This window comes from Rhododendron vialii, chromosome 9a (genome assembly GCF_030253575.1).
Source record: "Rhododendron vialii isolate Sample 1 chromosome 9a, ASM3025357v1".
Taxonomy (NCBI): Eukaryota; Viridiplantae; Streptophyta; class Magnoliopsida; order Ericales; family Ericaceae; genus Rhododendron; species Rhododendron vialii.
Window position 1 is genome coordinate 33,311,358 of NC_080565.1, and position 138,882 is coordinate 33,450,239.

Sequence of the window (138,882 nt, forward strand, 5' to 3'; positions counted from 1 at the left end):
TGAGCGTCCAGAAAAATCCCTAGGAACCATCATGTTATGCTGAGGCAGTGGGACAGAAGAAGAAAACTGATTATTACCACCATTCCACTGATTGACTCCATTTCCATACCAAGACTGATTGAATGATCTTCTAGGTCCAGAGAACATAAACTGTGGGGGTTGATACTGCAGATTTTGCCTATGATGACAGTAGAAAGCAGTGTGGTTTGTTTTTCCACAAATTTGACATTCTGCTCTTGTATTGTAACCACCAAAACCTGATCCTCTTCCACCTCGACCTCTATTGTAGCCACCATTATTACCACCACTAAAGGAGATATGTCGATTTGATTGTGGAAAAACCTGTTGAGGAAAGTATGGTCCAGAGGCATTGGAAGTTTGATACATTGGAAAACCTGATGAACCAGATGGTCCAGACTGTAACAGTTGTGATCCAGAACCACTGGCCTCATGATCATGCGAAGAGGTTTTTGGTGTGGTGAAAAACACTTTTGACGAACTAAGTCCTACTTCTCCTTCATCTTTTTGAATTTGTGCTTCTTCATTGCGTAAAATAGCAGCTAATTCATCAAACAATATATCTCCTTTGATTGTATTGAAGGCACTTTTGATACCTCTAAAAACTGATGGTAAACCTTTAATAGCACAAAACACCAGATCATTTTCCTCAACATGATATCCAACAGCTTCAAGCCTCTGTGCACAATTTCTAATCTCATCTAAGTAAGAGTCCATGGTTCCAGTCTTAGTCACACTATACAAACGACTGCGTAACTCATGAATATGTGATTTAGAGAGAGTATTGAATCGATGTTCCAAAGTCTGCCAAACTTGTGAGACATGCTCAAGCCCCAAAACATGTGGTAAAGTTGAAGCAGAAAGACTCGCAGTTAAACAAGACAAAAGCTGATTATCAACTAAAGTCCAGAGAACAAATTCTGGATTCGAAACCCTAGCATTTGAAGAATCAAGTATCGTAGGTGCCGGTGATGAAATTGAACCATCAAGATAACCTATATATCCATTAGCACGTAAAGCGTTCACCACTTGAGTTCGCCAAAGTAGGTAATTACCTGATTCAAGCTTAATATTGACCAAGGAATGAAAATTAGCAACCAGAAAAGCAAGAGCTGGGGGAACAGTTGCAGAAGAAGTCGCAGAAGACGTAGAAGTAGAAGACTGAGATTGAGATGTAGCCATGACTTTTCTCGAGATCTTGACGGAAGTATGAACGGAGAAAATGCAGAACAAAGTGAAGTAGATCTGGACTCACGTCAGCGGCTTTGATACCATGATGAAATTCTGAATCTAAGAATAGCAGAGAGAGAAAAAGATGAAACCCATTTCTTATTTCTATATGAATCGGTTACAAGACTCAGAGAAAGCACACCTATTTATATCACCTCAACTCAGCCTCCTATTGGTTTACAATAACCCCACATGGCTTGATGAGCTGGACACTATCTCTAGTTACATGAAAACCAAATACAACTGAAATGAAATGCAAATACAGATGAACCACATAACCAACCAACTAACTGACTTTAACTAGTTCTGTTCTCTTCACAGAAGCATCCCAGAAATTTGATTTCCGTAGAATTCTAGGACAACAAGATTCGGAAGCACGTGTCGGAAACTCTTAGGAAAAGTCCCAGTGAGTTTGTTACCACCGAGATAAAGTTCCCTAAGGGATGAAAACCTTGTAAAATCAGGTAAAGTACCACTGAGTTTATTCGAATCAAAATTCAAGATTTGTAACGACTTCTCCGACCCCGACAATTTATCAAGAACTACTGCAACTTGTTCGGTCACATGGGACCATTTCAGTTCCAGCGATTCCAAACGACTCAAATTAGCAAAAGACTTTGGAATTCTACCAGCGAAATCATTATACGCAAGATTGAGATGCACAAGGGATATCATTCTCCCGAAAGCATCAGGAATCAAAGAAAACATATTATTGTTAGAGAGATCAACGACGGTGAGATACAGAGAAGAATTAAGAGGATGTGTTGGAGGAACTTGATTCGGAAGGTGGCAATCGCTTAAGTTCAAGTATTCCAAGAGAGGGAGATTGTCACTAACTAATTCAAGCCAATTGGTTGCTTCACTTAGGTCAAACGTGCTAAGATCAAGGTGTCTTAACAATGGAAAATAAGAAAGCCATTCAAGATTCCCACCACTCAAGTTATAATTCCCGCCTAGAGAAAGATACTGTAGACTGGAAACGTTTCCAAGATGATGATTAGGAATTGGGGTGTAATTCCCACCAAAGTTATTTCCACTCAAGTCTAGATACTTCATATGCTGCAATTCAAGTAATGAAGGACTAATCTTACCGGTCAGAGACCATGTACTAAGATTGAGCACGGCTACATGACCTGTGTGATTGTCGCACTTGACTCCTCTCCATTTGCAACACTCCTTTTTATCGTTTTCGCTGCCCCATGAGGAGAGAGAGTCGCCATCATCTCTAAGAGTTTCTTTGAACTTGAGGAGAGCTTGTTTCTCCTTCCCTATGCATCTGATTTTCGAATTTGACGTGAGTCCAGAGGAATTTTTGTTGAATGCCAAAAGCATAACAACAAACAAAATGAGCATTTTAGTGAACAAGGTGGCCATAGTTAGGACCAAAATCAAGCGAAAAAATAAAAGCCAATGAGGATTTGTGCTTGTTGTTTCCCTTGAGTTCTCTTAGCCATGGCATAACCACTTTATATATATATATATATATATATATATATATATATATATATAGAGGAATTTTCAAGTGAGGGATCCCTCATTTTGTTAAAATGAGGGACTTTCATTTCCCGATCAAATTTTGAAAATCCGAACCGTTCAATGTGTGCAGAACGTAATTTTAAGGGTCCCTGCGAGAAATCAGCAAAAAAAAGACCGGGAAGGGCGTCACCCGAGCAGTTTTTTTTGAACCGTTCAATGAAAACTGCTCGGATGAAGCCCTTCCCGGTCATTTTTTTTGCTGATTTCTCACGGGGACCCTTAAAATCACGTTCTGATCACTTTGAGCGGCTCGGATCATCGAAATTCAATCGGGAAGGAGAGTCCCTCATTTTATTAAAATGAGGGATCCCTCACCGGAACCTAACTCTATATATATATATATATATACACATTTAAGTGTGGGTGTGTATTGGCTGATATGTTTAGTGACAAAAACATTGTCGTCACAAAGATGTCATTAAAAGAAAGCGACAATTTTCACAAATGTGTCGCTAATGCTTGTTTGCTTTAGTGACAAACATAAAGTTGCAACTATAATTTTAGTTATGGAAACAAACTAGAAAAAGACCCCAAAATAATGACTTTGAATGATGGGCACAAGTATTGAACCCATGACCTTCATGACGGTGCTGACGAACAAGTATTTTCTTGGTGTTTTTTTGCGGCGATCGACTGGGACTTTGTCAAAGAATTCTTCTAAGACTGGAATACTGAGTAAAAGTGGGAGATCACTATTTTGACATAATATCCTCTCTTCTTTCCTTGGGTTTGTTAACTTATTATGTACTCTTTCCGTCCCTTATTTAGAGTCCAGTATTTTATTTTAGACTGTCCCTTAAATAAATGTCCATTTTGTAAAGCCAGTGGGTAAAAGTTGATATATTGTCTATTTTGTCTGTAAAAATATATTCTATTTTGAAAAGTTAATGAGTAAAAGTGTAATGATTATGGATAAGTAGAGAAAGTGGAAGAAAAAATTGATGTGAAAAGTATAATGATGATGTCTTTTTAATAAGTTGGAGTTACGAAACAGGACACTTAAAAAGGGACGGAGGAAGTATAATTGACTTGGGTTTGCTTGGCAAGGAAAAATTTGATTACCAGGAAACTCGATCTTAACCCATTTTTTTCTACCAAAGAAAGAAAAGATAATTTTCACACTTGACTTTCTCATAAATTAATGCACTATACAATTTACATTGTTTTAGTGCTTGTGAGTACAGTTCTAAGCACTGAATGATACAGTATGTCCATACTACAAAATTTGTCACTACGTAAATGGTTAGAAGGAGGAAATATTATTTATTAATCTGATACTCTCCCACAACTAGTAGATGTGAATTATTCCAATTTACATCCTTGGAAAAAGTGGTTGAGGTCCTACGCAAAGCCAGGGATAGAGCTGGGATTTTATCCCAGCAGTGATGAAATGTATACTAATAAAAAACTTAAAAAGATGAACTACAATATAAAAAGTCATTGAATCTAGAAAAAATTAAAATTACATAATAAAAATTATAGTAAATGATGTTTGTCATGTGCACGTATAGTACCAAAAAATACTAATTTTAATTTAATCTATCTACTAAAGTGAGGTATCTTAAATTGTGTCCGACACTCTTTTATGTCGTCAAAAGTATCGATGATAGAATCAGCGTCAAAACTTCTAGCTATGTCCTTCCCAATATTTGCTATCAAGAAACTTGTCAGAAAATCATCTTCCATCCTATATAGTGTGAAGCTTTTTTTTCTTAATTTAGATCTTATCTTTTTAATACTTCACTTTGGCCTATTGAATTTAATTTTGAAATTTTTTTTGGGCCTCCATTCTTGAAAGAGAAAAAAGAGGATTAAGGACTAGTATATAGCAAAAAATAATGAAAAAAATTTAGCGGGCACAAGTCTATATAAGTTGGGTTAATTTTTTTTTTACATAAAATAATTGCATTTTCTAAAATCAACCAAATAAAACAGAAATAGAAAGGAAATCATTCCTAAAATCCCTTCTATTCATATTCCTAGCCTTCCTCCTCCTAAACTAGCTTTATTTTTGTGGAAGGTGCTGCATAAGATTATCCCAACTAAATTAAGTAGTGTTGTTCAGGAGAGGCACGTACGGCACTTGTCGGCAGGAGACTTGGTCTGTCCGGCGTGTGGATCGGACGTGAGGAGACTGTTGAATCATTTATTCTTTGAATGTGACTCTGCTGCATGCGTGTCGTCGATCGTTTGTGAAGGGCGTGACATCTTTGGGTTTGAATTTTACAGTAGGGAATTTTGGTTCCGTTCAAGGAATGGTTTCTAGAATTAACGGGATTCGCAGGGCGCTTGATAGGAGCATTGTCATACTGAAGAAGTCTGTGTGTTACACTACAACAAAAATGGTCTATCGCGACGAAAACTGGCGACGAAATCCAAAATTCGTCTCCAAATGGTACTTTTTGGCGAGGAAATCGGATTTCGTCGTTAAATGTGACTTTTTTTGCGAGAAAATTGAATTTCATCGCCAAATGATACCTATTGGCGAGGGAAAAAAATTCCATCGTCAAATGGGGCATTTTTGCAAGGAAATTAATTTTCTGTCGCCAATTAGTACAATTTGACGAGGAAATTAATTTTTCGTCGCCAATTGGTACAATTTGACGACGAAATTAATTTTTCGTCACCAATTCTTAGAAAAAATTTTATTTGAAATAAATAATTCTATTTTCTGTGTATATTACATATATTTCACACATTGGTTAATTTGAAAATTCTGAAAAAACGTCTATATATTTTTGATTTTGCATAACTATCAACAAAGTGTTGGTTGGCCGAGTTGTTGGAGTCATTGTTCAAGAATCAGTGGGTCTCGAGTTCGAGACCTTGCAATCAGTGGGCTAGCCAGGAATTAACGATAGTGAGGACATTTTTTAAACACACTTCAAAAAAAAAAAATTCATAATTAGCAACACTTAAGTTACTAGAGCGCGCTGATGTCTTTGCCAAACCTGTAATTAGGGATATTCTAGGTTTGGTGCAGAAATTTGACTATGTGGCAATCACTGAAGTTACTAGTAATGTTGTAAGAATTGCCCATAATCTTGCTAAGTCTGTGATGTATTAGTGTTTCACGAGTATTGAACTAGTGACCTTCAAGATGGGAACTTAAAATGCATGGTGTTAACCAATAAACCAACTTCATCCTTTGTTCTACATCCTCGTCAAAATGTAAATATAAATATATAACAAAATGGACATGAATTTTTTTTGTAGTTGTCCAAACCTAAGGGCTTGCTGGGATTACCCTGGGCAGACTCTGAGTAGAAACAGCTGTAGAGCTAGCACTGAATGTAAGTGAAAAATAACTATCTTTAATGCTAAGTTTCTTTAAAACACCACGGATGTAATCCGTATAAAGATTTCCGGATTGGTTGGCAGAACTAGCTATGGAGCTAGCTAGCACTAAGTGTAAGTGGGAAGAGAGAAACTTATTCACGGAGGAGCCGTGAAGAAGTTATTTATGGTCCCGCACGATCTAGGCCGTCAGTTTCGGCTTTAGACAGTCCGAATTTAAATAAAACTTTTCCGGGAAAGAGCACATAATACTTTTGGACAGTCGCGATTGGCTCCGTAAACAACTATTCACGGCTCCGTCGGTAAAAAGATTTTCTCAAGTGGGAAATCACCGTCTTTAATGCTAAGTTTCTTTAAGGCACCCCGGACAGATAAGATTTCAGAATGGAGTGTTTGTGGCCTAGTGGGCACATGCTTCCTCCGTCACTGAATCGGGAGGAAAATTTTGCTTGGTGTTTTTACGAGGGAGACTGGGAATTTGTCAAAGAATTCTTTGGTTGGGAGAACTACATACTAGCTGTGGAATACTGAGCAAAAATGTCAAAATGTCACCATTTTGACATTTCTTCTCTCTACATTTTCTTTCCTTGGGTCCGTGGACTCGTTATGTAGAATTGACTTGGGTTTCCAACCGAATATAATTTTTCACACTTGACTTTCTCATTAATGCACTTTACAATTTATTGTTTTAGTGCTTGTGAGTACTGTTTTAAGCACTGAACGACAAATTTTTAAGTGCATTTATAAAAAAATAAAGTACAAAAATCATTACCTTTTTTCAAGTACGAAAACATTCAGTTGAAACCCCTTTTTTTATCTTTTGACAACTCAGATTGTCAGTTTACGTGCATTTCATCTAAACCTACGAGACATTTTCCAACGTTTATTACTGGAGCTCATTTCATTAAAACCAGACAAACTTGATGGTCCCTTAAAAGATTTCTATTTGACTTTGAAGGAGCATATTTTTTAGTTTAAGTCTTAACAGCAAAGATGTTCCAGGATCTTCGATAGCTATAATGCAACTCAATGTTCTCCATTCACCCTTGCATAAGAGAAAGAGCAACTTCACAAAATTAATCTTTCATTTCTATATTCTTTCACTCTTAGAAGGATAACATTGTAACTTCCTATCACAATAATATTAAAAAAAATAGAGTGTGATTATGAAGAGGGAGTGTCGAATCACTACCCTTCTTTGTTTCCATGAATACTCTCTTCCGAAAGATTATTCATTACTTCTGGTGTATACTCTCTCTCCTCACCTAACATTATTATCAAAGAATGTTACGGATTTTTTTGGATGTATGTTACACGTAGTTTGGTAAACTGGTACGCATATTTTTTGTTAGATACGAATGGGTGTACCTTGGAAGTATGTATGGTACGAATAGTTTTGGGGATGGTACGCATATAATTTTACTTCCCTTTCACGAGTGTTTTTTGGTAGATGGTAAGCATGTTTTTTTTTTTTTTTGGCTCATTAATTAAGCATTATTATAATATCAGTTTACTTTTTCTTTTTCTTTCAAAGTTTCAAATAGGTGTATGACTTTTTCTTTTTCTTTCAAAGTTACAAATAGGTGTATGGCATACCCCAAAATAGTTACACATTTTTCTGTTCTTTTTAACTAGTTACCCTTTTTCATTTTGGTTAATTACTCTTTTTTTTGGACGAGCTAAGCACTTTTTTGGTAACCAAAATTTTGGAGGTGTGCACTTCTCCATTATTCTAATGCCACATGCTAATTATATTAAACAAAAGCATTACGTTAATTAAGCAACAACCAACGACAAATATTAACGGGGAACAAAAAAAATAACCTCACAGTATCCTTATAATTTCGGGATTTAAACAAAGTCCTGATTAAAACAACACATGAAGCAACAAGAGATTACTAAAACTTAATAATTCGAGAAAATAAGCGCCCTATATCCGATATCTGGATTTCTAGGTCCGGGAGCGATCTATATATATCCGCCTCCCATATGTCCCTAACGAACAGGCCGCGGTTAAAATACAAATGGAAAGATAGCCTTGACATCTTCAGGAAAGTCTTCAAATTTGGAGAGGTACCATCTCCTGGTGCCATAACTCCTTCCCATCAACAGTATGGCTGAGCCTAGGGTGAAGGAGACTGCACTCCATGTCTGAGCAATGCAGGAGACCCCTATGAACCCTAGAATCTCAAAGAGATAGTGTGGGCATATCACCAGACTAAACAAACCCCCCTTTGGAATCTTGTAGTACTCTTGCTTGCCCTCACCCCTCAAGTTAGAAAGAAGGCAATGGTGGTAGAAATTACCACTCAGTCCCACGAGAAAGATGGCGATTCCGGGATATTTCAGGTCAACCTGGGGCTCCATGAGGCCCCGGTTGAGGTGTTGGGCGTATATCATGAGTGCGGTGTTGATGAAATAGTTGAGGGAGATCATAGTTGCTATGTCGACGAACATTGGGCCGCTGTATTTGTGAACGAAGAGCACCTACAAAACAAATAATAGCTAGCTATCATCAAACATTTATCTAAGACTTGTTAGGTTTTTTTTTTGTAACAAAAAGTGATCAGTGCCATGTGCACGTATCAAGTTTCAGATGTGTCTGAAACCGTTCGATGCATGTGGGCTCTCCATTATTTTGTAGAGCTATATGCATTGGACGATAATACATCTGTGTTTGAATCTGTGCCCCCAAGTCTTTACACGTATAATTGCTCCTTTTGTAATTTTCTTAAAGAAATAAGCTATGTTTGTGTTCCACGATTAAATCAAGTGCTAAGTCCCAGAGATTGGGATGCATTTGGTTTGGTTTATAGAATAGGACCTGGATCCTCTCTAATTTCTTATAAATAACTGGACCGGTCTAGTTTTGACAGTTCGGGCTTCATTCAAAATCAACTTTTGAAGGCGAGCTCATTGAGAACTTTAACCATGCTAAAAATCATATTGATTGACCATCAATCCATATTATTTTAGAAGATATCTATATTGAAATAAACATTCACATCGAAACCAGAATGGGAAACGCTATAGTGTAGCGGTCATCCATCTCAGCACAAATGGCTCAAAGACTATGTTAATTCGAGCTCCTATAAATCTGAGCCGTCCATTGCCAAGATGGAGGGTGCACTACAGCACTCCCGGATATCGAAACCCGTTATTTGACGATAAATATGATCCGAGCACCTCTTGGTCAATATATAATCAACGTGATTCTAAGCAGGATTGAAGAAGTTCTCGTTGATCTTGACAAAATGATTGATTTTGATTATGAAAGAGGGCTTCAGACGAACCCCAAATGTAAAAAACTGGACTCGTCCAGTTTTTTATCAAACTAAAGAACCAAATGTTTTTTTTTTTTTTTTAATACTGTTTTGCTTATTATTTTTAACTTCTGATCATAATTATTTACTTTTCTTGATAATCAAATAAATTTAGCCTGGCCAGAAAAATTTGAGAAGTAAAAAACTTGGACAAAATTTGAAGAGAAACAGAGTAAATCCAGGATTAGGACTGGGGAGGGAGAAATTGTTAAAAGGGAATTTTGTGTAAGGCGATGTTCAAAAAATAATTTCGTTTTTTTTACAGAATAGTTTTAACAATTGGAGAACTAAATTTGAGATATATAGTCAATACCATGTATCAAAACACATGTATCATAAAACACAACTCTAGATACAACTGTATTTGAAGCCGTTCGATGCATGTGAATCCATGTGCATTGAGTGGCTCCGGATACATTAAAGTTATGTAAGTAGCATTGCTCCTTTCCGAATTCGGTCCATTTTTCTTACTTTACTGGTTATTAAAAAAAAAATCAAAGTAATTAAAAAATTGAAAAAATAAAAAATCCTCTGGAAGAAAAGGTTTCCAAAAAAAAAAATTTAGAGAGTGGTAGCCCAGGGTAGGCACCATGTATTTCCTTGCTTTGTTGAGTTCCAATCTCACTAACTATCTATTGACTTTTGCCGGCAAAAAAAAAACCCACGTATCAAAACACATGAATCATAAAACACAAACACCGGATAAAATTGTCTGGAGCTGTTCGATGCATATGGACCTATGTGCATCGGCTCCGGATACATTAAAGTTATGGAAGAAGCATTGCTCCTTTCCGAATTCGGTCCATTTTTCTTACTTTACTGGTTATAAAGATAAATCAAAGTAATTATAAAAAATTGAAAATCCTCTGGGAGAAAAGGTTTCCAGAAAATAAAATTTGGAGAGTGGTAGCCCAGAGTAGGCAGTAGGCACCATCTCACTAAAAAATAAATATCCACAACGACCATGAGAGAGAGAGAGAGAGAGAGAGAGAGAGGGGTACCTCAAGGGTCCTTTTAAGGAAATGGATGGTAAGTGCAGATTTAACCAAAATAAACCTGAGACCCTGGTTTGGAAAAAGGCAGAAAGAGGCAAGGCCAAAGAGAAATGCTGGGAAATACACCATGAACATGCCTTTTCTTCCCGAAACTTTGAATGTAGATTTTTGGGACCCAACGTTCCAAAATTTGGAGTACTGCAACTGGTTTCCTCTGATTTCAGTTATCCCATTGTTCCCTAAGAATGCTACAGTTAGCACAGACATCACCATTACAAACCAAGTGGGTGGGTATATCAATCCTTGCAATATAGAACTCTCCATGCTCTCTCTCTCTCTCTCTCTCTCTGCGCGCATATATGGGCGCCTGTGTCAAGGATAGATCATATATTATAGGATCTGGATCCTCTCAGAGGTCCTTAGACGTTGGACTATAGGTGATATTTATAGGGGTTCCGATCTTCTCCTCAAGTTATTCAATGCCCATACGGCACCGCCACACAATACCTCATGTCTACCTTTAATTCCACATTTTTGTGGGGTTCGAAACTAGTTAAGTATGAGAATCTCATAACAATGTGCAATGAAAATATGTTTGAGGCACTGCCACATGGTGCCCTATTCTCTCGGATTCTTTGCTCATTTACTCCTTTTTTTTATAGCATTGGGGATGCCGTTGGGATCTCTCTGATTCTTTGCTCATTTACTCCTCTCTTTTTTTATAGCATTGGGGATGCCGTTGGGTCGTGGCAGCAGAGGAGCTCCATCCTCATTTACTAGCTTCCTGCCGTTGCATTGAGGGCTGCTACTCCCCCCCCCCTGACACACACACCCCCCCGGCCCCACCTTCTTTTTCCCAATTTACCCCCCCCCCCTCCCCCCTCTCTCTCTCTCTCTTCCTTTTTTTTTTTCCACTTTCTGCTTCTTTTTTTCCCTTTTCTTTTCCAGTTTTTTTTTTCATTTTCTTTCTTTCCGGTTTGAATTTTTTTTTCTTTTTAATAATAGGTTCAAGTCTAATTCTAGGCTTTGTAAAGTAATTGAAAGAAAAAAAGTGTTTCAATTGATCATGTTTATCCCACTGTTTTCTTTTTCTTTTTTTTGTCCTTTATAGATTAAAAAATATAGTTACGAAAATAAGTGTTTCAATTTTCAATCCGTTTGAACTGGTGCAAAGTTGTTATTTTTCTGATCATTTCATCCTAAATGTTCATAATAAATTTTTGGCTCCAAGGGTTTTCAATGGACACCCTAAGAGGTCTTAAAACTAAATAATGAGTCTTAGGGAGTTTGTTGAAAAGTCTTAAACCAAAAAATTCATTATGACCATTTAAAATAAAATAATAAAAAAACGATATTTGCTCTGATTTAATTGAATTGAGAATTAAAGCACTTAATTCTTGAATTATATTTTTAAATATACAAATGGTGTATTTATAGAAATTAAATAAATAAGATATAAGTAATTAAATAAAAAAATAAATTAAAAAGTATGGGGGACCCGGGGGCTCTGCTGCCTCCATTGACATAGTAGCCCCTAAAACGTTTCCGTTTTAGTTATAAAAAAATAGAACCCATCCATTTGCAATCCTATGGAGTATAAACGTGATTTGAAGCAACATACTACTGAATCAGTTAAGAGGATCTATGCTAAATAATGGTTAACAAATTTATAAAATTGTACTATAGTTAAAAAAAAGTAATCCTGAATATAATATTTGTATTATGGATTAGTATGTCGTTTGCAAAATACATTTCGTAATTAGTTCCCGAACACTAATTGTAATCTTAATGAATTTTTTGCTTTACGACCTTTCAACGAGCAACCTAAGACTCATTATTTAGTTTCAGGACTCTCTTAGGGTGTTCATTGAAAGGCCTTGGAGCCAAAAATTTATTACGACCATTTAGGATGAAATGATCAGAAAAATAACATCTTTGCACTGGTTCAAACGGATTAAAAATTGAAACACTTATTTTCGTAATTATATTTTTTAATCTATAAAGGACAAAAAAAGAAAAAAAAACAGTGGGATAAACATGATCAATTGAAACACTTTTTTTCTCTCAATTACTTTACAAAGCCTAGAATTAGACTTGAACCTATTATTAAAAAGAAAAAAAAATTCAAACCGGAAAGAAAGAAAATGAAATAAAATGAAAAAAAAAACTGGAAAAGAAAAAAAAAAAAGAAGAAAAGAAGCAGAAAGTGGAAAAAAAGAAGAGGGAGAGAGAGAGAGAGAGAGAGAGAGAGGGGGGGAGGGAGAGGGGGGCGGGAGAGAGAGAGAGAGAGAGAGGGGGGGGGGGGCGGGGGTAAACTGGGAAAGGGAGGTGGGGCCGGGGGGGGGGGGTGTGTCAGGGGGGGGGGAGTAGCAATTTACATCCAGTACAGACTCACCATGCCTTATTTAATTTCTACGTCAACTACAAATTAATGGCATTATTAATAGGGCAGCTCTTCCTCTTTTTCGGAGAGAGAAGAAAGAGAAACAAAAACGTTCACTTCTCCTACAAATTAAAAACAAAACACTCTCAGTCCTATACACAAAATATCTCTGGTTCCATTCTCTGTATTAATTTTTTGATAGATACTTTGATATGCTATATACTAGTACTAGCGAATGCCCGTGCCTAAAGGCACGTCGCAACACATTTTGAAAAAACTATGGCTACTGGTCGAACAATGAGCAAAGGGAGGACATGTTGAGAAAAAAAGGGTACGAACAAACTAAACTTTGGTGAATGTGCAGGACAAATCGAGGTGCAAATAATATTCAAGTTTTACACAAATTTTCAAAATCCATAAATCACCCAACATACGTAATAAAAATTAATTATTGTCAAACCAAATATATTTTTGTAAAACTTTATCTAATAAATAAAATGTCATTATAAAATTTCCAATGTCTTAGAAATACATGTCACATAGCCTCCTATTTTGAGTGATCAGGCGGTGGTCACATGGGGTAAGTTCCATGCAAGTGTATGTCCCATGTAAGAAAATGCTATAAATATATTAAATGAAATTTTGATAAGTCAGTTTCTAAGTACATTGAAAATCAAAATACATGCACATATTGGATCTTGCTCAGATTCAAGCAGACCGTACCAATTTTATTATAATAACACACCCCGCATGACCAAGAGGCTAGCGGAATCCCTCAAATGTGACCAATTGTTTATATCGGATAAAAATTGTACACTATGCCAACACACTCTTCAAGTGAAAAATAGGGATAGCATTAATACCCGTTATGTAATCGTAAGAAAAGTAGATTTTTTAGCTATGGACCTAGCAAAAGAAAAATAGGGATAGCATTAGTACCCGATATGATATCCCATCTTCAAAATCGGACATGAAAGTTTCTTTTTAACCGGTTTCAAATTAGTGAGTTCTCCCATTTTCCTTAATTTATTCTTCTTCGTTTCGGTTCAAAATAAAATTTTCAAACCAAGTAAAATAAAATGTTGCACTTATGTACATCAGATACTAAAACCGTAACTCTTGAATGAATCTTAAAAGCATTGATCCTAATATGAAAATTAATACCCTGTGTTTTGCCCCATAGCCTCATACTCTTTGAAGATGATTCAATCATCAATGTAGCAGTAGAGTGTACCCTAACTAAAGAAGCACATTCACGAAACAATTTTGCAACACCATCACAATAAGATAATGCACTTTTGCAAACCCCTCTTTCCTTGAGCCATGGCCAGTTTTACTAAGATCGACTTGCACCCACTTCAACCATTGTTATCCTTTAATTTCAAAGCGAAAAAACATGAGAGTAGCCATCAGCAACCACAATAAGCGTTAAAATCAATTTCGAAAATCAGCCCCATTAATTTAGAATTGTGTTAGGCCAATTTAGAACTCAAAAAATCCAAATTCGGTACCCCAACTTGTAGCTTATACTATAAAGAGAATGAATTCAGCGAAACTACCTTCTAATGCAAGGTACTCAAGGGAATGGCCTTAATGGTTTAGATTTTAGCATCACAATAGCTGCAAAAAAATAAAATAAAAAACCCATAAAATCAGAACTTAAAACCAACATAACTTGAAAGTAGGATATTACAGTAAAAGATATAAAAATTATAAATTGAGCTAAAGAAAGCTAAAGATAAACTCGATTGTGATTTCGTATTTATCCTACTAATTTGAAACACCAAAGGAATCCATTTTCATAGTAGCATATACGAAATCACATTCGCTAGATAACCTTACATATCCGCACAACATGATACTACACTTTTGTAAAACCTGACCATGATCATTAACCAATAATAATAACAATACACAAAAAAATAACTCTAGATTCTCATTCCCAATTTGAGTTCATAATTTCTAGAAAACTCAAAAGACCCAAAATCCAAACTTGCAGATTGAATCATGAAGGGAGTGAATTGATTTAAAATACCTAAATCTAGAAGCTCATAGAAGTGACTCAATTGGCCTTTATGATTTCAGTAAGAACTTAAAAGCAGACTACCTAAGGGGAAACAAATTAAAGCAATAAAGTTACACCAATACAAAAAAAGGGAGCTATCTGTTGAAAGGGAAAAACTTCTAAAGAAAAAGTAAAATAAACTCAAACTTGCAACCACAATAAAATTTTCAGTTGCTGGGAGATCACAAAACACCTAAACATTGGAAAAACAAACACGAAAACGATAAAAAAATTGTGTTGATTACCAAAATAACAACATGAATAATCGATAATATGGCTATGCTATAGGGCAATACTTCTTTATGAGCTTTCAAAAGTTATCATTTTTTAGGAGAATTGAAGGAGGAAATTCAAATTGTAGGCTAAATTTTGCGATCAATTATTGAACATTTGTCTCCATTACCATATTGCTCTATTTAAAACAATTCCTAATTAGGAGTATAATTTAAGATCAATGCGCAAATTTTTTATCTATAATCTATTTCCTACATTTGTAATGGCCAATTTGGATATAAAGTCCTTTTAAGGAAAGACGTGAAAATTTATGAATTCTATTTACTATATAATATCGTTGACCCCACCATTAGAATGTAAGGAATGCTTCGTAATTTTTTGTTAAATAAGATAACAAATAAGATACGTTAAACATGATTCTCCACGTTAATGGCAATTCAGCCAGCGGTCTTGATTTATGATTCTACCGTATTAGGAGATGGTTCCTTTCTATTTACTTTATCTCCTTAATGATTTTACCGTGCTAATGTCAATTCAGCCGACCTTCTTGTTCTCTAGTAATACAAATCCTAGAAATTTAGGATTCTAAAAATAAGGAAAGAAAAATATGCTTGATTGGTTTCCTAATGGCAACGATTATGGCAGATATTGTTTTCTTCTTACATCCATGATATATATTATTTAATTCTTAAAAGTAAAAAAAATTCATGAAATAGGAAGGTTTCTCAGTCATAGGATTTATGTATATAAATCCAAGGATTCAAAATAATCAATTGAAAAAGGAAAGGGGATATGTTCAATCTTCTCCCATATAGGAAATATGTAAAACTTATAAAACCTAAAAGGAATGTAGAATGAAGGGTCCAGATTTATGCACAAAGAGGGATAAATCTAGAGCGTTGGTTGTTTTTTGGATTCAAACACAGCTCTGTTTTATTAGATAGATATTTTAAGCATACGGGTTTGCGAGAAAGTTTAAGTCGCACGCAAACCTTTCCAGGGATTGTTTTATCTTGAGAGCGGAACATCACACAACATGGTCTTAGTGGAAACGTATCTTCTCTTTGGATAGCGCTTTAAGTGTGACTCGATCCACATAAGCTTTCTCTTAAAACTCCTAATTTTTTGCTTACATAATTATCTCAACATTTTATTTTTGTGTTGTTGTCTCCAATTATTATAGTTTACAGAAATTCTAATTAACGAATATTCTCAACATTGGATACGCTCTGGTCCTCGTTTTAAACTGAAGCGAAGAGTACCCGAATCTTTGTTGCTTATATCTATTGACGATCAACGATTAAAATTTGCTATAGTTTTTTTTTTTTTTTTTTTTTTGGGTAAGAAAAATTTGCTATTGTTCCTCATAGGAAAGAAATTAATCCAACCAGTACGATACTGCTATCAAGAAACAAGCGTTTTATCAGCAATTGGATCAATTAAAAAATGTTTCTTTTGTAGCTATGCAATTATAATGTTGATATAACTGGAGAGTTACGAGCACCTTTACTAATTCCTTGAGACCAATCCTATCAATCACTATATAGCAAGGGTACTTAAAGTTAGGGCAGAGTCCCGCATGAACTGACTGCATGAGAGTTGATATCACCTTTAATGTGTGTTCGAACGTGAGATTAAGGGGGTGTTTGCGATAGCTTTTTCTTACGTGCTTTTTAGATTGTTGATTCTGTTTCAAATTCTATATTTCAGATTCTAAGGAAGCTAGCTATGAACAGTGTTTGTTATTGCTTTGAATTTTGGATTAAATGTTACAGAAGTTGAAGAGTACGTAGTGTTTATGGTAAAAGCTGCAAAATAAGTTTTTTGCCGTGAATTAGCCTATTTTTTTCATTGACCATGGGCTAATTGTTAAAAACAGCAATCCTTTTCCAAAAAAATTACAGATTGTGCACAGATTTTATTGTGAGGCCCACTACGGGTCTCACACAAACGATTCGAGCTGATCATTAAATGTAAAATATAGGGTTCCCGATAAAAATCAGCTCAATCTAATACCTATAGATGCTCGATCCAATCATTTAAATTTTCATTCAAATTTTCGGATAATAAAAAGTTTGATGATTAGATTGAGCACCTATAGGTATTGGAAAATCACGGAGACCCTTGAAAAAATATTTTACATTTAATGAACGGGTCACATCATTTGTATGGGACCCATGATGGACCCCACAACAAAAATCTCACAGATTATCTGTGTGGATAAATTTATTAATTAATAGCAAGGAATATTTTTGTCTTAACGCTAATAACAATTTCTCAGAATCTGCAAGTTTCTAAATCATAGTTTCTAAGAAATCAACTTTTGTTCTTTAAAATACTAGCTTCAAAAAAGATGGAGATTTTTAGAAGTTGCTTCTAGAATCTGCACTTCTTGCGGCAAACATTTTACTCTACAGATTTTAATTAGAGGCTGGAATCTCGTAATCTGCTCTTATTCCCTCCATCCCAAAAAGAATGACAATTTTTAAAACTCATGTCATTTTTCATTACTTATATATTTCAATTTATATATAATGTTTTTCATGAATTTGAAAATTTTATATTATAGAACTAATCGAAAACTATCAAACAAGATCCATATTGCATATTTTTTGAGATCCATATTGAAAGATATAAGAAATTGAAATTGGCACGGATATCAAAAATTGACATCCAATTTGGGACGGGGGGAGTAATATTTTTCGCGAATAGACAATTAATAAAAATATATGTATATATACTTAACCAGTCCGTCTCCCGTAAGGACCACCTCATTTTAATAAAATGCCGACCTCCCTTTCCCAATTGAATTTTGATGATCCGAGCCGCTCAATGTGTTCAGAACGTGATTTTAAAGGTACTCTCTAGAAATCAGCAAAAAAAATGACCAGGAATGGCTTCATCCGAGCAGTTGTTTTTTGTTTTTTATCGAACAATTCAAACAAAAAATACTCGGATGAAGCCCTTCCCAGTCATTTTTTTTGCCGATTTCTAGCTGGTACCCTTAAAATCACGTTCTGAACACATTGAGCGGCTCGGATCATCGAAATTCGATCGGAAAATGGGAGAAATGAGAAGGTCCGCATTTTAACTAAAATAAAGACTCCCTCATTTGAGACTGACCGTATCTGTAACTACATAACTATGGTGTTGCTGAAATACCTATCTTTTTCTTGCCATAATGGTTGAGCGTTTCTTTTCTGTGTCTAATAGTAACAAGGACTTTTTGGGTGTGGGACTTTTTGTAAAAGTTGGTAGTTTGTAAGGTTCTAATTCAATGTCATGAATTAATGCGTTAGGAACCCTTCTCTATGAGAAATTAAACAAGAGGCACAGAACTCTTGCACGGTAGCTAGCTAGAGGCTGGACTTGTCTAGTTCATTGAAAGCCAAACCGAAAGGGGTTACCCCGGCCACTTGATTGCAGAGCGCATCAAATTCAAGGGAACAAGACAAAGGACAAACTGCCGAGTCATACTCATACCATGAGCAGAGCCGCCCCGGTATAAGTCCTGCAAGCCATCGGGCTTGGGCAACCCTCGTCGTCATGGGAAAACAAATTTTGTAAAACCCAACGAAATAAAATTGTCCGAGAATAAAAATTAGGGATATGTGTAGTTCACAACTTTACACTCAAAATTTACTTGATCATAAGATAAAGTAACGATGACTTAATTGGAGATCGAGTTTGGTTCAAAAAATGCAAAGAAAAGTTGTTTTGTTGGAATCGTATCATGCTAATAATAAAAACTATAACTAGGCTTATATCTTCGATTTTAATTTTTTTGACCCAATTCAAGCAAAAATTACGATGTAAACTTGAATTTTTTTTTTTGACTTGTATGTCCTTTTGTTTTTTATGATTTAATAATCGGTAGGCGATCAAACTTAGGGTCTGGCTTCGACAACTCAAACATCAGAGCCGACCGCGACTGTTGAGTCAATTCGATCACTAATAAAGGGCTAGCGTGTGGACTATGCTTATACCCCTGGTAACGGCCGGGGTAATTGAGTCCGAGAGAAACTATATTTTTTATGCGTGCGTAAATGGTTTTCATTGCCCAGGAGAGGTGTAATAAATTCGAATCTCTGTCATGAATGGGTAAATAATTGCCCTTTCTCTCACTGTTCTCCATTTTTGTTTTAAAAAAATATTTTTATACTATCACCCAGATTGCTACATACTTTATGAATTTGTAGACCTCTATATATAATTGTAGTATTAATCCGGATATTTGTAAACGTTACTACGTTAGGGATACAGACGTCTGTTTATTGATCCAGACACAAGTTAGGGATACAGACGTCTGTTTATTGATCCAGACACAAATTTCTCATGAACCATCCAGTGAAACCACGTACTTCGTACAACTTCGAACATACCTATGTTTGGAACTATGCATGGACGTTTGTGCAATGCAAGAGACTGACAAACAGAAACATATATCCACATTATTACTTTAATTAAAAAAAAGTCCTAAAATTAGACATCAAATTAAACAGGAGATTACTAAAAAATCATAATTTAAGAAACATAATTACCCCCACAAATTAAAATCCTTATTTTTTTTATTCGGACCCTCTAGAACACAAATGGAATGACAGCCTTGACACCCTTGGGAAAGTCTTCAAATTTGGAAAGGTACCATTTCCTAGTGCCGTAACTCCTCCCCATCAAGACCACAGCTGAGCCAATAGTAAAGGAGAATGCATGCAACGTTTGAGCAATGCAAGAGACTCCCACAAACCCTAGAATCTCAAAGAGGTAGTGTGGGCATATCACCAAATTGAACAAGCCCCCCTTTGGAATCTTGTAATCTTTGTTACCCTCGCTCCTCAGCCTAGAAAGGAGGCAATGGTGGTAGAAATTACCACTTAGCCCCGCGAGGAAAATCGCGATTCCGACGTATGTTAGGTCAACCAGGGGCTCCTGGAGCCCTCGGGTCAGGTGTTGGGCGTATATCATGAGTGCTGTTTGGGTGAAATAGCTGAGAGATATCATAGTTGCTACGTCGACAAACATCGAACCGCTGTATTTGTGGACAAAGAGCACCTACAAAACAAATGGATGTGTTGGAAAAATAATGATAGTTGTTATGATGATTATCATATTTTAAGAGACCAAAAAATTGATTGTTTAATACAGAAGAAGAAATTATGGAATTATCTCCTAAATGATTACATTTTCATGAGAGAGAGAGAGAGAGAGAGAGAGGGTACCTCAAGGGTCCTCTTAAAGAAATGGATGGTAAGAGCAGATTTAACCAACATAAACCTGAAACCCCCGTTCGGAAAAAGGAAGAAAGAGGCGAGGCCGAATAGAAACGCCGGAGAATAAGCCATGAACATGCCTGTTCTTCCGGAAACCTTGAACGTAGATTTTCGAGGCCCGACGTTCCAGAACTTGGAGTACTGCAATTGTTTTCCTCTCATTTCAGCGATCCCATTGCTCCCTAAGAACGCCAATGTTATCGCAGACATTATCGTTACGATTGGTGTCGGTGGGTATATCAATCCCTGCAACATTGAGCTCTCCATGTGCACGCGCTCTCTCTCTCTCTCAAGATCTCGTGTGTGTGGTTTGTGTTTAACAAAATTCAGTGTTTAAATGGAATGCAAAAGTTTGCTTGATATTTTTTAGAATTGCACGAGTATTAATGTCATTCAACTTTTTTGATTTTGTAATATTTGATTTAATATTCATTAGTGTTGTTTCCATAAACGTTTGAATTGACGTTAATTTTTGATATGGTATACATTAATTGTGAAAGATTTCATAGAATCTTCTAATTTTGGTGTGAAGAAAGTAAATTAATGAGATTATTAAGGGTCATGGGGGGATTATTTGAATGTCAAGGCCCCCGAGGTAAACTTCATACAAGTAGGAGATAAAAATGTATTCATGTAAAATGGGACCCCGAACGCCCCTTCTGTAGGAGCTAGGGCTGTTACAAAACTCGACGGACCGAAAAAAAATCAAAAAATTCGACCAATCAGTTCGATTTTTGCTCGGGATGATGGCGGAATTTTTCCAGATCTGACCAAACCGAACCAAAATTGGTTCGGTCTCGATTTCCTGAAATTTTCACCGGACCGGACCAAACCGAACCAACCAAGTATATATTTTACATATATATACTCTAAAGGGAGACTTAAAAATTCGTCTTTGTTGCCCTCTTAAGTTATGAATTCATCTTGTCCTTTTCAGCAACTTATGATTTCATCATTCTCATACTTTTAATCCCGCTATTGCCCTTTAAGTGTTGTTAATTATATATAAGTATATATTTTAAACCATATATATAGGCCTGATTTTAAACCATATATGTAATACAAGCTTTTCGATTTCATGGTAAATGAATTATTTGTAGCATTTACATGTTTGTATGTTCCTATCATTTCATGGTTAATTATTTGGACCATTTACTATGAAACTATTTCATGGTTAATTATTTAGACGGTTTACCATGAAACTAGTCCGGCGAAATCTGTTAGGCCGCTGCGCGGACCAATATATATAAGGATAGTTTGAGTCCTTTGGGATGTACAAATACTTATGTTTACATCCCAAAATTCTTGTCTATATAGGCCAAGAATTTTAGGATATAAACATAAATAATGTACATCCCAAAATTCTTGTTTATATAGGCCAAGAATTTTATGATGTAAACATAAGTATTTAACCATGTAATGTCATGGTAATTTAACCATGTAACAGTTTGAGGATATCATGTTATATATTTTTGTTATGGTAATTTAGTCATGTTCTGTTGGCTAACTCGAAGAATAAAGAAAAAATTGCAAAGATGTGGTCAACTTATCATGTTATATTTCTAAAAAAATCGATTATTCAAATACATTGCATGATAAAAAAAATAAAATAAAAAAGCAATCAATCATATTGAAATTTACCAAATCCCATTAATTAGGAAAATAATCAAATCCAATCCCACTAAATTGGGAAAACAATCCAATCCAATCTCACTAAACTAGGAAAGTAATATAACATAATATATGTATATCATAGTGAAAAGGGTAAGAAAAGTAATTCAAACACTAAAAGAATGAAAATATAAGTATGAAAAAAGGATGGGATGAATTCTTACATGACATGGATAAAGAGGATAAATATTTAAATATTCCTACTTTAAATTAAATGGAAATTTTATATTTTATATTTCGGGCAGACTAAAATCCCCAGCCGAACCGATCCCACTCCGAACAGAACTCAACTCTGGTCGGAATCGGTCCTAAAAATATTTGGACCGAACCAATAGGTCTTCGGAAATTGCACCCCGAACCGAACCGAAATCACCCCTAGTAGGGGTGTGTATCATTTTCCAGTAGGACCTATTTGGGGGGCAAATTGTGATTGTGCATTTTCCTATTTTTTGCGTTTGGGAGGTGTATTGTATGAGAATGGATTCTCCCACAATCCATTATGAAAACTACACTTTGAAGGGACAATTTGAGAATCAGTCATGGAGGAACTTTTACATTCCCATTTTGGATTATTTTTCCAAATTCTTAAATCTATTTTAGGTATTATCCTCAACAATACCAATTTATAATCTATTTTGAGCATTATCCTTTCAAACATGCACTATTCCGTTACAAAATATATTCTGCACATGTCTCTCACATTCTACCAGATTCATAATTTATTCTTGCCACAATCTAAAATCAGTAACTCACAACCTAAAATGCAAAAATGCAATTACGCTCCCAAACGGGCCCTAAGGTTTTTTTTTTTTTTTTTGTCAATGGATAGAAGAGATCATTTTTACATCAAATATGAGGTACATAGTACAAATTTGAGACTATATTAATTGTGAGAGTCCACAAGATAACCAACCCAATAACTCAACCAATATAAGAAATAAACCCATTATAGGGTAGAAATAAATAAAAAAAGGAAAAGCCTTCTAAGAAAAGAACACTCATATACATATGGGGAGACTCAAACTCCTGACCTCCAATCGATATAAAGTCCTAACTGACCAATTGAGATAGCCCCAGTTAGTTAAACGGGCAAGTTATGAGTCACATAACATACAGTTGAGCTTTTATTTCTCTGTCCGTTGGTTAGACTTTGGTTTGAACTGAAAATATAATAAGGCACATGATTTCAATCTTGATTGCGGATCAAAGAAAACTCTGGTGGATGGGTTGCCTAATGGGCTTGCTTCAGAAGATCCAATCATTGAGGAAGACAAATCTCCTCTACAAAGCCGTATATTTTCTTTTAGTTCGCAAGGAGTGAGCTCAGGAAAGCTTGGCTCTTCTCCTCCTCTGATTGTGTCCTTTAAGGCGGGTGGATCTGAGAAAATCAAAGCACCAAGGTCATATTGTGAGGATATGGAGGTTTCTCAATCTTTCAACAACACAAAGCATAAAATAGAGCATGTAATTGAAGACAGTTACAATAACTCATATTTTTTTCAAGCCCCTCGGCGACGTTATCTCCAGTGCGGTTAGTGAATTCTATTTTCTTTATTTTGATATGGTTTCATCTTTTGTCTTCTCTCTTCCTCTTTGCAGGTCATAATGACTTCATTCGAAGTGGACTCTTCTTCTACTTTGGTCATAGGAGTACTTCTGGAGGTGCTTGCTTTTTTGATTACCTACAAATTATGGTTGGTGTTTTAATACAATCTTGTGGGTCACGGGGTAGTATCAGTCATCTTTGGTTTGTAATCTTAATGTTGCAGCTTTTGTTGAACTCATGTATTTCATTATGTTTCTATATATATAAATGATGTTCTTATTGTGCCAAAAAAAAAAAAAAATTAACCACGCCATTCTAGCTAGGTAGCTGCTGGACTGGGCTACGGAGTAATAAAATCTTCCATGCAGTGCGGCGCTCGACTCACCCTTTAATATTTATATTTAGTGAGCTCGGGCCCAAATTGAATCGAGTCATACTAGTTTAAATAAGGGACGTGTAGCATAGACTTGCTTAATTAAATCCTCCTTCTAGAGGGATTGAATAATTATGTTTTCATTCTGATTTTTTTTTTCAATAATACCCTTATTTATACAAAGCATACTGTATTTTCTATAAAACCTAATTAAAACACAAACCTAGAAAGAAAGAAAAATAAAAAAAGGCCATATTTTGATAATTAAGGAACCTGATCGACTACGGTCACCAACGGTTGCACACCCCCTCACATATCCAATTAAGTTGATTTTTCACGGGACCAACTCAATTTTTTTTTTTTTAAATTCTTGAAAGGCTCGGATTATCCATGTTACATTTCTTGGAGCGTTCCGACCTAAAACAAATTAGCAATAGGTGGAGTAGCCTCTAGATTTTATTAACCAAGTTTTGATAGTTTAGATAAGTGATGTGGAACAAGTCTAACACATGTGAAATCCGGAGTGGGCCTCTAGATCTTATTAACCAAGTTCAGTTCTACAATTACGCCACTCCCATCTAAATTCCAACCATTAGAATACAAATGGAATGAAAGCCTTGACATCCTTCGGAAAGTCTTCAAATTTTGAAAGGTACCATTTCCTAGTGCCATAACTCCTTCCCATCAAGAGCATAGCTGAGCCAAGAGTGAAGGAGAATGCATACAATGTCTGAGCAATGCAGGAGACCCCTACGAACCCTAAGATCTCAAAAAGATAGTGTGGGCATATCACTAGACTAAATAAACCCCCCCTTGGAATCTTGTACCCTTTTTCACCCTCACCCCTGAGTTTGGAGAGGAGGTAATGGTGGTAGAAATTACCACTTAGTCCCACAAGAAATATCAGAATCCCAACAAATTTCAGGTCGACCGGGGGCTCCTGGAGCCCTCGGGTGAGGTGTTGGGCGTATATCATGTTTGCTGTTTGGATGAAATAGGTGAGAGAGATGGTAATTGCGATGTCGAGAAACATTGGGCCGCTGTATTTGTGGACGAATAGCACCTACAAAACAAATAGTTATTGGGTTAGCACTTTTAGTAGTTCACAAAACAAGAAATTTTAATTTGAATCAAAACTGCTTGAGGAAATTGTGAGTGTTTGCTCCTAAAGTTCAGCGTTTTTTTTGCGGTTTCTGTTAAAAATGTAGCCGTTCATCATATAAGGACGAGTTTAAGAATTAGCTGTAGTGTTAGTTCATTGCAGTATCATATGTTTGCTTTAGAATTGTTTTCTGTGGACTGTACTCTGTAGAAGAAACAAGAGACAATTTAGCCGTTATAAATCTGCAACTGGTTGAGGCATTAAAACTTGGTTTTGGTGTTGGGTCTTGCACTGTTGGAGACCTTCAACCAAATGATGGACAAACCTAATATATTTATGAGCTACTACCAAATTTCGGGGGCCCTAGTTTGGGCTTTAAATCGTTAGGTTCGAAACCAGTTGCTTCCTGGGCTTACTCCTAGATTCGGTATTACTCAGCCGCAGGACACGTGGTCACATTTGATTGTTGGATTATTCTTTAAGAGTTAGAAAAGCTTTGACTAAGGACGGAGATAGAGGGAAATTGTACCAAGTCCAAGAAATAATGAAAAAGATTATATGAGGTCTTAACTAGCTAGTGTTATCGTGTCAGGTGAGTGTATAGGCAGGATAAAGTCCGAGAAATAATGCATATGACTCTATGAACTCTTAACTAGTTATATTGTGCTTGGTTAGACCACTAGAGTATATAGGCAGGATAAAGTAGTTACCAAAAAACATAGATAGGATAAAGGTAAATCAATTATTTTCAATCGTGGGATGAAGAGGGAGATAATTTAGAAAGGGAAAAGACTACCTAATACCGCCCATGATATTAGCTAGTATCCAATACGATATACTAAATGGATAAATAGTTCACCCTTGTTTAATCCGTCCTGAAATCCTAAGTACCCATGAATATCGGGATTGGAACATTATTTTTAGGTGGACACTTATGTTCCCTCGATCCTTAATTACAAATATGTATTTAATTAATCATTTGTTTCTTCTAGGTTGAACGTAAGATTCGTTAACAATGTTCCCCCTTCTAATCAAATTTTCTGGTATGGTCACACTTTCGCCGTCATCCTCGTTAACGCCGGGCAGATGGGGGAAGGGAGACATGAATTCAACTTGAAGTAAAAGTGAAACAGGTACAATTAAAAGTAAAAGGGCCAAATTAAAATTTCGGCAAGAGCACAAGGGTAATTTGTGTAATTATCCGATAAAAATTTACAAAAGGGAATATCAAGTAGAAGATGAAGAGGAAGAAGACGAAGACATGGGAAGAGCTCAAGATTTCATTTCAGTCACACACAAGGGAGGCTCTAGAAACATGGGAAGAGCTCAAGATTTCATTTCAGTCACACACAAGGGAGGCTCTAGAAATTTAGTTTAGTGGTGACAAAAACAAAAAGAGAATTTTGGTATACACAGTATTATATAAAATATACATATTTATCTTGTTTTAAAGTTTTTTTTTTTTTGTTATACAATATAAATTAGCAAGGGTTAGCAGGGTGTTAATTTGTTAATCAACGTAGAGTTCAGAGGTTATCCATAGACCTGAACCTAATTATGCTCCTCGTGAGACTCGAACTCAAGTCACCAGTGAAGAAAGAAATGAGACAACCAACTTGACAAGCTTGTTTTAAAGTTTATCGAGCCTAGCTTATTTTATTTTGTTGAGCTGTATTTTTTATTTATGGACATATTAAGTGAATTTTTTACTAATTTACTTTCGCTACAGATGAACTAATCAGTCCCAACAATTTTAAAGAAAAAAAAGTTGTATTTCAAAAAAAAAAAAACAATTTAGTGCATTATTTTGAACACAGGCGATTCGGTTGAATCCCTTAACTTAAGGCGGGTGCAGAGAGAGAGAGAGATATTGATTTTACCTCGCATAGCCGTTTGAAGAAGTGGATAGTAAGAGCTAATTTTAGCAACACAAATCGGAGCCCCTCGTTCGGAAACATTCCGAACGAGGCGAGGCCGAAGAGAAACGCCGGCGTATACGCCAGTAGCATGCCCGTTTTTCCAGGCAACTTGGGAGTAGATTTCTTAGCATCAACGTTCCAGAATTTAGAGTACTGCAACTGTTTCCCCCTTATTCCTGAAATCCCAGCACTCGCCATTGATACGACGGTGACCAACGCCATGGCCGTGGTGTAGGAAGTAGCTGGTGGTGGTGGGTACATAATCAGTTGCGGAAACATGGTAGTCGCCATTCTCTCTCTCTCTCTCTCTCTCTCTCTCTCTCTCTCTCTCTCTCTCTCTCTCTCTCTCTCTCTCTAACGGAATAGCAGTAGTATCTTCGTTCAAAAAAAAATACACTATACCATGTAAGATTCACACAAAATTAAAATTATGGGAGGATTTTATTCATGGGAAGCAGACAAACCACGTACTTGTTGCAATTGCCGGACCGTGTGAAAGGTCCTCCATTAACAAGTTGGTATGATCTTGAAAGATGCCAAAAACACTTTAAATATCGTGGGTTCCACAAATACCAGTATACAACGAGTGTGCGTAGCCCCACTCGCATAAACTTTGGGATTCAACGCAAACACTCGGTATTGTTGGAAACATGCTTTTAAACGTCCCTGTAAGTGCTTGATCGACTTTTGTTCCTGAATTTGCAGGAACAAAAATTGAATGAATCTATCAGTTGTGTTGGATCCCAAAAGAAATCTCTCATAATTTGGTGTAAATTCAGTGTACGGTCCACCCCACGTACCCATGGTGTTGGGGAGATCTTTATATGGATCTGACTCTGTAGTATGATGAATCGATGACCACAAAATTGATCCAACAAACGATCATATCAATTATCAGAGAATATTAGCCAAGTAAATTGGCATGGGAAAATGACAGCTAATGACGTGTTTTGATAATTAATATCCGTCAAGAACATGCTGAGAACATTTGTTAATGCTAAAAATGTTTTTGTCAGATATTAATTATCAAAACACGTCATGGACCATCATTTTCCCAATTGGCATTGATATGAGACACAAGCTTTACTCTTCCAAAATCAAATTTGTTTCCATTTGTGCAAATTTTATGGTTAAGCACTATTGGATATAGAAATAGCAATGAAAGAAGGTTCTAATATACACATTAGGTACTCCCAAGTCACAAAGTCATCAATGAATTTCTAACTGATTTCTCAAAAAGGGAATTGACTTCTACACTTCCCTTTTTACCACATACACTCCTTTTTTTGTCTTTATTCAAGTAAATTTACCTTTTTACCCTTTCATAAGTTCACTTTCTTACACATTAAGGGGCAATGTAGTAAATTCACACCAAATAAAGACCAAAAAAAAAATGTGTGGGGAAAAATGGGAAGTGTAGAAGTCAATTTCCACAAAAAAGTCACAAGTCACAATGAATGTATCTTACGAACAATAACATACTCCCCCTCCCTGTGGTCTCTTCTAAGTGTTCGAAAAAAACGTGTACTTTTTAGATTAAAGATAAAGTACCATCTGTAACTTTCAAACTATTTTGCACTAATTTAAATACTACTATCTAATTGAAATCTTTCATTTAGTGCAATGAAGTTGAAAAATCATGAACATAATAGTATTTTATTCTTTCATGTGAAAATTACACATCTTTCCGCATGTAACATTTCAAAAAGAACGGAGTGAATAATGAATAGAAAATCATGTTTCTTAAACATCATCTCATGTCTCAACCCTTTGAAAGTAAAAGTCAATAAGTCGGCTGTGATGCACAATACCCCTGTAGTGCACCCGTGTAGTCACTATAGGGTCCTGAATCCTTTAAACCCTACTATATCGTTTATTCTAGGCCTATATCTCAAGCTTGAAATAGCTTAGGCCGACATTTCAAGAAAGAATTTGCTACAGTACTTGACTATATTTGTTTGAAACACTTCCACAAATATTCCTACGTGTGCTCGAAATTATGAAATCCTTGTCTAAGTTACCTCACAAGCGCATAAATTCACATCACACATACTAGATATCTCTATTCCATCCACTACAATACTTACCCTTACCAATCTACATTCAACATTTAACTTTTCTAGAGCTTTATGAAGTTTGAATTCAGATCCCTTCAGATCAATTCACTCATCCAAAACAGAGCTTTATGGTTGAGAACAGTTGAATACCATCCAGACTGAAAACAAGTACTCACTTCTTTCAATGATATCTGGGAAACCCTAGAAACAGTACCATAATCAAAGCATTATACAGATCCCCCATTTGACTAATGCATACAGGATTAAACAGAACCGGAGAGTCAAGACGGAAAAAAAAGAATGATGAAACACAATACCTATACCAACTATACATCGCCCAACCCAAAATCTTATTTATTCCAAAAATTACAAAGGAATTAAAACCATATTACCATCAATCTAATAGCCTTATGTGAGTCCTCGGGGGGAGAGAGAGAGAGAGAGAGAGAGAGAGATGAAGGTCCAAACTGTGAAGCTACATTGCATGTGAAAACTCTGCCACCGTCATATTTAAAATTACACAACCAATATATTGAAAACTAAAACTCACAATATTCCGATGCCGAATTCTTCTGTGCTGCTGCTGCCTTAGTTCATACATCCAAATATAACCGCTTGAGGGTTAAATTCAGAAAAGGTGGAGATTCAGCCAGCATTTCCTAATTATAGATTCTCACGGGCTTCTCATACGTGTGCCGATTCTGCAGAAAAATATGGTCACTACATAATTCTAATGATTACAGAAGAAGGAATTAACTCTCTCGGATTATAGGGGCACCAAATTTCTACCAAATTAACAATCTGCAAAAGCAGACGTATAAAGTGAAATTAATTCCTACATCATATGCATGCTTGGTAAAGCCCAATCCAGTTAATGATTCCTGATCTTTTTGGAGCACAATACTTCCCTAACCTTGTTTCTGCAATCTTTTCAAGGAACCTTTATAGGAGTACCATTTTTGAACTTCTTTTCTTTTAGGTTTTGAACAAGAAGGAATTTATTCACCTGACTGGCTGCATATGACCTTTTAGGAGTATTATCCGAGTGCTCCAATCCGAGATATTGTTCCCACGCACCATAAACATCCCTTCTCTATAATGAAAATTGAGAAAAAAACAAATGGAAGGGAGAAATGTTAACCACCTCAACTAAATAATGTATGCAAGTGCATGTGAGCATGAACAAGTATGCGTGTGCACACGAGAGAGAGAGAGAGAGGGAGAGAGAGTGAGAGAGAGAGAGTAAGTATTCGTGCACACCTGAAAACGACTAGAAATGATGTCCGACTCCTGAAGGTATTCAGGACGACCCAAAGACAAAAATGCAAACTTCCACTGAGAGAGAGGGAAGATTTTAGAATCGCTACAGTTAATAATTAACCAAACACATGCTGTCAAAGAATGCCTCATCATGTTGAAAGACAAGCCCAAGCAAAATTGAAATTATTGTACCTTTGAGAACTCTTCATCTGGAACCTGCAACTTCTTCTGTATCCGTACTTTAACTTCACCCAATGTCTCACCCTCACGAATGACCAGGAAAAAAGGTTCCCCAAAATTCTGGACCTGCTGTTTTATAAAGTAAAAAGGACAGGAGGAGGATAAATGAGACAGCTGTACAACTGAATCTCATCTTATTTAGCTAACAAAAATGATACTCACACAACACCAAACACAACCTCTCACATACATGTGGGCTCCACACACACTACTATGTGTGGGCCCCACATGTATGTGAGAGGTTGTGTAAGTTGTTGTGTTTGGATCGTTGTGTGAGTAGCATTGTTGATTAGCTAAACAATCATCAATTCATCATACTTTCATACAAGCTACAGTGCTCGGATAATGGCAATATTCCATCCAAACAACTTACCACTTGGTTCTGAGCTGTATCTTTCGTAAAATGATATATGTGAATGAGACGGTCATGAGGACCAAGGTTCTTCTCTTCCTCGGGAATCTGTTACAGGGAGAAATCTATTCAAGAACCTTAACAAAACACAAATAAAAGGAAAGAAGCTTGACAAAACAATTGATATACGAGATTATGTGATATTGTAAACCCATCTGAACAATAACGAGATTTCTCTGTAACAATCAGAAATTTTTGTTGTACCAGACAACTCAACAAAGCAAAAGCAGCTTGTTTAGCTGGTGATATAATTAATCATAGTGCAGTATTTTAATAAAACCATGCCATATGTAACCTTGTGAAGGGAAAGGCGAGAACAGACAAACAGAGACCAATACCACAAATTGAAGGCATGAACTTATAAGGTTTCGCCCGCAGAACTTTACAAGCAAGAGATGGTATGCTTATTTGTATCACGGAGTCTCTCGGGGTTCCTTCCGGTCAAGATGTGAAGAGACGTGTGTAGTTCCTAGAAATTTATAGCAAACCAAAGGTATAGGTTGCCCAATGGAACTCAGGGTAATTTCTCGTCCACTTACAGGCCAAACCCTTATATCGAAAGCATGAGTTCTTTCGGCTCAGTTTCAACCAAAAAATCAAGCCCAAAGTAGCGAAAACAAACGATCAAGATGCAGGAAGCACCTTAACATTTCAGCAGAGACAAAAATAAACATTACACACCTAAGTAAATAAATTAAAATCCAGCCTAAGTTGTAAATATAAAATTTTACCTCCTCTGCACGCAATGTCCAGTATTGATCATTGATATTCTCAATCTTCTCATTAAGTGGGAAAATCTGCAAAATATAATGTGGTACAGTAATAACAGGACATGCATCCACATATGTATATTTCTATGTATATATCTACCCACAGATGCAAAGTTTCAGAGCACGACACACATCATTTCTTTTGTTCATTAAATTCGTATTAACTAATACAGCAAACACGAAAATTCTAACAGCGACCAATTGCCCTTCTCTCGATAACCTCAGTGACAGATCCATTTCTGAAGTAAACCCAGCACCTAACTACTAAAAATCACAACTCAGCAACTAAGATGACCCACAGAAAACAAAGGTACAGCAGTAACAAATATCACCCACAGAAGTTAAGGATGTTTGAGGATTAAAATCGATTTTGAAAATAGTCAGGTTTGTATTAAGATGCATAAATCCTAAAGGCCACTCTGGGTTTCAAGAAACAGTACGTTATTCACTAATGATATTTTCATGCAATGCAGGTCACGGAAAAAAGAAACAAAGAAGTGAGAAAAACTTGCCCACAAGAAAGGAATGACATCAACCACAGACCTCCATTAAGGTGCATTCATTTCAATGACCTCTTATCATTTTCCCATCAGAAAGTAAGAATAACAGCTCCGACATTATCTAGTACCTTGTAGATCTTGTGATAGAAGACTTCAAGCAACCTAAGTTCTGCATTAGGATGGGATAACTCAACCTGTTCCAAAATAAAACACTATTGATGATTGGATTCTTGTCAAAAGCCCAATAAGAGAAATATATACCCAAACAAAGCTAAGAAAAAAATACAAGTAAAACTAAAGAGCACAAAACTATCTAGACATGTCAGATAGCGCAGGCACATCTCAAAACAAGAGAACGTGTGCAGTTAAAAAGCAAAGAAAGTTGCAAGAGTTACCTTCGTCTTAAGATCATTGATAACGTCGCCGACAGTGCTTTGTTTGGGCAATCTGATAGTATGGATTACAACCTGAAAATAGTCACATCAAGACAGAATCAGAGACAAAAAGCTAACATGCAATAAAGAAAACACGGACAAATTTTGACACTCACTTCTTCCTTGGTAGCATGATGAAAAGCAACTTTCAGTGTTTTCAGGCCTTGCAGTTCTGGTAGAGGGATATCCAATACCTCATAGTACATGATATCCGTAGTCTATACAGAAGAGGAACATCAGCCATCAGAAAGCAACACTTGCAACATATGCAAAATGTAAAGATGAAAAGTACCAAGAGGATGGTCCTACAACCTGATTGTAGTGGATCAACATGTCTGATAGATGATCCACTCCTCGATACTTGATCGGCTGGGGTTTAGGTTGCTGGGAGTAGCAGTTATGAGATGTAAGCCTTATTTTAGACGGATCATCCAGCCCAAGATGGCAGGCAACTCTTTCAACAACATCGTCATAATTGTGCAGTTTTGACCTATAAATTTAAAAAACCATATTTTTCATCTAATATGTAAAACCATATAAAGAAACAAAAAAAGCAATAGAATGGATCAATAAGAATAAACGTATCTAGTAGGAGAGATATAGGAAATTGGAAGAACTTACAACTCGAGACGGAACTCCTCTTCCTTTGGTTTCTCCAAAGAACGGAAGCGAACAACCTATAAATGACAAGATCTATGAAAAAGTGGTACTAAAGGAGGCAATAGGAAAGAAAATGAGCAAACAGCTGTATGATCTCATGGAGGTGCGAATTAGAATGTCCAGCACTACATTACCAGGGGACGCTACTACCCTAGCGAATTACATTTTGCTACATGGTACACTTCCATTCCAAAACGGTAAATATAGCAAATCCTAAAAGATCCCCAAAAATTTCCCAAATAATTAACTTACTATTTATAAAATCTAGAGAGAATGGAATTTTGGTGAGAAAAATGTAAAATCTCGGTCATTATGTACCTAGAAATGTATTTTGCATGAATAAAATGGAAAATGATACTTTTTTTACTATATGTTTATCCCTTGGAGGATAAGTTTTGATTTTGTTATCTATCGAAGCCTACCTTGGGTTTTAACTCGTGGTATCAGAAAACGTAACGTAACGGTGTCGGTGATATGGTCATACATTGGTCTGTATCAACTGATACGCAAGTAAATAACGGTGTCTAAAATCTCATTACATAACAACCGATACCATACGTTACAATGTTTATTTAAAACCCTGAGCCTAACCCTAGTGTTCCACAATTTAGACATGTGGCGTATTGCGCTACCGTTCCCATTCCTCATACTGGTACATTACCATGAGGCTGTGGTATTATCAATCTGATGGGATAGTATCTCTGGGTCGGACTATATACCCCCTTTTATGGTTAGTCCTGTCAAACAAATGAGCCCTTAAAAGTTTTGTGATTAGAGCTATTTACTTAAGTCTGGATCACACACGACTATTTTTTCACTATAGTATAAAAGAGTACATCTCAGGAAGCCCTTCTAAGTTCTAACCGATGGTAATGCGTTTGATATCAATTCATAAACTGGCTTCCTATGGAAGTACTTCTCTCCGGAAGTGCATCTACTGAAAGCTACCACTAGTGGTTGTTAAGTTACCAGTAGTCCCAAAAGCTTAAGCTATTAGGAAATGGACCCAACAATGTATATCAAGCTATCTATCACCATCCCTCACGTGCAACCCTATCTTGCCCATGGAGATACAAATATCCATACATATTGCGATAGAATGCAAACGGGAACCAAATGCAAACTGAGAGACTTGAACCCAAGACCTCTTACAACCTGAGCTATGATACCATGTTAAGTTACCAGTAATCCCAAAAGCTTAAGCTGTTAGGAAATGGGCCCAACAATGTATATCAAGCTATCTACCAGTGACTTCCTAAATGAATCTCTACAATGACAATGGAATGGTTTTAAGTGAAATTATATTGATTCCCATTTTGTCCTCGTATCAGTTCACTATTCATTGAAACTTGAGAAGCTATAAGTGACTCTATTTTGGGATGGCATTAGTGATGCATTTTACGGTTCACAGTTCAATTCACAATTTAGTGATTTATTTACCTTATTGTTCATACAAAGGCAAAAATATAGCCTCATAGAGTCTTGATTATGCAAATAAATTCTTATGCACAAATAGATTATCATTTGGTGACTAGAGTCGAATCAAATAGTAGTTTAATATGATATTAGTTGAAATCTAAGAGATAATAAAATTCCTATAAAATACCTAATGCCTGGCTACCTCAGAAAAAAAACATCTATTACCCTTTTTGTTTTGGTGAGATGACCATAGTTTATTTAGACATGAGTCGAATCAAAAGGTCTCGAACGTTCGGAAATAGTTTTCTTTCATTTTTCCTCGAGAATTCTTATACAAGAAGTTGTAAATCTCATTGAACTAAAAAACCAAACATAGAAAAGCATGTAATGTTTTATTCATCTTTTAAAAATTGCTTACGTCATTCAAAATAAACCACGCATTCTCTCAATCCTACGCTTTTCTATTCTTGCTATCTTTCTATATTTTCTACCAAGTTAGGAAATCCAGATCAAATCTTTATGATTCACCTCTTGGAGAAAAGGTAACCTCGATTCACAAGTCAACTTCTACACACATTCAATATTGCCAGCATCAAATCTTTCCACACGAAAAACCAATATCGTATGCATCTCTCATTGAAGATTTATACTCTAATCACGATTCACGTAATCTACGTCAACGATATAGGTTTCCTTTATTTTATTCTCTCAACTTCAATTTCTTTTCTTTTCGTTTTACCTCTATGTTCGAATAGAACACTGAAAATTTATGAATAGTTCCTTATCACAATTGGCTTCAATGTGGTGAGGCTCTTATTGTGATTGGCTTCATCTTCATGGGGGCAAAGTCAATCTTCACTCAAATTAATAAGATTGTTATTGGTTTTTCCTTTATCTTTAGCAAGTCTCTTTATTGACACGGTATCATCTATCCACCAATTTTTGAAGAAAATCTTACATTTCTTGACAAAGTCTTCTGTGTTTGATCGCAAGTATGGAATTCTCAATTAATTTGTATAAAATTGGAAGCTAGTAGTTACGTAGAAAATCATAACCATATGGATCATGCTTTGAAAGAAATTTGGAAGTCATTTAGAAACATTATGACCTTTCCTTCTTCATTTCCTTAGATTTTCTAAATTTACTACAAGGAAATGTGAACTGGGAGAAATTTTCTGGAATTGTACATAATTCAATTATCGATACACCCTTAATGAATATGGTTGATACTTGATACCATTCATTAATTCCCAAGTTTATACAGAGTATAAAAGAATTTGTGGTAATTCCTTCCTTACATTAATATCATGTGCTACAGCTAGATGAACTTCCTATAACTGAAAACCATGCTAAACAAGGTTATAGTAGACAAAACACAAAGGCAACCCATCGCGATGGTCTTGCCCCAAATTAGATTATTTCCAATCTTTCTTCTTCTTTTCCCAAGAAGACTATTACCCTAATTGAAAGAAGATCGTAACAACATGGCTCAAAATGCTTAATCAAAGCCCACAGGGTTCATATTATTTACTAGTCTTCCGTCCACATCCCAGTGTGAAATGGAAATCACCAAGCAAGCACCCATGCATCGAAGCCACCAAAATAACTAAATAAAATATTGGTTCCTCGATGAGGATAAAAAAGATACCTAGCCATATTTAAATTGTTTTACAGACTAACGCTGAACAATTTCAAGTTCATGCGATGGATGCTTTAGAGAAGTCCAAATGTATCTCATTCAGGTTAACCAATAATGTAGAGCATCCCTCTATAAACCTAAAGAAACTTTGCATCCAACTCAAGTGCTTGAAGTGTTGGAAATTGGGCCGCAGGTTGAAGGATTGTAGTCCACTCTTTGTTGAAGAGGACTTAGTACAATGTTGGAATGATGAGGACCAACAAAGTTGTGAGGATCTTCCCCTTTCTTATGAAGAACTTGGAGATGATCTTCAAGATGATTATATCTTTCAGGATAGAGATTGCTCACAAGACTAGAAGATGTTTCCCTCTTTGATGAGTTCTCCAATGAAGAGCTTGGAACTGACTTTGAAGACATTCCCGTGTTTGACAAGTTTCTAAAGAAGGATACTGATGATTATGGTGATGGTGATGTTCCTATCTTCTTGATGAGCTCCTGCATGAAGAACTTGAAGATGATCTCGTCTTTGGAACTAGTGGCGATATAGAAGGTGTTCCCATAAATCACAAGTTTGAAGAAGCAATTGGTGGTGACGAAGAAGAAATTATTCTATCAATCAATGAGTCTTTCTTGACACATTGGGAAGATAGTGGACAAGTTTTGGAGGCAAGCCGTCGGATGGAGGAAAGCTATGACTTTGAGATTGCCGATTGCTCTCCACACTTGTCTTCCAAGTTATCCATGGCGCAAAGGATACAAGATGTTCAAGTTCATGTGCTATTGGTTTCCAAAAAAAAGTGTCAATCCTACACATTCCCCCGGAGGTACCAAAAGAAGGCAAGAACTATTTTGGAAAGCTTGAAGATCCTTTACGTCTCGTACTTACTCAAACAAGTCTTGGGTATTATGTGAAGTTGAAAAATCTAGATCCTGCGGTTAATGATTCTTGGGATATTTTGGAACCAAGTGAGTCAGTGCTGATCCATAAGAGGCATGGCCTTTGTTGCATGAAGTGGGAATGGAAGCGTGGGAACGGAGACAAGTAGAAGATCCTATGGTTAGGAGCATCGAGGGGGCATATATAAAAAAAATTGTATTTTTTAAATGAGAGTATATATTTCATATATTGAAATTTTCAAAAAATAAAATAAAATAATTGGCACAAAATATTATTAGCCCAACTACAATACAAAAGCCCAAATATACAAAATATAATTAGACCCAATTCCTTAACCCTAGTTAAAGGAGCTATAAACTCATCATTTCTTCTAGTTAATTGAAAAGTCCCAGGTAAAAACCCTATCTTTCCATATTTTCTTCTCCGACCTGTTTTTGGTGCTGCTTGTTCTCCGATCAGTTCTGTTGTGCTCCTCTGAGTGCTCTGCCACTGCTCAAATAGGTTCCCACCTTTGTCAGGATCACGCTGTGTAGAAGGAGTCGTGCTCCCATCGCGAATCTTCTTCCTCTGGAGCGCAAATCCGCGCTTCTCTGCTAAGAGCGAGGCCTATTTGCACGATCCCTACAACTAACGGCATGGCAAATGGGGGGTTTCCTGGGACATAAGCATGGACGCGGTGGATGAACACAAACGGAAGCTCATATTGAAGATGGTTATTCCACGAGGATGACATTGACCAACGAAATGCAGGCACATGCCTAATTGAGAGTTGCATAATAAATAGTTCTACGTTTTCTTGGTTTAGTTGTCTTTATTCTGAATTTCCAAAGTACCAAAAAAAAAAGAAAAAAAGAAGTATTTAGTCTTGTTGTCCAACTTGAGGAAAAGTTGTTTATTTAGATTGGGAGTCCTAATGCAGTAGAAGTGAGGGTATTTGTTTTATTTTAGCATCCTCTTGAGTCTATAAATAGGTATAAGGGTCTCTTATTCTGTAATTTTTATCATTTTAAGGAATTGATTTTAGATTTTAGACTCTTTGTATTCCCTTTTAGGGATTTCACTCTCTTAATCAATCCATCTTTTAATTTGGTTGCATCACAATATCGAGTCATAACCCATTCCACACCCAAGCAATGCGGGGCCTCACCTATTGTCGCTTTAACGATTTGTCAAGTGTAGCCTTTCTTGGGTCTATCATCATACGACCTCATTTTGGTCTGACCTCATTTTGGTATGTCACCGTGGTTTAAGGGTTATACTCATCTTCTTTCTCCAATAGGGCTTGAATGAGTCTAGATTTTACACCAGGAACAAACTTTCTATCTAACACAAAAGCTCGAGCTATAGGTGGCTATGAAGCATGAATACTTCGAGATGGGAATTGTATTCGCATAGGCTACCGATACTCGTGGGTGGAAACTTGAGGTCGTGTATTCGACTTTTATCAAATTGAGGTTGTGGCACCACTACCAAAGTCTTGGACAAAAATTGTTGGAAGTAGGTGAAAGTAAAGATCTCTAGAATGTTGCTTACTTCTTATAGAGGAAGATAGTAGTGAAAATGTAAATAGTATAATCTTCTTGTTCATTAGGTTTCTGAATTGACATCCCTATGGAGTCATACGTGGTTTCCATTAAAATAAGATTTCAACAAATAAACAAGTAAACTTGTATACAGTATTTTTCCATATAAGACTTGGTGCAAAAAGTAAATGACATGGGCAAAATAGTCTCAAAATAAAATTACACTTGATAACGAAACAACATATCCGTAAGACCTCCTTGAAATTAGAAATAAAGGTTCCCAAATTAGTACCTATTTTCCAACTATTACTACATAATGTTTTCTCACCATTCTTGTGATTCTGTGAAATACTATCCTACAAAATCCTAAATTATATTTTATCTAACCATATGTGCATCCTATTTTTTAGAAAGATTCTTAGATTGCAGGTCTAACATTAAGCCGAAACCCAGTCCCATTCCACACCTTATATTACACAAGAATAAGCTCGGTCCCATTCCACACCTTGACTCTAACATCAACTATAATGTGTTAACGCTATAACACCTTGAAAATGGACTCAGAAGAAAATCGATGACAAGTACAATAAAATCAGTGGTCAACAACGTTTTGTGGTCAACCATCATTCTTGTGTTCAATCAAATCTGAAAGACTATTACTTAAAAAGGTCCACCAAACCAACAAAATACCCATTTTCCTTTTGGGCGGTCAGGTGGGTGTGTTGGGGGAAAATAGGAAGGGGGGGGGGGGGGGGGGGGGGGGGGGGGGGGGGGGTTGAAGGAGAGAAAGGGAAGGAAAAAGTGAATGTGCAACCTTTAACAGGCGCCTAGCATGAATCATTCTACCAATGGCCTGAGAAATTGTGATGAAAGCAAGCATTGCATAAGCAAATTTGGCAGCTAAAATCACCAAGCCAGCCACTTATGCAATATGACCACATGACATCCCCATAATTTGTCAAACACTTGCTGCTTATGACACAAAAATATTAAGAGTTGATGCTCTCAAGTGCCATGACATGAAAATGCCCACCATCTGGGGTACACATTGGTTTATATAGTTCTTAATCACGGGTATATCACATATCTCCCTCACCGCCTAACTTTTGAACTTTGCAAATGGTACTTTATACTCAAAACAAACAGATTGCCCATGCCCATTTGAGACTGAAACTTCAAACACCTGACCTAACTCACAAAATTCATACCAATGACGCATAGTAGGGAAACACTGGGTATAAAGACAACTGGCATTCCTCAGTAAAAGAGAAACCGAAAACAGCGCTCACAACTTCATGTGGATAGTAGTTCAAAAGTCGTCAGAGTCAGTATCAGAAAGCTCATTTATTACCTGTCGATTATGCACATATTCCAGAAATGCAGGAACGTCAGGATAGCGGCATTGTTCACTGCTTTCAACTTGAGTGGATTTCTGAAAACATATTATGTCTCCATCTTCAAGCTGCAAGGTTAGAAGAAGAAATAGGTAAATATCTACTTCCAGCCAGTATGGTTTGTATATATCCAAAAACAAAAAGGAAACAATACTAGAAATGGCCATACACGTCATTGTACAAGCAGAAATAGCTTGCAATTAATCATGTTCATACCTGACTACCACGAAATGTGAGCTTCTTATCAATGTGTTCACACATGACAGTAGGTTCAAATTTTATTTCCTGGACATATTAAAGAGGATGTTAGAATGGCTTCCTGAACCAAATCCTAACCTGTGGCCAGGCGAGGAAAATCCCACTATAATGACATCACTCACCTCAAAAAGTTCAATTTCTTCATCAGTAGCGAATCCAGCCAACTCATTTAGCTTTGTCAATACTTCTGCTGGCTTACCATTGGCCTTCACAAACAGCCGGCCAACGTACCTGATAACAGGAAAAGACACCTAGTTAGTGAACGCAAAGAGGGAACCAAAGGCCACCATATTTACACGCAACACCAATCCAAGGAAACGAATGTTCACCGAAGCTCCTCTTTCAACGGGTCATAACATTTCAGAAAGATAAGAATCTCCTCTTTACTCTTCACTGGTGGAGGAATGGGCTGCAAATCCTGCATAGTTGTACTTATCAAATTCACCATCTAGAGCTCCATGTGCATGTTAGAATCTCATGTGGCGATAACCAAACAAAAGTCCACCACAATCAACTTGAGCAACCACAGTTAAAATAGATGGATCCAGATTAAGAAGATGTTACCTGTCCAAATTCCACTTCCAGAAACAATTTTAGTTCTGCATTGTTCGTCTTATTGGATACCTCACGCAATTGTCCAACCTACAATGAATGAAGGGATATTCAAAGCCACAGTGGTTTTGGTCAAGTTAAATTCACACCGGAAACATATAATTGAACAGATGAAAGGGCATCATAGTTGATTACAGAGAAACAAGGGCGTAGTAAGTGTGTTTATTACCTCCCTTATTTACTCCAGGAATTTAGTCAACACTTAAAACCTGAATTATTTATGGAGAGGTAAAGACTACACAGCAACTTTTTCAAATTAAGTAATAGAGAAATAGACGAGGCTACACACTACTTGCCAGCATACACCCCAGTGACCCCACATCCACAATGCAACCATAGATAGCAGGGAAAACAGCAACTCATCCAGACAAAGAGGATGTACATACAAGAACTAAAGTTCCATCATGACAACCCATGATATTTGACCGATTTATCAAAGAACTCAACTGGAATATAATCCAACCTTTCAACTTGGACATACAGGTTAACCAGATTGTCCTGAACATCCAGTGGTGTAAGTTCAGTCCTGAAAAAATGATGGGGTTTGCAATTTCTGTTTCCATGGAAACAACCCATAAATTTCTACCCAGCTATAATCTGTCATGTATGAGAAATGACCAGCATTTTTACTGCAGGAAACTTGAATTCAAGTTCGTGGCAGAGGAAAAAAAATTCGAATTGATCAACCTTTAGTAAAAGTACTCCTTAAGACCTTCGGCTGACCCAAGAACATGAGTCCACTAAAACCTGCAACCCCAGCCAAGTACCATTACAGAAATTTGTGCTGAAGGCATTAACTGCTTGATTCAGCACCTAATGTCAAACCTTTAGGCTCCTTTGCAAATTAGACCATATTTATAAGCACAAAGGACAACAAAGAAACTTGGAAAGAAAAAGATGTGAAACAATACAACAAACTATACATATTTGCCAGAAGCTTTTAAAGGTGAAAGCATTAGTTGAACCATTTTGCTCCCAAGAAAGCAGCCATAAGCATCAACAACAGAAAAAGGCAGATAACGTTGTATCCGTCCTTGTTTACGGACAGACAAACAAGAATGATAGCCTCGCTAATGAATGGCTCTAACAGCCATCCTAAATTCATCTTAACAGAATGACAAGGAAAGGTTTCTTCAAATTGTTCATAAGAGGAGGCATTTTTAAGAAAAGCACAAGCTATAATTCTCAGGAACACCTCACTGGGGGTCATTCGTTTTCGACAAAGAATTGAGGATCTCTACTTAAGCTGAAATGTGTAATCTTTGATCCAAAATCGTGTCCACCCAATTAAAATTAGGATCTCTAATTAAGCTGAAATGTGCAATTCTTGGTTCCAAACCCCTGTCCACACATATAACATGGCCCTCAGTTTGGATGTGAAGCTTGGCAATGCAAGTCAGAAGCTCAAAAACAAAATATCAGAAAATAGTTCTTCATTATATATGCGCCAAACCTGCTTCCGTAAAGGTTGCATACATATCTCTGTCTGTATTTGCATACCAAGTACACATATGAACACGGATAAACAATGTCAGGTACTCAGGTACTCACCATATTCATACCAGAACTTACAAATTGGCCATATCGGTTTGCCCATATTGAGTCACATTATTATCCCTGACCCAACCCCATGCTTCTCGGGTAAGTAGTACAAGTCTAAGGTAATTTAAAATGGAATCCACCATACAGGGTAAATTCGTGAAATATACCGACAGACCACTAAGGTCATCAGATGCAAGTGTTTGTCAGAGTTTCCTATTACATTCAACAAAAGAGAGAACATAGAAGGTACAGAAAATCTGAATATATTGTAGAGTTACTAAACTTTTTACAGCAGTATAAATGTCAAATTTGAGTTATCGTGTACTGTGTAGCTATAACATAGCAGAATTGAATTGTAGATGATCCTATCCTATCACTCTTAATAATTCCATATGAAGCAAAGTTCTGAATACCGTTTCGGACATGGTACCGGTTTTGCTATTGGTACGGTACGTACCGGTACCGGTGAGATACCGGGTACCATTTCGGATTTTCCGTCAAATACAAATATTTGCTAAAATTCTAACATATAGGTATAGAATAAATATTATACTCTGTACTATATACTGTATTACTACACACTAGTGTAGTCTGGTTGGTGTACGGTGTAGTGTGACTAGTAAAACTAATAAATAAAGATAATGGATGTACTACTATGATATATCAATACACTGAATAATCTCCCAAAAAGCAGGTGCACGCCCCAATAAAACTGTTCTACTTTCAGTGTTCCTTTTTTCTCAGATCTGGAAGAGACGTGAAGAACAAAATGCCCGGAACCAGAGGTGTGAAGGAGACGACCGACGGAAGAGGCGTGAAGAAGACGACGGAGAACTTCATCGGAATGTCTCCAGAAAACCAGATCTGAACAGAAATCGGTTGTGGCTTTAGTCTTCTTTCTCTTCTCTGATTCTCTCTATCCCACTCTCTCTCTCTCTCGCGTCCTGTCTCTCTCTCTCTCTCTCTCTGGCTGGGCTTATAAAAATACCGGACGAATTTTCCGGTAACGTCTTCTCGGCCGGTATTTCCGGTAAGGTCCGGTAAGGCCCGGTATTGGAGCCGGAACGGTATTCGAGTGTTACAATACCGTTTTCCTCTCAAACCGGTACGTACCGGCCAGTACGGAACGGTATTCATAACATTGATATGAAGTGCAGAAAGGAAGCCCCCAAGAACAATTGGGAGTGAATCCAAAGCCAAAGATCTTCTTCAGAGGACAACAGAATATCTATGGGAACCATAAAATTAGAGTTTTTCTCTTTAATTATCTCCAATTCAGAACATGGATGACACAAAACATAAGAGCGTGAATATCAAGGAAAATATGCCCTTATTTTCTTCATAGATAATGAAGAAAACGCATCAGAAAGAAGGTACAAGAAAAGAAGAGATGAAGCAAGAAGAGATAAAAGGAAACAGAGAGAGGAAAAGGAAACCAAGATAATTATAAGAAAGGCCAAAAAACAACAAACTCCTAAAACCACTGCAACACTAGTTACTCACCATCCACCCACCATAATTATAAGAACCTTGAAGCCTTTTCGACTACCTCTCCTGCCTGTGGCTGAGAAACTCTACCTTGACACTTTACTAAATTGGCTTCTTGCCTCCTCCTGTTATGAATATTGTCCCACATTTGCATTTCTTCTTTCTCAAAACCTCCAGATGTAACTCCCAAAGCATCGCAAACAGCGAACAGCCCAGGGACGACAATGAAGCACTACTTCCCCTCACCAACAAGAATAGTTCACTCCATCCTCTAATAAAGCCTTTGAACCACTCTCCTCCAACCAAAAATCCACTGCAAAAAAGATTTATTTGCAAACCAAATCATCATAAGTAAAGGCCACAAAGATTGTTGATCCAACCACTAGCTACCTGACCTCCATTCATTCCTACTTCTCCTGACAATGATCTAGAACCCCTCCATTCCACCGAGTCTTCTACATGATCTACTCTATCAACAATTGTCTTTTTCCCAACCAGTTCCTCCTCTCTGTTTCCTTTCTCCTCAAGCACAATAAAGCCCACCAGTTATTATTCCAAAAACTGACCCAAGACTCCATCCTTGGACCCCTCTCCTGTACGAAGTGACTACAGACGTCAAATGGTAAGACAGCTCACCTTGCTGAAACTCTTAGACTTTCTGTATGTTGTGGTGAACAGAAATAGAAGCACATAAGACAGAGAAAAAGAGATCAACGAATTCACAAACTATTGATCAAAGTGTTAACCAGGGTAATAGCACATAACAACACATGCCACATTGAGTAGTTGTAACTCAAAAAACCACAGAGAGAAAGAACAAAATGAAAAAATGCACACAGATGCACCATAACAAGAAAATGATGCAAAGTCAGAAGATGTTTACCGATTGAGCTTCCTCTTGTGTTGTCAATGGGCGATTCGGACGGTATGTATGATTTTGACGCTTTGCCCACAGCCAGAAGCGTTGAAATTGCACTGGGATACCAAACTCCTTGGCAACTTCCTCCTGGATAAGAACTCAGAGTAATCAATGCTATAAAGCAAGGTAGCCTTGTCTAAAAGTAGAAGCCATTAAAAATGATCGGTACATTATGACTCAATTCAAAATTGTCTGTTGCACATCCATAAAACCAGGATCACTTGCAAATAATTAATTCACCGAACATTTCATCCTGGGCAAACAATATGTTCATTTTGCCTTTCATTTTTTTGAAATGGTAAATTTTCAGATTTCCTGCTTAAAAAGTTCTCAGGAAAGGTAAATGCTCATTAAAAACAAGAAAGAGATGAAATTAACTCAAAACCTTATTCTAACTGTTTGGGATCCGCTATTGGTGGCACACAGACTGTAACATCCACTATCCAGTCTAGGACTTCAAATAGCTTACACTAGTTCATGTTATCCTACTCTGCGTGAGCTACCCATATATATTTCCCTCTTCCCTCAAGCAATATTAGGTCAGGTCTTTGCCTTCCAAAAAAATTTCCTCAGAAGTGGACCATTTTACTCTTTGTTAGCGTAACTTCTTTTTCCACTGGTAAGAACAAACAATCAAATAAACTATGCATAAAGATTCAGGCAGAGTATCCTCGTCGAAGTACTTTTAAATAGGTTACAATGCTTCTGTCACACACAAACTACCAAAAATACAATCGCTAAGAACAAGTTATGAATAATTCAATTATGCCCCACCATGACCTATCTTGGTCCACAGTCGTTTGTGGGAATGACAACCCATGCCATAGGTTGTCTCAAATTCAGAAACGGCCAAGAAGCTAATACACTATATATGGTGAAATGTTAGGTGGTTGTCCATTTCAAGACATGAAAATATCTTGTACCTTCAAGTCATAAAAATGTCGTGAGATAAGACAACTTGATTAAAAAAACAAGAAGCTGAGAAACGAAAAGATACAGAGATTGAAGGCCTGCAAGAGTCAATCTTTTAAACGCTGGCACATTTTACCACTGGATGCAATTAAAATCCAGTGAAACATTATAGCGCCTATTTTGAAGAAGATGGGATCTAAACTCATTTTTACATCCGTTGGTATCAACAGAATGTACATAAGTATCTAGCTAATGAATTATCACAAGGATGACAATCTAGGGGATGCAGAGGTGGGAGACAGATGATATTAGATGTGATGGTCAGGACGTGATGTTTAGGATTGTGCTACTTGTATTTGATAGTGTTTCTGCCAATAATAAACCGCCCCTTTATCTTCTGATACTACCAACTTTCTCCCATTTGCTTTTCAGGATATAGTTATCAACCCTATTAGCAAACAAGGAAGATGCTGATAGCAAAATTTCCCTAGCAACAACCTAGGCTATGCCAAGACAAGCCTGGGGGAATGGCACTCATTCTCTCTGCCATATGCCCTCAATGGCATGACTACAGTGCAGCTTTCTTCATGGCTGATAATCTCTTCCTCTGTTGAAGTTACATATAAACAACTCTTTGAAAGAATTTACCATTAACCAAGAACGCAGAAGAAAACTAGAGTCAAAGATAATGCCTACCAAAAATTAGAAGACCCATATAGAGTGCACACCACTACAACTCTAGACGAATAATATGCCCCTGGAGTACAAAATGTTAATGTCTGTACCAACTGCTACTAGATCCTTTTAGGTCAAGCCGGTAGGGGTCCGTATGAAATAGTCCAACACACGAATAATGTCTAAGTGATGAGCTAAACTCGGAAAATCCCACCGGTTTGAAGAGCAGGAAGGAATGTCTTACCAGGAGGTGGCAGAGGCTCCTTCATGGTTGAACTTACCATTGGAGGTATCCATGGAGATCCATGAAGAGACGCTGAGTAAGCTATTGACCTAGAGTCATGGAATGATCGCAGAACCATCCCTCGATTGCGCCTTGTGTAACAAGTTGGTGAAAAATTTTACTGATTCTAGGCAAAATCTTTCAACATACTTAAAGTGAATTATAACCTCCCTATCCTATCTTAAGCCTCTCAAAAAAGGAGTCTGAGGTCTTGAAAGGGGAGTGTGAGAAGCAAAAAATGGAATCTGATTTTTTACTTTATTTTGCACATAAATTACTTCATACTGCAAAGTTAATTTCTATCAAGAAACAACTATATGATCAGGTACCAAATCCACCAAGAAGTAGCACTCCAACTAATCAAAACATAACCAACCAACTGCTAGAGAATACCTTAAAAAGGCTGAAAAGCGTCTGTTTCTGAATACGAAAAGTACGAGCTTTGTCATGGTCGACAAGATCAAAATATATATCCCTTCCAATCTGTTGAACAAGGTCCTCATCACGAGCAACCTGAGGCATCAACAAACAGATTTGGTAAACAATGTTCAACAAGCCAAAAAGGCATATTGGGCAAAAAGTAAAACTTTGAAGAGAGGGTTTAGACTGCTATAACCTTTATGATGGTATAAAGATGTGCCTCTGCTTTTTCCTTTCTTTTTTGCTCCTTTTCTTCTTGTTCTTTCTTCAACCTAATCTGGAATTTATTGTCCAAAGAGCCAGTAAAATTTATATGGGTGACCAACATCTGCAACTTAAATCAACAAGAACAAATCCGAAAATCTTACCCTAAGGTGTTCTGCTATGTCCTTCTCATCCACATTACATATCACTTTCTCCTTGTCACTTTCCCGTATATACACAAGCATATATGCATTAGAGTACTTTGTAAACTTGAAAGGAGAGTTGTTGAACCCCGGGTTAGTCTGTGGTAGCTGTTGGGTAGAAGCAGAGATCAGTATAGACATTAGTACCATTAAACATCAGGACCTACACCAGAATATATGCGTCAAAAATGACCTCTTCCTCCCCGCCATACTGCTCCTCCAATGCCCTCTTTATATCTTCTTTTGTTACCCGTTCATCGTCAAATTTAAACCTGTAAGCAACCAACTTGCAGTGAATTTTGGCGGTTAACCCAAATAAAACAACAGATAGATTATGCAACATAACATTAACTTGAAGGCAAGTCTAAAATTGAACCAATTGTTACACAATATAGCAGTTGTGAAAACGAATCTTTGAAATGCCAACAAGCATATGCAAAGAAGGAAGAGGATAGCACAAAAGGCTTTTTGGTTGTTTTAAAATGTTGGTAGGTGAAGTAGTCCAAGGGCAACCAAAAGGGAGTAAAGTGGGGTTTTGTAATAACAAAATTGCTTTTACTAGTATTTATCCCAAATTGTTCTTCAAAGCTTTGTAGAGCAATGTTAGATAACAATAACATAAATAGATTAGTAAACACCAAAATATAATGAACTGAGTGAAACAAAAACCACAGAAACAAATATGCATACCACTGATCAGAAAGGGTGGGCCTGATGTAAGCATAATAATGTCCACCATGCACCCCACCACTGTGTACCAAAACACTGCAAACACGAAATATGGCACTATAAGAATTTCAATAGAGAGAGTTCGAACTAGGTGCCAATATCCATCAACCCACATACTTTTTGAGTTTCGTGCAAAATATGTTTCTGTTGAAATAAGACACTATCTGACTAGAAAACAACCAATTTACGCAAACGAAAAGAAAACATGGAAATCAATAAAGAAGCAATACAGGATAAGATCAATAAGTTGGAAACAGCAGAGCATCAGTCACAGTACTTGCAGATACAGGTTAGTATACGAGGAGGCATCTAAAGACTGGGGATGAATATACAATTTAATTCCAATGAACTTAATGCATCTCCATTCACATCAACAGAATAAAATTAGAAACCAAATGTAATAGGAGCTTGTAATGCTGGACTGCAAAGACTACATCCACCTGTTTCCCAAAGAGTGCATAACAAGAATAGGGTATGCCATTTCACTTCCTCTGCGAGAATTGAAGTTTTCCCAGAGGCGAAATGGGGGAAGAAAGTGAGGCAGACCCGAAGCACAACTAACAGAATACAGAATCATTAATCCACCTTCTTCCTTTGTTTTCTACAGCGTTCTTATTCCCTTTCCTTTACTAGGTTCGGGGACTCATTGTCTGGTTCTAATGGGTCCATAGAGGCTGCCTCTCCTTGAGGGCCAAACACCATAATGGTTGAGTCAGTACCATCATCCAGCCACCAAGAAGGAAGACACCTTATTCCCAAAATAAGGAAGACATCTTATTTTTCCCTCCAAATTTTAGCAAACACGAGACATGGAAAACGTGCTCCGAATACATGCTAAAAGGATTAGGCAGCAAACTAAAGAAGTTTAGCTGAACAAACCACCTGGCATTTCCATATCAATCATCTACATAAAGAGAGCAGATGTCACAAAAAAATGCAGTAAACATATGCATTGAATTAAGTTCAGAAAAAGAAAACTTATCACAGGCCAGTAGGATAAGATAAAAATAACAGATACCTGTGAAGAGTATACAAGTTGCGAACGCTCCTATCAGCTTCAGGCGACAAATATTTACCATTCTCTCTATCAAGATCAAGTTGTAGAGGGAACTCATAGCGGTCATTTATCTGTTTGAAAAAAGAAACGAGTCAATTCAGCAGCACATACTGAGGGAAAAAAACTTATAGACAACTACAATAGACAAAACAGTTAGAACAAACATCGTCTATTGTGGGAGGAATGGCCAAGGAAAAAGGTCCATCCTTACCCCAATGAAAATGAGGGGAAAACAACATCAATTCCCTGATAAAACCACCCAATTCTTATATTACCGTAACCTGCACTGCCCCTCCCTGCCACTGATTTGAAGAGTTCAAGAAGAATTGATCGAGGCGAGATCTGGACAAATAGGTTTCTGAATCCTGACCCAATCACGTACTCATTTTACAGAAGTCCTCTTATGACTCGAAATACTCACAATGAGTACAAGCTTACAAGCTGACCAGTAGTACTTAGAGTACTTACCTCAGACCTGGGGTATTTAAGGTTTAAAAAGGCTTTATGATCCATTTTACTTTCACTGTAAGGACCATCATAACTACTTGAATGAACAGAAAACCTTCAAACTTAAATCCAAACTGTGGTGAAATGATGTGGTCCACATGAATAACTAGCATCATATTCATTGTCCCCAATGGAAAAAGAAAAACAAGAAACACTTCAGTTGAAAAACCATGGTCACCCACCCCCCACCCCCCGTCCCATCCACCAATGTTTGAAGATCAGGAAAGAAAATTGTGAAACTTATATAAAAAATCATGAGTAATAATCAACTGGTGACACATGCCGATCTGGACCAAGGTTTTTAATTTACTCAATAATTTAAGTCCATTCAGATAGCCCAGCCTACCCCTGACAAATTCTGCAGCCCCATGTGCCCCACCCTGCTGCGAGATGGGGATTGGACGGCTTCAAAAGGGGTATTTAATCCTAGGACACTAGGGAAAGCGGTGCCCGACCAAAACCAATGTGGTGCCGTCCCACGAATCAGCTTATCATTGAAGCTTATGGTAACTTCGGCGGGCTGGCTATATTTGCTACTCTAGCAGGATTGTATGGCTTTTATAAGAACATTACATAAAAAAGACGACCTGAAAATTCATTACATAACCAAAACAAAAGAGGAAGCTCTTAGGGAAAGTAACTTCAGTATCTACAACAAGAACCCACTTTGGCAAAACCCATAGACTTCATAAAAGGAGTTCCCAAACACAAACGGAAGTGAAATTCATGAAAAGCTTAACAGACATCAACTTCATACAGAAATTGTGGCAGCTTCACTAATTTATGCTTTCGGTTTTGGTTACCATTCGCATTCATGATTCAAAAATCAACACTCAGACACTTCCACTGAAACATCAGGTAGGAATTTATCTTTGGGTTCAGCCAAGGATACCCACAAAAGGTAATAAACCAAGAAACATCATGGATTGAAGGGGTTTAGAACCAAATATGGAACATAAATTTGTACTATTTTAACTGAAGCTAAACATGATGGAAACAAGGACTCATCTATGCCTTCCCTAAAACCGTTGCTACAAACACGAATAATCCAAAAGTGTCAAATCTTCAAACTAGAAACACAAAAGGAAAATTTGCAAGTTTCAAACTATCCTACAAAAGAAAACAAGGCATCGCTAAGTTGACATAAATAATTATGTAATATAATGAGAACACATCCCTCATTGCCAAAAAAATTCACCCTTCATATCTATATTTGAGAACATGGTTCTCTCACAAAAAGATGAACTCAAGGCCTAAGTTCCAGTAGACTCTCGGTTTTAATTTTGACAAGCCCTACATTTTCTGACAGTAAGTGTAAAAGGGTCAGTTATTTTCATAGCAAATGTTCCTAAAAATAGTTATGATTCCCTCAAACATAGTAATTAACTCATAGCAAACGCGTACACATCAAGTAGAACATTGACCATGCAGACTGTAAGATAAACAGGTCCAGTTATTTTCAGCTCTACACACTCCGCAAATTTAACCACACTAACACCTATCAGATTAAACAGAATGCCGACAGTACACATTCACAAGAACACAAGTCATGAAGACAAAAAGAAAAAACTATTTTCCGTTACTAACCTTTACCATGGTATCCCGCATAAAATCATATTCAAACCGTTTTAACTGAAGTTGAAGGACCGGGGGGAAGTCAATGAACAAGACACCCTTCCTTGCATCCTGGAAAGGTCAAGAAATATTGCATTTCTTCATAAGACAGAACCATAGCACTGCGTCTAGCGATTAGGTGCAAATGACACCAAAATACATGCCACAGTTGGTGATAATAAACCCGGTTGCAGAGAAAATTTAACCTCATTTTACTGAAGCATTTAGAGTTTGTTCAGAACAGCATACGGACTGGTTGATCTAGGCAAAGCTCTCTTGGAAAGATTTTCAAGCTTAGAAATTGAATCACCAGGTTTTAAAAGCATCTAACCTGTAACCCATGTTGTTCAGCGTGATATTTGTTATCACCCTCAAGACGTTCCACCTCCACATACTTGTCAAAAGAAGCATAAACATCACGACAGCCTTTAACATCTAGCTGAAGATCTACACCCAAAATACATAGGAGTCAGAATGGCCTACAAAATTCTTAAATAACACAGTGTTCACCAAAGTACCATAAAATGATTCCTTTCTTGTGGATTTGTATTCCACATTGATGCACTCTATATAATTCATATGGTGCCCTTCAAATAACTGCTGTATTGTACCCTCCACAACAGTTCCCTGAGCCAAAAACAACAACAATCAAGTACAAAAGAGCTCCCAGTGCGAATACAAAGAAATAACAACAAAAAGATGTTACAACCCTTATACCTTCATCTTGTCTTCAAGCTTTTCGCAAAGGACTCTGTTTAGTTCTTGCACATCATGCTGCATGAACGAATCATATGTATCCCATCCAAAAGACTTCGTCAACTCTTTTGTTGCCACACTAGTGTCACTGTGCTGAAGCTTATAGAATAAACTTTGCAAAGCCAAAGGGATGCTCCCTGATGGCATATCATTCTCAGTTGTTGGCATATGATACACAGCCTGAATTCAGTAACTCAAATAAGGTATTTCCGAGTAAACAATAATCAGTCAGACAAACTGAATGAAAATGCAAACCTTTCTGAAATAAGGAATATGGTACAATGTCTGGAGGAGAGAGTTCATGTAGCAAGTAGCTCCTTGGTTTTTAAGACCAACATATCCAGTCTCCTTTTTTGAGTCATGGGACCAGTAATCAACGACTTTACGAACAGCAACATCAGCTTCTACTAAAATAGTATCATTCACCAGATAACCTCTGCTAGGATCGTACAATTCAACAAGAGGCATGAAAGAAGTGAAACCCCAATCACTTTCTCGTGCATTGAACTGGTGTTGTGTGTCTGCAGAATGACAAACGGTCAAATTGCCACCAAAAAAGTAAATTATGTTACATAAAGTCAAAGACTGTTGGATTTATGCCTATAAGGCGACAAAATAGTATAAGATACAAGTATGACAGCCTTGATCTCATATGGAGGAGCATCTAGCAAACTTACGTGCCAAATCACGATTCAACCTTTTTTTATTGGAAGTTCATGATTTCCCACAGAAAATTAAGAAATTCTGTTTCAAGTGCCCCATAGCTCCCCCACCCTACCGTAAGGCAAAGGAAACAGATACCATCTCACAAACAAAAAAAAAATTGCATACAATCATGAATCTTAACTTGCTTTGAGCTTGAAACTTGCCAAAAAATCATCAATATGAACTTAAACTTTGCACTGTCATGTGAATAGGGCTCATCACCAAAATTGGCAATGTCCCTGTACACTTGGAGAGAGAGAGAAAGAGAGAGAGAGAGAGCTTGAACTTGTGCATTCAAGAACGCAAATATAACATCTTCTCCCACAAGAATTCCCAAACCTCCCCTCCGAAACAATGCAGCAACTGTCATTTGTAGAGAATGAAATCCAAAACGCCCTTCTCCCGTTACTAAATATTCAGATTGGCTCCCACAGTATTATCAGAATCATTCCTTTTGAAAAAAATGCAGATGACATTCACATCCAACTAGAACAAGGAAAGCTCTCTAAATTTTTAAATGGAAAATTTCACAAACACGTACTTCTATATCACAAGGTACATTCGTAAACAATTAGTAGAAGGAAAGGATATTGAGCGACCTTAAAAGTTCAGGACACTTTCATCTCAAATAACGAAAAAGAAACTCATCTTCTCTCCTTTTGGAATACCTACATGCATGCATAAGGCAAGTCCCCAACATTTCCACATGCCCTTCAAAAACACAATGTCATTTGGTGACTCAACAGAATCTTCTCGTGCATAGCAGTCCATCCAAAATCGACCATCTAAAAAGGGCTTTACCTGTCCAGATGCCACTCTAGTGAAATATTCATCAGCACTTGACAACACCTTGAAATACAACTGGATTCAAAACCTGCCTGACTTTCAAGGATTCTGCCCATCTGGCCTGCCTAACTAAAGAAAGGGAAAATGTATGGAGGCAGCAAATTGGTGACTATCTCCTACAATATTGTGGAGTGGAATGACAGCAGCACACTGTGAACTTGGATCACTTTGCGGTACTTTTACTTAAAGTGGGAAATGGATAGAATGAGACTGACTATCCTTTTTGTGACTTCTCTGTCTTAAGCCTAAAATAGACCAACAAAACACCACAAAGATTCACGTGACTAGGAAAACTTTAATAGCCGATTCAACATTTTCTTCTTTACTCCATACCATGGAGCCTTTGGTTGCACTGCCTTGATAGAAATCTGCTGGCTGCTAATTTGTATTCGATTATGATTGTAATGATATTCCAACAGATAGCTTAGAATGCATAAAGTGATTTGAAGGAGCAAACCACCTCATCAGCTCACGTCTCTACGGAGATCATTACAAAAAGAGAAAATAGCAAATCGGTGAACCATCCAACACTCCAAACAGAAAATGGGACAACCATAAACAAACCATTCCACTACCTCCACCAATTAATTCCTCTATCTTTGAATCAAATATGATGGTGTTAACCAAGTTTATTACCTCCTCCTCCTAGTTGAACTAGTCATCCCTACTAGTAGTATATCCAACAATTTTTTGCTCTAATTTCCATTTCAACTTTAGATCAATGGATCATCATTCTCACACCCTTCGCAATGACCAAGAGATTAGCCAAGACCTTTCACCCTCGTCAAACCTTATTGTATTTAACCATATATTGGCCTGTAGTAACCGCTCCACTACATCATTCTCTCTCTCTCTCTCTCTCTCTCTCTCTCTCTCTCTCTCTCTCTCTCTCTCTCTCTCTCTCTCTCTCTCTCTCTCTCTCTCTGCTGACTGCCCTGGCCTCCTTGACGCCCATCTCTTCTCTCCCTACATCCATGGTTGTCCAAATCTGAATCCCGATCAAAACCTTTAGCATCCTCCAATTCGTTCTGGGAAAATCAACCCCCATCCTTATAGAAATCCCTCGAAGGTAGGATTTTACAATTTTGGTGGTTGAATCTTACAACTTTATGGGACCCTGATCCTAGTGATCCATGATGAACCTTGTTTTGCTTGATATGCCGGTTGTTTGCGTTGCATTCTTGCTACTTTTCTTAATATGACCATTTTCCAGAACGTTCAAACCAAACCAAAAAAAAAAAGGCATTTTCAATAATAAAAAAATGCTAAGAAAACGCAGATTAGGGAACCACCTTCCATAGATTGCAGCAATTAGAAGAAAAAAAGAAAAAACTACAGAGCTAAAGAAACATGGGCGCAATTTTGAGCATCTTCGGATCCCCCTCTAATCCACTTCAGTTTTCAAGTAAGTCATATTAGATCACTTTTCCAGTAGTTTTTCCACACTAAAGCGTAGCCTTAGACTGACGTTAAACAAAAAATAATAATGATTTAAAACATTTTACAGCCCATGGTCTAGTTCTTTATCGTCTCATCTTTTAACAAAGAAAAAAAACTTGGAAATTTTTCAGTTTCGTTTTTCTATCATAGTGGCATACTCTTTTTCTTGTTATTCCAACTGGAATCATTCATAAATGATTAATCTACAAAGGTTTATCATTCCGATATGTTACTTTTCTCTTCCTTCATGTATATTTAATGCAAACATAACTCTCTTTTTTTTTTTCAACATGTTCCAAAGAATGCAAATTGTTTTTTCCAATTTTTCCTCTAATGACAATCCTTTGCCCATGGTCTAGTATTCTTCACTTTTTCTTCAAACTTCTATCTTTAGTGCTACTTCAAAGCTCTTCTTCTCCAACCTACTTTTCCTCTCTCTTTTTCTGATACACAGGGTCCATATTACTTGGGATACTCGGATTTCCCTCATACTTGTATTTTATTTGTGTAATTCAGGAGTGCACGTAACAGAAACCCTAAGCTCCTCGCAATACTACTATCTATTACTAACCATCACCAGAGAACTTGAGACACAATAAAGACCCTAAGCTCCTCGTGATAGTACTATCTATTACCAACCATCACCAGAAAACTTGAGACATAATTTCATTCTTTCCAATCAACTCATAATGTAGTTGTCACACAAGAACCACTCTACATATTTTCACAGTTTGCTTGGGGCTGTTAAATTCACATGTTAGAAAGCGTTTTCATGATAAGAAGCAACTCTACGCGACTTTCTTCCATTTATACATCTACAATTCTACAATGTCTGCATACATATGACATATGATCTGAATATATATGTGGGGAATGCATACAAAAGGAAAACAAAAACAATGTGGGTTACTAACGGGGATGGGAATCTAGTAATCTACTAAATAATGATATTACAAAAGATCACTGGATTAAAATGAATAGCTATCATATAAAATAGAAGTACGGAACAACTGTATTCAGTAGTAACAGTAATATTGTAACATAAAGGCAAAAAAGATGCAAATGAACAACAGCACACAGTTGCAGGCTACCATAAAAGTTATACCAAATACAGAACTTTGTCCCAGCAATCTAGATAGATAGCTGGATACATACAAGGAACATGGATAGACTTCAAGTAATCTGCATTAAGATTAAACAGGATTGCTACAGTATAAATAACATAAAAAGCATACCTTTCCTCACTGTATACTTGGTTTGAACTTGATTGATCACAGATAAACTGAATTGAGCATATCTACACCAGCCATACGGCAAAGTTGCCGAATCGGCAACATCCAGATACATTGACAAATGTTCCACGTTGTTTCCCTTCGGAAATATAAGCACCCGCCTTTACCACAGAATCCAACAACATAAAAAAAATAGAACATGTAAGATTGATCCAGAAAAATGTAACACCAACTCTAAGAAGAAGTCAGAGATCAACATATACCATTTGTATCCTCCCACATAGAAAATCTCAGAGTATAGCTTCTTAGTATTCAACCTCGTAAAATTTTCAATTGTCCACGTGAACCGCGCTGATGGAGTATCATCAACCGACTGGGCATCAACTGGATTGGCAGTTTCGGATGGTGCAACTGACAATTAACGGAAAGTTAGTAAAACCCAAAACCCTTTTGGCTCTGTTCAGTTTTCAAGACTAACGTTCCGGATTCCATAAAAAGTAATGGGGAAAAGAACCATATTCTCTTGTGTGCACTCAACAGAACGAAGAATTTAGCACAAAAATTAATACAAGGAGTCTAACTGCATATAAAACCAGTCGGGAAGGAAAGAAACGAAAAAAAAAAAAAAAGATTCCTACAAACTCTTATGTGTTCCTGCAAGATACCTTTTTAAAAGTGAAAAACAGTCGCTTTCCTTCCCTGTTCCTTACTAGCGAACGGGGACAAAAAAGCTTAATCCAATTGACCCCCAATTGATACAAACAAACAAGTACACTAATTTCAGCTGAAACTGAATCATAAAAAATAAACTTTGGCTAATTCTGCACATAAATTTTTTTTAAAAGAAAATATCGAGGAAATACCTTCCATGGGTTGAGGACCTTCCACGGGGGCGAAATCCGAATGCGGCACGAGCATCTCGTCGTCATCTTGCTGCTGCGAAAAAGAAAAAAAAACGAAGCGAGAATGAGCGATTGGATCTAGTAAATTCAGCACAGTTGATGAAACCGAAGCCCTAAAAAATCCGAGCATTGGTACGACGAGATATCGAAATCGAAACTAATTCCGGAAATGAACGGAGGTTGTGGGAGAGATAGTTTTGAGCCGCAAGAGAGTGTAGCACCAGTAGATACAACAAACATATCCATAGATAGTCATACATGGAGGCAAGTTCATATATGTATGTATGTATATGTGTAGAGAGAGAGCGAGAGAGAGATATTACATCCAAAGGTGAAGGAGTCATGAGAGTCATGGGCGGAGGTGAGTGGCTGAGCGATCAGAGAACGGGAGAGAGTTGTAGGGGGAAATTGTTGAGAGAGAGAGAGAGAGAGAGAGAGACTCGGCTATGGGGTCTGGGGAAGAAGAGAAGGGGAGGACAAAAAAAAATTTGGGTTTATAAAGGAGAGGAGAGCTTATTGGGGATTTGATGAGGTGTTGTTTGGATTTAAAAGGGAAATAAAGTAGTAATGGATTATTGAAATATAAAGGAAGGGGTAATTAATGGTTTTTCCTTGTTTTTATATAGAAAATAAAATTAATTAGTAATGTGTTTTAAAATTGAAGAATCGGGACAGAAAAGGAAATAAGTGACGGAAAAATTTAGGGAAATTAATGTTCTTCCTTGTTTATCCATGTGAAGAAGATTAAATGGAAATTTGAATAAAATAGGCTTTCGAATTAGACTTTGAAAAATAGAACAGCGATGGTAAAAATGTACTGTTATTGCAAGTAAATCAAAATTATTAAACAAATGTGAAAGGCTAGCAATTTTGTTGGGCTAATATAAAATGTCATATGTTCTTGTATTCTAGATATTTTTCTTAATCACACACAATTATGGTTTTGACTGCACATTCGTCAAAATATGAGATTTGACGGGCTCTATCTCAGCCTAGCCCTCCGTTAGACATTCTTTGCTTCCACTCTCGGTCCCACTCTTCGATACTGACTCATTTGTGGCCCATTACACTATTCCCACCCTTCTTCCTACTTAGTAGTTTTTCGGTCCTATCCGTACATTTTTTCAAGAATTATAAGTATGAAAAGAAAAAAGGAAACAAGGATATATACAGAAAAATACGAGACAAAACATAACATAATCTAACTAAATTATAGGAGATTGATATTCGCACTCCAAAAATTAATGCAAACACTTCAAAATCAGTGTAATTCCAAAGCCAATTTTCTTTATTTTTTGGAGTGCCTCCATCAATTTTTGAAGTGCCAATATCATTTTCCAAATTATAATGCATGCCTTGTGTATTGACTATTGAGAGTTGAGTAGCTTGCGAAAAAACATATTTATTTGCTAGAAATGCTTTAGTTCGTTGATCAATGTCATCTCACTTAAAAGTTAAAGTCCTTGGAAATCTCAAGAAGATTGCTGATAAAAAAAAAATCTTAAGAAGATTCTGACTTATTAATTGTCCTTATAACATTAATTACCCTTCTTTACCTAATTCAATTAACTACAAATCATTTATAAACAAAGCGTCATCGCTAACTCAAATGTATGTAAAAATTAGACTACGTTTGTATTTCAAGAACATCTAAACCGTTAAAAAGTGTGTATTTACAAAGTAGATGAAGCCCACTAAAGAATAGATTTCTTTATGCAAATTCTAATGCCATGCCCAAATTTAGTTCTTTTTTTTTTTTCTTAAATTAATATTTGGAAACAAACATCTACTACTTCTAATTATGCAGTTTTCAAAATGACCAATCAACTTCAACATTATCTTTAGCTCATAGTTGATAAAACGATACAGCCCGAAGGAAAATTGCTAATAAGGGGAGATTTAAATTACGATCGACAACGAGAAGGGGTGGTGACGGATATTTGAGTTGAGTTTTGTTACCCTCCTTTTTATTGATTGAAATGGTGTGAATCTCACCATTAAGTGATGTAATGCTTACAGAAAAGTGTATTGCATGGGTGTGAATCTACATTATTTCAACCAATAAGAGAGAGGATAATGTTCAACCTCGTAAGTGAAGGGTGGACGAAACTCAACTCCAATGTGGTCATGGCATTTACAACGGAGATGGGCTCATTTTCTAAGCCTTAGTCTGGCCCAAGAAAAATTATACAGAGAGTAATAATGGGCCCGTAGAATTAGTAGTCAATCCAGGATACAACACCTGCATTAAACAAGGCCCAATCCAGGATACAATACCTAGATTAAATAAGGGCTTTGTAACAACTTACTACTAATAGTTTGTGATGGGCTCAAAATGGGCGAGGCTTGGGCAGACCTGCATCAAAAATTAAGAACAAACGCAAGAAGAAACTTTTGCAGTTAGAAAGCCCATTGTTTTTCTTATGTTTGAAGCTGATGCTCATTCAATAATTTTCACCTTATTGTATGCTCTCTTCTTCTTTTTTATAAACTCCAAGTGATTATTCAATGCCCCTAGGCATTGCCGAGTGGTGTCGTAGTCGTCTCTTCACAAAACATTTTCGTGGCGGGGACTAGTGTGATTGAGAGAAAAGTTGGAGTATCACATCGCAATGGAGCATTGAATGAGGACAAGGATTAAGCTCCTGTCCAGTGTAGCTTTCCTCCAGTCCCGTCCAATTTTGTGTTTTGGGCAGTCTTTTTGGGCTCACAATAATGATCAAAACTGTTCACTTTTAAAAGCTCATCAAGAACATCTACCACGTCCAATATCATGTTGATCAGATATTGTTTGATAAAAAGTTTAAATGCATTAAGTTTCAGATGAATGTGGTGGTTTGAAGCAGGCATGGGAGCCATGGGGTCAGTCGTCGGAGCTTTGGTTTGTGTGGTTTTGTTCGGTGATGCCATCAGTTTCTCTCCGGGGGGGTTACCGGTTGTTGGCCTAACGGCAAGGCGGTGATCTGATGGTGGTGGCAGTTGGTTGTGGTGTTGGTGGTTTGGCTTGGATGGTGGTGGCCGAGTTGGGGTTGGGTGGCAGTTTGTTTACCGTGTTTGGTGGTTTTAGGTTGGGCATCTCAAGAGATGTTTTTGAGCTTCGGCATGTTAGGTGTAAGTTTTGTCCCTTAATTGGTATCTTTTCAATTAAGGGTTTGGGTTTCGGATTGGGCATAGAATTTTTAGTTTTGTTAGGAATTTGATGCTGTTCTCCTTGTTTTTATTAGTCTTTGTAATAATTTTAAAGATTAATATTTTTTTTTTGCCGTTTAAAAATATTTTTTCGGATAAATATTTAAAAGGAGTTGCAATATTGTATTGCACACCCTTTTTTTTTTTTATATACAAGATTAATGCACTTTGACATGATATATGTTTTGGGCGATTTTTATTTAAAAAGTGAAAGGTTCACGTAAAGCCAAAGCTGGACGAGACTGGAAAAAGACTACACTGGAAGGTGGCTCAGTCCATTCTCTTAGGCCTTCTCTTAGGCCCCGTTTTGCTAAGACTAAGGAAAATTAACACTTATTTTTTAAATTAAAAATAATATATTATTGAATAAAAGAATGATCTATATCATAAAACATAAAATAAGTACTTGCCGGGCTCTGTAGCAAGAGCTTGTAACCTAAGCAGGGACATTAAGGTGGTTGAATAAGTCATCTTCCGAAGTTGATTGGTAGTGATATTTGACATTCACAATCGTAACACAGCTAGAAAATAAGTACTTAAAAAATACATAGAAATTTTAGGGCAAAAGAAAGAGAGAGTAAGAGAGTTAATACTCCTATACAACTGTTAATTTTAGGGCAAAAGAGAGAAAAAGTAAGAGAAAGTTAATACTCCTATACAACTGTTCCCAACTACGGTTCATTACTCCTCACGTACATCCGAAACTAGAAGAGCAAGACTACTGGAAAGTAGAAAGTGAGAGTAGAGAGAAAGGAAAAGAGAGAGACAGGCCAGGAAGAGAGAGAAAATCAGAAAAACCACTGGCTATTGTCCTCCCTTCGAAGCCAATAAAAGATCTTCGTGTCCTCTTTTCTCCTTTCCCTTCTCTTCAATAAAAACACCAACCAAACCAAAACCTCCACCAGAAACTCCAATGCCCTCTCCAATGGCGCCCAACCTCCTCCTCTCTCTCCTCCTCCTCATCTCCACCCTACTCAGCCCCACATTGGCCCAACGACAACAAACCCAGATCAACTCCAACTCAGTCCTCGTTGCCCTCCTCGACTCCCACTACACCGAGCTCGCCGAGCTCGTCGAGAAGGCCCTCCTCCTGCAGACTCTGGAACAGTCCGTCGCCAGCCACAACATCACCATCTTCGCCCCGAAGAACGAGGCCCTCGAGCGCGACCTCGACCCCGAGTTCAAGCGCTTCCTGCTCGAGCCCAGAAACCTCAGGTCCCTCCAGACCCTCCTGCTCCACCACATACTCCCGAGGAAAATCCACTGGCCGGACTCGGACTCACCTGCTGAGCCAACTCGGCATTACACCCTCTCCGACGACTCGGTGGTGGCAGGCGGGGTTAATCCGGAGCTCAAAGTCGTCCGCCCGAACGACGTCGTCCGTGCGGACGGAGTCATTCACGGGATCGAGCGGCTGTTAGTACCCAAATCCGTGCAGCAGGAGTTCAACAAGCGGCGGAGCTTGGAGTCAATCTCCGCCGTCAAACCGGAGTCGGCTCCGGTTGTGGACCCCAGAACCCACCGGTTGAAGAAACCCTCCCCGCCGGTTCCAGCCGGTTCGCCTCCGGTTCTCCCAATTTTCGACGCGATGGCGCCCGGGCCGTCGCTAGCTCCGGCTCCGGCTCCTGGACCCGGTGGGCCCGACCACCACTTCGACGGCGAGGCCCAGGTGATCATGGGCGGCTTTACTAGTGATTTATTGAACACCTGCTTCGAAAATTCACTCGAACTTTAACTTTTCTTTACAATTTCGACACTGTTTCATTCTTGCAGGTGAAGGACTTCATCCAAACCCTCCTCTTATACGGCGGGTACAACGAAATGGCCGACATTATGGTGAATTTGACGAATTTAGCCTCGGAAATGGGGAGACTAGTGTCCGAGGGGTACGTGTTGACGGTTCTAGCGCCGAACGATGAGGCGATGGCGAAACTGACGGCGGACCGGCTGGCCGAGCCGGGCGCGCCGGAGCAGATCATGTACTACCACATGATCCCCGAGTACCAGACGGAGGAGAGCATGTACAACGCGGTCCGGAGGTTTGGGTCGGTCCGGTACGAGACACTGCGGCTGGGTCAGAAGGTGGTGGCCACGGAGGCCGACGGGTCGGTCAAGTTCGGAGAAGGCGAGGCGTCGGCATATTTGTTCGACCCGGACATTTTCACGGATGGGCGGATTTCGGTTCAGGGGATTGACGGGGTTTTGTTTCCGGCGGAGGAGGCGGCGTCGCCGGTGGTGGCGGAGAAGAAGGCGGAGGCCAGGAGTGTTACGCGTGCTAAACTTGCGGCCAAGCCTAGAAGAGGTATGCTTTACATGTTTTTGTTTTAATAATTCAGATGTCTAGACCCAGTTGTGCGCACCTTAGGTGTTGGGAGTTGGGACCAATAGGCCTCTAGCGGATCGAAAGGTTCCGTTTCGCTAAGAAAAATAAGTTCGTATTTGAATTTTTTTTTAATTAAAAGTTATGTATTATAAGAAAATGAATTATTTCGTAAAACGAAGTACTTAAAAGATAGAGTAATAACCTTAGCGAAACAGTGCTTAGATGTTACTGACTTCAATTGCTTGTTCGTTGGAATTGAGTTTTCGGTTTCACCGGGATTTCGCCGGAAAGGGTATTTTCGCCGGGGATTGGAGAATGCCGGGATGGGTGGTAGGTTGGGGGAATAGTGGGGGAGGATGGTGCTGTCGGTGGGTCTGAAATGGTAGGAGGGTAAAATTGTCCATTTGGCGGTATATTTTGTGGGTGTTGTTGTCGGTGGTGTTTGTTGCTTTATTTTATTCTGTTTTAGGTTCTCAGCCCATCAGATTAGGTTAAGGAATTTTGGATATTGGCTAATAGCGAAATTGGATTTTACTAGTACAGTGTTTTAGAGGGTCGAAATAGAGTTTATCTTTGGAAATTTTAGAGTTTATCTTTAGTTTGCCAAGTCACGTTGTCCGGACTTGTTTACGTGCACGATGACTAATTCTGGAGGAACAATTCCACTGGTGGAGAGTTCAATTAAAGTTGGGTTAAAACCTCGACGGATCCCGTGAGAGTTGATCAATAGTGACCCGGTAAGTTTTTACCTTAGAGAGCTTGGGAGGAGCAAATTCCTACAGTTAGTCTTGAAGCCTTGCCACCAGGTTCCATGCCAGCTCCTTCGGTTGTTTTTTAGAATGTACAGTATCTTACAGCAGTGGTCTCCAGCTTCTTTCTTTCTGCCAAACTAATAAAAAAGTGATGTGGGAAAACTAGATTTTGTTCTCTAGGTTTCCTGTCATTTTTTGTTACCTTATGAATCCTTCCGGAAACCCTATTTGAAACAGTTTTTTTATGACTTATGAGTTATGAGGAAGGACCAAGTTTTTTTTTTTTTTTTAAAGAAGGATTTTATTACCAAAAAACACACGGAATACACGAAAACAGGGGCATACCCCGGAGAAAACAACCAGCAAAACTGGAACGACCAGAAAACAGACAAAGATTTGGATGGACGCGCGTGGTGCATGTAGTCTGTTCTGTTACGTGGCTTTTGGAAAACTTTTTGTGGCAAAAGCAATAATATTATGTCTTAATGCCAATTTTTTGGGCCGTCGTTATCGTGTTGACAATTATTCTCAAAATCATGCAAAGACAAACCTGGGTTAGGTAGATGAAGCACTTCTTGCAGTAAGAACTAAGACCCATTGTAAGGTGTTTTTTAATTTAAACTATTGTATTTAGTAGTATTGTGTTTTAGTATGACTTCTGTAGCTATTTAGTGCAAAATACTTCCATTTCGAACTGGTCTGAAGAGGTAGTACATATATATACACAATTTCTTACTTACTCGCGCGTGGGGAGACTATGCTTTCGCAGTCTAAAATTTAATAGGTTGAACAATGTTTATGTTTATAATTTGGAATGCTGTTACTATCAAATTTGCCAAAACCGCGTGTCTTTTTTCTCCATTTTATGTATCGGATCGAGATGCGCACGAGACACCATAAGATACGATACCTTCATGAGAGTACAAGTTGAATTATACCCCCAGATGAAATACAATATCTATTCCATATATCATGGAAAAACTTTGAGGATGCAATGTTTCACGTCTTCAATTATAAAATGTGTTCTAATAATAAACGTGGGTATTGTACGAATTTACTTGCACGCAAGATACGCTGAGAGATGCTGTCGATGTTTCTAAACATACTGAATGATTTGATATGTAACGTATTATCGCATATGTATCAAAAGATTTATTTGGTCTAAGACATGTTTAGTAACAAGGTTTGATTGGTCTTCTAAATATTTTGAATCTTGAGATACCACATTGTGAACCGTAGGATTTCGACAACACTGATCACTACCTTGTATACTAGACTAGGTTTCACTTGAGAGCAAAGACACCCTATCCTGACATGGAGTACTAAACAAACAACTGGGGCAGTTGCGTTGTTGGTATCATCAAATGCAACAGGTTGGAGTGAGGTTTGTTGGGATGTTGCCGCTGGAAAACCTAAACCAGCGTCGGCTACAAGTTGAAAGCATTGTAGTTGAACTGTTATTTTCGAGTTAAGCGACGACAAAGCCAAAAATACGAAACTGTACAAAGTCCAACCACAACGAGGACAAATTCCGTTACTGGCATCTTGACTGACTTCCCTCCCTACTACTAAGGTCAATACAAGATCCGTGTCTGAGACAGCTTGAAGTTAGCGACTGGGTAAATGACCAGCGGCCCAAAAAGTTTTTTTTGGCTGACGATTAGAGTTGAATATTACTCCTACTAATGTTTTCTTTCTCCCTAAGCATATCGCTTCCTTTACTTAACCTATGGCCACGACTTGTTTTGTTTCCATTGTTGTTAGTACTTTAATACTTGGGCTTTTTTCATTATTAGAATGGTAAAATTATACAATATTTCAGTACTCCGTACCACTTCACAACCACACATTTCTGTGGGGTCTACTACTAAGTATATGAACACACTAATATGTGGTTGTAAAGTGGTTTAGAGTACCACGTGGCGTGACGGTACTCCCGGACTACTGAATAATTACTCATTATAATGAACATTTAAGTATACATAATACCATATTGTCGGTTGGACCCAATGTACAGTACAGGAATGGCAACTTCTTATTGAGATCCGAACATTAATAAATCGGTATTGGTGGACCCAATAAGATTTTTTCTCTGTGCTAATATCTTCTCAATTCTAGCTGTCAGAATAGCATATGTTCTGGTGTTTTGACTAAATAATTGAGCCAGATTATTTTATTATCCTTAATTCAATAAATTTTTTTTTTTTGCATCTATATATCAATTTTGCGTCAATTTTTTGTTGATTATTAATTCATATTGATGAGAGGAATCTAAAAAGTTAAAAATTGGGAATCAAATGTAAATTTTTTTTTTGAATGAAGACAAAAATAATTATAAAAAAAAATATCTGTTTTGGATCAATTTTGTCTTTAGTGAACTTTATAAAAATTTTGATAATAATTTTTTACTTTTTAAATTTCTATCTTCGAGAAGAAATAATAATCCTTACAAAATGCCATTAAATAAGCAAACAAAAAAATAATCTGGCTCAATTATTTTGCCGAAACACCTCCTCAACTTTTTTGTTGTAGGCAACATCCCTCAACTTATAAGGCACCTTGTGAAAATATGCAGGGAAGCCTTTACCCATATCTTAATTTTTAATTTCTTTCTAATGTCCAGTTGTACATTAATTAATACCGTCCATATATGCTTTTAATGATTGATTAATGCGTGCTTATTTTATTGGAGGGCAGTTGCTTTCATAAATCATCGGAAGTTATTGGGTTGCTTTCTGGTGATTCATTTATTTTATTATTCCTGATCAAAGTTACAGACTGTGTGGACTTAATACTATTTTTATTTATCTGTTCCACACATATTTGTGTGTGCCTGTAATATTGCACACTGATCAAGAATATTGGACTAATTTATTTGAGATTTTGTAATGATTTTCGTAGGAAAATTGCTCCAAGTAGCATGCCGTATGCTCGGCGCGATAGGGCAAGATTCCCGGGTTACAACATGCCATTGAAGAATGCCAAAAACTTCGAAGTAGAGAAAAGGTATCATTCTCTCTCTCTCTCTCTACAAATATGTCAGTGTCACCCAACAACAAGAAATTTCGATGCATGTCATGTCATGTCTATTACTCCTATATTGCTTGCTTTAGCAGATTGATGGTATGATGATCGGGCAAGGGTCCTAACCAGTTAGACTCCCAACCAGTTCAAACCCATTGTGGGCCCTTTTTGGGTCCACAACAATGATCAGAATCGTTTTTTTAGAGCTTGTCGAGGTTTCATATGGGGATGTAGTCACCTGTAAGCTACCTTCGGATTATTTTTCCAGTTTTGGGGGGAAACAAGAAAGATACCTTAGATTAACATCCAAGTCAATAGGGGGAAGAAGTAACATGGGAGATGCAAAGTTCCTTTCATGTTGGTTATCCCTTTCCCTTCAACTTCTTGTGCTAGCTGATACTATTATATTTCTTGTTGGTTGCTTCAATGAACATGAAGAAAAACACTACCCTACACACACACACACACACACACAAAATCTGATTGATGAGTTAACTTAATCGTCATGGATGTTGTACTTGTCTCTCTCGTGTGCGATAGGTTCCTTTTCCTGTTGTAATAGATCCACACGGAAGGTTGAAATCCTTATCATCAATAAAGTTCTTGCTCTTCGCCAGAAAAAAAAATTCATCTTAGAACAAGATTGGGCCGTAAAAGGAATATTCGATTACTTGATTGATTTTTATGTCAACACGAGTAGTTCTAAATCAAGGTTTACGAACGAAGAACAACTATAACAATTGGTGATAACCTTTACGCACATGTAAAGTTAGCCATGTTTCTTTCCAAACTTATCTTTCCAACTCAAGCATTATCTAAAAAGGAAAAGCAAAAGGTGAGGCATTACTCATGTTTTAATGGTATTATTAACTGGAGCTCATAATTGGTTATTACCTTTTTATTGCAGGCAAATCACCGGATCGAGCCATGATTTATTTCTCTAAATTTGGGTTTACTAGTTGTTATCAAAGGAAGGCTGCAGCCATGGATGGGGAAGGGGGTAACTGGTGAAGAATATTGCTCTCTGTTGCAGAACTTCCAGGGATGGATTTTGGGGGAAGGAAGAGGTCACATGAACTGTACAAGGTTTTTTTCAAATTTTTTTTTTTATTTGTTAGGTTGGATGGTGATGAGCTGTGTGTTTTTTCTCATATCATAAAGCAGTAAAGATTGGGGTGAGGGGATTAATTTTGTATTAGGCGGTGGGTCTCCCACTGTGTAAAAAAAAAAAGTAGGGAAAATATTTGTGGGGAGGAGTGAAATAAAATTCTTATTGTATTAGGGGGGGCCATCAGAATAAAGAATAAATTCAAGTTTGTTTGTTCATCTTACCGCATTCTTGTAAACTTTTAAGTTTGAAACTTATTTCGGTACTTTTCGTAATTTTTTGTTTAGCTTTTCGTCGTAATTTTTAGGGTTGATCGTTCGTCTCGACGATACGATTCGGTAAAGTATAAAAATATGGACTGATGTTGAAAAAATTCAAATAAGACTGCATTTTGACAAATAAGAGAGTTGTTTGATATTTTTTTCATCTTTAGTGAATTCTTTTTTGCTTTCGGTCTCAATTTTATACTTTTTTTATTCTTCTTGTCGAGGCGTACGGTTAATTCAAAAAATATCACTCGAATCTAAAAAAAATTGAACTAAACAAAGAAAAAAAATAAGTTTAGAAGAATGGGGCCTTGTCTTTTCTAAGACCAGCCGAAAGTCGAGTGGAGTTCGAACTGTTTGGTTTGTTTACTAGCCCTAGTTGCTTATGTTGACAGTGAAATTAAACTTTGAATTAGTGTCGAGAATCAAATAGCTCTGGTATGGACACATGATAGGACACCGACACTTTGTCTCTCTGATACAGATACATAGCTTTTGCAAAACTAGAAGACGCTTTTGCAAAACTAGAAGACGCTAAATGTTTAGAAAAATATTTGTATGGATTTTAATTGTGCACTGAATGTCTAAATAAAAGAAATAAAATAAAACCAAGACTCTAGCTAGTTTAGTACAAAATCATGAATATATACGGATTACATCATTTCATATATGTCACTCATTATTTATTTATTTACAAAGCCATTCCAGCAAAAAGTGTATATCGCAATTGTTCACAGCATCTCGAGACCATCCTAGCGTATTCCGATCGAGTACGTTAGGAAGCGTCCGGGCCTCCAAACGAAAATCGTTGAAATCGAATAGGACGCTTCCGACTTGAATTCAGACACAAACGTATCTTACACCAATACGTTACCTCCACCGAGGTGTCTTGGCTTCATAGGCTGCTGAGTGTTAGTTTTCCTTAGCTGACTCGTGGTGCATATGTGAATGCACCTCTCTGCCTCCAATCAGACTGTTCTTGATCCATTGCAACTTTGCTACAACATCACCCATATCCAATCTCTCCCTTGGTAATTCCACTGAACAGGCAACCCCAATTCTGAACACCGAAACCAAGCACTCTTCGATTGTCTTTCTGCTAACATTGTTGTCATTACATTGATCCATTGCGTTTTTGCTTGCCTCCACCACCGCCGACTCCTTCTCCTCCCTTTCATGTTCAAGAAGTATTGGATCTGCGATTTCCTCCACTCTTTCTGGCAAAGCCATTTCAGCAAAGCTATGAAGGCTTAGATTGTCCTTAAACATCTCATCAGTGGGTCTTCTTCCCGTGAACATCTCCAACAAGAGAATGCCATAGCTGTAAACATCACCTTGTGTTGACATGCGACTTCCCATTCCATACTCTGCAATTCACAAATCAAACAGTGTAACGATAATTGTAGATTACTTTTCGAACTTGTAACAAGAAAACCAGGAAAAGAAAAAAAAAATCCGGTAGAACTTTGCGCATTCTTTAATTTCAGACCAAACCATGCTATTTCTACCACTGTGTCCACAAAACTTTGTCTTAACCCCCCCCCCCCCCCCCCCCCCCGTTAACCCCAAATTCTAATAGTTTATACCAGTTGTTTCCAAACATCAGATGTTATAGTCTGTATACTTTAAAAGTTTCAAAAGCCTAGAGAACAGCTTGTGCAAAGTAAGAGCTAACAACATGCAAAATTTAATCGTGTGAAAGTTGAAATGATGATATGACATTACTACACATGCTTGTTGGTTTTCGATGTATTTGAAGTATCATAGTTGGGAAAAACCAAAAGCCATGTCTCGTGGAAAAATGAGGTTTCTGTTTCAGTTTTATTTTATTTGTTTCAGAGACAATGTTGGAAATCTTCTTGCGGGTATTTTAGCAGATAAGGGTTAAATGTGGGAATATGAATCAAAACCGCCCTAATAGCAGCATATCACAATGTTTTAGTTCCTGTTTTGCTGCTCGAAATTTCATTAGAAAATTTCTCGCGTAGATGCTATATTTAGCACCTGCAGAAATATAAAAACTATACTTAGACATATGCGCTGCTGCAGTGATGCTTGATGTGTCGTGGAAATTGTGTAGGTTGTGATTCACCAAAAAGAGCAAAAAAACAGACAAGAAGAAATCACCATATCAAGAGCATATTTACCTGGAGCAGCATAGCCAACAGATCCTCTGACCCCTACTGAGAGTGTTTGACTGTTGGAAGAGTCGCTTCTTTGTTGCAGAACGAATCTTGATAACCCAAAGTCCCCAACATGGGCAGTCATATCAGCATCGAGAAGAACATTGCTTGGCTTGAGATCACAGTGAATTATTGGTGTTTCGCAATCGTGATGAAGATAATCCACCGCACAAGCAACATCGATGGCGATGTTTAGTCTTTGAAGAAAACACAATTTCCTTTCCCTACCTTTTAGATGCAACCACTCCTCTAAATTACCATTTTCCATGAACTCGTAAACCAGAGCCTTGAATTCGTTTCCTTGGTGATCAATACTAGAACAAGCTGTGAGTATCTTCACTAGATTTCGGTGCCTAATGTTCCTCAATGCCTCGCACTCGGATTTGAAGCTCTTTGATGCTCTAGGGTCATCAACTAGTTTAAAAACTTTCACAGCAACAACCATTCCTCCATTGTGATAATTTATAATTGCTTTATAAACACTCCCGAAACTACCCGAACCAATCAAGTTGGTTGAAGAGAATCCATCTGTTGCTTCAAGGAGATTTTGGTAAGACACCTTCAAAAGTGAATTTTCTAGTGCTATTGGCGAAGGCCTTATTCCTCTTCTTTGAAACCAAACAAATAATACCAAACATAGAGAGAGTACTATAATTCCTGGGAGAGTAAAGAGAAATTATCACAGTAAGACTCAATGTTTTCTTGGTAGAGCCTTCAATAATGCATGTGGGGAGGTCTAGTTCTTCGACGCCACCACAGAGATTTTCATTACCAAGTACTGATATCGCACTTGTGTTTTCAAAAACACCTTCTGTTGGTACAGAACCCTCAAAGTCATTAAAAGAGAGATTAAGACTTTGCAAGAATTTGAATTCCTCTAGATAATCTGGAATTTCTCCTGACAAATTGTTGTGAGAAAGGTCTAAAAACTGAATACCTCTCAAAGAACTCAAAAGTGAAGGAATTGCTCCAGAAAATAAGTTCCCCTGCATATATAGTCTCTCCACTCGTACACAGCGACTAAGACTGCTGGGGATTTCCCCGGAAAACATGTTCTCAGAAACATCCAATTTTTCCAGATTGATCAAATTTCCGACTTCCACAGGCAAGGAACCAGTCAAATTGTTTTGAGATACGTCGAAAACAACTAGAGTCACGATACCAAGTGCTTCAGCGGGCAAGGTACCACTAAGTTTGTTTTTAGCAAGTTCCAATCTAGCCAAATTTCGGCAGTTCCCTAGACTTGAAGGAATGGTCCCTTGAAGATTATTTCCTCCAAGATTGAAGTTGATCAACATACTCAAGTTTCCTAGAGAGGAAGGAATGTTTCCAAGTAATTTGTTGTCAGATATGTTCAATACCTTCAGCTTATGCAGATTTCCAATGCCATTTGGGATATTGCCACTGAATTGGTTTCCACCCATATTTATAGTCTCCAATTGAATCAGATTCCCTAGCCCAACTGGAATGCTTCCAAACATAAAATTCTCGGCCAAATTCATCTTCGAAAGGATAGTTGAAAAATTACTGATTGATTCAGGCAACACCCCTTCTAAGTTGTTCCCATCCACTGCCAATTCCTCTAAACTGGTCACATTGATCAACGAGGAGAAGAAACTCGAGTCGTCATTTTTCCCGTTTCCTAAATGATTGAGGGACACGACTATCCGGTGAAGCCTAGGCATCTGCCCAAAAACAGGCAATTTTCCAGTAAGTTGGTTTCCCGGAACAAAGATATTCACCAAACTTGATACATTGGCCAATGACCCTGGAATGGATCCAGTAAGCCTGTTATAACCAAGAGCAAGTGTCTGGAGATTTGGCAAATTGGTGCCCAAATCCATGGGAAGACTCCCTTCAATATCATTATATGATGCATGCAATTCTGCTACAGAAGAAAGGTTGAAAATAGTGGCAGGAATACTATTAGACAGCCTGTTGTAACCAAGTCCAATGAATGACAAATTTTTTAGTGTACCCAAAGTCTCAGGGATACTTCCATTGAGGTTATTGTACGAAAAACCAATCGTCGTAAGCGAAGTTAAATTCCCTAAGGAAGGCGGGATAGAACCACTTAAATCATTAGAGTCCAAAATTAGTACCTCCAGCCTTGACAAGAATCCGAGCTGAGCCGGAATGTTCCCCACCAACTTGTTATTAGCCAAACTGATTCGAACGAGGTTAGAACATGCGGATATGTTAACGGGTATCTCTCCGGTGATGGAGTTATTGTGTAGCCGTAAAATCTGGAGTCTCCTCAAGTTTCCAAGTTCCATGGGGATTTCAGGACCCAAGGTGTTGTTTTGGAGATTCAAGGCCCTGAGAAAGCTCAAGTTCCCTACATGAGGCGAAATGGGCCCCGCTAGTTTTTGAGACCGGAGGTCGAGCGCGGTGACCCTCCGGTGGCGGGCCCCGCACGTGACACCATGCCACAGGCAGAAGTGGGTGGAGTCATTCCATGAGTTGAGAATTCCCAGAGGATCATGGGTTATCTTTGCTTTGATATCAAGCAGGGCTAGTCTATCTGTTTCATTTCCTGATTGAGCAAAGGCAGATGGGAATCCCATGAACAAGTTGCTGACACAGGAAATGAGAAGTATATGAGGTAGAAGGAGATTCAAAGGTGCCAAAGAATTACTGAATTTCATGATAAGTCCCAGGTACAACTTGCAAGTGAAATGCGCAGAGATCAGAAACAACACCCTCCCCTGGGCCGACACCGACACCGACACTGAAAGACGAAAGCTAGGGGAGCGAGCGGAATTAGAGACCCTAGTAGTCCTAGCCGTAAACGTATAAATGTTGTAGAAGGAGATTCAAAGGTGGCCAAGAATCGCTCAGTTTCATGGTAAGAGAGGCTGCACTATAGGTGAGAAAGGAATGAAAAGATGTGAGATATCCCACCACGTTTAAATAGAAGCAGAACAAGAGAAAGTTTTGGGAAGATCATAAACTTGTGATCTTTTTTCTCAATAGTTAAGAGTTAGACACGTGTACGCAACATTAGAGGTGGGACCCAACATTAGAAAACAAATTTGGCAAAGTATTAGGTGAAGAAAGACTTTATAACATGGAAATATGACCGGATTTGACTGAACAAATGCACGTGAGAAATTGTCTTTCTTTCTTCAGGATACCTCCGCTTTATTCAAATGAATTATCCTAGAAAGTTGAACACACAGTGTGAATGAAGGGAAAGTATGATAAGCAAACAGAGGATGCTGCCTGGAAAGGTGGAACGGGGAATCTGCCTTGAGGTCATGTATTATACCCGAATTTCGTTGTGCCTCTCTATTTTGGTTAAGGGTGGCAAATTGAACCCAAACTCATTAATAAATCTAAACCCATCAACTAAAAAATAGACACAATTCAATTCATTTATAAGTTGGGTTAGAATGGGTCTCAAACTCATCTAACTCATCTATTAATGAATCTCAATTGAGCATCAATTGGATCAACTTAAATGATCCAACAAGGCATGCATATAACCCATGAGATTATTGAGAGTTTGTTCCTTTTAATGGATCCAAATTCACGCGGACTTCTACAGCATGAGAGTCGAGACTCAAACACAGTTGAGTCGTTGGACTTTAATTTATTTTTAACCCATTCTGTCACCATAAACAACAATTATTAAGTAGTCCTAGTTTCCCCCACACGCACAAAAAAGACAACTTGTCTTTTAAGTAGTCTGACCGCTTCGTACCGTGTCAAAAATATACTTATAAACTCTTGGAGTTAACTACTACTCCGTAGAATAATAGTTACCAAGTGTCGAATCCGCAAGGATAGTATAGCTAAGTTACTACAATTTCAATTAACTTTTAGACTAATTAAGAAGAAATAGATTTGAGTTGTTTGATTTCAAAAAATTAATTAATTAAGAAAGCTACTAATTATTTGATTTGAAAATTGATGAGAAAAAAGATTTAGGATTTCGAATCCACCCCGACCACGTAACAACGATATGCATAGGCTATGTTTAACATTCGAATCATTAAAGACTATCATTAGAGCTTACAATCCCTTTTGATAATCGTCAAGAAGATAATTGTTGTTAAAAGGAATAGACTATCCCATAGCACGAACCGTCTCAGAAGTACGGTCTGACCGCCTAACGGCACGATCCGTCTTACGAGCATAATCTATCTCAGAACTCCAACCACAATCAAAGAATACAATTGTTTAACTCTGTATTTGAAAACCACAAATATAAATACGGAACAAATTAAAAATATTAAAATCATTCCATAAAACTGAAACGAGTTCTCAATCGATCCGAATATTAAAATCTAAACCTATATATATACAAAGTTACTTGGCACGGTGCTTTATCTTCTCTCTAGATGAGGGTTTAGCCGGCCATCAAAGCCGAAATCCTTTGTTTGCAGCCCTGTTAATCCTTTCTGAAGCCTGAGTCCACGTCTTCTTGTTTCTCGAACACGACTGAAAGCTGTCACAGCCGAGAGCCCCCTCTTTAAACCGAGAAATTATTCATTGCCCTTCGGGCAACACGTCACTTTTGCCACATGTTACCTTCAACCAATTAAAATTTGCCTAGTGGGTAAAGTAAACTTTTATTCCCCTCTGACACCCCACCCTCGACCCCACAGCACTTTTTCCACACTTTTCCCGGATTACCCCCGGCTCTCCACAGTTGCTGTTTTAGTTTTAAAAAAAAAAATCAAAACCATCAATTTGCAATCTTATGGAACAGAAACGTAATTATGAGAGCCTTAAAGCCAAAATTTAACTATATCTCTTTAGAATAATATGATCAGAATAAAAATATCTACACACTCGTTCAAACGGATTAAAAATTGAAGTATTTAATTTTTTAATCATATTTTTTAATATATAAACGTTCTAAAAGTTAAATTTTCACTCCTAAATTGGTGCAAATTTAAGCGGAGTGAAAATTTAAAAAGGTTTAGTGAAATGGGGCCTAAGAAATTGACAAAAGAGATTTATCTTTTGCGATCTGACCCAAAAGTTAGATAATCGGTGCAAATTTAAGTGGTGTAAATCGGTGCAAATTTTCCCTCCATATTTTTTTTGTGAATAATTTCTAGGTCTTTGGGGACACTACTGGGATCTTTCCACCAATTTAAACGGAGTGAAAATTTAAGCACTTAATTTTTTTTAGACCGTTTATATATTAAAAAATATAGTTAAAAAATTAATTGCTTTAATTTTTAATCCTTTTGAACGGGTGTGTAGATATTTTTATTTTGATCATATTATTCTAAAAGAGACATAGTTAAATTTTGGCTTTAAGACTCATAATTACGTTTCTGTTCCATAGGATTGCAAATTGATAGTTTTGAATTTTTTTTTTAAAACTAAAACGGCAACTGTGGGGAGAGCCGGGCGTAATCCGGAAAAAGTGTGGAAAAAGTGCTGTGGGGTCGAGGGTAGGGTGTCAGAGGGGAATAAAAATTTACTTTACCCACTAGGCAAATTTTGATCGGTTGAAGGCAACAGTTGGCAAAAGTGAGGTGTTGCCCCAATGGCAATGAATAATTTCTTCTTTAAACCCTTCTGTCCACTTTTATAGGAATTGCCGTGCCAAGTTTCCTCAAGGAAAAATGATTCTATGTTAACTAAACCTCTCCAATTCCTTAGTTAGTATATTTGGGCCCACTAATGAATCCTTGACCATAAGACCCGGTAAAATTACCGTGCGCGCGCAATTAGACATTACCCCAATGCCAATTAACTTGCTTTATGTCTAGGCTTAATTGAGACGTACACACACGGGTTGTAGACGATCAATTCTTATCTTTGCTGCAACACTTTGTAAGACCATTCAAATTGCATGTTTTCGCACCCATCGGTCTCTGAGACCTACAAATACCACAAAACGCTAAAATATATACCAAGTAACAATGTAAATGGACCGGCAAAGCTTAGATTAAGTTGATTAAATGGGTGCTTTTCAGCACCTATCATAATCCTTATTCGATTTTTTTCGCATTCCTTAATTTTGCATCAAGCATTAGTCCTGGTTTTTTTTGGAATGAGAGATGCTGCCAAACAGGGCTGAGCGGTCGGTTTGATTGTTCATCTTGGCACAAACATCTTAGATCTAATTTAAGTGCACAAATATCTGAATCATCTGTTGCTCGGATTAAGATCTGAATCGTCTGTTGCCAAGATGAATGGCCGGATCGGCAGTTCGGCACCGCTACTTGGCATGCTTGGCGGCATCCCCAGGTTAGTAAAGGGCCGTTCGCCAACTCGATTAGGGTCTGTTTGATTAAAAAAAAAAATAGATTTTGCCCAGGCTCGGCAACTGCAAGCATATATAATTGAAAAGTTGCTCTTGCAACGAGGTCTTTTTATCCAAAATGGAGATTTCGAATAGCTCATTTGGGAGTGATTTTTTGTCATAGTAGCATGTAGAAAAAACTTCATATAAATTCTTTCCGTAGTACTAACGCACTGACCACATCTCTGTTTGTTGGGTCATGAGTTGTTCTCTCTCTCATCTCAATAATAGAAATAGAAATGCAAATAATTTAAAAAGAATCACCGCCTACTAATTAACTAATTGACCAAACTTCTCAAAATGCATTTTCCTGACAAGTCAAAAGTCATTAGATCCCATTCCTCTAACAACTTTCTCTTTTAGTACTTTTTGTTTTTATTCAATTTTTTTCGCGATTATTCATTTTGTGCTAATTTTTTTGACTATTTGATTCGTCTCGACAAAATGAATAGGAAAAGTAAAATTTTTTTTTTACTTTTATCCAAATATTTTGGAAAATAACCACTTTTAAGTAAAAAAAAGTCGACTTTTTTTTTCCCCCCTTTCAGCGGTGTCGCTCCCCTACTGCAGCACTCAATCTCCTGTCCGTCTTAGCAATCAATGGTACAAATTTTGAAAACTCTCTTCCAGCTCTAGAAGAGTCTTTTAAAATCCGGAGATTGAAAACAATAGAGAGAGCGGTGAAACAGATCGAGCGGCGGTAAACTTTTTGTTTAATTTGGTCATTCTACTATACATGGATAATGCGGTAATATTTTTGTATATGGGTATTTTAGTCATTAAGTGTATAGAGGTAATATGGTCATTTTCAATGTATATGGGTATTTTAGTCATTTTAAAATTTTAGTATATAATATGTACTTGGGTTCATGGGCGGGTCGGGTTTGATTTTAAATAAATGGGTCGGGTCGGGGTATGAGTAATTGAACTCATAATTAATGGGTCTAAATGGGTCAATGACCCATTAAAGATCCGACCCACTTACAATTTGCCCATTTTAACCCAAACCCGCCCATTTGACACTCTTAATTTTGATACACTTTTAGTCACAGGATTGCGCAAAGAATAAAAAGGAGAGTTTTGCATAGAAAAATCTTACTAGTAAAACACAATCTTACGACTAAAAAGGAACCAGAACATGGAGAGATTATTCAGTGCCATGGGGCGCTGCCACGTGGTTGTAGCAGGCCGAATCCAGATTCAGGATTGGGCCAAACCCGTCAGGTATTGGGTCTCCCAAGGCAGATGGACCACATCCCAGGACGGGCTAGATGGGCCATGCCGACGGCCCACGAATGGCCTAGGTCAGAGTCTAGAGTCTATTCGGAGCCGGGTCGATCTCGAGACTCTCGACCGATGGTAAACCTGACCTGGGCACAGACCCGAAAGTCAGGTGAAAATATTTATGGAGCGCACGAGGACCACGTGCCCGACAGGCGTCACCGTGACGTCGCTAACCGAGGTGGTTATGCGCGGCTTGACATCAGGCATGTATTGTGCACACTTAACTTGGAGAGCAACTACATACCGTCTACATAAATTGTAAACTAATGGATAAAACCCTAAAGAAGGTACACCCTTCCTAATAGTGCTACAGTATTTTCTTCTTCTCCTCTATATACTAACTTGATCTTTGGAGTGTCGTTGGCCTGACTCCGTCCCAACAATGCTAACGGTTGTTTATCTTGCAAAGTAGCATAGGTAGAAGGAGAGGACGTTCGAATCTAGCAGGAGACTCAACTCATACCACCACCCCACAATGGGGTTCCGGACGCCTTCTCCTCCACATGTAGCCATGTGGTGTCCTAGACCCTTTTATCACAATGTGATGAAAAAAGGCACCTTGTTGATTTTGTTCTTTGTTAATAAATTTTTTGTGATCGTGTTCTAATTTTTTAATTAAATGAATTATAACTTCCAAGGCGCTTTGGAGTGTTACTGTTTTTGATGTACTTATGCAATTCAATTTTTTTTGCTTATTTTCCCATAACTTGTGTAAAAATACAGCAGCCATTTTTAACTAATTCCAGTGTTTAAATTCATGACAAACTGTACATAGTTGTGCTTGATTGACAGTTTTTCTTTAAGGTTACTACCAAAATGTGCCCCACGAAGCTATATTTTTGGGTCTGCCACTGAATAGTTTTTCTAGAACATGAGTGCGCGCATGTTCCATAAAGAGGACGCCTCCAAGTACTGCTGCAGAAAATCTCTGGCTTTTAATTACGATTGCAAACGAATCAAAGGCTCGACTCATTAAGGACTTGGCTCGGCTCTATTCGTTTAGTAATGCTCTAGTTTTAGGCTCGTACAGTTAACGATCCATGCTACACTCTAAAGCTTGGCTCGGGAAAAAAAAGCTCGATTCGTTTATTAAAGTAACCGGGCTCGCCTCTTTTAACGAGCTGAGCTCAAACATTACCAGGCACGGCTCGTTCCGTTCCGTTTGCACCCTTAGTTCTAATAGCAAAATATGGGCTCACCACCCAAAGAAAAAAAAATGATCATGTCAGTAAAGAACAAAACCTACCCGGGCCCTCGAGGAAGACAATATTATATCCTCTCTCAACTGTGGAATTTTCCATGACTGAATTTAGCAAAAGCACCACATTTCGTTTCACGAAATTGAGATTCGGCTGCTGTGCTCTCTCTTCTACAATAATAACTGATGATGATCGTTGTTGAGGCTGTGTTACAAGAAATCAGGACAACAATTGAGCACTGGTTCTCAACTTTTTTTTTTGTCCTTTGATAAAGAAGTGTAAAATTCCCAACTTTTGTGTTCGAGAAAGTCTACATATACAAAACTATCGACCACAACTCTGAACACAATTGGGTCCGGAACCGTTCGCTGCATGTGAACTCATGTGCATCGAACGGCTCTGGACGCAGGTGTGTCCGAAGTTGCGGTTGAGATTTGTCAATGTAGCATTCCTCGTTGAGTTCTCTAATTTTTTTGGCCCGGTATCTTTTATTTCTCGTAATCTTTGGTTAGGCTTTCATCGTAATTTTTGGCATTAAACATTTGACTCGACTTAAAAAATTGTAAAACCATAAAATGTGAGAAATTACAAAAACATTCACATAAGATGACACGAAAGACAAAAAATACTTGGTATTTTTTCGTTTTCAGTATTTTTTTTTTGTAGCTTTTCGTCAATTTTTTTGACTCCTTTTGTCAAGACGAAAGATTATTCCAAAAAAATACTAATGACATTAATCTAACAATTTTTTTTAAAAAAAGACAAAAAAACCACCCAAATAGAAATATAAGAACAACAGGCGAGAGTAAGTTTGAGTTGCCCAGGAAATGTGTGAAAAAACTTATCAGAAAATGTGAGAGGTCAAAGTTTGAGTCCTGTCATGGGCGTTTGGAATTCAGACCTATGGATAACCTTTGAAATCTTTTGTAAAATAATCTACTAATACTCCGCTAAACTCTTGATGTATAAAAAAAACTTATCATGCATTCTGTTTTAGAAAGAAAAAGTTTTGAAATGATTGGACACACAGATTCGGATGTTCCCAATCATTCAAATTCACATCTGTCCATATAGGCTTGTAGCACCACTAAAAAACGCTCTTTATCTTTATATGATATGAAAAAGTTAAATTCCTAAATTAATGGAGCCAAGAAATTGGTGTTAAAATTCCAATTAATGGTTTGATACAGTAGCAGACCAAGGTATGAGCATTTGCATTGAAAGTACGAGGCTATGTAGAAATGTAGATACATCACTTGTGTATGTTCTAGATTATCAACAAACAGTTCTAGACTATCAGAATTTCCGTTTGACCGAAAAGAAGTTCTAGACTATTAACGAACACATCAGTGTTGACTCTTCTTTTGATTATTGACTATCCACCGTGTGCGAGTCATAGAAAAATAAAGAGAATAGAAAGAAAAATCAATTAAGAAGAAATATGTGATGAAAGCGAGGAGAAAAAATTAAGAACAATTTTGCTGCGATTAATAGTTTATTTTAATGTGCTTTCCGATGCTTTGGACTATGAATGAAGAAAGCATTGTAATGTGTGTATATAAACTAATTTGGGTTCTTAGGCCTGCGATTTCTGATGCTTTTTGGCTTTAATTTGGAGACATGATAACGCTGCAAAACATCCCTTCAATTCCAAGGTTCTTGGAGGTATAAAGGGGGGCTACTATTTCGGTATGTATTGCCAAAGGGGATTTGTCTCCAATCCTCCCCGCCCACCCCAATAATTGGAGATAAAATGAGTTCTTGTACTTAAATTTTATTTTTTTTCCCTTACTTTCTCTACAAATCAAATAGTAATCTTTTTCTTTCACTTTAATTCTTTCTTTTTTCTTGATATAAAGAGTTGCTCTTCCATGTTTCTCAGAAAATTAAATTAGATATAGTCATACCAAAAATAAACCAAACCAGCTTTTAGATACTCCTATAAATGAAACCCAAAAAATTTAAAAAAAAAACCCCCGATCAAATCGCTTCCACCTAATAAACGGTTGGGATTTGTCCCCTGGGCCTTCACAACTCCTTTAACATCAGCAAATCTTCCAAGTACCACGTTCAAAATCAGTTCGCGTACGGTCCCACTCTCTCTCCAACGCTCCCCAGACCTTTTTTTTTTTTTATTTTCCCCCAAATCCCTAATCTCACGTTCTCACTTTCTCTGCCTATTTGCACATTAAAACCCTATTTTTTGCCCTCGCTCTCTCTCCACCGTTCATTTTCTCTCTCCCTCTCTCTCCAAATTCCTTGCAATAAGCCGAAGGCTTTTCACCTATGGCGTCGACGGCGGCCGGAGGAAGTACCTCATATGGAGGCGACAGCGGCGGAGGAGGAGGAGGAGGGGCGGGAGGCAAGTATCCCAAGGCCAAGAGGCCGTTTAATGGGAGCGCCCGCCCGCCGCCGTACGCTCGCCCCGCCGCCCTGCGAAACCCTGGCACCGCCAACGGCTGGCTCTCGAAGCTCGTCGTCGATCCCGCCTCCAAACTCATCTCCGCCAGCGCCCACCTCTTCTTCTCCTCGTCCCTCTTCCGCAAGCGCCTCCCCCCCGCTCCTCCCCCGCCGCCACATATCCCACCACCTCCAGGTTCAAATTCACGTTCATATATATGTAGATATTCATATACAAGTACTCGAACTGTATATCGTTTGTTGTTTTTTGAATTGCACTCTGGTTTTTGTTTTACTGTTTTGTTGTGATGGCAATTTGGTTCTTTGGCTTAGTGTATTTTTGAGGGCTGGGTGAGGAATTAGGTTTTTTTTCTTTTGTGTAGCGTTGTAATCAATTCATGGCTTATTAGGGTTTCTTGTGCTGTCACCAATTTGTGGCCTTTATGGTTTCTTTGGTGGGGAACTTTGTCGTGAATGATGTGGGGAGATGTTAGTTTGATCCTAACACTAGGGCACTAGAGATGTTATTTGATGTGGAATCGTGTTGGGAAGACTGCAAAGAGACGTTTTTGGTCCTGGTGTTTATAAGTAGTTAAGTGCAGCGAACACTGTGATTTTGTTTAATTTATTTGTTGTGATTGCAATTGGGTTCTTTGGCTTCGTCTATTGTTAGGGCTGGGTGAGGAATTAGGGTTTTTTGTTTTGTGTCGAGGGGCGCTGTAATCGATTTGTGGCTATTAGGGTTTCTTGCGCTGTCGCCAGTTTGTGGCCTTTAGGGTTTCTTTGGTGGGGAACTTTGTTGTGAAGAAGTGGGAAGATGTTAATTTGATCCAGCTAAGATATTCTCTGGGGCACTAGAGATCAAATTCATGTTTATATTTGTACGAGCACTCAAACTGTGTAAAGTTTGTTGCTTTTTGAGTTGCAATCTTTATTTCGTGTAGAATAGTGGGGGGAAGACTGCAAAATGACGTTTTTTTTTTTTTTTTTTGGGGGGGGGGGGGGGGGGTCCTGGTGATTAAGTAGTTAAGTGCAGCGAACACTTTGTTTTGTTGAACCTTTTTGTTTTTATTGCGATTAGATTCTTTGGTTTTTTGTATTGTCAGGGCTGGTTGAGGAATTAGGTTTTTTTTTTTTGTGTGTGTGTGTGTCAAAGGGTGCTCTAATCAATTTGTGAATTTTTGGGTTTCTTTGGCTGGTAACTTTGTGGTGAACATGTGCGAAGATATTAGTTTGATTCAGCATAGATATTGATAATGGCACTATAGTAATAGTTCAACTAGGAATCTTATGTTAGGCTTGTTAACAGTGCTGTCACCAATTTGTGGGCTTTTGGGTTTCTTTGGTGGGGAACTTTTTTGTTATGAAGCCATTGAAGTGGGACTATGTTAGTTTGATCCAGCTAAGATATGCATTATGGCGCTAGAGATCAAATTCATGTTTTATATTTATGTAAGTACTCAAACTATATGTAGTTTTTTGTTTTTTGAATTGTACTCCTTATTAGTTGTAGAATAATGTTGGGGCGACTGCAGAAAACAGTAGTTTTGGTCCTGGGGATTAGGCAGTTAAGTCAGCAGACACTTTGTTTTTGTTTCATTTTTCTCGTGATTGCGATTAGCTTCTTTGGCTTGGTGTATCATTAGTGCTTGTTGTGGAATTGGGTTTTTTTTTGTGTGTGTGTGTGTTGAGGGGCGATGCATTCAATTTGTGGCTTTTTAGGGTTATTTTGGTTGGCAAGTTTGTTGTGTGAAGAAGTGGGTAGATGTTAGTTTTATTCAGCATAGATATTGATAATGGCATTAGCTGCATTATATATCAACTAGGAATCTTATGTTAGGTTTTGTTAACAGCGCTGTCCCCAATTTGTGGCCTTCAGGGTTTCTTTGGTGGAACTTTGTTGTAAAGTAGTGGGAAGATGTTAAGTTTTATTCAGCATAGATATGGATAATGGCACTATACGAACTAGGAATCTAAACGACTTGCAAAATTGTTCCTTGCTCTATGAGGTATTTTGTAGGTAGCATAATGTTAGGTTCCTTAAACAGCCCTGTCACCAATTTTTGGACTTTAGGGTTTCTTTGGTGGGGAACTTTGTCGTCAGAAAGTGGGAAGACATTAGTTTTATTCAGCATAGAAATTGATAATGGTACCATAGATCAACTAGGAATCTTAATGACTTGCAAAATGTTTCCGTGCTCTATGATGATATTTTGTAGTCTGCATGATGTTGGGTTATGTTAACAGGGCTGTCACCAAATTTGTGGCCTTTAGGGTTTCTTTGTTGTGGAACTTTGTTGTGAAGAATTGGGAAGATGTTAGTTTTATTCAGCGTAGACATAGATATTGATGATGGGACTATAGATTCAAGTTCAACTAGGAATCACAATGCCTTGCGTAATGCTTCCTTGCTCTATGATGATATTTTGTAGGTTGCATAATGTTAGGTTTTGTTAACAGCGCTGTCACCATTTGTGGCCTTTAGGGTTTCTTCGGTGGGGAACTTATGTTTGTGGAGAAGTTGGAAGGTGTTGGTTTGATTTTGTATAGATAAAGATAATGGCTCTATAGATTAACTGGGGATCTTAATGACTTGCAAAATGTTTGCTTGCTCTATGACAATATTTTGTAGATTTTTTTTTTGAGCAGACAATATTTTGTAGATTGCATGATCGGTTTTGTTAACAGCTTTTGTTTATCATGATGTAGCACCTGTAATACGATTTAATTGTTAATTTCTGCATAAGTTTCTATGTGAAGTGATATTATGCTTTTCAGCCCATGCTTATTCCCATGTAGTCATGATTCTGATGTGTAGTGGCATCATTCCTTTCTGATCGAGCTAATGTTGTTTCTTCTCATTTATCCAACAGATTATGACTTGGTCATGAAGTGTGAGTTACTGAGTTTTATTGGGATCTATTCATCAATATTTTCCATAGTTGTTACAGCGTGTGGATTGTTGTTTATTTGTGGTCTATGATTTAAGTTTTCAGGTTATCGTTACTGGTATTTTCCGTAAAGTTAGTTTTTAATTTTCATAATTATTTTATTTATTCGGGATCTTATTTCTTCGTTCCGTGACTTCGGTCCCGGGATATTCTTTAATCATTAGAACTTGTGTAAATGCATATGATTATCTTCATGTTTCTGATTTGAGCTCTTTAATTATATGGCATGGCCAGAAGCAAACCAAGAATCAAGGGATAGGTTCGAAGAGGAAGTTCTTGATGTAAGTCTGAATGTTTATCTTGCATTGTTAGTTTGAGAAAGCATTTTTGTACGAGCTTGTTTGCGATTTTTCCTTCCATTTGAGAACATAGTTTGTCCAAAATAAGGAACAGTTTGTTGTTTAAACTTGTACTTTTCTGCAATCAAGCATCTCTCTCTCTCTCTCTCTCTCTCTCTCTCTCTCTCACACACACACTCACACACACACACACACACAGAGTCGTGCGCATGCTTTTTCTGAGTCCTGGTTTATGTGCTATGGGCCTATGGCCCATGTCCTATTTTATAATGATGTTGTCAGAGCATGGCCTGATAGGCTGATAAATTATCTTTGCCCATATTTGTGTGAAGAATCCACCTGGAGTACAAAGACCATTCCTCAATGACGGTGGCACATCAACTAATAGCGGCAAAAGTTATGGACTTTCGGAACTTGAGCAAATGTTGAAGCAGAAGACCTTCACCAGGTGCACTTTGGCTGGATATTTCATTATTTCATACAATGCCCTTTATGGTGTTTTGGGATAAAGGTGTAACTGTGCATGCATTTGCCTGTGTGTCTTCATGTGTGTTTGGGTGAAAATGCAACATAGCATAAATGCTTGTTCTTCATCTTTGTATGACTTTGCTGCGGTGGAATCTTAGAATGTTTCAAACATGGGCTGGGCATTGAGAGGGAGACTTATTGCTCTCACCACATTTCGTTCATGAATAGAGGTGCATGTTGTGACTGTTGACTCATCACAAAATGATTAAAAGGAAATAATTAAGAATCCGGCCTTTATCCTTATTTGAACAGCTTAATCGAATGGTTCGTAAGAGTGCTTTCTCATTTGGGTTTATTTGTATGCCCTTTCTGCGTGGACTTGTGCTAATTACTAATGCGGCTATATGTGCCAGATCTGAGATTGATCGCTTGACAGAATTACTGCATTCAAGAACTGTTGATGCACCCCAGGGGGATGAGGATACGAGGACTGAGTTAAATGTTCCACAACCTTTATCAACTGCTGGAATACGGCATGAACTTACTCACAGTCCAATGCAAGCAAATGGAATAGAGCCCCACTTGGAGAGCCATAAATTTCATGGACGCATTTCAACTCCCGGTGCCAGTTCACTAGTATGCTACCATGCTCTGGTTTCTTGAATGTTTCATTGTATTGAACGTATTTTTGGATGATAGTCATGTAGTTTGCATTATAGCACTCTTTTTCACTTTCTTAGAATAAAAGTATATTCAGGTCCCCGAAGAGGATGTTGCGGCACCTTCTGAGCTTGCAAAAGTATACATGGGCAGTAAGCCTTCAATAGTGTCACCATCAAGGTTTGGTTTGCGCAGCCAAGCACTGAGAGAAGATGCAAATGTGCTGAATAACGGACCCTATACTCCAAAGTCACCTGTCATGTCACTTGTATCGAAGCCAGCTGTCCGAATTGGGGTTCCTGAAAATGGTTTTATCACCCCAAGATCACGAGGCAGATCGGCAATATATAGTATGGCCCGTACACCATATTCCAGGGTTAATCCGACTTCTATCCAAAAGGTTTATGCCCATATATTTCTGCCAAGAGAATTCTCATCTTTGGTTTAAAATTAGCGGCTAGGTTAAAATTTTCATTATCTTTTTGCTCAATCGCAGGGTACTGGTCCCGCATTTGATGGTTATGGTGGACAGTCTCCATCCTCATCTCAGTTTCCATGGGAGCATGATGGGCTATACAGTTCTAAACAATTGGTAATAGTATGGCAGATGATGAAGATTTCTTTTTAGGATTATGTTTTAAGACGAGCAATAACATCTACATTCTTCCTTTCTTTCAGGCCTTAAAACGTAGGAGTTCTGCATTAGAAGATAATATTGGATCTATGGGTCCCATACGAAGACTTCGACAGAAAACTAATCTCTCAACTCCAAAAAGTTTGAGCTTGCAAGCACCTGGCAGTTCTTTTTCTAGTCGTGGAGCTGGAGTTGGTCCTGATTCTACTGAACTTCATTTATCTTCGGCTTATAAGCTTCATTCATCAGATGATTCTAAGCATAGAACATCCAAAGCACTAGGACAAAACGAGGATAACAGCATGCCTTGTACAAGCTATACCCCTGTTCCTTCTAAGTCCACAGAGATGGCCACAAAAATATTGCAGCAGCTTGATAGATTGGTTCCAAAGGAGAAATCGCCAGAAGGGAAGGCAGTTGCTGCAAGGGAGAAATCAACCGGTAAGTTGACAAACTCGACAACAAAGATGGTAAATGGACAGGCTCTTAGAAGCCTGGAGGATGTAGATTCATCAAATAGTATGCATAACGAGGCGGGTACTCATAAGTTTAAGGACATGGGCGACACATCTTTGTTTGATGCTCGAGATACTAACTTCCAAAAGCAAGATAAAGTGGAGAATGGCCCCAAAATGCATATGGTCCCTAGTGATGCATTGACCCCTTCAAGGTTTGGGAACGCTCCAGTCTCATCGAAAGAAGCTGTAGCTGCTTTTAAAATTGTCGAGTCAGTCAGCACACAAAAGTTTGTTACTCAACCTTCTCAATCTAAATGGGGGTTTCAAATGAGTGCCCATGAGGTTGGTGCTTCCTTTTTGTTTTAGGTGCATTGAGTTTGGTTGTTTTTTGGCCTGCTGTCTTGTCTTTTTACCAACTCGGTGCCAGTCGTTACATTGCTTCTTGACCTAACGTACAGTTTGTCAGTGAAATATGTCGTGCTCTTATCTCTTTGCTTGTTATTTTATGCCAGAATTCTAACTTATGGTTCTCTCATGAAGGATTTTTTGGACCTGGATGATGAGATTCGTTATAATAAAGCTGCATCTACACTACTGGCTGAAGGGACTCAAAAAGTGGAGACATCTGTGGTGGAGAGCAAGGTCTTGTCTTCTGAAGCAGTGACGGTGGACAAAACTTCTCTACTGTCAGACTCCAAACAACATGCTAATACCGGATTGGGAAAAGCACCTGAGTTAGAAGCCTCTGATGGGACCGTGATTGGTGATAAGAAGGCTGGCTTCACTTTCCCTATGGCACTTCCTTCCAGCACAACTTTTCAACTTGTTAGCAAATCAACTTCAGCATTTGATCAGATTGTTCCTCCTAAGGAACCAAATGCACCGGCTCCTTTATTTAGTTTTGGCCCGAAAGGGGTTGGTGAAATTCCATCACCTTTTTCTTATTCATCTTCTATCAACGATTCTGCGGTCCTAAAATCTAGTGCCCCATTGGAACCACAACCAGAAAGTGCAACCAGGTCAGTGACTGTTGGTGGTGAAATTTAGGTTTTTTTTTTGTCCCCTTGTCATTTTTGAAATTCTCTCTCTAAGCATAGATGTATGACCACCACTTTACCTCCTCCACCCAACTTGCACTAGATAGATGTAAAATATATTCCACGGAGGCATCCCTATGTGACATCTCATATTCAAGTGGCACAGCATCTTCTAAAAAATCACAATGAGCATGTTTTGAAACAAGGTCATGGATATAGGGTTTTGTCCCCAAGGGCTGGTCTGGTGTTAGGATGTTGGGTGCTGTTAGAGAACAATGGTTTTTCTGCACTTTTACCTTTGGTGTATGTGTTCTTATGTACTGTTTTGGGGTGTATTGCTCTTAGAGTTTGTATCTTTGGCTGCCGATTTTTGGTTAGGCTTCAATATCATTATCAAGTTGTGAACTGCAAAGTATTATATGCATGTGAGAATGTAAGTTTTATGGTATGCTTATTAACTATGGAGAATCAAGTTTATTCGTAGAAGTGGGTTAGTGTGGGTATATAATAGTTGACGACATGCTGAGGTTCACATCATGAAAGTTTTGAATCTCAAATCAGCCAACTCCAGGCTAAAGTCATTGTTTCTATATTCGAAGGAATGTCGAAAATCTTCCATCTAGTGAACTTGATACATGAATCACATTCAGTAGATAAATCAATGAGTTTTGAGATCGGCATTCTTGAATTTGTTTTTGTGTATATGCAGCTTGGCCAATGTTGCTTCTGCAACTGACACCGTACCAGGAATTCCTGAGTCAGATAAAGGCGGTAATACAAACTTGCAAAAATCTGGAGATACAGTGGAAAAATCAGAAGCTTCATTTTCTTCTGCTCTTTCAACTTCAACATCAACTGGCAACATTTTCTCCTTCAGTGCCCCGCCCAAGAGTACAAGTCTTAATGGTTCACTTGGTTTAAGCTCTTCCATATTGGCTTCACCTTCTCCAGCTCTAGCTTCCAGTATTTTGGCGAATAGCTTTACCACTGTGGCTTCTTCCACTTCTACCATGGCCGCCAATGGAACCGCCTCCAATGGCAGTCAATCTACCTCTGCTGCAGGACCTTTATTTCCGACAGCCCCCATTTTCCAGTTTGGGGCCACACCTGTAGCTCCAACAAATTCAGTTTCAACAGTATCGACCATATCCGCTGCTGAACCAATAGATGTGAAGGCCAAAACAGAGAAGAAGGAAACAATCTTTGGCAACCTAACCGGCTTGCCAATAGATGTGAAGGCCAAAACAGAGAAGAAGGAAACAATCTTTGGCAACCTAACCGGCTTGCCTTTTGGTAGCCCATCTTTTGCAATGGCAAGCACGGGAAGTAACATTTTCGGATTCAGTGCTCCTGCCTCTTCTTCGACTACTGATAATCACTCTCAGGGTTCTCTTTTTGGCACAAGTAGTGTATCCATGCCTTTTCAGTTCGGTTCATCTGCTTCGTCTACAATATCTGGGACTACAGAGACCCCATCTCTCACAGCTAGCACTTCTCCATTTGGTTCTTCAACCTCTAGTGGTTCTCTGTTTGGTTTGCCAGCTCCTAAACCGATTGATTCAAGCTCTGGTTTTGGTCTGAGCTCTTTGGCAACCAACTCTAATAGCTCCAGTGGTCCCACTTCTAGCTTATCCACTTGGCAACCCCCAAAGTCTTCCATTTTCAGTTCTACCACGGAGTCCCCAGCAACTGTTTTCCCATTTGGTGCATCGGCTGTTTCTGCTGCTGCTACCAACAGTGCACCTATGGTGTTTGGTTCTTCATCAGGTTCTCTTTTCTCATTCACGTCAGCTGCTGCTGCTGCTGCTTCTGCCTCTTCTTCCCAAATGCTGCCTGTGTTCGGTAGCGGTGATCAGATGAACATGGAGGATAGTATGGCTGAGGACCAACCCATACAGGCATCCGCTCCTACGGTTCCAGTGTTTGGCCAAACTCCTATCTCAAATCCATCTTCCGAATTTGTGTTCGGTTCAGCAGTTCCATCAGCGGGAAATCCCTTTCAATTTGGGGGCCAACAGAATCAAAGCACCCCACAGAACCCATCTCCGTTTCAGACATCTGGCAGTCTGGATTTCGCAACTGCTGGCAACAGTTTCTCATTGGGTTCTACCGGCGATGACAAGGCTAATAGGAGGATAGTGAAGGTTAAACACAGACCCCGAAGGAGGTAAAACATTGAATATCAAAGGTGTTTCGTTATTTGGAAATGCTATGTCATATGGGTCAATAATGGGAAGATGATTTTTTTTTTTGGGTTGTAATGGTTGGAGAATAGCGGCTGAAGTTTACCGTTGTATCAGTTTATTTGAGTTTGTCAATGTTAATCAGATCCTTCAGGTTTTTGAAGTCTGATGCTTGTGTCTCATTGGCAAAAATGTCACAATTTTGGGTGGTGGTCTCTCTAGCGAACCCTAGGTCGGTTGTATTGTATCAGTAGTAGAGTAGTAGTATTAGTTTTCTTTTTTGTACCTTAACAGGGTTATTGGTCTGGAAATTTGCTGTCAACTTTTCTTAGTGTACTCTGGTACTTTTACATAAAAGAGGAATTCCCAAGTGAGTTTCTGTTGATACTTAATAGTGCACAAGTACTTTCCACTTCCAGCTCTATGCGTACGGACCAGTATATACGTATTTTCGCCATCTCACTCCACGCCTTCGCAGTTCATGTTCGAACGCATATCCATCGGTTGGAACTGTTTAATTTTGTTAAAATTGTGCTGAATAGCATTATTTATGGAAGTTAAGAAAGCTGGATATACCCTGTTGACCGTTGCCTACCTGACTAGCTCTTCATATTTACATGGACGCAAGAAAAATTGGAAACGTATTTTTTCCGGAGGAGGAGGAGGAAGGGATCCCTCCTCAGTTATACACGCGGGCCTGTTAGCACATGGATTTGCTTTCATCGTGCAGAACCTGAGTTTTGAAAGGCGTTTGATGCTTAATTTTCGGGGCTGGTGCTACGAGCAGTCTAAACCACCAATGTTGCTTGTGCAGGTCATTCATATAAATTTACTTTATTTGGGCAGAAATGAGTCGTGAAAATGGAACGGGGGGCTGCTATCCTTTAGCGAAAGTAACATTTAGCAGCACTCAATCGCACCGTCTGTCTCGGTAATTAATGGTCCGGATTTTAAAAGAACTCTTCCGGTGAAGAGTTGAACTTCTTTTAAAATTTGGACCGTCAAAACACTTTTAGACAGTGAAATTTAGCACTGCTAATGTTGCTGCCCCGCAAGTCGCGTGAAAATGATGTATAATAGACAAATCATAGTAAGACGAAGACATGCATGCAATTGGTAGGGTTCTAAATTTTGGAAAAATAGCATATACCAATGTTTGCATTTGCTAATTACCAAATGTGGACATTTCCTCAATTTTGCTCATATACGTCTACGTACTTTTGACTCAACGTAAATTTTAATAGCATACATATACATCTTTGATTATTGTCCAATTCATGAAATTAAACATAAACCCTCCACTCCTTAATGTGGATTGAACGGACAGTCTAAATTTGGATAATTCATTTGTGCAATATTCAATTGTTTCAAATTTGTTCGGAGCAGACTCTTACATAATTTTAACCAATACGAGTTTCTTAACAAATTTAAATCATTAATTGTTCCGATGTATGATCCAGATTTAAACTCTTTCTCGGTCCAATCGGAGAGAATCCGAACCCTTGAAGAAAAACAGCAGTAAATGGAGTGGGGCATCTGCCTCAGAGGCCGGTGGGGCAATTATTTCCCAACTCATGGACAGGTTTTTGGGTAATTACTCTAGAAATGAAAAGGAGAACAAATAATTTCTAAGACATGAAAACAGAAAGCTAAATGACTAAGATACCCCCCTCCCAAATCAGACGCAAAGCTCTGCTGCCACGGAGGGCACAGCAGCCACACCCAGCACGTCCTCCGCTCCCCACTTCGTAAACGACGCGTTCTCAAACAACCCACTGCCGCCGTTCTTCTTGCCTTCAGTTTGTGGGTGTATTTCTTCGTTCTTTTTTCTGGCTTGATCAAAAAAGAAAAAGAGAATACGCCTCGTTTTTTTGAGATACGAGGGTTGGTGATGGCTCTTCAGGCAAGTCGTGTTTGTTCTTCTTCGTGTTGATTTCACTGCAGATCCTTACCCACAGAACTCCTCTCGTCTATGGTGTTTTGTAACTTTGTTTGTGTTCAAGCAGGCTCTTTTTTCTTTTTCTTCTTCTTTACAGAGTTTTTTTTTTTCCACCTCAACCTCTACTTTAGATCCGATTGGGTTTGTTTTTGATGAAGCACACGCCTCATTTTATTTGGTTGTTTCTCTTCAAAATAGATTATGTCGTCGGAGGTGGGAGTCCAGATCTGGATGAGGGGCAGGTGGTCGTCGATGGTGTCAAGGAAGGCGACGGCATCGGCGGAGTAGAACCAGATCGCGGCGTCAATGGAGTTCGGCGTCAATGGTGTCTTGGAAAGTATTTTTCAATATCAATCAGGAATATTTTTGTCTTGGTAAATTATGAATACCATGTCTTGAGAGTTGTTGTTCTCCTTTCCGTGACTTATGAATTCCGAAAAAGTAATCCATCAGTTGGGATTTATTTGCCCCAAGGTCCACTGAACTGTAAAAACCCCTAGTTTGTGTGTTTTGCAGCTGTAAAATGGGACCACCATGTTGGTGATTGACGAAGACCAGACACAACACTGCACGTTGACCAAAACTAATATGTGGAGCGATCAATGGCTCATATGCTTTAAAAACAATTGTGTTTCCCAAAGAGGAGAAGTTTTTCAGTCTCAGGTGTACACGGGCCATGTGGTGCCGAGCACGATTTCGACCATCTAAACGTATTTTAAACGGTTCAGATCTATTTGGATAAATTTTTAGTGTAAAATTACCAAAACACCTCCCAAGTCCAAACAGATCTAGACTGTCCAAAACACGTTTGGATGGTCGAGATGTGTGCTCGGCATCACGTGGCCATGCCCATCCAGCACTGAAAAATTTCTCCCCCAAGAGATGATGAAGAACACGTTTTGGTATTTGAGAATTCATTTATTCGAGATTTTGTAATGATTTTCGCAGGAAAATTGCTTCAAGTAGCATGCCGTATGCTCGGCGCGATAGGGCAAGATTCCCGGTTTACAATATGCCATTGAAGAATGCCAAAAACTTCAAAGTAGAGAAAAGGTATCATTCTCTCTCTCTCTCTCTACAAATATGTCAGTGTCACCCAAAAACAAGAAATTTCGATGCATGTCATGTCTATTACTCCAATATTGCTTGCTTTAGTAGATTGATGGTCTGATGATTGGGCAAGGGTCCTAACCAATTAGACTTCCAACCAGTTTGGACCCGTTTCGGATTTTTTTGAGCCCGCAACAATGATCGGAATCGTTCATTTTTTAGAGCTCGTCGAGGTTTCACATGGAGATGTAGTCACCTGTAAGCTACCTTCAGATTATTTTTCCAGTTTTGGGGGGAAACAAGAAAGATACCTTAGATTAACATCCAAGTCAATAGGGGGAAGAAGTAACATGGGTGATGCAAAGATTTAGTTCCACACGGAAGGGTGAAATCCTTATTATCAATAAAGTTCTTCGCCAGAAACGAAAAAGTCATCTTAGAACAAGATTGGGCCGTAAAAGGAATATTTGATTACTTGATCTTTATGTCAACACGATTGGTTCTAAAACCTCTAAATCAAGGTTTACGAACGAAGAGCAACTATAACAATTGGTGATAACCTTTACGCACATGTAAAGCTAGCCATGTTTCTTTCCAACTCAAGCATTATCTAAAAAGGAAAAGCAAAAGGTGGGGGCATTTTACTCATGTTTTAATGGTATTATTAACTGGAGCTCATAATTGGTTATTACCTTTTTATTGCAGGCAAATCACCGGATCGAGCTATGATTTATTTCTCTAAATTTGGGTTTACTAGTTGTTATCAAAGGAAGGCTGCAGCCATGGATGGGGAAGGGGGTAACTGGTGAAGAATATTGCTATCTGTTGCAGAACTTCCAGGGATGGATTTTGGGGCAAGCACGGGAAGTAACATTTTCTGATTCTGTGCTCCTGCCTCTTCTTCGACTACTGATAATCATTCTCAGGGTTCTCTTTTTGGCACAAGCAGTGTATCCATGCCTTTTCGGTTCGGTTCATCTGCTTCGTCTACAATATCTGGGACTACAGAGACCCCATCCCTCAGATCTAGCACTTCTCCATTTGGTTCTTCAACCTCTAGTGGTTCTCCGTTTGGTTTGCCAGCTCCTAAACCGATTGGTTCAAGCTCTGGTTTTGGTCCGAGCTCTTTGGCAACCAACTCTAATAGCTCCAGTAGCCCCACTTCTAGCTTATTGAGTTCCACTAGGCAACCCCCAAAGTCTTCCATTTTCAGTTCTACCACGGAGTCCCCAGCCACTGTTTTCTCATTTGGTGCATCGTCCGTTTCTGCTGCTGCTGCCAACAGTGCACCTATGGTGTTTGGTTCTTCATCAGGTTCTCTTTTCTCATTCACGTCAGCTGCTGCTGCTTCTGCCTCTTCTTTCCAAACGCTGCCTGTGTTCAGTAGCGGTGATCAGATGAACATGGAGGATAGTGTGGATGAGGACCAACCCATACAGGCATCCACCCCTACGGTTCCAGTGTTTGGCCAAACTCCTATCTCAAATCCATCTTCCGGATTTGTGTTCAGTCCAGCAGTTCCATCAGCGGGAAATCCCTTCCAATTTGGGGGCCTACAGAATCAAAGCACCCCACAGAACCCATCTCCGTTTCAGACATCTGGCAGTCTGGATTTCGCAGCTGCTGGCAATAGCTTCTTTTTGGGTTCTACCAGCGATGACAAGGCTAATAGGATGATAGTGAGGGTTAAACACAAACCCCAAAGGAGGTAAAACATTGAATATCAAAGGTGTTTCGTGTTGAAAATTTATTATTTTAATATTAAATTTATGCACACCTTTTAGTGCTAGACTTTTACAAGTCATGTGTATATCTGCGTGGGAGGCTCTTATCTTAGTGTTTATTTGGATATCCACTTGGAAGATCATATCTAATCTTGAGATCACATCATTTAATTGTGTGTTTGGATATCTAGGAGCAAATTTAGAAGAATCAAAAAGTATATCTAGCAAATCTAGAAAATCTAAGAACAAATCTAGCAAATCTAGAAGGATTAAGAAAGAGAGCATATCTTTCTAGTTATAATGAAAAGATATAGTAGTTTGGATTATTTCTTGCCTATATAAGGCTTGCTTGAGTGGCTTTGTATATAAGAAGCAATCCCAACCAAGAAAGCCGAGAGTAATGCAAAGACTTTTCCAAAACACTTAGCTTCTTCCATACTCAATTCTTCCTTCTATCTTTGTTCTCTCAAAACCAGTGAGTTTTAATATGTACGTGAGAGTTTTGGGCAAAGTGTAAGGGTGTTCTTTTGTGAAGTTTTGGGTTCTCCTACTTGTGCAGAGTAGGTCTGATCCATACGATAAATTATCGGGCTGTTTATATCCTGAAGGGGACAAGTCAGAGATTTTTTCTACTGTACCGGTTTGTTACCGTAAAGGGCTTGAATCTCCTTAAAGAGAGCAAGATTTTCACGACTCAGCCTGTTAATTTGTCCATTGTAATATTTATTTTTGGTGTGAACCTTGGTAATATCACCAACATTTCATTATTTGGAAATGCTATGTCATACGGGTCAGTAACGGGAAGATGATTTAATATTTTACTTTATGTTAATATTAATCACGTGGATTTGTGGAGGAATTATGGTGTACAGTTATAGAGTTAAAAAGGGGTGGAATTGGTCTCCTTGATTTTATTTTTTTTTGAACATAATTGATCTCCTTGATTTACTCCTTAGATACCTTAGATATTAGTTGTATATCAGTATAAACTATCGGTACAACTTCTCAAAGTTACAACCCACTTTTTCTAAACCTTCCTATTTCTTCTCCTATATGTCAGCATAGTTGGTTGCATGTATTACTTATATAGTAAATCTTTTACTCTTCATTCGGCTGGGAGATTGAAGTACACAACTCTATCAAAAACTCATCGCTTGCTTTACAACTTACACACTGATAAGACTTATATTTCCTACTCGTTGATTTTTGTTCGTAACAAAATACTTTCAACTATCTTCTTTCATATATATAGATATTTGGTACAACTATATATTTGGATTTTGAGTGTCGGGAAACTATTGATTTGTGAGTTCAATTCACTGCACAGAAGAGAACTGGAAGGTTGATGTATTTTAGAGAAGGAGTACTATTTAACCATACGCAAGAGGGGGTATATTGTTCATTAGGAGAGCGCTATCATGTGCCTCGACTACCCCACAGACTATTCTATTCCTTTCTCTATTTAATTTATATTGTTGATTTTGATCGATGAATATTATTTAGAATTATTATTTTACCAGAAAATTCCTATCGCATATATTTTCTCCAACAGGCCAAACTCTCCATCTTCCGGATTTGTGTTCAGTTCAGCAGTTCCGTCAGCGGGAAATCCCTTTCAATTTGGGAGCCAACAGAATCAAAGCACCCCACAGAACCCATCTCCGTTTCAGACATCTGGCAGTTTGGATTTTGCAACTGCTTGCAACAGCTTCTTATTGGGTTCTACCGGCGATGACGAGGCTAATAGGAGGATAGTGAGGGTTAAACACAAACCCCGAAGGAGGTAAAACATTGAATATCAAAGGTGTTTCGTTATTTGGAAATGCTATGTCATATGGGTCAATAATGGGAAGATGATTTTTTTTTTTTTTTGGGTTGTAATGGTTGGAGAATAGTGGCTGAAGTTTACCGTTGTATCAGTTTATTTGAGTTTGTCAATGTTAATCAGATCCTTCAGGTTTTTGAAGTCTGATGCTTGTGTCTCATTGGCAAAAATGTCACAATTTTGGGTGGTGTCTCTCTAGCGAACCCTAGGTCGGTTGTATTGCATCAGTAGTAGAGTAGTAGTACTCCAGTTTTCTTTTTTGTACTCTCTCCGTCCCAAAATATTTGTCCGGTCCGCAAAACGGAGTCTTAAAAATAATACGATTTTTGCAAGAAAAATTCAAAAGTTTTTTAACAACTTAATAGATATCAATGACTTCTATTAATTTGTGAAAAAGGTTTGAATTTTTTCTTTAAAAAATTGCATTATTTTTAAATTATCGTTTTACGGACTGGACAAACAATTTGGGACGGAGGAGTACCTTTAACAGGGTTATTGGTCTGGAAATTGTGCTGTCAGCCTTTCTTAGTGTACTCTGGTACTTTTACATAAAACAGGAATTCCCAAGTGAGTATTTCTGTTGATATACTTGATAGTGCACAAGTAGTTTCCACTTCCAGCTCTATGCGTACGGATCAGTATATACGTATTGTCGCCAGGGACGGAATCAGGATTTTGTAAACACGAGGGCCGACTTATGAATACAACAACAACAACAACATAACATAACCCATCTAGTTCCCAATCATTGGGGGTATGGGCGGGAGATGACTGGAGACAGACCTAACCTTTGGCAATATATGCACAAAGTGTTTGCTCTCAGAATACCACTAAAACAGTGGCCCCCCTAAACCTCCAAGAACCGAGGAGCTACAAGGACGTTTTGTTGTAAAACTATGCCCCCAAATCAAAGCCAAATGACATCAGAGAGGGCAGGCCTAGAGACCGAAATCAATGTAAATTTGAAGGTTCGGGAATCTAATAGTTTGTTTGGTTTAGATTTTGAGGGAGATTTTTTTGGGTAGTAAGTAGAGAGAAATAGAAAAAGAAATGAGATCAATAATTGAAGGAAAAACTTAAGGAAGGCCGTGTACAAAAAGAGAAATTGGGTTTGGGAAAAAAACTAACACATTTTTATGTCTAAATAACACCCAATACAAAATATTATACCTAGATGTTCTCAACAAACAACAAAAAAAAAAAAAATTTAAAAAAAAAAAAACTCCGAAATCGCGCAGGGGCTTTGGCCCCCATATGCCCACACCTCTCTCAGTCTCTGATTGTCGCCATCTCACTCCACGCCTTTGCGGTTCATGTTCGAACGGATATCCATCAGATGGAACTGGTTAATTTTGTTAAAATTGTGCTGAATAGCATTATTTATGGAAGTTAAGAAAGCTGGAGATACCCTGGTTGACTGTTGCCTACCTGGCTAGCTCTTCATATTTGCATGGACGTAAGAAAAATTGGAAACCTGTTTTTTTCCGGAGGAGGAGGAAGGGATCCCTCCTTAGTTATACGCGCGGGCCTGTTAGCACATTGATTTGCTTTCATCGAGCAAAACCTGAGTTTTAAAAGGTGTTTGAAGCTTTAATTTTATGGGCTGGTGCTACGAGCAGCCAAAACCACCAATGTTGCTTGTTGCTTGTAGTGCTCTTTTCGCAGGTCATTCATAAAAATTTAGTTTATTTGGGCAGAAACAACGAGTCGTGAAAATTATGTAGACTAGATAAATCACAGTCCCGTTCTATTAAGGTTTTCATTTTCGAAGTATTTATATTCCGTTTTACGACACAGGTCATTCGCTCACAAGAAAAATAAGTTCTTAGTAGAACGGAGCCTAAGACGAAGACATGCAATTTGTAGGGTTCAATGTGTAAATTATCTATATTTGTATCCAAATTTTGGAAAATAGCATATACATCTTTGATTATTGTCCAATTCATGAAATGAAACATAGACCCTCCACTCCTTACTATGGACTGAACGAATAGTCTAAATTTGGATCATTCAATTATGCAATATTCAATGTTTCGAATTTGCTCAGATCAGACTTTTACATAATTCTTACCAATAAGAGTTTCTCGACAAATTTAAACCATTAATTACACCAATATATGGTTCAAATTTAAACTCTCTCGTCCAGTCCAATCGAAAGGAATCCGAACCCTTGACGAAAACCAGCAGTAAATGGAGTGGGACATTTGCCGCATATTAGTTTGTTTTGCAGCTGTAAAATGGGACCACCACGCTGGTGATTGACGAAGACCGGACACAACACTGCACGTTTGACAAACTAATCAATGGCTCATATCCTGCTTTAAAAACAAGTGTGTTTCCCAAAGAGATGATGAAGAACACGTTTTGGTATTGAGAATTCATTTCCAGACCAAAATACTAATACTAACACAAAACAAATCTAAGAAAACAAGCTCTGCTATCCGCAGAGACGATTTACAGAGAATCACGCAGAGAAAAACGCGTTTGGCCTCATTTCGGATTCCGAAAAAATCTAGAAAAATATCCATAAATTTTTGAATATTAATTGATGGGGCCCTGTAAAAAATCAGCTCCAGCGGATATCGGTAAGTATTACTTTTGAATTCGTAGGAGCGATTTTTTCGGGATCCGAAATGGGATCAAACGCGTTTTTCTCTGTGTGATTCTCTGCAAATCGTCTCTGCTGTAGAATTTTTTAAAACAAATGGCCCACACCCTGGACAATTCAATCCCCTATTCATGCACACAGCACACTACGATAGCGTGTTTTGGAGAGAGAGAGAGAGAGAGAGAGAGAGAGAGAGAGTTTGACTCCATTGATCATGAAATTTGGCCCAAGTGGTCGGACTGGGGGAAGCTGCTGTGCAGCTTTGTGCTGCACAGCGTGCTGCGCACCCACCGGCGAGCCTTGCCGGCATTGGTCCGGCGATCGTAGACGTTCACCACGTAGAGCTCGTCGAGTTCTACGTGTGCGCCAAAAAATCAGCTTGATCAAATATTGTTAAGTGCCTCATCGGAATACATATAACTTGAAAAAAAATAAATCCTAATGGATACAAAATACTGGATCAAAACCACTGAATCTATTTTTTTCAAGTTATATGTGTTCGGATGAGGCACTTATCGATATTTGATTGAGCTGATTCTTGGCACGCACGAAGAACCCGACGAGCTCTACGCGGTGAACGTCTCTGATCGCCGGACCGATGCCGGCAAGGCCTCGCCAGCGGGTGCGCAGCATGCTGTGCAGCACGAAGCTGCACAGCAGCTTCCCCCAGTCGCAAGTGGTCAATGCCTTTCACGTTTGTGTGCAGGAGATGTGCACTTGTATTACACTATTTGCTTAGCGATCGATGATTTTAAATATCACGTGATGTGTTATTATTGTATTGGTAGAATATATATCTCACTTAACACGAGGTGAGCGGGTCATTTTATTAGATTATTTAGTAATTTTTAATAGATTATCTGTGCCAGTTTTGCAATTCGGTTAACTTTTTTTTTTGAACGGCAATTTTTTTTTTATTAATTTTGAAATTGTTATAAGACTAATAGGAGCAAGAAAATAACAGTTTGGTTAACTTCATGCATGTACTGAAAATTCTCCCCATTCTTCCTAAATTTTTGGTACCTTTTAGTTTGGTTATTTTCTTTGTCTTTTTTTTATCAAAGATGCTACTCACATAACAATCTAAACACAACAACTTACACAATCTCTCACATATATGTGAGGCCCACACATAGTAATGTGTGTGGAGCCCACATGCATGTGAGAGGTTGTGTAAGTTATTGTGTTTGGATTGTTATGTGAGTATCATTTTTGTAAAAATTTATAATCAAGAACCAAAAAAAAGTTCACTAATAGAAGGTGCTTGCCTGGGGTTTTGGAAGTTTCCAAATTTCCAATTATCTCATAGTGGTTTTGTTTAATTTCTCGTTTGATGTATTTTTTCTCATTCTCTTTTGGCCTTCTCTATGATTCAAATTTTTCCTCGTATCTAGAGTTCGCCGCCTCAATGTACTCTTTGTCAAGTTATAATAAAATTTGTTGCCAATCAAAAAAAAAAAAGTGGCTCTAAATTATTTAGAACGTAGTTTCGCTAATTCCCCAAATTTCTAGATTTGATTTTTCAAAAAAGTTGATTGTCTGATCATATCATTAGATTAACTTAATTGTTTGATCTTCATTTGATTTCCTTAATTAATTAATTATTTTAGAAGTTCAAGGGATCAATTTGGTTTGTACTCTATAGCTTTAATTAAGGTTTTCTAATTGCAAAGTGTTGACTTTGTGATGCACTACAACTCCTAAATATTTAAGGCCAAGATACACTTTAGACTTCTCTATTTGAAAATGTCCCATTAAATTACTTTAAAATGGATTTGGATCGCCTAATTACTTTAATAATATGGAATGGATCGCACAACGCTATATTTTAATTTTAAACCCAATGTTACGAAATTTTTGACGGATTGTATAGAAAAAGCCAAACCCTTATGAAATTAGAAAGCGACATACGTACTAATGAATTGAAATGGAGTAGCCTTCTTTTCAAAATCTTACGATTGGCGGTTTGTATTGTACGATTCAGATACGCATCTTTAAACATATTTAACGTTTAAAAGAATCTTAAGATATGCATATGGTAAACGCATCTTGCAATTCTATATATATCTAAGATTAAACCTGATATCGTATATCAGGTTAGCTATATCAGTTTTTTATTTTTTTTGACAAGTCAGCTATATCAGGTTTAATCTTATATATTTAGCTTTGTACTATTGTGTATTGAATTCCTTACTCTTCAACATACTAGTTAAGAAAATATTCTCGCGTCATTTACACACGATCACGGATGCCATAGTGATTTAGCCGAAGAAGTGTTTGAATCACCAAAGTTTTATTTTTGCATACCGTGCAATAAATTTTGTATTTTACACATCTAGTAAAACTATTTTTTCTACTTAAGAGTTGATAGATCTTGCGATACATGATGCATATGTCCCGATATATATGTTACTACATAAAATGGAGAGAACCATACGCAATACATATCTCGTTTTGACAGCCTAGCCTTTCTCTCCTTAGAAAACTTGCTACCTGTATACTTGAACAAGTCAAATTAAAGCTTCACTGACAAATTAGTCAAGGACACCAGTGATTGTGATCGTTACCAATACATGTTTTGATCAATTGCTTTCCTCTTTTTCCTCTCACAAATATCTGCAAACGAATGTAGATTGAAACGATCTACCATAAAGCCTTAATTGTTGACTGAATAGAAGGTTCTCTCTTGATTTTATTTTCTTAATTATATTTCACATCTATTTGAGCACCAAAAACAACTGGTTTGGAAAAGGACATGTATCGCGCCTTTGGACATAATATGAAGAACCATAGGGTGTAGTGCGCAATTAATCCGAGCCGTCCACCTTTACAAAATACTTTTGAACGGCTCGAATCATGCACTACAGAGTCCCCGAGTCTATATATGAATGGTAAGGTCTCTTACTCCCAAATTCATAACTTTTTAAATGCACCAAACTAAAGAGTAAAACTTTTTTATTCGATCGTGGTCAGAAAATAACTATCCCTTTGATCTAAAATCTCTTTTTGTATGGGGTGAATCTGAAAAGACAATGGAAGAATGAAGAAACCCTAAAATTTCTAGACTCCAATGAACCAGAGAACCACATATCTTTTTTTTTGAACAACAAAGAAAATTTATTAATCTTTGAAAATAGATTACAAAAATTAAAATGATCCATAGCACGAGGCATCACAGAGCAAATAGAATTCCGACAATCATATGGCATGCCGCTAAGAACCAGAAGGGAAAATAACCACCCATAGATGGCAAGAAGCCAACCCGGCCCAAAAAACCAAAAAAGAGACAAACACACCCAAGACCCAACCACCTGCCCCTGAGATGACTAATGATTAATCATGAGATTACTTAAGACTTCCTCATCATCACCCAAATAATCTTTGCCCAAGATTTTCTCAATAGACCGAGCAGCCTTTGCATCATCAAGATGTAATCTGTTAGTGTCTCTGAAAAAAGCGGCATCGTTTGTTTAACCCTCTGAACCATTATTCATTACAATTCCTTTAAATCATTTGTTTTCCAGTTCTACTCCACCGATCTATTAATTGAATAGGTTTGTGTTCCAATAATATATTTAAAACTACCAATAGAGCCGATCAGTATGGACTGACCCCAAAAATATTGAACCATTCACGCTCATACATTTTCAACTGAGAGGTCAAGTGTGTCGAAACCAAGAATTGATTATTTTTTCTCCTTTACAGGAGTCTTTGTTTGTTGGTTTATTTCTTCTCGATACGAGGCTATTTCTTGGACGGGTGTCTATTATCCTTTATTCAGTTGTCATTGGTTAATTTCACATGATTGATTTTGTGTTATTATAACTCTCATGTATTGCAAATGTAGTTTCCAGCCGCTTCACATAAAATAAAAAATCTTGAACCATCCAAAAATAAACACGTGGTATTCTGGATCACTTAATAACCACACATTCTTGTAAGGTTCAAACACTTAGTGGTGGACCCTATAGAAATGTGTGGTTGTAAAGTGGTCCGGAGTACCACGTGACGGTACGCCAGACTATTGTATAATTTCACCCAAAAAAATACTCCCCTTTTATTCTGAATTTTGAAAGTAATCAAGAATTGATAACCATTTTTAATACATAATTCTCAAAAGGTATTACTAATTTTTTAGGCTTTGTTTCAAACACATCACAGTGATTTGAATAATCAGAATGAGTCAGAAGAAATAGGATGCGTACAAAAAAAAAAAAAAAAAAAACAATAGCATTTTCCTGATCAATAAGAAAAAACTGTTTTTCATCTTTCCTTTCTGAAAAGACAAAATGTTTTTATATGTTTAATAATCAATAAACAACAAAAGTCGGTATTTTTTTTTTAATTTAGTCGACTCATATATAACCAAAGTAATAATTTTTCTAAAGGCAGGCTGTCTTTGTCTGATTATGATTGATCCCCTGATCTCGTTAAAGATAATTTTCACATCAGAAAGTCTACACTTCCCGACCCATTTTCCCGATCGGAATCCCGACGTCCCGTCGGGCCCACTCCGGCCACCGGACGGCTGATCCGAGCCGTCCAAAAATTCTAAAAAAAAAATCCGAGTGGGCCCATGCGAGAATCAACGGCATCCAAAGTGTTTAGATGGCCGATCCGAATACTCCATTTTTTGTGTATATATACACAAATATACACACAAAAAATAGAGTGTTTGGATCGGCCACCTAAACAAGTCTGATGCAGTTGATTCTTGCGAAAGCCCACTTGGATTTTTTTTTTAGAATTTTTGGACGTCCGGTGGCCGGAGTGGGTCCGTCGGGGCGTCGGAATTCTGATCGGGATTCCCCGATCGGGAACTGTAGCTTTACTCTTTTCACATGCAAACGATGTAACAGTTTTATTTCAGCCCTATGGGTAGTCCGGTTGGTTCAATCTTGAGTTGTACTCCTCACACAATTCATTAGGGTTTGATTCTTGAGTCCAGCTACAAGAAAATAATTTCTTGTAAATCTCGTGGATAGCCTTCCTCTGACCGGATCCAAAAATGAGTAAATTGAGGTACGCGTAAGCTGACCCAGACACTTCTGATCGTCGGGAAAAAATGAAGTATGAACCATACCCTCCTTCTGTTCAGCTGATCTTTTCACTGGTGTGAACACGTTGACCTTCAAGTTCAAGGGGCCTTATTATGACTATTTAATTCGAGTTGGCCTTTTTTTTTTATATTTAACTACTAGTACTATTTTCAGGAGTTTAATATTGGTAGGCAGAATTCATGGGGGGTTCTGCAGGGTCCTTTTTTGATTTTATCAATAAATTGGTATATATAGTTTTAATGGCCGTAAAGATACATGAAGTAATCTGCAGGGTATGTTTGGACAGTGTTGGAATTTGGGGTGGGATCAGATCGGGTCGCCCATGTGGGCATGACCTGTCATTAAACAGAGTTCTATCTTATGTTGAAGATAAAATGAAAGAATACGAAATCAATTCTTTTTCCTTGGGATATGATAAGAGGTGCTTTGTGATAAATATGATTGATTCTCATTGATTAATTGGTGGAACACAGCCACACATATATAGGAAAAGAATACAACCAACTAGGAAACAATAATTATGGAAACAGAATAATAATCCTAGAATTATGGGAAGAGATTGCTCCTATAATTATTCTGACGGATCTCAATTGATTCGGTCCGCTAATACTCCCCCTCAAGATGGAGCATGGAGGGACGTAATGCCCAGCTTGGATGTCAGGAGACGAAAGTGGTCAACACCCAAAGCTTTGGTAAAAACATCTGCTAGTTGGTTAGCTGAGGCAATGTGATGGAGTTGAAGCAGGCCTTGTTGTACTCGTTCACGGACAAGGTGGCAGTCGATCTCAATGTGCTTGGAGCGCTCATGGAATACTGGGTTTTGGGCAATGTGTAAGGCTGCCTGGTTGTCACAATATAGCTTGATTGGCAATGAAAGAGGGACTGCTAAATCACAGAGTAAAGTTTTGAGCCATAGTAATTCGCAAGTGGTGGAAGCCATGGCCCGATATTCAGCTTCAGCGGAAGAGTGGGAGACAATACTTTGCTTTTTTGTGCGCCAGGAGACGGGGCTACCTCCAAGGGTGATGAAATAACCCGTAGTGGAGCGCCGAGTCATAGGACAACTGGCCCAATCCGAGTCAGTGTAGCCAGTGAGTTGGAGGTCCGAACGGGTAGGAAATAGTAAGCCATGAGAGACGGAGCCCTTGAGGTAGCGAAGAATACGAGTAGCAGCTTCCAAATGCGGGACCCGAGGGACATGCATGAATTGACTGAGGAGATTAACAGCGAAAGTGATATCTGGGCGAGAGATGGTGAGATATATCAGTCGTCCAATAAGCCTGCGATAAGAACTCGGATCAGAAATTGGTTCACCACTATCAGCCGTGAGTTTAAGATGTTGCTCCATCGGGGAAGAGGCTGGACGACATCCTGTTTGGCCAGCATCAGCGAGGATGTCAAGAATATATTTGCGCTGATTAATGAAAATACCCGCGGTGGAGCGAGCCACTTCAATGCCCAAAAAATACTTGAGTTTGCCAAGATCCTTTAACTGAAATTTACTCGACAAGAATCCCTGTAAGCGGCGAATAGATGCTAAATCGTTGCCTGTAACAAGTAAATCATCAACATAAACGAGAACAATAAGAATTGTAGAACCAGTTTGCCGAGTAAAAAGGGAGTGGTCAGCTTGGGATTGTCGAAATCCGTCAGAGAGAAGAACAGCAGACAGCTTAGAGTACCAATTGCGAGAGGCCTGTTTGAGGCCATATAGGGATTTCTGTAAGTGACAAACATGCGTCTCACCCTTTCGGCCATATCCCGGAGGAAGAGACATGTAAACTTCTTCATCGAGGTCACCATGTAAAAAAGCATTGTTAACATCTAATTGGTGCAAGTGCCAGTTGCGAGTAGCTGCAACAGCGAGTACACAACGAACAGTGACCAACTTTGCAACGGGAGCAAAAGTGTCATGGTAATCTAACCCCTCAACTTGAGTATAGCCTTTGGCGACCAAACGTGCTTTGTATCGTTCTACGGATCCATCTGCTTTTAGTTTAGTTTTAAAAACCCATTTACAACCGATTGGTTTTTTGCCAGGAGGAAGAGAACGAAGGACCTATGTTTTGTTGTTTTCTAGTGCCTTCAGTTCGTGAGAAATAGCATCACGCCATTGGGTGTGGTGGATGGCTTGACTATAGGAAGTAGGATCATGCGAATGAGATAAGGCCGAAAGAAAAGCAAAGTGGGAGGGGGAAAGATTGGAATAGGAAATGAACTGAGTGAGTGGATAGACCGTACCTGAAGACTGGAGCAGAGCATCGGGGGAGGCAACAGTGTCAGATGGAAGGGTAGGGCAAAGGTAGTCCCGGAGGTAGCCTGGAGGCCGATGGGCTCGTGAAGGCCGAGAGGGGGCGGCTGGGGGTGTCGGTTCCAGATTGGGAGATGGCTCGGGTGGTGGGGTAGGAGGAGGTGGAGCTGGCGGTTGGGTGGGTGGGGGAGGGGGATCGGGGTTTGATGTAGGAGAGGGGTTGTCAGTTGGATTGAGATGGGTTGGGTCAAGATAGTGAAGGGGTTCGGTCGGGTATAAGTTAGTGTGACTGGGGGATGGGTTAGCAGGGGGTGGAATATAATGAGGGCTTTGGATATGAAAGGGAAAAATATTCTCAAAAAAAGTGACGTCCCGAGAGATAAAAAAAGTGTTTGTGTCGAGGTTAAAAAGGCGGTATCCACTGTGGCGGGGAGGATATCCCAAAAACACACAAGGGATGCCGCGGGGTTGAAATTTGTCACGGTTGACACGGGATGTCTGGGCATAGCAAAGACATCCAAAAACACGCAAGAATTTATAATTGGGGGTGCGACGAAAAAGACATTCATACGGGGAGGCATTTTTCAATGTTTGTGAGGGAGTGCGATTAATGAGATAAACTGCTGTTAAAATGCACTCACCCCAAAATTTGATGGGAAGGTGGGCTTGGAAGCGTAAGCAACGGGCCACATTTAAGATGTGACGATGTTTACGTTCAGCAACCCCATTTTGTTGAGGGGTATCAACACATGTTAACTCTTGTAAAATGCCATGGTCATGAAATAATTTTTGAACAGGACGGGATAAAAATTCAGAACCATTATCTGAACGAAAAAATTTAACTTTTGTGTTGAATTGTGTTTGGACCATGTTGATAAAAAATTGAATTTTGGAAAGGGCATCCGATTTGTAACGCAATAAATACACCCAAGTAGTACGCGTGCAATCATCAACTATAGTTAGAAAATAACGAGCCCCACAAGTAGAAGGAGTATGATAGCCACCCCAAATGTCAACAAAAATACGAGAAAAAGGGACGACACTTTTATTGAAATTTAATTGAAAAGGTAGTCTAGTATGTTTGCCACGCAAACAAGCATCACAAGGGGAATTTTTATTAGGGGAACGACAATGTAAAAAGGAAGGTAAGCTAGCAGAGGCTGGATGGCCTAATCTTTGGTGCCATAGGGTAGGGTCATCGGTTGGGGATGTGAGGGCAGCAGAGGAAGAAGTGCGGAGGTAGTATAAGCCATTGCGTGCCTCACCCGCTCCAATCACAGTCTTCGATTTGAGGTCCTGAAAGAGACAGAATTTAGGAAAGAAAAAAACAACACACTTAAGATCATGGCATAACTTTTGTACAGATAACAAATTAAAACGAAAACTAGGAACATGCGAGACATCAAAGAGGGTGATAGACGGGGTGACTATTATTTTTCCGATATGAGAGATGGCATGAGTGGATCCAGAAGCAGAACGAACTGGCAAAATATTATTAGTAGCTGTATAAGAAGTAAAAAGTGATAAGTGAGGCGTCACGTGAGAGGACGCACCGCTATCAATAATCCAATCATTTGAAAATAAATGGGTGTTACCAGTGAAAAAAGCAGATGGATTATCGTAAAAGCCATAGGCTTGGGACGCCTCGGCGGGGCTCAAGCGTGGAGTGAAACCCATGTCCGGTGTTTGCGCTGCATAATTGGACTGGGCAGAGGATTGGTTGGGGAGGCGATTGAAGAACCATTCTGGATACCCAATAAGTTTAAAACAGCCCGACTTATAATGACCTGCACGGTTGCAATGAGTGCAGTGAGCGTTCGGGTCTTTGTTGGGTCGGGATGAAGTATCAGGCTGAGCATGGTGCAGTTGGCGTGGTGGATTGGCAGGCGAAGGGAATTGTTGTGGTTGCCGTCGGGATGGAGACTGCTGTGGTGGCGGAAAAAAACGTGGCCCTGGTGGATTTCGGTGTTGTCCACTGTTGATTTTGGGTTGATTGTGTTGAGTTTGGAACCTGTGACTCACCATGGCCGAGTCTTCTTGAATGGGCTGAGTGGTGATGATAGGTTGTGGATTTTTGGTGTGTTCTTCCGCGATTAACAAGCCATGAACCTTTCCAAGGTCGGGAAGCGGATCCATGGCGAGAATCTGAGTACGAAGAACATGATACGGTTCGTTGACTCCCATCAAAAGCTGGTATACACGCTTATTCGACACCCTTTTTTGCCAAGCTGTGGCGGTACCACATGTGCATTCCGGAAGTGGATCAATCCCATCGAGTTGATTCCAAAGCGTTTTGAAGGCATTATAATAATTGGTAATATCAAGATTACCTTGTTGAAGATGAGTGGTCTCTCGTTGAATTTTAAAAACGGTAGCATTATTCCCTTGAGTGAATCTGGATTCAAGATCACGCCATAGTTCATACGGCGTGCGGCAACTGGTTAGGCTTGGAGTAATTGTGTTGCTGATGCTGTTCAACAACCACGAGAGAACCATCGTGGAAACTCGTTTCCACAGGGGTTGAATATCGGGATCTGTGGGGCAAGGTAGGGTGTTATCAATGAAACCCAGTTTATTTTTGGCACAAAGGGCCATTGTGATAGAACGGCTCCAGGACCCATAGTTGGTATGGGTTAGAGCAATATCAACAAGGGGGGTACGGGGGTGGTCGGCTGAATGAAGAAAATAAGGGGAAGAGAGATCAGAAATAAGTTTCTGAACCTTTTCTTGAGCCTCAACCATGTCTGTAAAGATGGATTGAAGGTTGAAACTGCTGTATTCTTCCAGTGTGTCGTCTTATGCGAAGGAGAAAGAGCAAGAACATGAACCCTGCTTTGATACCATGATAAGAGGTGCTTTGTGATAAATATGATTGATTCTCATTGATTAATTGGTGGAACACAGCCACACATATATAGGAAAAGAATACAACCAACTAGGAAACAATAATTATGGAAACAGAATAATAATCCTAGAATTATGGGAAGAGATTGCTCCTATAATTATTCTGACGGATCTCAATTGATTCGGTCCGCTAATAGGGATATTAAAATTCATCTCGTCTATTTAATTTCTTTCAAAATTCGTAGAAAGATACTCAGAAAATTAAGAGGAAAAAAGATTCTCTCTAGTTTTCTCGCTCTGCATTATAGAGCAATTCAAGCTTTTATGCAGTGGCATTGAGGGTGATACTTGAAGCTCATGGTATCACTCCATCACTTGAGATTGTTGTTGTGTTCGGAACTCGTGATTCATCTACAAACAATCCAGTTTGGTTTATACTCGTCAAGAGATAATCCAAACCTTATTTCTTTGACAAGGACTTGGTTAGGATTGATATTATTGCACAATAATAAACGACGCGTATTTGAGAAAATCATCACAAAGATCTCTTTAGAATTTAACTAGATGGTATATTCCCGTCATCAAACACCCATTTAGCGACAGGTCTACATCATGTGGGCCCCGACCCACGCCAATTTTTTTTGGGAGTAAATGACATACCACAAATTTAAGAGACACTTACATATTTCGTACCTTTTATGATAGTTTGCGAAAGATATACGTATGTTGATGTTTCTCCATTTCTGCCATTTTTATAAAATACAACACTCTTTCGTCATCGTAGATATTAACTGTTACAAAAGTAGATTAAATGCTTACTGAAACCAAAATGTCACATTATCAATGAGATGTATATATATATCAAGAAATATTGGCAGAACGTCATAAAGAATATCAAATAAATATCGTATCGAAACCGGCCTTAAAGAATAGTAATTTCTTAATTTGGTGTTATCGAATTTAAATCCTGATTTCGTCCATGCTCCCGTGAGATAGTACGGAGTAATACCCACTCTCTTGATATCCGCACGCTCGGTAGAATTCTCCTATCATGTTATTGATCTCGTTAGATTATTTTTGTACGTTAACTGACAAATCAAATTACACTTTTGTGGGTTTTAATTTCTGTGGTGATTGGTGAGACCAAAGGATTTCTTTGTACTGAAATGCATGCGACCTCGTTTTGACTTACAAATAGATGAAAAGCAGAGCACTGCAACACTGTTTAAACCACCACCATAAGAGAAGTTGTAGGTGGTGGTGGTGTTAGGTTTATACCATAAACACTTTTATTTTGACGGATTTGCTCTCTACATAATTAACAAGAGTTCAAATTTTGGATCAGGTTGTAAAAAAGTAATTTCTAATCAATTTCATAGTCTTGGCACAGATTGTCTTTCTTTTGACCGGATCAAAGATTAAATTAGTTAAAGTGCGCATTAGCAAGTTTGAGCGTTTCTGACCGCGGATCGAAGAAAAAGACTACTAGTAGACTGTCCAATTGAATCAATACACATGCTCAAAACTCTTGCTTTTTCCCGGGCCAAGTAGTAATAATACTCCCTCCGTCCCGGTTTGTTTGCCCCATTTTTGACTTTTTGAGAGCGTTTGACCTCTCAAAGAATTGATTATAATTTTCAATTCGTAATGTTTTTAATATGCAATATGGATCTTGTTTGATAGATCTCAATTAATTTTATTATACAAAATCTTCAAAATCATAAAAAACATTATAAATTGTAAGATATAAGTATATTTTTGAAAGACACGTATTTCGACAATTGGACAAACAAGGGACGGAGGAGTACTACGAAAGTCTGGCATGGGAAAGTCTAAAAAGACACACATCCTCTCTGCACATGGATATAAAATTGTTTGGCCGTTTTCAAGGCCTACCCTGCAGTCATATATATATCACTGAGCTGTCATCCTCTTTGATACTACTACTACTATCACTACTACCGGTAGATAAGAAATACAGTTAAATTAAGGGGCTCATTTTTGGCATCATCATACAACGGACCGGTAAGATAATTACTGTCCACACATGGGTTTGTCCTTCCATTTTGAGAAAAATGAATTGTGGTTGCCAATTGCCATTAGACAGACATTAGTACGTACCATTGATGATTAATTTGACTTAACAAGATATTTTATGCCAATTTAGTAGGGTTGGTACGCTCCTATTAGTTCTAGCGTCAGGGTTAAGCATAACTTTGAGGTGGAAAACATCTTCCTGAATTTGGTAAACTATTTTTTTTTTTCCTTATAGCTCATGTGTTTAAATCAGGTTATTAAAGTCGGGACAAAATCTCATATAAACTAGTCTATAAAATTGTTAGCACTTAAGAGGTTTCGAACATGAGATTTACGAGTGAGACAATTCTTAAGTCACGCGTCTTGAGCACTAGGCCAAACCTCTCGGTGTTTGTATAATTCATAAACTTAATATGGAGCACAAGGGGACATCTTTTTTTCATGGTAGGAATATGAAGATTTCATTGTAGCTCAAATGATTGTACCTTTATAGCTCAAGGGGTCGAACGTCAGTGCAATTACATAAAATGTTAATTGGCCAACGAATTAAAGAAAATATTTAGATTAGCGTACGCATACTTGACTTTTTACTTCTTGTGTGGGTACGTCACTTTCAAAAAAGATAAAGAGGAGCAATTAAGGGGAGAGTGAAAAAAATATTTAGATTAGCATACGCATACTTCGATTTTTTATTTCTTATGTGAGTACGTCACTTTCAAAAAAGACAAAAGAGGAGCAATTAAGGAGAGAGAGAGAGAGAGAGAGAGAGAGAGGGAGAGATATTTAGGCAAGCAGTTATGCCATGGGCCAAGAGAGAGAGAGAGAGAGAGAGAGAGAGAGAGAGATTTAGGCAAGCAGTTATGCCATGGGCCAAACTCAAAGGTAGCATCCATCATTTTCAGCTTGAGAATCTCCAAAATCAAAGTGGTTAAGATATACAGGGTATCATACTTACCTAAACCACTGACAAATTTGTTGACTATTCATCCTCTTCTCACTATTTGTGAACTTATCTTTGTCCCCCCAGGCAGTGAAGTTTTTTTTTCTAAGCAAAACGATTTTACTAATTTTTATAAAGAATTATAAAGATTAAACGGAATAAGGACACATTCTTGTTAATGTAATTGTTTTTTTTTTTTCCTTCTTCAAAATCTCCTTCTATTACGGTTCTTAATTCCCACTAGTCAACCTTTTTTTATATGTATTCCAGAAATGCCAATTTAGACTTTGACATATCATTCCGGATTTTACTAACTTTGCTTGGAAAATGGTTCTCTCTGAATTTTGGACTAGCTAGCTTTTTCTTTTATGATGCTCAAAATGTCCGGGTCAATTTTACGAACAGATATAATAACTAGCCGTTTTTGAAAATCAACTACGAAATGTGAATCTATTATTACTCATGCGTACGTAGTTTATTAAAGTTATACAAATTAAGGACACTAGACTGTCATTAATAGCCTTCCACCATTAATCAAACAAGAACTAGTATGATCAAAATAAATTCGATTTTAATAGGATAAACAGAGGAACTACTCAGGGACCTAGTGCCCCCATCCTTTTTTTTAAGATATAATTTCGAATGGATTTAATCTTGACAAATCACCGAACAATGTTTTTTTTCATAGTTCGTCCCCTTCCGATTTCATTTCCTGACTTTGTCACTGATCTTTCATCAGCATGGGCTTCTATATACAATTTCTACAATCTTACTTTATCTAAACAATCTCCCCCACGCTGCTGTCCCTTCAGCAGCCCCCTCCAGTCCCTCCAACGATATGACCTCATTTTGAAGTTGAGGAGAGTTTGTTTAGAAAGTTGGAGTCGATAGGCATAAATTAGACAAGATCAATATCGACAAAATATAGATATATCTATATCTATAGCTAAAGTAGCTAAATATTCAATATTTGATTAAAATATCTACAACCCGCATAATTAATGAAGACGTAGTATTAGAAATTATTTCATTATTAATCCGGCAGAGTTGTATGTCCAGTAGGATTATATAAAAATACATAAATACATACATGTATATGTTTTGGTACAGCTGAAATAGTGTACTCCCAAACAACAGAAAATAAAATAAAAACTAGGGTAAACTAAGGCCTCGAGCCCCTGGCAAAAGCCACACCGGCTAGCCTACGTCCGTCGCCAACTGTTATCATCTCATCCGGTGGGGTGGGGTAACTTATAGGATATTCATTTCAAATTCTAAGAATTAATCCAATTGGTTGGTGGGTTTACTATCATACAGATGAGTAGGGTTCGATTCCTTAAGTCAAACCGCAATAAAGTAATTTTTCATGAATCTTTTAGTTCCAGCCTGGATGACTTATGTTTGACTGGACCGGAGAATAATCGAGGTGCACATTAACTAGCCCAGACACCTGGACCGTCGAACCCAAAAAAAAAAAAATTCTTTATTTCCTTCAAACAAACGAGTTGATGGGAAAAGTGTAAATAAGTAACAGTACAGGGATGACTCTGCAAAAAAAAACTCAAGAAAGACGTTAGTATTTCTTGGGTTATTTTACTGCCGTCCTCCACTCTCTCTCTCTCTCTCAAGGGTTCTTCCTGTATAGCCTGGAGACAACGGTATATTCCAGTTACCCACATATAAATATATGCATATACGTATACACCCATAACCCATTTCTCCCCTTGAATCTTTCCTCCTCCGAATCCCAACCAATTTTCAAATTCTTGTCATCTGATCAACACTGATCCCCAATCCTCCGAACTCCAAATTTCAAGAAAACCCACAAATACGTACCCATACATACATATATATGTATATATAGGGCCATAGGCTGAAACTTTTTGTATCAGGTCTTGAATCAGCAAAGAAATGGTGGTGAGGATGATGAGGTGGCGTCCATGGCCCCCGATACCATCGAAGAAATTCCAAGCAAAACTGATCCTTTATCGCCTCGAAGGCCTATGTGGATCATCAGAAAAGCCACTAGGAATGGAAGTTTTTTCCCAATTGGCAGTGGAGATCAAGTGGAAGGGTTCAAAGGGGAATGGTCTCAGTTATTTGAGGCGAAGTGTGAGGAGGAATTACACGAAACAAGAGAGTTTGAGGGAAGGTGGGGACGTGGAGTGGAACGAAGAGTTTCAGAGTGTTTGTAGCTTTTCGGGGTATAATAAGGAGGGCTTGTTTCGTCCTTGGGAAGTGGCCTTCACTGTCTTCAATGTGAGTTCTTGAATTGGGCCTCTTTCTCCCCCCCCCCCCCCCCCTTAATTTTCTTGATTTTTCTGAGGTTTCTCCGGGATTTTGTTTAATAGATGATACTGAATTCTTGAGAACCCCAAGGGGTTGGTCGAGGCCACTTAAGAGTTTGCTCCTTGTCTCGGGTTCGAAACCTCGGACCCGCTATCAACTCCTTTGGGACCTCTCTATACGGAGCTTTTCTCCGGCTTCAATTGGGCTTCCCGTAAGTGGACAGTGGGATTGACCCAGGATTAGTCGAGTTCTTGATTTTGCTGAGGTTTCTCCGGGATTTTGTTTAATAGATGATACTGAATTCTTGAGAACCCCAAGGGCCTTGGCCTAGTGGTCGAGGCCACTTAGGAGTTTGCTCCCTGTCTCGGGTTCGAAACCTCTCACCCGCTATCAACTCTTTTGGAGCCTTTTCATAGAGCTTTTCTCTGGCTTCAGTTGGGCTTTTCTCTGGCTTCAATTGGGCTCCCCGTACGTGGGCGGTGGGATTGACCCAGGACTAGTCGAGGTCGGCTTAAACACCTGAGTCATAAAAAGAAAGTGAGAATTCTTGAGTTCTGAATTGGGTTTTCTTTCTTTTTCCCATAAAATTGTTGAGGTTCTGAATTGGGTTTCCTATTACTTTGGTGGTTTTTTTTCTTAGATTGGTTTTGTTGAATAATATTGAAAGTTCCTCGTGTTTAATTTCTTTTAGCTCCTTTTTTCAATTTCCTTGATTTGGTGAGCTTTCTCCTGGATTTGGTTTAATGGATGATACTGAATTCTTGAGTTCTGAATCAGTTTTTTTTCACCTTTTTTCTCATTAAAATTTTGAGGTTCTGAATTGGGTTTCCTATATTTTACGTGGGAATTTGTTTATGTTGAATAATTTTTGGAAGGTCCTCCAGTTTAATTTCTTTTAGCTCTTTTGTGTTTGGTACAGGCTTTGTTTGTTTGATGACAGCTCAATTGACAAGCTCTATAAGTTGTTTGTATAGTGTTTTCCAATCTATTGAAAGTAACACTTGAATTTCATGGGTTTAGTTGAGGTAGGTTTTACTATAGCAATATAAAAGTGAAGTCTAAATCGGCTATACTTTTCCTCAATTTTCTCAGCTACCAAACAGAGGGAAAAAGACTTTTGACTATTGATTGATAAAGAAAAGGATACTGGGATTTCATTATTTTCATCCAATAATTTGGTGTGGAGTTCTGATTGTCCTTTTGGGGCTTTGGTAGTACTGAATTAACGTGCTTATGATTATTTCTGCCCATTTTCCAGCTATTGATTTCTGGGTTCGGTTTTGATTAGTAAGCATGATGCTTGGGTTTGAGTCTTGCCACTGCAAATTGTAGCTTTCCCTCTCTTGTACCCTCTCATCGATTGGAGACAATAAAAAACAGTTTGGAAATTAGAAAATGCGATAATATAATTAGATTTATGAATTGTTTCTGTCTAGGCGAAGGCTGCAATAGGTGAAGAGAATAATTCCCTTTTTGACTTGTAAGATCTATATCAGAATTTCCTGTTAGTTTTGTTATGCCTCTGTGATAAATAATCGTTTATACCGAACAAATATGCTTAAAGTTTACTTCCTTTCTATGGGTTTAGGTTTATCTTGGGGTATCTGGACCTACCAACTGCGAAATTTGTGCTGATAGGTCAATATATGTAGGCTTTATGGCAAAGTTGTTTTCTTCCCAGGTGGTGTTCTATTTTTAGATGTAATATTACTTGGTATATTCTGTTTGTTACTTTTTGTAATCTTGTTGATCGAGACTGCCCTGGAATATGCCTTTTAACACACAAGGTCTGAAAATGGTTGAACTAGCTTCTAGGAATTTTTGTAATGTTTCCCTAGTACTCGTTCTTTTGTTTCTTCTGACTTTCTAACTGATTGATTGTAGTGGATGGCTACCCCACGTTGTGTGCCAACTCTATTGTATATAAAACATGAAATCCTGGTGGATTAGAAACAAGGAAGATGGTTGAACAAGTTCGTTTTGGTTGTTTAGGGCACTACAATTTGTTATGACGATAATGCGAGTGTTTTTTACTTTCTCGACAATTTGTACTTGTTCGTGTTTTTCATTTAACCGTTCCAGTTGGTTGTTGTCTGCGGGATTAGTGAATCATCCGCTAAACTGACTCTATTTGTTTCTTATTTTTTTGATGATTCAGGGCTTGAACCACGGACCTATTAACAAGGTACCTGCTGTTGCAACTGCATCTTTGAACCTTGCGGAATTTGCTTCTGTAAATGAAGAAAAGGAGCTTGAAGTCAGAATTCCTCTCTCCATCCATGGTGACAACATCGAGTGCAGCCCCTCACTTTGTGTGAGTACCCTTAAAATGGGGTTTCAGTTACCCTTTTCTTTTCGTATCACACTCTCTTTATTTATCATTGTTTTATTTTATTGAACCGAGTTCGTGCATAATTCAGTTATCTGTAACCATTTTGGAATTGAAGACAACCCAAGAACCCTCGAAGATCGTGCAGAGATCAATGGCACCTCTTCCTCTCTCACCTCGTTCCACTGATGGTTCATTGATGGAGAGAGATGAGGGTTCTCCTCTAAAAGCAGGTTTAAGAAAAGTAAAAGAATTAACTCGAAGAGTGACGAAGACACGTCGTGAAGAAGAAAGCAGTGATGGGAGGAGTTCTGTCCGAAGTGAGGATGCGGAGTACAATTACCCATTTGACACGGAATCACTTGATGATATGGGTGAAGTGGAATCAGAGGAAGAAGTAAAGGAGGATTCTAGGTTTTGGAAGTCGGTCAATTACGGTTCATTGGCCTATGCAAATTGTGCTGGGGCATCATTTTACTCGAACACAACCAAAAGCGAAGATGAAGACTTGATCTATTACAGTAATCGAAGAACAGATGTGGGTTTGACTGCATCTGTACTGGATCCGTCATTGCAGCTGAGTTCGAAACGCAGTATCCTCCCCTGGAAAAGGAGAAAGTTGAGCTTCAAATCTCCCAAAGCCAAGGGAGAACCTCTACTGAAGAAAGATTGTGGAGAAGAAGGTGGAGATGACATTGATTTTGATCGCCGGCAACTTAGTTCCTCTGACGAATCAACTTTTGGGGTACACTTCCTTTTTAATATTTTTATGCTATTTTATCATTTCTTCCAAAATAAATTATTTAAAGATTAGCCAGCTTCTAAATACCATGGGATTAGCCTGGTGAATGAGGCATTCCTTACTAGGTGTGATGCCTGATTAACCTTCCCGTCTATTCCTCTCCTGTCCTGTCATGTTTGATCATACCATTATTCCTCTTACCACTGCATCAACATTTAGCACAACTACCACTCTTAGGAACTCACTTGTTTGAAAACAGATGGGGTGAATTCAGCTCTCTGAATATTAGAAGTCTGCTTTTATCGAAAATGAACAGTACCCATAATTGGTGCATATTCTCCTGTATTTAAAGTGTCAATGAGTTGGGTTCTTAGCGATTAACTGAGAAAGAAAGAAGTAGAATTAGTTTTTCCCAGTTTCTATTGTCCCTATGATTGAACAGTATTATATCATACTCTGAAATTTCCTATCAATCTGGCAGCGGGACAAATCAGGAGATTCATCTGCCAACCGATCGTCAGTCTCTGAATTTGGTGACGACAGTTTCACTGTCGGCAGCTGGGAGAACAAGGAAGTAATAAGCCGCGATGGACACATGAAGCTCCAAACCCAAGTTTTCTTTGCATCGATTGATCAGAGGAGCGAACGTGCCGCGGGCGAGAGCGCGTGTACAGCCCTGGTCGCTGTGATAGCCGATTGGTTCCAGTCCAACCGCGATCAAATGCCCCTCAAGTGCCAACTTGATAGCCTAATCCGAGAAGGTTCACTAGAATGGAGAAATCTCTGTGAAAATGCGACGTACAGGGACAGGTTCGCTGACAAGCACTTCGACCTCGACACGGTCCTCGAGGCCAAAATTCGTCCCCTTTGTGTAGTCCCAGAAAATTCCTTCGTCGGATTCTTCCATCCAGAAGGACTGGAAGAAGAGGTGGAAGGTTTCGACTTCCTCCATGGTGCTATGTCCTTTGATAGCATTTGGGATGAGATAAGTCGGTTCCAAACAGAAAACCCTAGAAATGGTGCTGACCCTGTGGTTTACATTGTGAGCTGGAATGACCATTTCTTCTTATTGAAGGTGGAACACAATGCGTACTACATAATCGACACGTTGGGTGAAAGGCTTTCCGAGGGTTGCAACCAGGCATATGTCCTCAAATTCGATAAAGACACGATAATCCAATCTATTCCTCAAGAGATGACTACTAAATCAGCCGATGAAAAATCAATGGGTGAAAAAGGGAATAGCGATGACACCAAGGAGGATTCAAATGAAGAAAAAGAGATTGCCATTTCAAATGATTTGGGTAGTATTGAGGACAAAGAATCGGTTGCGTGCAGAGGGAAAGACTGTTGTAAGGAGTACATTAAGAGTTTTTTGGCGGCAATTCCTATCAGGGAATTGCAGGTTGATCTCAAGAAGGGTTTGATGGCGTCAACACCACTTCATCACCGGCTGCAAATCGAATTCCACTACACACGGTTCTTGGAGCCGGTTCTTGGAGCCTGTGGCTCAATTTTTGTTGACAGAAGCAAAATCTGATGCCCGAGCTGCATCTTGGGAGTTGTTTGATGTGAAAGAAGAAAGTATATAGTCTTGTTAATTAATATATCGAGTGTTGATAGTCTAACCTAATGAGTCGTAATCGAAACTCCTCTAATTTAATCCTTTTTTGTTTTTGGCCGTTGTTTTCTGTTTGTTCTTTTGCCATCTCTTTGCTTGGGAATGACGACGACGACATAATGGAGTGTTCGTACTGCTAATAGCTGCTCTTTTGTTATCTGTCACTCCCGATCCTTATTTCTTTAGCCAAACTTCAAAATTCAACATACCGGGTAGCTTGTTCGATTTCTTGGCCTTGATTTAGACAGAAGTACATACCAAACACACATACTTTTTACGTGGTTCACCAAAAACGGGTGTGTTCGTAGGCAGCCGGGCATCATCCCACTGTAATACTCATTACATGAGAGAGGACGAAGGCCTTCGATTAGGGCCTTGATCGAAGAGGGAACGACACCCTCATCAAATAGCAACGACCAGTGCATAAACCACAAGGTAGTCATCTGGGCACAGGAAAACCCCGGGATCAAGAGCATTAGATAGTGTTTCGATGATGGATTTGTGTTTGAATTAGTACCAAGAGAAACGAAATTTTGTAGCGAAACCAATACATAACAGTAGCTTCTCCACTTGGTTGTTTCACTTTACTTCCCAGAAGCCCTCCATAAATCCGTGATCCAGCACACAACCTTAGCACACAACAGATAGATCAAGAGGAAGAAACTTGGCCTCAAAGAAGACCAAAGATAGATGCATAATAGGATTGAATGTTCATCCTATTTTTAGGTGGGTGAACAAAATCGGACTCTATTAGAGTAAGGTAGACGTCGGAACATGTTGCTGTTGATATTATAAAGGGGCAGTATCCGAGTTCAAATACAATTAGCTAGCAACAGAAAGAAGCAAGCTGTGTGGCTTGCACAGAAAAATGAAACTCAAATGCAGTGATTTTTCTCATAAAAAGCCCCGTCGTGGCGGGAGAAACTGGACAAGATTAGAATTGCCGATTATTGTGGTTTTGACAACTTCAAGTTGTTGAACAGAGCTGAGAGACAAGGTTGACCACTTCCCGCATGGGTGCTTCGTTCTGCAAGTGACAAAATACTAACAAATTAGAGTGAATCAGTGAATTGGCAGTGAAGATACACCATTGCCTTGAATCTCTCTCTCGCTCTCTCTCTGAATGAATCGAAGGTAAAGAAGAGAATAACACCGTGAAAAGCGTTAGAACACCCAAGTACATACGTCTTACTATGAGCATGAGGTGCCCCTTTTATCAGTCATTCACAGATTTAACAAAAAATTAAAAAGCTATTCCCATGTGGGCTTATTTAAAAAATTGGAGTGCTAAATTTAGAGTTCTTCATATTCTAGTGCCGAATTCATAGCTGTGCAACTTCTGTGATGAATATATTTCTAGGAACCAAAAATAACAAATCATTTTGAGTCCCAAGGCCGGCCGTGAGATTTTGGGGGCCTAAGACGGACATAGACAATGAGTCCCTTAATAAAATTTACGAAAATAAAATAGTAAGTAGATAAATGATTTTTTCAAAGCCAAATGCATGTATTAAATTTTTTTTTTGACCCGCTCCAAATGGATGTATTCGACAAGGAAAAAACCCATACAAATTTTTGATCTTGTTTTCTCTTCTTTGATCTCTAATTCATGTTCTTCATTTTTATTGCGTGTTCATGAAAGGATATTAGAGCTGCAAGGGTAAAATATGCATAAAACTTATCGAGGAACCCACCACATAGATCATTTTCCGAGGAACTCTACATGAAGATGGGTCCGCCTGTGATCTGCATTTTCTTTTCCTTTTTTGTTTACTCTGATTGTGCAAGTCAGGTTGGGCCCAACCATTGGGCCAGTGTCTAAATCGTAGAAAACAAAGAAGACACAACCAACAAGGTTGCAAACACTTTTGAACCTTGAAACCAGCAAGGCTGCAAACAGTTGTTACATTCCAAAACACTAATAAGTGTTTGCACTTTGCATTTTTAGTTGAGAGTAACAACAGTTTATTTTTATGGAAGGAAATTCGTGGATAAAATCGGGACCGAATTGTGACTCACGATTTGGATTAGAACCGAATCATGAGACTTTTGGATTAGGATTGGATTGCATTTTCTAAAACTGTGAGATATCTGATCCAATCCGGACCGTGGACAGCCCTAGAGGATATATGTACTGAGAACGTGATCACTTCCATACACGCATTCATCAGACGCCAAAGTAGTCATACCATCCCGTTCCCAGCAGTTTATTGTTATACTGGTGCAAGTGGTGAAGACCTGTCAACTGTAAATGTCGACTTTTCCACAAGTTCTACGAAATTGAGGAAACAAGGAAAAAAAAAGGGCCAAGTTCACAATGCGTTCCACTCACAATACTTTGCAGTTAACTAGCAAGAGAATCCGCTCATTCGTGATTCCTGAAACAATAATTTACAATTCTAAATTCTTTTGACCTTAACTTAAACTTAACTTAAATTTGAAAATTTTAGTTTTATTTGAATTTTTTTCGCATTTGTTAGTTTTGAGCCAAATTTTTTTGAGTTATTGATTCGGCCAGACGAGAGGAATCGGAAAAGTAATTTTTTTTTACTTTTACCCTAGTATTTTGAGAAATAACTCCCTTTTAGCGTCAAAATGTCTTATGTTTTTTTTGTGCTAAAAAATGGTTATTTCTTAAAATACTTGGATAAAAGTAAAAAAAAATTTACTTTTCCGATTCCTCTCGTCGAGATGAATCAATAACCTACAAAAGTTTGAAGCAAAATTAACAAATGTGAAAAAAATTTAAATAAGAACAAAATTTTCAAATTTAAGTTAAGTTTAAGTAAAGGTCAAAAGAATGCAGCCCGCCCAATTACTTGAATTGTGTGTATCCATGTCCATCAACTCGACAAACTGCACAATATTGGTGGCTACTTGCATGATTTTGCACGGACAACGTTTGCATCTACGCGTCGGATACGAAAGCAAATTACTAACATCGATGTTTAGCCGTTTTAGAGTGACAACTTAACGTATTTGTAGCTCATGCGACATGAACTTCATTTTGAGTCCAGGCAAAGGACTTGTATGATAATCTAGCAAAGTTAAGGACCAACTGACAAATATATACAGCTAAGAATTCCGAAAAGTTCATGAGCGAAGTTTTTGGACTTACAGAAACCCCACAGCTATTCGTGTTTCATAGTTCAAACTTCAAACCATCGGACATTCCCGAGTCTCCAATGTGATCACCAAGAAGCAGCACAGCACATGCATTGAACTAACATAGTAACGTGGGACGAGAGACTATGGTGGATTTTACCCGGTGCCTTGCCCAGGGCCGGCTTTTGATATTTGGGTTGTCCAAGCCCAACCCGAAACTTGGTTGCCCAGTTATTATTAAGTAATAAAAATTAAAAAATCATATAAGTTAAAAAGCAAATTTAGGCTTATATTGTGCTTTTAGTTTAAATTACTTCAAATTTTTTTTAATTAAAATGAAATCCTGATTACAGTACTTTATGATTAGCACAATCCAATTTTTTCTTTTAAAAAAAATAACTTCTTATCACACTACAGGAAAATTGACCTGTATTGACATGCAAAAATTGTTACTAAACTATATTAGTGACAAAAAAATATAGGAATTGATTTTGGCACTCTAAATATTGATAACCACACTCTAATATTTGTATTTTAATGTTCATGTGATGTATATTTTGAACACTTAAAGACAAATATTGGAGTGTGGTTATCAAAAAGTAAAGTGCCAAAATTATTGTCACAAAAATATCATTACAAAAGTGTAGTTAAAGAAATTTAGTGACAAACATGAAGTGTTACTACATTCTTAGGCTCTGTGTGGACTTGTAGAGAAAGAACTATATATAAAATAAAATAAATAAGGGAGAGAATTTTAAAATTTTCCTTCTCTTATTTGGTTCTTAAAAAACGGAGGGGAAGATGGTGAGAGAAGCCGTTACTTGACAGAAGGGTCCTGCTCCTCTCCAATCCAAATTGGTAGATTCAATGGTTTGAATTTTCTCACACTATTAAAAGTAAGAATATACTCTTACCGGTAAAAGTATAAAAATACATCCAAACCGATTATTGCAACAAATGAACGGTCCATAACAAGACTATCCCCTCTAGTCAAAACCAACTGGACAGCACCCATTTCCTTGACGGAATTACCTTGGGTTTGAATAGTACAGGTGTCAGCTCTAGAATGGCGGTACAGAGAAAGGGGACAGAGGATCTGGAGCAGCCCCCGTCTACCTCAATTTCAGAGGTATAGATTACATTCATCATAATAGGATCGAGGAAAGTCAGAAATAGTAAAGCCCTTGATTCACTCACAATTCTTGGAAGAAGCTGGCTTGACGACTCAACGGTGCTATCTCTTGAGACTGGCTATTTTTAGACAAGTAATTGGAGGTAGAATATAAGCGTGTACCGCGAAAATTCCTCTACACCACTCTTGTTGCGGTTTCATTTCTGCGCTGGAGCGCAAGATGAGGTCGAATAAGAGGCCGTGCGTAGAGCTAGATTTGGACGTTGGGTGTCTGGAACACTCTATATATAATGTCGCGCTGTTCTCTGAAATCTCAGGGCCCCCCTTCTTCCCTCTTTCCAAAAAATAATTCTCAACTATACGTTTCTCTAAAGCTATTATTCTCTCTTTAGACAGGGTACGTTGTTATCTTAATTTTTTCCAGGCTCTTAGGTGGGCGCTTATATGGTATACATGCACAGGGTTTCAAAGATGTCTTCATATCTTTTGGGGATTTCATATTTTTACTATTTACTTTCTCCATCCCATTTGGATAGTCTCATTTAGGAATTTTAACTTGTTAAGATAGACATATTGATAACATCAAAAAAAAAAACAATTTAACTTTTCATTATGCCCTTCACCTCATGGTCAAGCACTTATTGTTTTCTCGTGTCCATTTTGCCAACCCCTCGAGGTTTCTTTGGGAAAATAGTTTCACAAAATGGTTTCAAAAATCAAATTGGGAAACTACATTTTGAGAGAGAGAGAGAGAGAGAGGGAGTAGAGTGGAACATACCTATCGCTTAATTTGTAATTTTGTATTCATACCTATTGCGGAATTCGTAATTTTGTATTGGTAGTCATTTAACTTGTGTTTGTGTGTTTGCAGGTTTAAGGAGATATATATAATGAAGGTTCCAATTTGTTGCCCCTATAATTTTCTAATGATAGGACTGCTGGTCCTTCTGCATGTCATAGCTATTTATTTTGAAAGCAAAGGAGACGTGATAGATGCTATTTGCGGCTCTTTTTGCTGGGTTTTCATGTTTTTCTTATCTGTCGTCAACCTAGCCCTGAAGCCTCATCGTGAGGATGAGGCTGGGTTTTGGAACTGCTACAATTCGTCGATGATTGTGGTGCTGATCGTCTTCAATGCACTAGGGATCACTTTTGGATTTCTGAGGGCGTCTCACAGTGCTTCAGATTGGTTTATCATCGGTGAAGTGTGTGCAGTGCTAGTGGTGGACGGTTTATTTTTTATGCACATTTATGCCACGCAAGAGGCCGACGGAAAGAATGAGACTCTGTAGAGCGGGCAACATCATTCAACCTTTCATTCTACTATTTCAGGAGAAGTATAGATTGTAAGCTTCAATGTTATTGCTCCATACAAATTAGGAGCAGCAACTATTGCAGCGTATCATATTAAAAAAAAAAAAAAAAAAAAGAGTGAACAAAAACATTACCATAATAAACGGGGCCTTATATAATTTGCATTGAGCTATTGTTTTTTTTTTTTTGTGCGGTAATTTCATTGACACTCCTGAGGCATTCCGTAATGACAAATACCCCCACACATATGAGAAATGACTATAAACACCATGTGATTTTAACGTTCATTTCACCAACATTCAACCGGTTTGGCCAAACACGTGATATAAAAGCACTCAATTCTCTTTTGTTCTTTCTGTCCCTTAAAGAAATAAAATTGTTTTTTCTAGTAAACAAAAATGAATCTTGCAGGTAACAAAAAATAAATAGGTATAAACAAAAATGACACAACGGAATTAACGAAGAGAATAGTTAACATATTATTCCAAACGAGATAAACACTCGAGTCCACGAGCAAACTTTGCGCACAAGAAAAAAAGAGAAACTCTGAATATTATTGATGTAAAAGTTGAATAATTGAATGAATGACCCTTAGGCCAACACCCTTATTTATACTAGTAGGAAAATCCTATTTTAAGTAGGAATCTAGTAAGACAATTTCTTGTTAGTCAAGAAATTATTAAAAAAAAATAAAGAAATAACAAAATTAAAAGCTTTACCTAAAACGGAAACAAGAAATCATGCCAAAACAAGTGGCATTAAAGAAAGAAAAATTCCTAAATAAAATTCTAATTCTTGTAGATCAAGAATTATTCCTAAAGTAGTAGGAAAATAAAATTACTCAAATAAAGAAACATAATATTTGTAAAGCTAAAAAGAAAATTCCTACTCAAGATCTAATTTAAAATTCTAATTCAAAATCTTGTCATACATCAGTTTCATTTTCTTCAAAAGAACTCATCCTCGAGTTCTTGTTGGAAATCTATCATCTTCATGCCAAAGAAATAATACTTAGAATACTTCAACCCCTTGATTTCCTTCCAAAAAAAAATTTCAAGGAAAAGTATTGATGAAATGATCTTTTCTCTTCATGCTTCAACATGTTGACAAGATTCACTAGGTGAACATTCAGAACCCAATCAAATTGTTGCACTCCAAAAAAATCGACTAAATCAACATTAATTCTTTTATGTCTGCCATCATGGTTTGTATGCTCCGACTTGATTGTTGGCCAATTCTCTTGAATTTATTTTTTCAAACAACAATTTACCTTTGCCTGTATCGCTAGCCAGACTAATCCTATAACACCCCGAAAATTCGATGACATTAAAAAAATATTGAAAAGAGATTTCCAATAATATTTTTCTTTTTCCAGGCTTTAAAATTTTCAAAGACAATTTTTCCAAGAGAAATCCATAGATTTACTACATCATTGTTCCAAAAGCCCGTGTCACCATATTACAACCATATCGAATGTAATTTAAGTTTTTGAATTTGTCAAAATATTACAATTCTCAATTAACCAAAAAGCTCTCAAAACATGGTCGATTTAAATTAGTCAGAGCAACTAAAGGACGGAATTCAGAGTCTACAATCTCTTCATTGGTCATCATTAAATCATTCTTTGCCTATGGTTCTTCTGTTCCGTCTTTAATACCTGGCGTTCGAGTTACCCGAACAACATAGTACCATGAGTGATGACGCTCAGTAACCAAAACCCACTTGAAACCCATAACTTACAAGCAATAGGATATATAATTTAAGTACAATAAGATTGACATAAAAAGAGAACAATCAATTATTTCATTACTATTCTTCAACCTACGTGAAATCTCGGATCTTATCCACAGATCTGTTCATATCCTTAACCTCTCGCACAAAACACTGGTGTGATCCAGCTTCCCTTTTCCAGATCCAGATGAAAGATACCTAAGTTATGTACTCGGGTATCTCATCCGTGATCATAAGTTCGGATAAAACTTCACTGGCAACATACAAGCGCCATCTAGCCTAGGTTGTGACGCAAGCACAATACCACCCTTATGTCTCGTCCCAACATCTGAGAGTCGATCACCCCTATGCCGTACCCAGGGTTTCGAAAATCAACAATTCACAAATCCACCACCAATCAATCTCTAATCAAAACATCACCGCGGGTTCCAAGCCCGGAATCCAAATCTCAACCTCTCACTTTATTATCTTTTCCATTAATCCTATTTTCACGTCTAATAAGTTAAATTCGCACATCACAACTAACCCTGGGAATCTATTTGTCCATTCTACAAGCACAATAAAATATCATGCAATTCCACATTTTAACTAAACAAAATTATTATGCTAACAATATTTAATCATGTGATAAAAATAATTGTGCGATAAAATTTATCATGCGATAAAAACACATTAAGCGGTTCCTTTTATTTTCTCTTTTTTTTCCCAAAATTAAAGTCTACGTTTAATCTACCCAAGTGTTGACAATATTAGAATAGTTCGTATTTGCACAAAACTAGGATTGAATCGAAGTTAATTAACTTTGGGGCTGATACGATTAGCTTTTAATACACTAAGATGAGATTTACAAGCCAATCTTACTCAAGGGGTTAAACAGTAATTATTCTAAAACATTTCAATATTTCCAGCGGCTGCCTTTCTTTCTTTTCTTTTTTCTTTTTAAACAAAACAGAGGCAGTGTTCGGACAAAGTGGGCTTTCGACCTAGATTCGACCGATGGGTTCGGGTACAATCACACCAAACATTAAAAATCAATATAGAGCACGATATATACTTAGGGAGGTGAGTTTCGAGCTACCTCGTGTTAAGCGAACGGTTACGGAGAGGCTCGATGGTGGGTCAGAGCGACGACAAAGCTCGGTCGAAAGGTGATGAGCATGATAGCGGGGTGTTCTGGTGGTGGTGGTTATGGAGGAGGTGATCTGGTGATTGTGATTTTGTTGGAAACGATTCCCAGAACCCAGTCATGACGCGTACAGATTAAACAACAATCATTGCAAAAAAATCCTACAAGGTGGAATTAGGGTTTTACCACAACTCCCGCGTCACGAACGCTGGTTGAACTTGTTACACCACATCTTGCTGTATGTCACGAATACTGTTCGACCGTACCTTACGATCTTCTGTCATATTCCCTTATACCTCGAATCACGTACTCGTTTGTGGAAACCCTACGTGATTGTTTGTTCTCTTTCACAGCCCACTTTTTTGATCTCTCAAAAACATCTCATCGACCTAGAGAACGAAGCGGTATATTTATAGGATTAAAGTAGGGACCTAAGAAGAAATAAATCTAGACTCCTTGTGTAAATAAAAAATCTTAATCCCGTCAGTATTGTATTTCTTATTTCACTAATTATAATTCATCATATTACAAAATTATAATTGCACTCTCATCCTTATCTCAATTATATTACGAGTTTTATGATATTAAATACTTATTAATTTCTCAAGTTAAGATTACAAATACCCGTTGATTAAAATAAATTACTAATAATCTCCCACTTAATCAACATCTTATCTTGAGACTATCCGCTTAACTTATTCAATATGTCAGATACAAAATTCACCTGCAGGGTTTGACATATTTGAAACTTATAAGAGCATCCCCAATGGGGATGTAAAATCAGGTGCTATAGTTATAATAGCACCCAGATGTAAAAAAAATTGCTCCAATGGGAATGTAAAATAGAAGTTTCAGAGATGTAAAATAGCACAAATGGAAAGGGAGATGTATATTTGCATCCCCTTTTGGCTGCAGCAATAAATGGACAGGTCATCACCAACTGATTGTAACAGATTTTTAGAGGGCCGGAGTTACCTAATCTCGTCGGAAAGTCAGCCGGAAATTGCAAGAACACGCCGGAATTGCAAGAACACGCCGGAAGCTTGAAAACTGATTCCAGGTCCGGAGATTACCGTCTCCGACCCCGATTCTTGGCGCAGGTTCGGAGATCACCATCTCTGCCGGCTGTGCTCCTTCCAAAACCCTCGTCGATTTCCCCAACCAAGATTTCCCCAATCTTTGGAGAGAGAGAGCCAATCTTCGGACGGAAAGAAAGAGGGGGGTCTGCTTTAGAGAGAGAGAGAGATGGGTCGTCTGGTTCAGGTGGGTGGGGGGCTCTGGTTGTGTTCGTAGAGAGAGAGAGAGAAAGAATAGATGAAAAGTAAAGTTGGGTTGGGTTTATCTCAGCCAACGGGTCTTTCATCAGACCGTTGGTTTTTTTTTTTTTTATAAATTTATTAGGATCCGACCATTGGCTTCCCAACAGATGTTTTGATGAAAAAAAATTTGCAATGGTATTTTTTTTTTCATGCCTATAAATGTGTGTTTTAAATAGGATTTTACACCCAAAAAAAATTCTCCATTCTTCACAAACACCCTCCAAAAAAAATAGTGTATCAATTATGGTAGACGGAAGTCATAGTGCGAGAGAAAAATCGTTCAACTCTGATCAAGATGAAGTAATTTTGTAATGATGTGGTTAAGAATTGATGGGAATAAATGGATGAAGTAAATGATGTAATTGAAGTGGTAGAGAAGTAAAAAAAAAAAAATGGGACGGAAGTAATTTTTTTTTTCTGAATAAATTTTTTTTTAAGTCCTCAATTATCGGATACCAAAATTATTTTTCAACGGAAGTAGTACTTGAATTAATGTTAAAAAAGTTGAGGAAAATTAAGAAAGAGGAAAAGTTAGTTAATTATCCATCCTTTTTTTACATCTCACCATTGGATAGTGGTGGGTTCTATTTTACATCCAACTAACTTTTAACCACTTTTTACATCTAAAATAACTATCCATCCTCTTCTAAAATACATCCCCATTGGGGATGCTCTAAGTTTACTCAATGAGTATCATCAATCCCTATCGGGACGTGGATTCCATTGATAATTGATAGTTGTCATATACATAATGTTGCGACTCAACTCACCAAAACTATTGACCGTATAAAGATCTCACTCTTTAATGAATCAAAGTCAACAACATTAAATATATATCTCTAATAATTATCTTTGGATTAAGAGCATAAGTATTCGTAATAACCATGAGATTTCAATTGTCTTATATAGTCAGTACAAAGACAATTATCTCAATGCGGTCTCGTTCAATACACACAAAGTATACTAGCACAATGAATTGAAATTAGTACTATGGATGGCAATAGTACCTGCCCCATCCCGCCCCGATCGGGGCGGGTTTTCCACCAATTTTGGGGTATCAGGTAGGGGTAAAAATTCTCAAACCCGTTCGGGTTCGGGGCGAAAGTGCCCCATCCCGAAACCCACCCCGAAATAACCCGCCCCGACCCCGACCCGGCATGTGTGTGTGTGTGTGTGTGTGTGTGTGTATATATATAGTCCCTTTCAGGTAAGGGCGCCATTACCGTATTAAGTTGCGGACCTCCCATTTTCTCCTAATTTTCGATTGAATTTCGATGATTTGAGCCGCTCAATGTGTTCAGAACGTGATTTTAAGAGTACCCGCGAGAAATCAGCAAAAAAAAAAGACCGGGAAGGGCTTTATCCAAGCAGTTTTTATTTGAACCGTTTGACAAAAAACAAACAAAAACTGCTCGGATGAAGTTCTTCCCGGTCATTTTTTTGCAGATTTCTGACAAAAACCCTTAAAATCACGTTCTGAACACATTGAGCGGCTCGGATCATCGAAATTCGATCGGAAAAGGAAAGGTCCTTATCTTAACAAGGTAAGATCGCCCTTACTTGAAGTTTTGTGTGTGTGTATATATATATATATATAATTTATTTATATATGTATATATACTTATATACATATTTTTTCATTTTTTTAGCATTAATCCAAAAAACAATGTCTCTTTACTGTCAAGTAGCCTAATTAAATTTAAAAAAGAAATAAAATTTGATATTTATTGGTGTTTAGTGGATTTTTTAAAAAGTTTTTTTCAAATATTTAGAATAAATTCTACACATAAAGAAATGGAATGAAGTATCTAAAATATTGATTGCAATTAAAAGTTTAGATAAAACCGTGATACCAAAAGACACAAAAATAATTTCAAAATTTTTATTTTCTAGATAATTTTTATTCTTATTCAGCAATTTTTTTTTTTACTTTTTCACTTATACTTTAATTTTTTAAATTTTTATAGGGCAGGGTGGATAAACCCGTTCCTTGATCGGAGCGGGAATGGGGGTACTCCAAAAAAAATCCAGTCGGGATAAGGGCGCGGCGGGGTCGGGTGATGATTTTCGGGTCGGGGTTGGGGTATGCAAAATCCCGCCCCGCCCCGCTCCGTTGCCATTGCTAATTAGTACCATTCCCTGACAGACCTACTAAAATATTGTGCTACAGTCCTATCGATGGTGTGTCAAATTCCATCTAAGATTGTAAACCATAAGTTATATTCCACAAGAACTGATGATCTAATCTTCTGTGTGTAAGCCACACTCTACACACTGAATTATCTACTATGTAGAATAAAAGACACACATGCACAACATACAAAAATATCATGCAAATATTGTCCATAAAAAATTCTCATCAAAAAAGGATAAATCTGATTAATAATTAAATATTAATCCATCATATAAAAACATAACTTTTACATAACCTCCTAACAAACTCCCACTAAGACTTAAAACTATACTGCCATGTATCTCACTTCCATTCCCTCTACGTGACTATCAAAAATCTTAGCTGGTAAGCTCTTCGTAAAAGGATCTGCCAGGTTGTTTGCCGATGCAATCTTGATTACAGCGACATCACCTCTCTGTACGATCTCTCGAATCAGATGATACTTACGCTCGATGTATTTGCCCTTCTTGTTAGTCCTTGGCTCTTTCGAATTAGTAACTGCACCGTTATTGTCATAATAGAGTGTAATGGCTGATTGCACTAAATGGACCGTTTCAAGATCCAACAAAAAGTTTCTGAGCCAAACAGCCTCCTTGGCTGCTTGTAACACCCATCTCGGGATATTTAGAGTTTCAATTTAATTTTGAGGTTTGGGGTTTAATTTGTATTCGTTGGATACTATGAGGGGCCTTGATGTGATTTGCATGGAGAATTGTTATTGGTTTGGAGTATAAGTTGAGAGGAGAGGTGACCACATGGGATTTCTTCCTAAGTGACTAAATAGCCATCAGGAGGATATTTCCTCATTCTCCCCAATTCTGCCGACATAGCGAGAGAGAGAAGAGGAGAGAAAAGGAGGAGGAGGTCACGGCTAAGGGGAGGGAGGGAGGAAGGAGAGGTCCGTTTTCGGTGATCCAACTCGGTAACGGGTAAGTTCTTATACTCTAGAAGTGTAATCCATGTTTAATTTCATACTTGTGTGGCTAGATTCTCCATGGATTGAGTTTTGAAAGGAAATTGACAAAGTTCATGTTTTGGGTCGAATTCACTGGGTTTTGTTATGGGTTTGAATTTGAGGCATGGGTGTGAGTTAGATGTGTGTAATTATCATTATAGGGTGTTGTGGTGGTGATTTGGTGGCTGTTTGGGTGGTTTTAAGGTGGTTGGTGGAGGTTTGAGGGTTGAATCCCGTAGCTGCCTCGCAGCAGTCTTTCAGATTCGTGTTCAAACTTCAAATAGGCATAACTTTATCGTTATAAATCGAAACGAGGCTCATGGTATATCAAAATCTATGTACTGAAAGTTTACTTTCCAACGGTGGTAGTCTAGTACGCTTCCAATCAAGTAAAAAGATATGGCCAAAATAAGACAGGCTAGTTGTGGTTGTCATTCTTGGTTTGGGAGTTTTGTTGCGTTGGGCTGTTTGGTTGGGATTGTACACTTGTGGGTCTTTATATTTGATATATTTAGGTGTGTTGGAGTACCTTGGAGTATGAAAAAGGTGTGTGAGGTCTCCCGGGTACGTAGGTACTCCCGGACACCTCTAGAGATTTTGGTGACTTTATGTAATGTTTGCCCCATGAGCTAGTGTAGAAGGCATGTTAGTCTAGCATTTGGTTTAACATCCCAAGATGTTCATATGCTAATATGGGTTAACTTGTGACTAGATAATGAGCCGGTCTTTTAGGAGGTGCCGGAACCGTAAGTTTGGCATACTCCAGTCGAATCAAAGGTGAGTATGTCTGATATAGTTCTTCTCAATAAGATATTGATATGGTGGTATGTATATATCTTGCTAATGGTATTTTAGCTTTCAATATGATTATCGTTATGTAGATAATGCGGTGGAGGTGATTGTATATCAATGATATCATGCTAATCGAAATTTAGCTATTGATATGAATATATGTGGTGGAGATTGTATATCATACTATATGTTGTTTTAGCTAATGGTATGCATGCTTGTTGATTGTACCCGCGGAAAGATTGTGGAGTGAATTACGCCATGTCGTATGCTATTCCATCTAATTAACGGAGGTTGGGAGCATGGTTTGCGGGACACAATGCCTTGGGTACATGGGAATGTGGCAGACGTGTCACTGCATGCTTGTGTGATTTATATTCATGCTGTCGTTGATTCAGTTATTGTTATGTGGTTGTTTATTGGATAATACTGCTATGTTTGGCGAATGTGGTAGTTATAACTAATGTACTCATATGGGTATTGCAATTATGTTGGTGGTGAGTATTCTTATTGATATTCTTTTGGGTATTGTGATATTTTATTGAGCATTTCTATATCTCACACACTCTAACTTTCCTTTTTGGACTGCCGGTAGCAGGTGGCTTAGAATGGGTCCACTACTGGTCAATGCTTTGGAGAGTGCTGAGACTAGCCTCGGGTGATGTCTTTGGTTAGATTGTTGTGTAGCTTATTCGTCTAGAAGTTAACTTAAATGTTTTGTAATTAATTGGAGAAAGTGATATTTATTATAACTTGTGAGTTGGGGTTTTAGCGTTGACTTAGTTGTATTTTATGTGAGAAGTCTTCCGCTAAGTTTTATTCTGATTGATTGTAGAGTGTGATGTGGTCTTTTGTGTGGAATGCCACGTGACCACGCTTGTCACGCCCCGCCCGCAAATGACACCCAAAGTGGGCCCGAGTCGGCGCGGCCACGTGGCGTTCCACACAAAAGACCACACCACACTCTACAACCAATCAGAATACAACTTAGCGGAAGACTTCTCACATAAAATAGAAATGAGTCAACGCCAAAAACTCAACTCCCAAGTCATAATGAATATCCCTCTCTTCAATTAATTACAAAACATGTAGTTAACTTCTAGACGAATCAGCTACACAACAATCTAACCAAGGACATCACCCAACACGAGTCTCAGCACTCTCCAAGGCGTTGACCAGTAGTGGACCCACGCTAAGCCACCTGCTATCTGGCAATCCAAAAAAGACAACCAGAGTGTGTGAGACATAGAATTGCTCGATAAGATATCACAATACCCGAAGGAATATCAATAAGAATATTCACCACCAACATAACTGCAATACCCATATGAGTATATTAGTTATAACCACCACATCCGCCAAACATAGCAATATTATCAAATAAACAACCACATAACAATAACTGAATTAATGACAGCATGAATGTAAATCACACAAGCATGCAGTGACACGTCTGCCACATTCCCATGTACCCAAGGCATTGTGTCCCGCAAACCATCCTCCCAACCTCCGTTAATTAGACGGAATGGCATACGACATGGCGTGACTCACTCCACAATCCTTCCGCGGGTACAATCAACATACAACAAGCATGCATACCATTAGCTAAGACAACATATAGCATGATATACAAATTTCCACCACATATATCCATATCAATAGCTAAACCTCGATTAGCATGATATCATTGATATATAATCACCTCCACCGCATTATTTACATATCGATAATCATATTGAAAGCTAAAATACCATTAGCAAGATATATACATACCACCATAGCAATATCTTATTGAGAAGAACTATATCAGACACACTCACCTTTCATTCGACTGGAGTATGCCAAACTTCCGGTTTCGGCACCTCCAAAAAGACCGGCTCGTTACCTAGCCACAAGTTAACCCATATTAGCATATGAACATCTAGGAATGTTAAACCAAATGCTAGACTAACAAATCATAACATGCCTTCTACACTAGCTAATGGGGCAAACACTACACAAAGTCACCAAAATCTCTAGAGGTGTCCGGGAGTACCCACGTACCCGGGAGACCTCACACATCTTTTCCATACTCCAAGGTACTCCAACACACCCAAATATATCAAATATAAAGACCCATAAGTGTACAATCTCAACCAAACAGCCCAACGCAACAAAACAGTAAAAACTGGTGCAAAGGCAGAATTTAGGTCAACTTTAGATGCAAATCTGTTATCGCTCGGACATACCCATGATGCATGGGATGTATCGTTGGAAAGCTCTATGTGTCTAGTTTCTAACAAAACAAACGGTGTGTCATTTCGAGTCCCGAGCTAGGAGTTATGGCCATTATACCAAAGTCTGTCGCTGCTGCCAGATTCTACGCGGGAATAAGTAAAATTGATTGAAAAATCATAACTCTTTCATCTTAAACCCAAAAATATTGAAACCAACACCCAAAGTTGCACCACTACAAGCCCTACACTCAGTTAAAATCCCAGGTTCAGAAACGAGAGGAGGTTAACCCAACAATCAAAAGAAAAACCGATTCGCAACCATTTTCGCCCCAGTCAACCAACCCTGCTTTAGAAATTCACCAAAAATTGTATACTTAACCAAATTACTTGATTCCAACGCCAATCCCTTCTTAACTTAAATATGCAGCTCCTGTAAAAGACCCAAAGCCACCCAAAATGTTCATCATGCCCAGAAAGTTAAAAGAAGACAGCCACGCACAGAATCGCACATCCAGCAAACAGCCAGTATTCAAAAATTCATAACTAATTGTCTGATTATCGGTTTTGCATGATCTTGGTACCGAAATCTTCGTATTGAAACGTACTTTTACAGTTATGAAGACACCAAAAATTGATTCCTAGCAGAAGGGCCCCCAAAAGACAGATTACCAAAACCCACGAATTTGACCCAAAACATGAACTTTGTCAATTTCCTTCCAAAACTCAATCCATGGAGAATCTAACCACACAAATATAAAATTAAACATGGATTACACTTCTAGAGTACAAGAACTTACTTGTCACCGAGTTGGATCGTCGAAAACGGACCTCTCCTTCCTCCCTCCCCTTAGCCGTGACCTCCTTCTCCTTTTCTCTCCCCCTCTCTCTCGCTCTCCCTCTCTCTCTCTCTCTACGTAAAATATCAGGGAAAGGGGAAAGAATGAGATATTTAACAAATATCTCCCTTTGAAAAATTATGTGGTGTAACCACACCACCCATCCACTTATGCAACCGACCAATAGCATTTAGTTAAATTCCCATCAAATAATAATTAACCCTATAAACACATAATTCAATTAAAATATGAGTTTAAAATACTAAATAACCGGGACGGGTATTACAACGCTGGTTCGGGCACACTCTGGGTGCCGTTTGCAGGGCGGGGCGTGACACTGCTTCAGAAACTGCCACATACTCTATCTCCATGGTAGAATCAGCAATGCAAGATTACGGTGAATGAATAAAGGTCGTATATGATAAAAACCAGTTGGCCCGGCACATTGAAAATTGTATAAATGATATAATAGAGCAGCTAATTGCACAGATTACGGTGTGGGGCCCACTACAAGTTCGATACAAAAGATCGAAGCCGTTCATTAAATATAAAATATTTTTTAAGGGTTCTTGCGAAAAATCAACTCAATCTAATAGCTATAGATACTCGATCAAATCATTTAACTTTTCTTTCAAATTACACATTTAATGAACGATTTATATCATTTGTGTGGAACTGATGGTGTGCCCCACACTATGATCAAAATCTGTGCACGATGGGGTACCTACTGGGACATGGTACTATTATCAATCCAATGCAGAGTCCCTCCAATACAATGACAAAAGTATCTTAAGCCTCATACATGAGAGTTCTAGAGTCAAAAATTAATTATAACCATTTAGAATAAAATAATCAAAAAAATAAAATTTTCGCACCAATTCAAACGAATTGAATTTGGAGCACTTAATTTTTTAACCATATTTTCTAATATATAAACAGTCTAAAAAATTAAATTCTCTAATTTTTAATCTGTTTGAATCGGTGCGAATATGCTATTTTTTTATCATTTTATTCTAAAGAGTCATAATTAATTTTTGGCTCTCTCGTGTACGAGCCCTAAGATAGTCATAAAATCAAATAAAAAATAAATACTTAATTATGAGAGCCCGACATATAAAATTTAATTATGACCATTTAGAATAATATGATCAGCAAAATAACATCTTCGTACCGGTTCAAATGGATTAAAAATTAGAGCACTGAATTTTTTTAATCATATGTTATCCTTCAATTTTGCATAAGGGCAAAAATGAAAATATTTACTATTAATCCAATCCTACGTGAAACAAACATGATATTAATAATCACATCCCAAACAAATATACTCATTATCAATCTCTTCTCATTACCGATCTCTTCTCATTACTAATCTCAATCATATCTTATCTTCTATCACTGTTATCAAACGGGGCCTTAGACCTGATAAAAAAAAAAATTTCGGACCTCTTCAAGACTCATGCCCCGTAGAGATACTACAATAGAAAAAAAATACAAAATCTGTTGCTTTTTATTGTGATTTTTTTGCCACACTTGATAGATGTCTAGCGCTCATAAAATGATGAGGAAGGAGTACCGCTAAGTGGCATACAGGTGGGACAAACCCAAAGAATATGAACCTACCACACCAGACACTTGTGCTCCTGACGAGAATCGAACCCTCACCCCCCACATGGAAAATGTGAGGGAGTGGCATTGTGCTACAAGACCGGTGGCGCTTTTTATTGTGATTAATTAGTTAATATGTTGGTTAGTTAATAATCTAAACATGAGAAGGAAAAAATAGTAAATAACTTGTCAAATTGTGACAAAAGTAATTCCCTATTTACTTTACGTCAAGCAACAGTTAGAGTAGTCCAGGTGCCGACCATGGGCTAAAACTCAAGGGGCCACCACTCTAGACCTCTCAAAATTTGTGAATTATAAAAGCCTCAGAACCCTAATTTCGAAGCAGAAGTAGAAGAACTCAATCTCTGGAAATGGCTTTGGATATGTTTTCGGGGACCCCCTCTTTGCAGGGCTGTGGTGGTGAAGATTGGGGTGTTCTGTCCCCCTCCTTCCCGGTTTTACATGTATTTTGATTTTGTTTTTGGAGTTGACCTTTTATCAACTCTGGGCTGAGTAGCAGATAATTGTCGTGAGACAGGGTGTCAATTTTGTTGGGATGCTTCTTCCGCATTGTGATGCTTTTCACTCTTGTCCTCTTTGTACTCCATTTTCATCTTTTCCATTAATAAATTTTTTGTTCGCAGTTCAAAAAAAAAATGAAGAAGAAAGGGGTGGAAAACAAGAATTAACTAGAGATCACTGTGCGGATCAAAAAAAAAAAAAACTAGAGATCACTGTAGCCATCATAATTGAAGTGGAGATCAAACGAAAGAAGCAGCAGTTCCAGCAGACACTAGCAAGAAAGCATCGAGAACCACAAGTCGTTCCGAAAAACACAAGGATGGAGACATTTTTAAACAGACTAGTGGAATTACAAGTGCGTTGCACGTGGTAATTTTTTTATTATTTTTCTTTCAAAGCATTTTTTATGTAGACATGCTATATCTTTTGTTATTTCGGCGTTCACTTTTGTAACTCTTGAAGAAGTAGTATTGAAATTGATGAGGAACCAGGTGAGGGTAGCTCCACAATAATGTATATTTAAAAAGTTTGACCATCCCCTGTTTGAGTGTTTGATCCTCCAAATGCTCTACAAGTTCCATCCATTAGTAAATGGACTTGCTTTCCCTGTTGATTAGATCATATGAATCCGAGACCTTT

At 38.1% G+C, this 138,882-nt stretch overlaps 11 protein-coding genes and 1 long non-coding RNA gene across 18 annotated transcripts; 5 read left to right on the top strand and 7 right to left on the bottom strand.

Annotated features, from left to right (window-relative positions):
- Positions 1 to 1,563: 1,563 nt before the first annotated feature.
- On the bottom strand, positions 1,564 to 2,622 carry LOC131299813 (receptor-like protein EIX1). Its single transcript, XM_058325387.1, has one exon. The coding sequence runs from the start codon at positions 2,620 to 2,622 to the stop codon at positions 1,564 to 1,566; it is 1,059 nt and encodes a 352-aa protein (XP_058181370.1).
- Positions 2,623 to 7,881: 5,259 nt separating this feature from the next.
- Positions 7,882 to 10,899, bottom strand: LOC131301213 (steroid 5-alpha-reductase DET2-like). The gene is made up of 2 exons (XM_058327386.1): positions 10,406 to 10,899; positions 7,882 to 8,568 (listed from the first exon to the last, which is right to left on the bottom strand). Exons 1-2 carry the CDS (start codon positions 10,754 to 10,756, stop codon positions 8,095 to 8,097), a joined length of 825 nt encoding a protein of 274 aa, XP_058183369.1. The 5' UTR covers positions 10,757 to 10,899; the 3' UTR covers positions 7,882 to 8,094.
- Positions 10,900 to 19,629: 8,730 nt separating this feature from the next.
- Positions 19,630 to 20,645, bottom strand: LOC131301214 (steroid 5-alpha-reductase DET2-like). Its single transcript, XM_058327387.1, has 2 exons — positions 20,301 to 20,645; positions 19,630 to 20,133 (listed from the first exon to the last, which is right to left on the bottom strand). Exons 1-2 carry the CDS (start codon positions 20,616 to 20,618, stop codon positions 19,663 to 19,665), a joined length of 789 nt encoding a protein of 262 aa, XP_058183370.1. The 5' UTR covers positions 20,619 to 20,645; the 3' UTR covers positions 19,630 to 19,662.
- A 3,806-nt stretch (positions 20,646 to 24,451) lies between these two features.
- On the bottom strand, positions 24,452 to 27,425 carry LOC131301215 (uncharacterized). Its single transcript, XM_058327388.1, has 2 exons — positions 26,924 to 27,425; positions 24,452 to 25,004 (listed from the first exon to the last, which is right to left on the bottom strand). Exons 1-2 carry the CDS (start codon positions 27,251 to 27,253, stop codon positions 24,534 to 24,536), a joined length of 801 nt encoding a protein of 266 aa, XP_058183371.1. The 5' UTR covers positions 27,254 to 27,425; the 3' UTR covers positions 24,452 to 24,533.
- A 1,750-nt stretch (positions 27,426 to 29,175) lies between these two features.
- LOC131301218 (ubiquitin C-terminal hydrolase 12-like) lies at positions 29,176 to 58,006 on the bottom strand. Of its 4 annotated transcripts, none has more exons than XM_058327391.1 (32): positions 57,796 to 58,006; positions 57,434 to 57,506; positions 56,834 to 56,981; positions 56,574 to 56,731; positions 52,603 to 52,868; positions 52,309 to 52,527; positions 52,110 to 52,218; positions 51,923 to 52,038; positions 51,565 to 51,663; positions 49,432 to 49,541; positions 48,375 to 48,449; positions 47,878 to 47,956; positions 47,646 to 47,792; positions 47,474 to 47,554; positions 47,251 to 47,370; positions 44,952 to 45,074; positions 40,991 to 41,068; positions 40,756 to 40,844; positions 40,549 to 40,657; positions 40,385 to 40,453; positions 40,126 to 40,236; positions 33,257 to 33,312; positions 32,948 to 33,125; positions 32,752 to 32,853; positions 32,597 to 32,668; positions 32,330 to 32,395; positions 31,663 to 31,728; positions 30,893 to 30,979; positions 30,472 to 30,588; positions 30,280 to 30,354; positions 30,026 to 30,112; positions 29,176 to 29,720 (listed from the first exon to the last, which is right to left on the bottom strand). In XM_058327391.1, the coding sequence occupies exons 1-32, from the start codon at positions 57,823 to 57,825 to the stop codon at positions 29,679 to 29,681; spliced, it is 3,357 nt and encodes a 1,118-aa protein (XP_058183374.1). In that variant the 5' UTR covers positions 57,826 to 58,006; the 3' UTR covers positions 29,176 to 29,678. The 4 variants fall into 4 exon arrangements, with proteins under 4 accessions (XP_058183374.1, XP_058183377.1, XP_058183376.1 ...); XM_058327394.1 differs by having other exon boundaries at positions 40,756 to 40,835; positions 57,796 to 57,982; XM_058327393.1 differs by having other exon boundaries at positions 30,472 to 30,585; positions 57,796 to 57,982.
- A 3,381-nt stretch (positions 58,007 to 61,387) lies between these two features.
- LOC131301221 (fasciclin-like arabinogalactan protein 15) lies at positions 61,388 to 94,950 on the top strand. 2 transcript variants are annotated; one of them, XM_058327400.1, is made up of 4 exons: positions 61,388 to 62,330; positions 62,435 to 62,963; positions 93,049 to 93,153; positions 93,856 to 94,950. In XM_058327400.1, the coding sequence occupies exons 1-3, from the start codon at positions 61,575 to 61,577 to the stop codon at positions 93,120 to 93,122; spliced, it is 1,359 nt and encodes a 452-aa protein (XP_058183383.1). In that variant the 5' UTR covers positions 61,388 to 61,574; the 3' UTR covers positions 93,123 to 93,153; positions 93,856 to 94,950. The 2 variants fall into 2 exon arrangements, with proteins under 2 accessions (XP_058183383.1, XP_058183382.1); XM_058327399.1 differs by lacking the exons at positions 93,049 to 93,153; positions 93,856 to 94,950 and adding an exon at positions 66,638 to 68,154.
- LOC131301224 (receptor kinase-like protein Xa21) lies at positions 68,674 to 70,762 on the bottom strand. Its single transcript, XM_058327402.1, has 2 exons — positions 70,282 to 70,762; positions 68,674 to 69,501 (listed from the first exon to the last, which is right to left on the bottom strand). The coding sequence occupies exons 1-2, from the start codon at positions 70,760 to 70,762 to the stop codon at positions 69,047 to 69,049; spliced, it is 936 nt and encodes a 311-aa protein (XP_058183385.1). The 3' UTR covers positions 68,674 to 69,046.
- LOC131301220 (putative receptor-like protein kinase At3g47110) lies at positions 70,854 to 73,170 on the bottom strand. Its single transcript, XM_058327398.1, has 2 exons — positions 72,420 to 73,170; positions 70,854 to 72,002 (listed from the first exon to the last, which is right to left on the bottom strand). The coding sequence occupies exons 1-2, from the start codon at positions 72,963 to 72,965 to the stop codon at positions 70,854 to 70,856; spliced, it is 1,695 nt and encodes a 564-aa protein (XP_058183381.1). The 5' UTR covers positions 72,966 to 73,170.
- Positions 81,140 to 90,548, top strand: LOC131301216 (nuclear pore complex protein NUP1-like). Of its 2 annotated transcripts, XM_058327390.1 has the most exons (10): positions 81,187 to 81,667; positions 84,657 to 84,703; positions 85,054 to 85,169; positions 85,603 to 85,825; positions 85,947 to 86,249; positions 86,346 to 86,441; positions 86,528 to 87,283; positions 87,482 to 87,960; positions 88,688 to 89,189; positions 89,253 to 90,548. In XM_058327390.1, exons 1-10 carry the CDS (start codon positions 81,358 to 81,360, stop codon positions 90,147 to 90,149), a joined length of 3,729 nt encoding a protein of 1,242 aa, XP_058183373.1. In that variant the 5' UTR covers positions 81,187 to 81,357; the 3' UTR covers positions 90,150 to 90,548. The 2 variants fall into 2 exon arrangements, with proteins under 2 accessions (XP_058183372.1, XP_058183373.1); XM_058327389.1 differs by having other exon boundaries at positions 81,140 to 81,667; positions 88,688 to 90,548.
- LOC131301223 (nuclear pore complex protein NUP1-like) lies at positions 94,107 to 96,877 on the top strand. The gene is made up of 2 exons (XM_058327401.1): positions 94,107 to 94,858; positions 96,460 to 96,877. Exons 1-2 carry the CDS (start codon positions 94,107 to 94,109, stop codon positions 96,659 to 96,661), a joined length of 954 nt encoding a protein of 317 aa, XP_058183384.1. The 3' UTR covers positions 96,662 to 96,877.
- A 17,116-nt stretch (positions 96,878 to 113,993) lies between these two features.
- Positions 113,994 to 119,476, top strand: LOC131301219 (uncharacterized). Of its 2 annotated transcripts, XM_058327397.1 has the most exons (5): positions 113,994 to 114,097; positions 114,332 to 114,698; positions 116,887 to 117,042; positions 117,149 to 117,802; positions 118,281 to 119,476. In XM_058327397.1, the coding sequence occupies exons 2-5, from the start codon at positions 114,351 to 114,353 to the stop codon at positions 119,337 to 119,339; spliced, it is 2,217 nt and encodes a 738-aa protein (XP_058183380.1). In that variant the 5' UTR covers positions 113,994 to 114,097; positions 114,332 to 114,350; the 3' UTR covers positions 119,340 to 119,476. The 2 variants fall into 2 exon arrangements, with proteins under 2 accessions (XP_058183380.1, XP_058183379.1); XM_058327396.1 differs by having other exon boundaries at positions 114,040 to 114,698.
- Positions 119,477 to 132,164: 12,688 nt separating this feature from the next.
- On the top strand, positions 132,165 to 133,936 carry LOC131301225 (uncharacterized). The gene is made up of 3 exons (XR_009191208.1): positions 132,165 to 132,249; positions 132,988 to 133,056; positions 133,660 to 133,936. It is a non-coding gene; the product is annotated as an uncharacterized LOC131301225 (long non-coding RNA).
- The last annotated feature ends 4,946 nt before the right edge of the window (positions 133,937 to 138,882 follow it).

Coding starts and splice junctions, on each gene's coding strand:
- LOC131299813 (XM_058325387.1), bottom strand. CDS start 2,622: ATGGCCACCTTGTTCACTAAAATGCTCATTTTGTTTGTTGTTATGCTT.
- LOC131301213 (XM_058327386.1), bottom strand. CDS start 10,756: ATGCGCGCAGAGAGAGAGAGAGAGAGAGAGAGCATGGAGAGTTCTATA. Junction 8,569..10,405: donor TCCTTAAAAGGACCCTTGAG/GTACCCCTCTCT, acceptor TTTGTTTTGTAG/GTGCTCTTCGTTCACAAATA.
- LOC131301214 (XM_058327387.1), bottom strand. CDS start 20,618: ATGGAGAGCTCAATGTTGCAGGGATTGATATACCCACCGACACCAATC. Junction 20,134..20,300: donor TCTTTAAGAGGACCCTTGAG/GTACCCTCTCTC, acceptor TTTGTTTTGTAG/GTGCTCTTTGTCCACAAATA.
- LOC131301215 (XM_058327388.1), bottom strand. CDS start 27,253: ATGGCGACTACCATGTTTCCGCAACTGATTATGTACCCACCACCACCA. Junction 25,005..26,923: donor TCTTCAAACGGCTATGCGAG/GTAAAATCAATA, acceptor TTTGTTTTGTAG/GTGCTATTCGTCCACAAATA.
- LOC131301218 (XM_058327391.1), bottom strand. CDS start 57,825: ATGACTCTCATGACTCCTTCACCTTTGGAT. Junction 33,126..33,256: donor GAGGAGTTCCGTCTCGAGTT/GTAAGTTCTTCC, acceptor TTAAATTTATAG/GTCAAAACTGCACAATTATG. Junction 32,669..32,751: donor ATCATGCTACCAAGGAAGAA/GTGAGTGTCAAA, acceptor GACTATTTTCAG/GTTGTAATCCATACTATCAG.
- LOC131301221 (XM_058327400.1), top strand. CDS start 61,575: ATGCCCTCTCCAATGGCGCCCAACCTCCTCCTCTCTCTCCTCCTCCTC. Junction 62,331..62,434: donor ACTTCGACGGCGAGGCCCAG/GTGATCATGGGC, acceptor TCATTCTTGCAG/GTGAAGGACTTCATCCAAAC. Junction 62,964..93,048: donor TGCGGCCAAGCCTAGAAGAG/GTATGCTTTACA, acceptor TGATTTTCGCAG/GAAAATTGCTTCAAGTAGCA.
- LOC131301224 (XM_058327402.1), bottom strand. CDS start 70,762: ATGGTTGTTGCTGTGAAAGTTTTTAAACTAGTTGATGACCCTAGAGCA. Junction 69,502..70,281: donor TGTTGGCTATGCTGCTCCAG/GTAAATATGCTC, acceptor TGTGAATTGCAG/AGTATGGAATGGGAAGTCGC.
- LOC131301220 (XM_058327398.1), bottom strand. CDS start 72,965: ATGAAATTCAGTAATTCTTTGGCACCTTTGAATCTCCTTCTACCTCAT. Junction 72,003..72,419: donor GATTCTTGTCAAGGCTGGAG/GTACTAATTTTG, acceptor GTTTTTGGGCAG/ATGCCTAGGCTTCACCGGAT.
- LOC131301216 (XM_058327389.1), top strand. CDS start 81,358: ATGGCGTCGACGGCGGCCGGAGGAAGTACCTCATATGGAGGCGACAGC. Junction 85,170..85,602: donor AAGCAGAAGACCTTCACCAG/GTGCACTTTGGC, acceptor TATATGTGCCAG/ATCTGAGATTGATCGCTTGA. Junction 87,284..87,481: donor TTCAAATGAGTGCCCATGAG/GTTGGTGCTTCC, acceptor TCTCTCATGAAG/GATTTTTTGGACCTGGATGA.
- LOC131301223 (XM_058327401.1), top strand. CDS start 94,107: ATGCCTTTTCGGTTCGGTTCATCTGCTTCGTCTACAATATCTGGGACT. Junction 94,859..96,459: donor AAACACAAACCCCAAAGGAG/GTAAAACATTGA, acceptor ATTTGTGTTCAG/TTCAGCAGTTCCGTCAGCGG.
- LOC131301219 (XM_058327397.1), top strand. CDS start 114,351: ATGGTGGTGAGGATGATGAGGTGGCGTCCATGGCCCCCGATACCATCG. Junction 114,699..116,886: donor TGGCCTTCACTGTCTTCAAT/GTGAGTTCTTGA, acceptor TTGATGATTCAG/GGCTTGAACCACGGACCTAT. Junction 117,803..118,280: donor CTGACGAATCAACTTTTGGG/GTACACTTCCTT, acceptor TCAATCTGGCAG/CGGGACAAATCAGGAGATTC.